The 144,179-nt window shown below is 40.1% G+C and overlaps 1 protein-coding gene across 3 annotated transcripts; it reads right to left on the minus strand.

Annotated features, from left to right (window-relative positions):
- Positions 1-4,862: 4,862 nt before the first annotated feature.
- Usp47 (ubiquitin specific peptidase 47) lies at positions 4,863-93,213 on the minus strand. 3 transcript variants are annotated; one of them, XM_029480007.2, is made up of 30 exons: positions 92,948-93,213; positions 69,689-69,748; positions 63,284-63,487; positions 61,689-61,802; positions 59,981-60,119; positions 57,497-57,593; positions 53,286-53,431; positions 52,244-52,323; positions 49,644-49,793; positions 42,787-42,882; positions 42,545-42,697; positions 39,519-39,686; positions 37,258-37,317; positions 34,800-34,931; positions 34,205-34,281; positions 33,459-33,514; positions 28,997-29,109; positions 27,998-28,102; positions 27,124-27,331; positions 25,460-25,575; positions 23,568-23,687; positions 21,662-22,442; positions 13,235-13,410; positions 12,625-12,705; positions 11,044-11,159; positions 10,641-10,759; positions 8,249-8,379; positions 6,652-6,699; positions 6,427-6,557; positions 4,863-5,410 (listed from the first exon to the last, which is right to left on the minus strand). In XM_029480007.2, the coding sequence occupies exons 1-30, from the start codon at positions 92,984-92,986 to the stop codon at positions 5,236-5,238; spliced, it is 4,191 nt and encodes a 1,396-aa protein (XP_029335867.1). In that variant the 5' UTR covers positions 92,987-93,213; the 3' UTR covers positions 4,863-5,235. The 3 variants fall into 3 exon arrangements, with proteins under 3 accessions (XP_029335867.1, XP_021021683.1, XP_029335868.1); XM_021166024.3 differs by lacking the exon at positions 69,689-69,748; XM_029480008.2 differs by lacking the exon at positions 37,258-37,317.
- Between the last annotated feature and the right edge of the window lie 50,966 nt (positions 93,214-144,179).

The following is a 144,179-nucleotide window of genomic DNA, read 5'->3' on the forward strand; positions in this document are numbered from 1 at the left end:
CCAGGAAGCGCTTACCAGGAAGTCAGAAGGGGGACATGGCGGGAAATGGATAGGATTCTCAAAGGAAACCTGAGGAAATGCTTACATGAGGCTGAAAATTGTTTTGAAACCAAAACCAAAAGACAAATAATAAACCTGTTGGGCACTGTACTAGCTGGTTTTGTGTCAAGTTGACACAAGCTGGAGTTACCACAGAGAAAGGAGCTTCAGGTGAGGAAATGCCTCCATGAGATCCAGCTATAAGGCATTTTCTCAATTACTGATCAAGGGTGGAGGGCCCCTTGTGGGTGGTACCATCTCTGGGCTGGTAGTCTTGGTTCTAATAAGCAAGCAAGCTGAGCAAGCCAGGGAAGCAAGCCAGTAGGGAACATCCCTCCATGGCCTCTGTATCAGCTCCTGCTTCCTGACCTGCTTGAGTTCCAGTCCTGACTTCCTTTGGTGATGAACAGCAATGTGGAAGTGTAAGCTGAATAAACCCTTTCCTTCCCAACTTGCTTCTTGGTCATGATGTTTGTGCAGGAATAGAAACCCTGACTAAGACAGGTACCCATCATGTATCAGGCCCTGTCTCAAGAGCCAGAGTGAGTTGTGAATGAGGGAAAAGCAGAATCCCCTTCCCAGAGCTAACTACCACAACATAAGGACTCCATGAGAGGCCTGGATGCTCAGCTGAGATTATGCCTCACCATTGTTAATGGACCATGGGAAGAGCTGGACAGACTGTGGCTCTCAACTTCATGCCTGTTCTTTTCTTGGATCAGGTTCCTGCCAGGGGAATGGCAGGAGCTGAAGGTTTGGCTCTTTAGTAGTGATCCCAGCAAAGGACCAGGCTGCCAAAGATGGATTTCCCCCCTCTCCCTGACAAGGGAAACGGAAGAATTCCCACCTTTCCATCTTCCAGGACAGGCACTTATGATGTGGCATTTGGCTTGACAGCCCCTGGGGAAGCTGGGAACTACCAGGCTGCCATCCTCCAGGTCTTCAGAAAACACTTACTTCCTGGCTTCTGTTAGTCTTTAAGCTGGAAGGCATTCCTTGACTCCCAGTCCACAGATGGCTTTTCTTATTTCTATGTCTGTTAATACTTGGCAAGAGCGACTTAGGGAGGAGAGGTTTAGAATTTGAAGGAATTGTTCATGATGTCCTTACTGCAGGAGTGGAGGTGAGTGGTCACATGACTTTCCTATCAGGAAGCAGAGTCACTGGGAAGTAATGCAAATCACAAGGCCCCCTCCAGTGACCCACTCTTGTCAGCTCAAATCCACTTCCCTGATGTTCCACAACCTTCCAAGGCAGGAATGCGAGCTGAGGACCAAGTGCTCGAATGAGAACTGTCCCCTATAGTCTTAGACATTTGAACACTTGGTCCCCAGCTGGTGATTATATTTGGGGAGGTTTAGGCAGTGCAACCTTGTAAGGAGTATGTTTAATCTAATGTCACTCTGTCTGCTACACATGTCCTGCTTTGCTGCCATGTCACATCGCAAACACGGGCTCTGAAACTGTAAGCCAAAATAATTTTTTTTTTTTTTTGGGTGTGGGGTGTGTGTTTCTCTGTACAGCCCTGGCTGTCCTGGAACTCATTCTGTAGACCAGGCTGGCCTCGAACTCAGAAATACACCTGTCTCTGCCTCCCAAGGGCTGGGATTAAAGACATGTGCCACCACTGCCTGGCTAGTTATGTCTTTTGTTGATGGAACCTATAGACATCTACCATTAGGTCGGGGGGGGGGGGAGCAGGGACAGTGACCTCACTGCAGATGGCTGCTCATCTCTTTCCCATACCTCTCTTCCCTACATCCTGCATTGGGCAGCTTTAGAACCACAGTGTGCACTGAGGAAGCACACCATGTTGAATGAATGATACAAATTTAAGATCATACTGTTATAATAATATAAAGCAATACAAGTTACAGCTTGTACTGAGAACAGGTTTCCTAGTGGGCTTATTCAACGGGGCAGTCTAGCTACCAGAAAACCCACCATTTCTTGTATTTCCACAAACTGGCACAAGCGGGCTGAGCAGTGTGAGTTTTTTTTTTAATTATTTTTTTAAAAAGATTTTTCGATATTGTAAGTGTGCTTTCAGTATGGAGAAGTTGACAGCATTCAAAAGCAGAAAGGGGTGCTATCTTCCAATAATTTGGGGTTGGGGCACAGCAGTCAATTCCCAGTTCCCACATGTCCTGATCAACTTCTCTGGGGTGGTTAGTAGTGGCGGTGGCAGGGGCAGCACACCTCTCAGCTCTCCTTTGCCTTCCTACCTTGGCCAGGCTGGTCCCTGCATTCTCTAAATGATCATGGACAGTAATGAAGAGTTTATCCAATGGTTTTGGTAGCTTCCAAAAGCCAACTTGTGAAAAACAGAGATCTAGGAATGATGACTCCTACATCGGCTGCTCTAAAGGAGCATCTTCAAATTCCACATGCACTTAGAGGAGCTGTCCAAGAGCCTCTTCTGAGCTACAAATGGGACTGGAGAATGGAAGGCACTCTACTTTGCATCTGATTCCAGGATTCAGGCCATTTTAAAAGCACTTTTAGTGACCAAAGTACTGTTTTGTTTTAAGAAACCATACAAAACTGTTTGGAAGGAATAAGGATCTGTAGTATTGGACAGACTATAATTTACAAGTCATAGGTTCAGGAACTTTGAGGTCTTTGCTGCTGAGCAGAGGTGGGATCCAGAGGGAGTATGACAATACCCACCTACCAATGAAATCCTACAACAACCCAGCAGGAGGAATCTTACTGCCTTCTGGAGTATGGATTTATAGAGTATAGCCACTATACTGCTGTGATGCTGGGCTCTCAAGTGGCTCAGACCATCAGGCTACCTACTTCTGACCATGGGTGTGTCACTAAAAGCCACAGCAAGGCTGGCAACCAGTCTTCTGTTCACTCTCTAGCCAGGGCCTGGGATAATCCATCTTCCTAATTGTATCACACTTCTTATTACAAGTCATTAACACTCTAGTGTAGGCTCCTTCACATTGTCACGATTACTATCCCTTACATAGATTCCCTTGGTTTGAGAAGTGGACTTTCAGCAAGCAAGCCTCTGTAGGCCCAGTAAATAGGATGTAGCTGTGAAATCAGAGCTGTGGACGGACCCTTGACTAGAATGCCCTTCACCTTAGCCAGGGCCCCAGAAATACAGCCACATGGTTCTAAAAGTCTGCACTTGGCTGACACAAATTCATCTGACCTGCATAAAAGACCTTCACAACTGAGAAGGGTCACAGCTCAGCACAAGTGACCTGCCTCCGGCTCAGGAGATAGGCTAGCACAGGCTTCAGACTCTGTTAATTCTCCGAAGCTGGAGGGGCTGAACCGCAGTAGCCTCCTACTTCTGACTTCACTGTGAAAAGGTCCTTGGCTCCTGGCTTTCACTCACTACCATGCACTGAGAAGTGAGCTCTTAAACTTCCTTTTCTATGAAGCATTCCCTCTATTCTTCATATGTGCACTATGCCTGCAATGACACACAGCAGCAACAGACCCCAACAGAAGGCACAAGAAGGGGCAGACAAATGGGAACAATTCTGCCAGTCATGGAGGGACACTATGCTAGACCAGAGCTAAGGCAACCAAGTCCACTCTGCTGGCAAGCTGGCTGCTTCTGCTCGCCAGGAAGCCAGTCTTGGGGAGCTGATCAACGCCCAGGTCCTAAGTAAGAAGGCCTGGACCAGATCCAAGAGACTTTTAAGACAGAAATGTTAATTATACTCAAACCAAAGAGTCAACATTTGCTAATATTCTCATTAAGTATTTCTTAAGAGAAAAAAAAAAAGGGCAAGAATCTGAAATAGTCAGGAGATTAAATACATCCTTTGATCTGAGAACTTCACTATAAATATACTTCGTCACAGAATAAGGCACTTATTCCATACAGCTAACACAGCACTGTATTTAAAGACGACAAATCCATTCAGTACCCAGATCCATTATTGTGCCCCAAGGTTAATGACTAAGATAACACAGCAACATGAACAAATGTTTTATTGGCATGTTCATTGTTGTAAACAGCATCTCGCATGAAAAAGTTTTACCAAAACCTTTTATTGACTTTTATAAATTAGATAGTATTTCAAAGTTTATGTAGAATCGTATTCTTTGAGACTGTACTTAGCAGAGCAGAAGAAGCCTGCTGACTCTAGCACGCTCTGCAATGAATCATGTGGCACCGAGTCTACGCCAAGGCCCCCGAGAAACTTTATTCCATAGATGGGCAGATGGCTCCCAAAGTTACACTACAGAACTACAAATTGACTCTTAAAAATTAAAACGGGACTTTACAAGCATTCTAGAAGACTCAAACTTGAAGCAATTTTTTGAAAATAAATGTACAGAGAAAAGATCTTGAAGCTACTGAACAGAGAACCCTCATTAACGAGCAAATATATCCTATGGAGTCTTACCGAGGAGTACACAGACAGACCGCTAAGCTTTAGTGTACACAAATGTACATGACAATGAGAGGCAAAGAACCTTGGCAGACAGCGGAGCTGCAGCTGGGAGAACTCAACAGGACCGCTGTATTTACATGCCGGCCGCCGAGTGAAGGAGGGAGACATTCTCTACATCCATAGCTTACAGACTAATCTCAAACCTGCAGCAGCTGAGTACACCTACTGGGCGTGGCCCGAGGAAACAGATGTTGGGCTGTCTCCCTAAGGTTCTTAATACTTTGCAAAAAGTCAAATAAAACAACACACCTTCCTAATTCCTCTGAGGGCTACGCTGGTTCTAAGAACTCCTTCAGCTCCTCTTTGCTGCTTTTCAAAAGTCAACACAGTTGCATTTGCTTCAGAACTGTCAATGAGGTAATGTGTGTATTAATGAAATAAACAGAAGATTCATTCATTCATGGCCTTTGCACAGCTTTTATTATTAAGCTATGAGCATCCTGTTTGAGGCTAGTTTTACTAGCGGCTATGTGCACATTTGTCCGCAATCAATGAATCTACTTGTCCCCCTCCCTTCATAGTAGCAGGCTTTGCTTGTTTCTCTTTGCACATCCTTGGCTTTACAGTACAACTGACCATAGTGCACAACATGATTCCAAGTCAAGACAGTGGCCCACTGGGCACTGAGCTTCTGATTGGTGAAGGGTGGTCCAATCAGTGCTGGTGTCATGGGGTTACCCAAACCATGTCCGGCCAAAATGGCACTACCCAGCAGTAGTGAACCATCTACTTAAACAAGCCCTCAGGGGAAAGGCTACACTGGCAGTCAGTCTTGAGCCACATCTTTATTTGGTGCCCCATCCAGGTAGATCTTGAGTGCTTTCTCTTTGCGAGGGGAGTATGTCACTCGATGTCCCGTCTTCTGCAGTCGGCTGCTTTCCTTTTTCATCAATTCATTTCTTTGCTCATCTGTCAATTCCATTACTTCTTCTGTTCTATCCCTTTATGTAAAACACAAATGCATTAGTCCAGCTGGCCACTTACCTTGTTCACTTATATCTCTATACTATGGTGCTCTTCCTCTTGCTCTGACACACCAGGATGCACTAGGTTGCTAATGGGAATCACATGTGCACAGAATTCATTTCTTAGAATGGCACAGAATCAACTCATGTGAGTATTAAAGGTATACAATAATCAGCATTACTGACATCTACTTACAACAGACAATAGCTCCAGGAAATAGCCTGGATTCTCAGCAGAGACAGCACTGTTACCATTTTACAGATAAGAGCCAGGAAAACATCAACGCTAGATCTGACCTCCAGGTCTCAAAGACTATTTCCCTTTGTATGTGTTGTACTATGTCCAACAGAGTAGTTGGAAAGCATCTGAGGTATGTCTTGTCCACATGGAGCCTTGCTGGGAGTGTAATACTCAGACTCTCTTAGACATCTACCCCATAATCATGTCAGTGGCTTGCTATAGTAACATTTTTTTATGCACTGGATTAAAAGAATTTCTTGCAATTACAATTTTATTGGTTTCTTTTTCATATTTATTTTTTATGTGTTATTGTGAATGGGTATATGTGTGTCATAGAAGGATGTGGAGGTTAGAGGACAACTTGGGGAGAATTGTTTTTCTTTTTCTAGGGTGGCAAGTGCCTTTACCTGCTAGGTCATCTTGTCTGCCTTCCCTCACTACTTATTTTTTTTTTTTTGGGGGGGGGTGGTGGTTTAAGATAAGGTCTCATGTAGCCTAGGCTGGTGTCGAATCTATTCATAGCAGATACTGGCTCTGAACCCTGATCCTCTTGCCTCTACTTCTCTTTTGCTAGGGTCCCAGGTGTGTGGCAGCACATGGTGTTCTTTTTCTTAATTTAACTAAGGTACTCCAAGCTTCAAGCTGTAATGTGCAGCATTCTGTATTACTGCTCTGTGCTGCTGTGTCAAAGGTAAAGATACAATATCACAAATACATCAGCACTCGCAACAACAGCATCATTGTACTTTACCTATAAAATATGACGGCACCATCATCACAGATATAAAGAGGCCAAACATTCAGGGTAGAGACTTTAGGATTCCAGTCCAAATCTTGATGAATATCAAGGACAGAAATATCACAGGGGAAGGTCCCCCTACCCTGAGGAGAGAGAGGATGACGGCATGAATCACACCTGGAACCACAGCTGCGGCACACCAGCCAGCACCGGGAAGCAAACATGCTGAGGCTTTACCTTGGCAAATTCAATGTCTTCCAAAGGAATCCCACTGATCTCACTTAGCTAGGGAAAAAAAAAAGTCACATGTAAGCTATTTAAGAATAATTTTCTCAAGAAGTTATTTTCCTTTTCTTCTGAAACAAAATTAACAGGATTTAAAATTAATATATTTGATATTCAAAACTTAGAAGCAGACAGTGAAATCCACTTCTCTGCCTACCCTGCAAACCCATGCCCCTAGAACATGCTAGCACACTCCTTCTAGACCCAATTCTGGTACTTATCACATTCATACATTTCTAAAAGCAAAAGTTCTACTCTGAGCTATCTCTATACTCACTGCACATGGTCATTGTGGAAACACTGAACCCAGAGTCATCTCATGGATCTCTTGTGGAGTGTGCAGTTCTGCTCCTCTGAGAAGCTGACAGCACCTAGACAACACCTGCCACTCTGAAAACTTACCAGAGTGACACAGCCATTGTCCCGAAAGCTGGGCAAGGCAATTTTCTAAGTTTTTGATTTTCTAAATCCTCACCAAGTGAGAGCTCAAATGGAGGTTACTCTTTCCTTTGTTTTTCTTTTAAACTGCCTGCTTACGTCCTTTACCCACCTTAAGATTAAGCTGCTTACGTTCTCTTTGTTAAGAAAGTGGCTGCTTTTAAACAAAGGGCACTAGTAAATGTGGCACATGCCTTTGATCTCAATGCTGAGAGACACAGGCCAGAGATTTCTGTGAGTTCTAGGCCAGCCTGGTCTACAGAGTAAGACCCCATTTCAACCAAACCAATCCCCTACCACAGGGGCATCATGTTCCACATAAGTTTCAAATACTTTCTTGGCTTCCCTGTCTTCTAGCTATGTTTGTAAGCTCACAATTACTACTTGGGTCACATGGAACATTTACATTTTTATGTGGTGTATCCTTTTTCTGGCTTTTAGCATCATGATCAGAATCATTTTTCTCCAAATATTTAAGATGCACATGTATCATTTTCCTTTCTTTCATATATTAATATATTTCGTATATTTTATATTTAGAATTATTTGGGGAATTAAACCCAGGGCCTTGCACATGCCAGGCAACTGCAACTGAGTCACTTCTTAAGAGTGGGAACTTCAGGCACAGTGTGGGAGTTAAAGGTCTGTAAAATGCCCCTGAAGTCGTACACTGATGGGAAAGGCAATCCCCCTTCCCAGACACCTTCATTACTGTAAAATGCAAAGCCTATCTTCATTCTCTATTCTACTCCCTTTAAGAGTCAGCCATGCCCAAGTCTGTTCAGCTTCTGTGACAGATGCCACAAGGTATGTCCAGAGTAGTATGACCCAGAGTCTCTCTTCAATTCTCTTTCCTTTGTTTATTTAGCCATATAGCAGTTTAATAGCTTCTAGCTGATCTTAAATTCGTAGGACAAAGTTGGCAAAATAATGAAAAGTGAAGGTTCTCCTCTAGACAAATGAAATAAAGTCATTTCAAAACATAAGGAGCGCCAAGTGACCCTAGTGGTACAAAGTATGTCCGAGACGGAGGCGGACTCCTGCCTTCAGTGGCTGGTACTTACTTCCCAGATAACACAGAGAGACATGGATGCCTCATAAATGAACTTACCTTCTCTCGGAGTTCATCAACACTATTGCTTTCCAACACAAGCTCCTGGAAGGGGTCCAACTTCATCTCTGCAGGCCTCCAGCGTCTTGTTAAGATGGCGAGCTGTGACATGGACTTCATCTTCTCCACACCTAACAACACCCAGGGTTAGACCCAGAACTCTACTTCTCTAAGGGATTACAACCTTACTTTCCTGTAGTTCCTAACTAGACAAAAAGAATTTAAACATTTGTGTGTTTGTGTGTGTGCGTGTGCATGTGCAGGCGCTCATGGAGGCCAGAAGGTATTGGGACTCGACTAAAGCTGAAATTGCAAAGGTTGTTGAGTTGCCTGATGTGGATGCTAGGAATCAAACTCATGTCCTCTGAAAGAGTAGTAAGAGATTTTAACCACTGAGCTACCGCTTCCCTATAAAAAATTAGTGTATTTATTTTATGTGAATGGGTGTTTTGCCTACATGCATATCTGTGTACCACATGCATGTTTGGTGTCCTTGAAGATCAGAAGAGAACATTAGATGGGAATGGAGTTATGGATGGTTGAGAGGTACTATGTGAGTGCTAGGAATGGAACTTGGGTCCTCTGCAAGAGCAGCCAGTACACTTAGCTGCTGAGCCACGCCTGCAGTCCCTGTTTTCTTTTAAAGCAGGTGCACACACAACCCCCCCCCCCCCCCCCACTCTCAGAAGACAACTCTCCCTAGCCACCATCTGCCCATCAGTGTCCCTAACCGACTGCTTTTCCAGTCACTCTTCCCTTTGGGTCTTAAGCTGCTCTTTCAGTGCCAGTAGCACCCACTTCAATCTAAATTACTATCAAGCCATCTTCATTTTATTTTCTTTATTGACCCAAACTAGTATCAATTCATCTTTCACTGAATCTAAGAGGTGGCTCTTCAAAATCCACCTGTCATTCGCCTATCTGGTAGAACATACAAACAATTTCTATTGTGTCTAGTCTCTTAGCAACTAACAAGTGATAGACGTGCAGGTCCATTCCTCTCAGACTCAGCATGTGGGGGACAGTCTCTAGCTTATTCATGTTTATAGCACCAGACACTAGCAGCATCTGGTAAATTATGGCTGAATAAATGCTGCTGGGATTTAATCACATGACTCATTTCTTACCCATTTATTTTGATGCTAAAATGTATACAGACATGATATAAGGCAGGTATCTACTACGTGATGCTACCTCCTTCATGATCCTGTCTCAGTCTGTCAGACATGGCTGTTATTCTCTCAGGCCCCAGGCATCCCAAGAACACCTGCATGCAGCATTTGCCTGGTAGTTCTTTGCTTTCTCAGTTAACTTGTAAAGTAACTGAAAGTTTACTTTGTTAAATTTAAACTATTTTAGATTAGAAACAGCCAGTAAGAAGGAATACTGAATTCTCTAAGAACTATCATGAGCTTATTTTCTAGATTGTAGACAGAGCTAACTGTTCACTTCAATGTGACCCCCCAGAAGCCAACTCTCCATCCACCACTCTTGAAGAGTATTTAGTTGGTCCCAGTGCTGAAAGTCAAAGTGGGCTTGTGTGGGACACAAGCAATGCTCCAGGTCACTGTCATGGGCACAGCTGTTTGCTCTAAAAGACATGGAGTTCAAGTTTCAAATAACTCAGAATGTAACCTTTTTATAGTTATGGAATCAAGTTAAAATAAGGTCATTAGGGTGGACCTCAATTCAAGATGATGAGTGTACTTTACAAAGGGGGAAAAGTTTGAGTGCAAACAAGCCCACATGGAGACCACAATGTGGAGATGAAAACAAAGTTGGGGTATGATATCTAGCTACAAGGCAAACGTAGCTCACCAAGCAGAAGATACACCGCCTCCATGAGATCAAGAAGAAAGGAAACAGATCCACTAACACCTAGACCTCTAGCCTCGGGAAAGACTGAGCTAGCATGCCTGCTGGTAGCACTCTGAAGTGTCAGTGGCCCAGGTCACTAACACAGCTGCTCTCAACATCTTTGACACACTTTCAATAGCGTATTCTCAACACAACTATGGGACAATTATAAAGAAAATAACAAGAATGTCTCAGAAAACAACAGCAGAATTTCCTGAAAAATGAAAAACATCTAACTTTTTAAATTATAATTTTTATGTAAGGGAAAATGAGAGAAAAGAAGAAGTATCAGAAGGGAAAAGACAGGAGATATCTTCTAAATATAATGCAAACAGCTATATTAGGGACAAGGAAAGGAAGAAGAGTCTGAGGGACAGGGCAAGAATCATGTCAGTTCACCAAGCCATAGCCTGAGGCAACCAGGACAGCACTAAGGCACTGTACAAGGAACTTGTCACAACTCAACCTGGGATCAGGCTCCCATTAGCTCTATGGTCTTTCTAATTGATATTTCTCCATAAAACAATGACAATACCATCAAGAACTTCCAGGAAAACTTCCCAGTTGCTGGAAATATTAATATCCTCTTCATAAATATGATAATCCAAAAAGACAGTGCCAGGATTCTTCCATGTTTTCTTCCTTAGACGAAACCTAAAGATACAATAATACACTGAAAACTGCTATAATTTGAAGTATTTAACTAAAATAGCTACATTAATTGACACCCAAAATCAACTGTGTTCAAGGTACAAAATAATGATTAGTCATTAAGATTTAGGGGAAGTGATGCAGAAACCCAGCCTCTAGCACATCACATTTTGTATTCTTAGGGAAAGGAGAAGTCTAGCACGGCTGCTTAGTGCTCCCAATCCATGGCTCCACAGTAGACCAAAGGCATAGCAGCATGAAAGCAGTTCGCACTGGGGCCTCCCTACCTGTCGATGCTGAGGTCTAAGCCACACTGCTCCCTGAGTTGAGGAATCAGCTCCTCTTTTGATTGCCGCACAGTCATGCCTTTAGCAAACACAGCGTCTAGCAGAAACTTGCATGGCTAGGAATGCAAACACATGATTAGAGCTTGTGTCACAGTGAAGTAAGGGTTAGGAAGAGATATTATTTGTGCTGGGTAGTGTGACAAGGAAGGGCCTGAGTTTGAGAACCTGTCTCCTTGTTCCCAGTATTAATTCCACAACTTATAAGCTCAGTGGATGTAAGCAGCCTTGCTTAATGGCCTATGCCTCAATTTTCTCATCTATAAACTGGGGACAATAGCTTCCTTTTAGAGTTATCATGATGATTAACTAGGATAATGCATTCATATTTGTAATACAACTATAATTATTTTGAAAGTGAAAGGCACAGTTCCATGGATTACAATAGAAGAATATGCACGTAATCTCTAACATATAATAAAGGACTCAGAAGAGGCATGTGAGTAAAAATAGGTGATTGATAAAACATTGTTCAATTAATAAAGGCACTGTATAAAAAGTTCAAAGCTTTCATATTTGTTTGGCACTCTATATGGTATGTATGAGCTCTCAGAAATATTTCTTATACTTTGGGCAATTAGGCCCAACTCTTATGCATGAGGTAAACTGAAATATTCTGATTACTTCCTAAAGCAGCCTGCTCAGAGCCTTTATCGAGCATTTGAACTGTGTGAGCCTGAGCAGGTTACTTAACATCCCTGTGCTGGTTCTTCACCTACAGACTGGGAATACTAAACAGGACTTACACCTGAGATAACTAATGGGGTTTAACTGAGTCTTTGCAGGAAGGAAGTGATGTCACAGAACACACTACAGCGATGCCTCTTAACCCATGATGACCTTGGACACAGAAGGCACTCACATAGGTCAGCTGCTACTGCCTTGTAGTACAGTGTCATCCCTCCCAGAAAGCAACCATGCATTTCCTTTTCAATGCGGAAAAACCCTGCTTACTCCAGCAGCCTGTTGACACACCACAGGGTTAACTCATGGTTGCCTGTTTTGTAAATATGACTTCACTGGGTATGCTGGCTGGTTTTGTGTCAACTTTATACAAGCTAGAGTCATCAGAGAAGGAGCTTCAGTTAAGGAAATGCCTCTATAAGATCTAGCTGTAAAGCATTTTCTCAATTAGTGATCAATGAAGGAGGGCCTAGCCCACTATGGATGGTGCTAACCCTGGGCTGGTGCTCCTGGGCTCTACAAGCAGACTGTGCAAGCCGTGGGGGCACAAGCCAGTAAGTAGCATCCCTCCATGGCCTCTGTATCAGCTCCTGCCTCCAGGTTCCTGCCCTATTTGAGTTCCTGTCCTGACTTCCTTTCATAATTAACAGCAATGTTGAAGTGTAAGCCAAAGCAATCCTTTCCTCCCAACTTGTTTTTTGGTCATGGTGTTTTGTCTCAGCAATAGAAACTCTAATTAAGACACTGGGATACAGGTTACTTTTGTACGATCCTAGCAGAGTGAGTACTGCAGCAGAGATGAAGGACTAGAAGCCATCCCTACCCTTGGGTGTCACTCACCTCTTGCTCATTGACTAAGAGCTGGCACACTTTAACTCTGTACTCTCCCTTCTTCAGTGCTCTCCCCAGTCGGATTGTGATCTGCAAATCAAGAATATTCTTTGAGATGAACTGCCTAGGCAGAGCAACCTAGGCTCACGCTGTTGTTTGCTTCTGTTTTCCCCATCCTCTATCTCATGGGCTCCTGGAGAACAGGTGCACCTTCACCCCTGACTCCATAGCACTACAACTATAACTTACACATAGTTCATATTTAACCAAGCTTGCTAGATAAACAAGCAAAAGACAATGTAAACACACCCAGTAACTGCCAGCCTCTTATCCTTCCTATTTCTTCACTGAAAGGACTACAAGGTGCTCTCAAACCCATTTTTTTTTTTAAAGATTTATTTATTTTATGTATGTGAGTACACTGTCGCTATCTTCAGACACACCAGAAAACAGTACCACATCCCATTACAGATGGTTGTGAGCCACCATGTGGTTGCTGGGAATTGAACTCAGGACCTTTGGAAGAGCAGTCAGTACTCTTAACCACTGAGCCATCTCTCCAGCCCTCTCAAACCCATTCTTAAAACGGACTAATTCTACAAGGGTTATTGCAATCAACCTTATTGTCATCTGAAAATGATGAAAGGGTCTCATTCAACCGGACGGTCTCAAACTCTTGATTGCTGGTGTACACTCGAAAAACCTTGAAGTGAGAGGAGAGGACTCCAACAAAGGGTTCTAAATGCTGTTTGAAAGCTGCCAGGGTGATTCTCTTATCAACATGCACCATCAACCCTAAGTATAAAAAACAAACAAAACAGGAACAAAAATATGAAAGCAGCTCTGTGAATGTTAAGTAAAACAGACCACATTTCTTATACTGTCAACAGGAAAAAAGTCTCTCTTCTTTTGGCTAGATTTTTAGGTAATAACACTGAATAAAACAGCAAAACAGAATATAAACAATCTAGGTGCAGACTGAGGACTTGATAGGTGTAATCTACCCAATTTCTAGGGATAGCTCCTCATGTTGTGGTGATCCCTGACCATAAAATTATTTCACTGTTACTTCTTAACTGTGATTTTCTGCTGTTATAGATCATAATGGAAATATCTGTATTTTCTAATGGTCTTGAGCAACTCTTGTGAAGGGTCATTTGACTACCCCCACAGGTTGAGAACTACTGCTCTAGGGTGACTCTTAAAATACAACTGTTTCCACTTCACACAGTACTAATTCTGGTCCTCTGCTCACTAGCCACAAGAAGCAGGGAGCCACTGGCTTCCATCCTCATTTAGGAAACCTTTAGCACAGATCTATAGCCAGATCTATAGCAGCTGTTTCAAAATCTGTTAGCAATATTGCCTGGAATAATTCTGGGATTTCTGCTTGGAAAACCCTTTGGACTAGCATACTGAGATGCATATTTATAATGTGTCTGGCTGTAGAGGACTGTATGTAAATGATGCGTTGTTCTCACCTCTTCCAGGCTCAATCTGAAACTTTCTTTGCATTGTGATAGGATTATCTCTTGAAAACTTTTTTGGAGACAGGTCTATGTAGCCCTGGCTGACCTGGGATTCAAGAGCTCTGCTTCAATGTTGGGATTAAAGGTGTGTGCCACCATGCCTGGCCAATAAGTTATTTTCTGTATTTCTTCCAATGCCTACCTCCTTCAGCACTCTGTGCATTGTAAGAATGCATCTAGCCATCCTGGTCTTCACAGTCTGGCAGAAGTGGTTGCAGGCCTAACCTCTCTGTCTTTTTCTCTTGTAATAAGGTAACAACCCAAGAGCAGCCTTGCTGACAGGCTGTCCTTCAACAGCACTAAGCCTCCCTTGTTAGTAGGCTTCCTTTCAACTTTTCCGAAGGCCATAAACTATATGGTTTACATTATCAGGCCAGCTCAACTGGTTGGATGAAACATCTGAGTACTTTTTTCAAGTGAATTAATCTTCATTGACTACTTTCCTGGTCATAAACAGGTATCAGTGGATGTAAGGAGTATAAACTAGGAGTGAATATGGACAGTGATGAGCTTGGTTTTACTATGCAACATCTGAAGCAGTTTTCTTATTTTTTTACTTGCCTAGAATTCTAACTTCTAAGTGTTAAGGGATGGTCCCAATTGAAATCATATGGGAAACAAATTTACATTTGCACTCTTCAAGACACTGAAGATTCTGAAGGAGATGTGGAATGGAAAGTGGCAGGAAATCAAAAGCTAAGGGCTTGTAAGCAAGGATCCAATCTGAGCCTCAGTTCTCCCATAGGATCCTAGGAGCCAACAAAGACTTGAATAGCATTTGGTTCCTTTCCTAACTCCCAGGAAACTCAACTGCTGGTTACTGATCCAATCTAGTCTGGAGCTAAGCACCAGGTGGTCTGAAGGTTTAGTTTCAATGACCTCCTAGTTCCATTTTGTAGCCGGAGACTAGACTCTTTGTACTTACAGCTTCAGCAAAGACTCACTGTCGTAGTTGAAACTGTTTTAGAGATGACCACTACACCTCTTTCTTTCCGCTTATAAAAACCACAGAAAGAAAGCTTATAAGAGAAAAAGACAGATTCAGTTCCTTATAACACAACTTCAAATATTTTTAGGATATCTAAATTATAGGAAAACACTTCAAAGCACGTGTACTAAATCCATTATTTGCCTTCCTTGTTTATCCCTAAGTTCTATAGACTACAACGAGTTCACACCAGGACAAGGTTACACCAGGATGTCGGTTTGGTGTTGTTTTTTTTTTTTAAACAGAGTTAATGCAGTTCAGTCATCCCTAGGGCTCTGCTGCCGATGCTATGCAGGACATTCTTGGGATATGGAGTTCTTGGTCTGCTAGATCTGACCACTGTGAGCAGCTCAAACTGACAGTGGTAACTAGATGGTGGCTAGTGGAATCCTAGGAGCACAACTTACAGGAATTTGACCACAGACAACCAAACCTGTTTGAACTAGGTATTTCACCAGAGCAAACAGGATTCACACAGCTGCTGAGAGGACGACATGGACTCACTTATGCAAGCTAATGCGCCTTTTGAGGGGGCCCTGGATGGAGACTTAACCACTAGTACAACACCCTTCTGTCACCATTTTCTCCAGTAGTCTACACTTTTACACTTGAGTTTCTTTCTTTTTTAAAGAACTATTTATTATATATATGAGTACACTGTAGCTGTCTTCAGACACACCAGAAGAGGGCATCAGATCCCATTACAGATGGTTGTGAGCCACCATGTGGTTGCTGGGAATTGAACCATCAGGACCTCTGCAAGAGCAGTCGGTGCTCTTAACCACTGAGCCATCTCTCCAGCCCTACACTTGAGTTTCTTTAAGACAAATAATACAGTGTCAAAGGATTCTGGTGTTAGTTATAGCTCATTAGTTAAAAATATATCCATGCACTTCTATTATTACTTTCATTTAAAAAAACAAAACTTTTCAATTTCAGACTGTCTTCTCTTTCTTTTTAGGAAGCACTTTCCCATTTATTGACTTCTCTCTATATGTATATGGGAACACAGAGTGTATGTGGCGGTCAGATGACAACTTGTAGGAGTTGGTTCCACCATTGGGTCCCAGGGATCAAACACAGGTCATCAAGGCTCAGCAGGAATTATGTTTACCTGATGGGCTATCTCACTGAGCCAAATCTCCTCTTTGTGTGTGTGTGTGTTTACATGTGTGTGCAAGTCAGCACGCACATGTGTGATGCCTGCTTGTGGAGGCCAGAGATCACTCTCAGGTACTGCTCCCTTGGAGCCTGCTCTCTTGTTTTCTGCCTCCCCAGAGCTGGGACTACAAGTGCAAAAGTATATGCCACTGTGCCTGTTTGTTTGTTCTTACATAGGTTTTGGGAAATGAACTCAGGTCTTCATGTTTGCAAGGCAAGCACTTTACTGACAGGGTGTCTCTCCTCATTTCCACTTCTAACAGCTATATAGGGCCTGACACCCAGGGGGTTCTTTCCCAGAGGTAAAGGGACCATGCATATTCAATTAGAAGCCTTACAAGGATTGGAAAGTTGGCTCAGCAGTTAAGAGGCCTGCTGCTCTTGCATTAGACCAGTTCCCATGTAGGGCAGCTCACATCCATCTGTAATTCCAGTTTCAGGTGATCTGATTTCCACTTCTGGACTTCTCAGACACCCTGGCACATATACATATATCTATCTCCTGCCCCCACAAGTTAAAAAAAATCTTTTAAAAAAGGAAGCTTTATACTTTGTGGCAGTCCTGCTGCTCACTGTATGGATGTTATATATGTATGCTCTTTTGCCAGATGTTGCGAAGAGCCCTGGGGCTAATTGTATTTGATGTTAATTCTGTTCTCCTGTGAGGGGCTGTGGAACAAGGAATGAGTCAGTACTCAGGTGACTTCCTGTAAAGGTGTCTTCCCACCTTAACTTATAAATAAAGGCTAGAGCCAGTGATTGGGCAGAGAAAGAGGGAAAGGTGAAGCTGAAGGTTTGGGCCGAGAAAGAGAGAGAGGAAGACAGAGGAGGAGGAGGAGGAGGAAGAGGAAGAAGGAAAGCAGAGCAGAAGCATGTGGCCTGGAGAAACTGCAAGTTATAGGGGGTCTCGTAGATGGGGAAGATGGTAGTGTAGTGGTAGATCTGCCCAATCTAGGCAGACAGCATGTATTCATATTAAGTTGTGTTTTCATTGCCGGGGCATATTTGGGTTGGAGATTTACCACAACAAAATGGCACCCAAAGTATTGATATAAACTCAACTAACCTGAGATAAAAGTTCACTGCCCCCCAAACCCTGAATGGGGCTTGGGCAGTGATCTAGGGGGCAGCAGTGTGGATTTGAAGCTGACTGGATTTGAGGGGCTCACAGAGAACAGCAGAGAAGCATCTACACCCCGCCAGAGATGTTCCCTTCCCTGTATTGTATCCTGCGCTCCTCACTCTGCCTCTCCTATCCCCAAACAGGGACACAGACAATGCCTATCTTTCTATACTCAACTCCTCCATGTGAATAAAGAATCAGGAAACAAAGGTACAAAGGGCTCTGGACCAGGTAATTCATTGATATAAAGAGAGAAATATAACCTTCTGATACTTAAAGATGGGAAATTTCACCTGTGGTTCGGAACTAGACAGGGAATATTAGTCACTGACTCCAAGTAGAGAGAGCAGTGATAATTGCCTGCTATGAACATGTATTAATTAATATAAATCTGTGGCTCCAGGTAGAGAGCACAACAGGAGGGCTGCTCTAGGCAGAGAGCTTAACAATTAAAAACTCTCTGCTTCCTATAGGCAGATATTAGTGGAAATTTGAATTAACTGTTTTAAAGATGGTATACGGATATATTGCTCTAATGAGTCTTACACAATACTCATATTCTGTCTAATGTGGGCTCCACGGGAATTTTGGGTTTAAATCCTGGTTTGAAAAGCTTTCTCTTATAAGCAGGTATAGACAGAAGTGTGAATCAATTATTTTAAAGTTGGTATAATAAAGTCTGCAGGAGACTCATATACTCTAACGTGGATTCCATGGGAATTTTGGGTTAATATCCTAACATGACAAATTAGAAAGACCTAAATAGGCTAAAATGTGTGTGATTTTGAATACTGTGGTTGTTTTATTGTTCCTCTGGGACAAAGTTCAAACTACAGGTTTTCTTGGTTCCCGGTTGATTTAGGAAAAAGGTTTTGTCTTTGTGTTTTTGGACAAGGTGATTAAGGTATTTACACCTTCCAGAGTTCTATGGATCAGATTTGATAGAGGGAGACCCCCTGAAGAACAAGATTCCAGAGAATAAAACAAAAAGGTTATCTTGATACTAAATTTTGTTTTGAGATTTATATATTACAGAATATACAGCCTTGGTGAATTTCATCATCAGACATGCTGAACTGACCTGCCTGAACTCCTGATGTTTGGTTTTTCATCCAGATTCAGTCAGGACACAGACATCAGACTCTAATACAATCGTTAGTGTAGCCTTCTTAAGGCCAACCAACTCCCCCATTTTCCCTACCCTTCCCTCTCCCTTCAAAAATATCTCAACGCCCATATTCAGCTTGGAGAAGTTATGAAGAGTCATCGTCCCAGTTCCCTAGGCTTTGGGGCTGGGGGTGGTTATTATAGGTTATCTTTCTAGGGGATGTAGGAATGGTCATAATTGGAACAGGGAAGAATATCTAGAATTGATTGCATAGCCATAATCTCATTTAGCAGAAATCTCTTTGTTACTAAGCTGAAGTCATAATTTCTTAAATGTACATAATTTGATGCAAAATCAAAGGTTTTCATTGGTTTAAAATTCTTCTATTGATACTAAAAATTTTGAAATGCAGGGCTTAGTCCCAGTTCTTCTATTGCTGTTATTATGAACAGATCTGAGATGTTTAAGCCTGTGAGTTAAGGGTCAAATAGGAAATTCATGGCTCTGAGTTTACTGTTAGGGTGTTTTCAGTTATTTAACTAGAAATGGCTGAGAGCAGTTAACAGACAACTGTCCAGACTACTTCACAGAGTTGGTTTTCAAAAGTGCCAGAAGTCCACAAAATGTGACATTCAATGTTATTTACTCACTTGTTGTTGAAACAAGTCTGCTCTTGACAGCATTCCCTTTCTTGGATTCAAAGAAGAAATTGAGCATCAATTGGAGTTGCTCCAGTTGTGGCATGAGAGCCACTAGGTAAGAATTGCCTCATTTCATCTGCAGACAAAATATTGTCCAGAAAAAGGTCACACTATGTGGAATATTGACTGATAATCTATGCCAAGACAGGGTAATCAGCCATTCAAAATTCTGCATTATAAAGGTTTGTCAGATGACCTTGGGCCAGAAGGCTGAAGACTGATGCTCCAACCTTTTTAAGTATAAGGAACTGTCCAGTAGTCTCTATAAATTGGCTAAGTTTTGGAAGCTATATTTGGGTCTTCTCATATTTTCAGATAATATTAGTCATTTTTAGATTTCTGACGGGGATGAAGACTGGTAGTCTCATAGCCAACCAGGCTGTTTAGCATTGGGAAAGCTAATACAGATTTGAAAGGATGGTTTTCAGCTGACTTACAATCTAAAGTCAGGACATGAGTAAGGTATATAAGTCTTTTTAGACAGGATAGATGACAGAGGTTCTATTTAACAAAGATGATGGACTGGGTATTAGGTCTCTTGTATTTTATAAATTACAAAATAGTGATGGTTGTGTTCAATTGTATCTGAGATAAAATAATCTTTTAATTGGACAGAAAGGGGGAAGTGCTGCTAATCCCCTGGGGCTAATTGTACTTGATGTTAATTCTGTTCTCCGATGAGGGGCTTCGAACAAGGAATGAGTCAGCACTCAGGTGATTTCTGGTAAACCATCTTTCCACCTTAACTTATAAATAAAGGCTAGAGCCAGTGACTGGGTGGAGAAAGAGGGAAGGTGGAGCTGAAGGTTTTGGCAGAGAAAGAGGATGACAGAAGAGGAAGAAGGAAAGTGGAGCAGAAGCACATGGCTTGGAGAAACCGCAATTTATAGTGGGGGCTCATAGATGGGCAAGATGGTAGTGCAGTGGTAGATCTGCCCAATCTAGGCGCACACCATGTATTCATATTAATTGAGTTGTGTTTTCATTGACCAGGCTTATTTGTGTTGGATATTTACCGAAAGAGCCAGACCTCCATTCTCTGTAAACTTCAGTTCTCTAATCTGTCAAATGGAGGACACCAGGATTTGCTTTAGTAATTTGGAGACACTTGGAGATATAAGATTTTGAAAACTAAAACCATAAGGGGAGTATTAATATATGCTTTGTTTGTGTGTGTGGTTTTTTTTTTTTCCCACAGAGTCTCACTATGTAGCTAAGGATGGCCTGTAACTCCTAGAGATCTTCCTGCCTCTGCCTCCTCAGTGCTGGGATAAGAGGCCCATGTCATCAAGCAAGGCTAATACACAATTTGCTAAAGAGTAATGCTAATAAGCATTTCACTTTCAGCTACTTCCTTTTCATACTTGGGAAAAGAAGTGTATCTTGACTCTAGCTTTCTTGTTAATTGTCTAGGTAGCTCTAGCCACTGGTTTTGTAAAAGCCCTTCCTAAAGTTCTTTTTATATCTCCTACAGTTCTACATTGTGGGTGTATCTGTTGTTACTGCCAACTCAAATGCTTACACTGACAAATCTCTCTCTCTCCTTTGGTTTTCAACATAGGGTTTCTCCGTGTAACACCCTGGCTGCCCTGAACTGGCTCTGTAGACTAGGCTGGCTTCCAGCTCACAGAGATCCCCCCTGCCTCTGTCTCCTGAGTGCTGGGATTAAAGACTTGTGCCATAATGTCCCAGCTATGAATCTCTTCTTTTTTTTTTTTTTTTTTTTTTTGAGATCTGTAACATTCAGAACTCTAGCTTGTCTCTTGCTTACTATCAAATTAACAAAATTAAATTAGCAAAGTCAAAGGAATGGAATATGGCTCAATGGTAGAGCATTAAGTTCCATTCCCAGCAGAAAAACAAAAACAAAAAACAAAAGACCCTGCTAGAGAAAGAATAATAAAGCTTTCTTAAGAGAAAACTTTAAGAAAAGACAAAAAACAAAAACCCTGAGAGGCTCCTCACGCTCCAGAAGATGGCCTTATACCCATGCACATATAGACAGCACTAACTCAATGGATTTAAACCTAGCACATGAAGTTGGCAGGGAAAAGTGGTAGTGGTGGTGGTGGTGGTGGGGATCGCAATGGAGGAGAGGCAATAAGGGGTGGATTTGATCAAAACACAGTAATATGCATATATAAACTTCTTAAACAAAAATAAAACTTTTAAAGTGTTTGGCGTAAGTAGCGAGAGTGTATGTTATGTTAAAAGTATTCCTTAGCATTTTTACCATAGACTTCCCTAATATTGGATACTCTTCTACTTAACTTGATGCAATTACTGCCTAAAGCACTGCATTGCAAATGAAAGAAACCTCAATTATCTTACAGTCCATGTAAGGCGGTCTTAGAGCTAAGCACTGGATTGCTAATCAATACTGAAGTGAGAAACACACTGACACTGTTTCAAAGAGCCTTCCTCTCAAGTACATACATTTGTGTCCTTCCCCAGAGCCTTCGTCCGCAGTGTAGGGGTCAGCTTTGAAGTACATGTACTGCATGTCCCCCCTGCTCTTGCCACTCTCGTCATATTCACTGTCAGTCCCAGAGTCCTCTTCAGCTGTGTCCCAGGTCTCCTTTTTCCCCTCGTTTGCTTTAGTTCTTCTACTACTTGTGATACTGTGAGAGTCGAGTCCATTGGCCAGAGGAATCTGAGCGCTGTCTGCATTGCACAAAGTGTCACTACTGTGACTGGAGCTAAGAATATCACTGTCTACCGAACTTGTACTCCGGTCATTATTCACATCTGAGTCAGAGCGTTCCTCAGACTGAAAGTTTTCTGGGTCAGAAGTCTGAATGTGCTGTTCAAGTTCTCGATTATCCACAGAGGTGGAAGAGCCCCTCTCATTGAGAGGGGATTCAATGTTTTCAAAGTCACTTGTCTCAGTGCTTTTGCTGCTGTCTCCGTTGTCCCCATCTTGCTGCTGCTGCTGCAGTGACAAGCTTTTGAGTTTTTCAGTGCTCTCTTCTAGAATAGCATCCACAGACTTTAAATTCCCTGCAGGTCCTTTGACTCTTTCACAATCATCGTCCACATTACCAGAATCACCTCCAGCTTTCTGGTATGCTGTCCTTTTCGAATATGATCCTGGAGACTGTTCAGGCAGCAAAACAAATAACCGGATTGTATTTGCATGTCGATCCAGGAGTTTCCACAAGTGGGAGTCTGTAAAGGCCGCCTGGTGATCCACTGTCTCAGAGCTTTCAACAAACACCTAAACAGTAAATGACAGAGTTACACTCCGTACTATGTTAGTAGCATTCTTATTCTTCATAAGCACATCTTACCAACAAAAGACAGTATACAGCATATTATAACATCTGTGACATTATGAATAAATTTGACCAGGCATCTGATCTCAGTAGTTGGAGAATAGAGGCAGGATAATTGTCATAGGCTAGCCTGGATTATGAGATGAGTTCAAGGCCAGCTAACAGCAAACACAAGACACTGTATCCAACAAACAAAGCAAAACAATAATTAATGATAGATTTGACAATAATTAACAGTATGTTGTGTTTTACATAAAAAGCTATTACTATTTAATTAATGTTACAAATTCAGGCTATTAACCATTTAAGGAAAAAAGTGGGGGAAAGGAGCATTCTGGCGCTTTTTACCCCAAATTATCACTATTATGATTTAAATGTTTTATTGTGCACACGGGTGTGTATATGTGTATGGGTGTGTGGCACACATGCAGAGTTCAGAAAAAACTTGAGGTGTCAATTCTCTCTCTGTCATATATGTCCATGGGATCAAATTTAGGTTGTCAGGCTTGGCTACAAGCATCTCTTATCTGATGAGTGCTCTTGCCAGTCCACAGATTGCATTTTAATAACACACACACACATATACACACACTATAAGAAAATACAGAATTAACAAAATGATATTAAGAAGATTACATGTGTTAAGTGTAGATACACCAAAATGAACGACTAGAAAGTGTGATAATAGAAGATAGTCAACAAGGAAAAGTTGATGAAGCACCACATGATGCAAACTCAAACATGGAAATTAGGAAGACAGTCACTGAGGAAAGAGACTCAATCATCAAGTCTCAGAAAGGCGGGTTATACCAGAGCTTGACAGCTAAAGGAGGGAGGGGAAACAGGAAAAAGTGCTCCTGGGCAGAGGTCAAAGGAGCAGCAGCAAGGCTGAGTCAGGCAGACTGGATGACAAAGGAAGGAAATTTGGGGAGGCTGTGTGCACTGAAAGGCTACTCTAAGACAGGCAGATGGGACAGTACTGGTTGTAGCCAGGCTTACAATAAAACCTCAGCTTTACTCCATTGGTTACCAGCAGAGAAGACACAATGACAAGATAAAAGACATACCTTGTTACTTCTGAAGAAGCCCTCAGCCTTCAGGGTCTTGCTGGGCATGCTGAGAAGGCGCAGGTCATTGTAGCAGCGCTCCAGCACTATCCTCATGGAGTCTGCAGGTAAGTGCGTGGCCTGCAATGAGAGTGTCAGGATAGAGTGCTTCCCAAAAGAATTCTACCTGGATTCAGACACTTCAGAAGAGAAGACATGCTGAGTTCCTTAAAGTTGAGGAGAGCAGGACCCTAGGTGCCAGTGCTAATACCCACCCTGAGCCCTCAGAAGAATTGTCAGAGGAAAATAATTTTAAGTGGAGATTTAACAATTTTTGGTTACTCAAACGAAAAATTCTTAGTCATCTCTATATTTATGCTATAAACTGGAACAAAGTAACACTTTCTAACCTTCAAGGCTTTTTGCTTATGACAAAACTCTGACTGCACTTGCTCTTTAAGCCATTTCCCCAAGGAGTGTTGTTAGCTTCACCACAGTGGGCTAATATGCTGTCTGTCTTCTTTTTAATTTTTTAAAAAATCCAAGCTCAGTGCTTATATTTTGCATTGGACTGAATGTTTGCACGTGGCGCTTATTTTAAATGTATAGAGCCAGGTGATCACCTGGTATGCATGTGTGCACAAGTTAGCCATCAGGTACTAACTGTATAGCACATTATGATTTGTCTTCTGATGTTGTAACTGGCAACAGTGATGGGAATCTCTTAGTGGTTATTGCTTAAACACAGTAACAGCTACCAACCCTGACAGACCTAACAAGATCTCTCACAACTAGAACATTTACTGATAGTCACAACAACCCTGTTTCACAGGAATTAAAATCCCCAGATATTAAGCTATAAGATAAGGCAGAGGGCTGACAACAGAACTTTGAACTTTTTAAACTTGCAGTCATTGTACAGTAAGGAAGGCTGAAAAACTACCTGTGTGTGTGCTTACGGTACACAGTGTGGGACACTTGAAAGGGAACAGTCATTTGTCTCAGACGGTCCAGTCCATTTGTTCAAAGAGATCCAAGTGTTTTCACCATCTCATTCCAACTCAAACATTCAGCACTGGCCTATATTCTGAGCCACTATTTAATCCATTACTTTCTTCCTGTCAAGTTTGCTTCCCCACCTCACTGCTGCAATTAACATGTCACTAAGCCGGAGTGCAAGCACACATACCACAAAATAAATAAATGTAATTAAAAAAAAAATTTAGGGCTGGATGTGGTGGTGCACACCTTTAATCCCAGCACCCAGGAGGTGGAGGCAGGCAGGTATAATTTATGAGTTCAAGACTAGCCTGGTCTACATGAGTTTGAGGCCAGCCAGCAGAATACAGTAAGACCCTGCCTACAAAGTAAAATAGTAAACACAAACAACTCACTGTACTTCTGTCTTCCTTTGAAACGTAGCAACCACAGCCTGGAGGTATCTGCTTCTTGGCCATATGCCTTTCCACGAATGATTTAAGCAGCTTCCTCAGAGCCACCCCAAACCCAGCCTCCACGCACCTTGAATACCAGTTTAGTGTCACTGGACTTACTTTCCATTCTATAGCACACATCTGATACACCACTACAGCATTTATATAAAAAAACAAAGGGTCTATTTACTGCTATACCAATGAGGGCCCCGTTAGTGTTCAAAGCCCTTCTATTAAACAAACTTAATTCACACCCCTAGTGTACGCTTCACAAAAACCCAGTTCAAATTATAGTCCAGGTTAATGCTACTCAAAGCTGCTCAGTCTGTTTCTTTTACTTGAAGTGTCCCTTCTATTTCAGTTGTGTTCTGCCTATAAATATTGCCCCTTTAAGAGAAAACTTACAACTTGCAACTACCACAGTGATCTGTGCATGCAGCAAGAACTCAAAAATGTTCATGGTCTAATTTTACCGCTTACCTTTGAGATCAGCTGTTTGAACTCTGTAACTGTCTGATTTAAATATGCACGCACTGTTACAGGAGCAGCGACAGTCTCTGCCTTCAGATCAACAACATGAACTTTCACCATCACTTCTATTGCATTGAAAAACATAAAAATGTAGCTGTAGGTTAATTTTTTAAAACTGTATTTTACATGAGTAGTATATTCTAAGTGTGTTTCTAATAGATGGCAAAGAGAGTATGCTCTCATTATTCAATATAGTAGGCATATATTACATCCAACTAATTTCATTAAAAAGCATTATTTTTGACTTCTGCACTCTATGTTTTATTACACATATTAAAAATTCAATTCAGGTATTTCTTGGTCTTCTGCTTAGAATCAAATGTAAAATATTTATGCAAACGATCCAAATAGGAATGAAACCACAGCACTGAAAGCATACATGGAAGTAGAGGTTGCAAAATAAGTACTAAGGGGAAGACACAGGCCTGACTGCTTATAAACACCCCATTAAGCCACTCATGACTTTACTGCTCTCCTTAAAAACACACCTCAAATCCCATGGAAAATTCTATGCCCAAACCAGTGTAGTTTATCTGGTTTTCTTTCACTTTTAGATCATATTTATAACTAAATTTTAGTCACTTGAAAAAGAAACAGTCGCCAAGTATTCTATTTAGCAGTTATTTTGTTTTATTGTCAATTCTCAATTTTCCCCTTATGCTGCTCACTTAAATGACAAAATAGTATAAGATCTTGATGATTAGTGAGTAATAGAAATGACTCCTTAAATATTAATATACATCATCGTATTTAAAACCCTTTTTAAATATTTATTTATTTTGCATTGAGGGGTTATATATCACACACATACTCTCTCTCTCTCTCTCTCTCTCTCTCTCTCTCTCTCTCTCACACACACACACACACACACACACACATACGAGAGAACACTTGTTAGAATTGGTTCTCTCTTTCTATGAGTCATTTTGATGACCTCATCATGTTTTAGAAATTGTTTTACTACTGATTCATGTAATTAATTATTGTTATCTTTTTTAATACCCCATTTGGAAAAATCTCTTAATGGGACTCTACACAAAGTACAGAGTCTGGCTAATGCAAGCACTACCAAGGTTTCAGAAATGACAGGCAAATTTCTTGTGAGGTGAGTATACTTAATATACTTTGGACAGCAGAGCTGTACAAAGCAAGGAAGTATTTGATTTCCATGAGGAATAGGAGAGAGAAGGGAGAAAGAGGAGGAGAGGGAAAGATGGTGGCAGAGATACCCTTGGGAGCTGAATTGATCACTAAGGCATTTTACAACATCCAACAGGCACTCTACATTGGAACCCTACTGAAGACTGAGAGGTGTTTTCTTGTTGCTGTTGTTCATTATTTAAATTCTGTGTATAGACAAGGTCTTAAAAATGTGTTCATTTGAACTTAAGATGTGCCACCCCACTAATGAAATCACAGCACGTGCTAACAAAGCCCAGCAAAAGCTGGAACTTAACTTCAAATTAATTGCTGAATACTTCTCAACTTATCAAAACTAAGCACACTTTAAGAACATATAAAAAATTTAAATCATTTGCTTCTATGAACAAAGTATTTGATCTTTGATCACAATAATTTAAAGTCCATTATAACTTGAGTATAAAATTGTTTACCTCCCGGTTTGTAAGACTGAAAAATTTGATCAGGCTTTCTCGTTTCCAACAGCAGATCAAACATGTATGTGGACTTGACTCCTCCTAGAAGCAGCCCCATTGGTGTATCTTCTTCTCCCTCATACGATCGTTCCAGGTAATCATGAAACTCATCATATTTTACCAGGCGACAGCAATCCAAGGGAATCACATCTTCTAAATCCATCATCTAACAAAACATAATCCCCCACAAAATAAAAAGCTTTGTGTTGGTTTGTTTGCTTGCTTGTTTTGAGAAAGAACCACATGTAAGCCAGGCTGAGCCTGAATTCACTATGCAAAAGAAGATGACCTTGAACACTTGACTTCTTGCTTCCACCTCTCAAACACTATTACAGGGTATGAGCAGCCATGCCTGGCTTAAATATATTTAATTAACACTTTCCATTAGTCATAAAATAACAAACTATACAATGACACAGTTGTGTCCTTATGTTTATAGTTGTAGGATAAATTATCTCAAATTACTACTGATTTACATTATGATACCTAAACAATAAAATAATTGCAAATCACCATAAAAAATTTTCCTAATGGATTATAAATTCCATGAGGCCAAGACCATGTCTTCCCTCTGTTCTCTCTAATGGCTCATACAGAAGGTACTCAATAGATACCTGCTAAACAAACAGAAAGAAACAAATAAATGTGTCTCTAATTCTAATTTCAGAATTCAGAAGGCGGACTAGTTTTCAAAGTCAACTGAGTCTAGTGCAAAGAGCAGTTGGAGGACGGGGGAAGATGAACGGTTAACTTCAAGGCACTTAAATCATCTATTCCAACTATAAAGCTTCGGTGGTACCAAAATCAAAGTCCAACCATCCACTAACCATACCTTATAAGCCATTTCAACGGCTTCCTTTAGCGTCTTATCCTTATGAACCTCCAGCTTGTTTTCCATCATTACTTGTTTCACAGGATGCAAACAGAATAATTTTATCTACAAAACAGAAAATACCACCATCAACTCACTAGGTCAAGTGTCTCAGCTGAATCCTTTGGCAGATAGCACTTTTCTTCATTGCCAAAACAATGTAATTAAAAAACAAAAACCATAGTTGAGACTATTTTTTCTTACTGTCTGTATTTGTAACTGATTGACAGTGATTAAGTCTTATGTCTTAAAAAACTCAAAACATTACTTTCAATAACCATATAATTATATGTAAGCATTTTTTAATTTATGTTTTTTTTTCTAATTTGGAAAAGACTGATTAATATGCTTCTCCTCAAAATTTTTATAATATCTGCAAGAATTTCACAAGGTTATCTCTCTAAGAGAAATTATCTCCAAGAATATTAAGTTTTGAATATACTTAAAAAATTTAATGTGTATAGATGCTTTGCTTGCGTGCATGTCTATCTGCACCACGTGTGTGCCTGGTGCCTCTGAAGTCCAGAAAGGATGTCAGATTCCTTGAAACTGGAGTTAAAGGTGGTTGTGAACTGTCATGTGGGTTCTGGGAATTGAAGCCAGGTCCTCTAGAGGAGCAGTCAGTGCTTTTAACTTCTGAGCATGTCCCTAGTCCTGTGTAAGGTTTACAAGAGAACAGTGAGGGTAAAAGGACAGTAACTGAAGTATGCCTCTATTTCTATGTTTCCCAGTCCTCCTGTACTCAGGATATGGGAATGCCTGCCTCACACTGCTGCAGAAACATTGACCGCCCGCCATGCTACACATCACTAGGTTTCAGTATCAAATCCCACTTCTCCTTGTGATGAAGCCACACTACCTGATTAATGACCACAAAACTGACTGAGTTATCCTGAGAACAACAGTGGTCAGAAGAGCAAACCTGAGCAGCACTTGTCACTCACAAACATAGAATCAAACCTTGCACGTGTTGCGTTCAATTTCTCGTTGCCTCTTTTCCTGTTCTTCCAATTCTCTCTCCTTCTGCACCAGATTCTTAATGTGTTCTGGGTACTCGTCCACTTCTAGAAATTCTAGGAACATAAAACAGTGTCACTCAGAGCAGTTTCCTGTACACTTTTGGTTCTACTGTGCTTCCTTTCAATGTGGAGCAGAAACATTCTTTCAGGCAATAGTGAAGAGGTATTGATAGTGAGACCATATTCAGATCTAGTAAATGGCTCAAATCCTAGAACCCAACAAGATACCAAAATTTTAAAAAGCCTTGGAAACTTAAAGTCATTTTTTATTTCAAATTCACCAAGGAACTCTGTGGCCTTGGGCAACTTTACTTCAGCCCTCAGCTCCTTAAGCTTATTAAAAGCCCCTGGCCCAAAGGTTATTGCCTAGACTGTAATACAATGGAGTAAATGTTTACTCCTGAAACTGTCACTACACTGACAGCATCACTACCTTCCCTTCCTCCTCACCGCAGCTCTTCCGCTGCCTTCTAACAAAAGAAGGCAGAGGCACAGAACTGGTCACTCCACAGTTTCATGTGACTTAAAAGCATATTCAAAACAATATGAAATCAGGACACCTGAATAAAGCCAATGACTGTTTGATTTTTAAGGAAAACAATGACTATCAGTATTATTCATCAATAGGACTGGTAAAGAGTAAAAACGCAACGTTTCCAGAAATCAACTCCAGTCTTAAAACAACAACAACAACAACAACACACTTCCCTTTTCCCCTCACTGCTGTATACACCTTCCTGCAATCAAGTAGCTACAAAGCATTCCCAGTCTGGTAACACAGTGCCCCCTGGTGTTTGCCACAGAACCAGAGTGGGTTAGCTAGCCAAGAGGGGCTGAAGCACTGCTCTTCAAGGGCAAGATCCACAGGATACGTGGATTGCAACCCTGGTTTTGCCTCTAAGCCAAACTACTACAGGTCCTGAAACATTGGTGAGGCAACAATCCAACTTTTGTTCATGAAAATGAGAAAAAAAATATAATGGTTGAAACAGATATATGAGCACATCTGCTACTAAAAATAAATATGCTAGGATCAAAGTCAGTGACTATTTGAATTATAAAAAGAATATAGGATAACTCATCATCTATCTGTGTATGTGTCTAGATACAAACATACACACATCCTAATATGCCTGCAACACTGTGAATCAGTAAGAATTAGCAAGGACCCCCCTCCCCCAACTAAAAAATTTAAAGTAATAACAATCAAAAATATAAAGAAAAGGACAAACACACTTAACACTAAGGATTATTTTGGGAGGTCAGTGGGCAGCTCTGAAGGTTCTGGGCATTGAAATCAGGCCATAGGGCTTGGCAACAGCATCTTATACCAGTTGAGCCATCTTGCGGCCCACCCTGGGTTTCTTAATAAAATATAACAAAATATTTTTTTTTTTACTAGATTCACAAAAATGTATTGGATCTTTAAACAATTTCTGCAGTACTTCAGGCCATCTGGAGTCCTCTCAAACTTTGTAGATACTAACAGACCCGAAAGCTTGAAACTGAAACAAGCATGCTGGCTATGCTGCAAGACCCTTACATGTGCTTCCATTCATGTATTACAACCCTACAGGGTGTCATCATTTCCAGTCTACAAATCTGCAAAGACTCAGAAAAGTCAAGTGATTAGGGAAACAACACCCTTCTCAATAGTCACAAATAATATAAAATACCTTAGCATGACTCTAACTAAGGAAGTGAAAAATCTGTATGATAAGAACTTCAAGTCTCTGAAGAAAGAAATTAAAGAAGATCTCAGAAGATGGAAAGATCTCCCATGCTCATGGATTGGCAGGATCAACATTGTAAAAATGGCTATCTTGCCAAAAGCAATCTACAGATTCAATGCAATCCCCATCAAAATTCCAACTCAATTCTACAACGAATTAGAAAGAGCAATCTGCAAATTCATCTGGAATAACAAAAAACCTAGGATAGGAAAAACTCTTCTCAAAGATAAAAGAACCTCTGGTGGAATCACCATGCCTGACCTAAAGCTGTACTACAGAGCAATTGTGATAAAAACTGCATGGTACTGGTATAGCAACAGACAAGTAGACCAATGGAATAGAATTGAAGACCCAGAAATGAACCCACACACCTACGGTCACTTGATCTTCGACAAGGGAGCTAAAAACATCCAGTGGAAAAAAGACAGCATTTTCAACAAATGGTGCTGGCATCACTGGTGGTTATCATGTAGAAGAATGCGAATTGATCCATTTCTATCTCCTTGTACTAAGGTCAAATCTAAGTGGATCAAGGAACTCCACATAAAACCAGAGACACTGAAACTTATAGAGGAGAAAGTGGGGAAAAGCCTTGAAGATATGGGCACAGGGGGAAAATTCCTGAATAGAACAGCAATGGCTTGTGCTGTAAGATCGAGAATTGACAAATGGGACCTCATAAAACTGCAAAGCTTCTGTAAGGCAAAAGACACAGTCAATAAGACAAAAAGGCCACCAACAGATTGGGAAAGGATCTTTACCTATCCTAAATCAGATAGGGGACTAATATCCAATATATATAAGGAACTCAAGAAGGTGGACTCCAGAAAATCAAATAACCCCATTAAAAATGGGGCTCAGAGCTGAACAAAGAATTCTCACCTGAGGAATACCGAATGGCTGAGAAGCACCTGAAAAAATGTTCAGCATCCTTAATCACCAGGGAAATGCAAATCAAAACAACCCTGAGATTCCATCTCACACTAGTCAGAATGGCTAAGATCAAAAATTCAGGTGACAGCAGATGCTGGCGAGGATGTGGAGAAAGAGGAACACTCCTCCATTGTTGATGGGATTACAAGCTTGTACAACCACTCTGGAGGTCAGTCTGGTGGTTCCTCAAAAAATTGGACATAGTACTACCAGAGGATCCCGTCTCAGCTCCAAACTTTGTCTCTGTAACTCCTTCCATGGGTGTTTTGTTCCCAATTCTAAGAAGGACACATGCTCCACTATGTTCATAGCAGCCTTATTTATAATAGCCAGAAGCTGGAAAGACCCCAGATGCCCCTCAACAGAGGAATGGATACAAAAAATGTGGTACTACTACTCAGCTATTAAAAAGAATGAATCTATGAAATTCCTAGGCAAATGGTTGGACCTGGAGGGCATCATCCTGAGTGAGGTAACACAATCACAAAAGAACTCAAATGATATATACTCACTGATAAGTGGATATTAGCCCAAAACTTAGGATACCCAAGATATGAGATACAATTTGCAAAACACATGAAACTCAAGAAGAACGAAGACCAAAGTGTGGACACTTTGCCTCTTCTTAGAATTGGGAACAAAACACCCACGGAAGGAGTTACAGAGACAAAGTTTGGAGCTGAGACAAAAGGATGGACCATCTAGAGACTGCCATATCCAGGGATCCATCCCATAATCAGCCTCCAAACGCTGACACCATTGCATACACTAGCAAGATTTTGTTGAAAGGACCCTGATATAGCTGTCTCTTGTGGGACTATGCTGGGGCCTAGCAAACGCAGAAGTGGATGCTCACAGTCTGCTATTGGATGGATCACAGGGTCCCCAATGGAGGAGCTAGAGAAAGTACCCAAGGAGCTAAAGGGATGTACAACCCTATAGGTGGAACAACATTATGAACTAACCAGTACCCCAGAGCTCCTGACTCTAGCTGCATATGTATCAAAAGATGGCCTAGTCGGCCATCACTGGAAAGAGAGGCCCATTGGACATGCAAACTTTCTATGCCCAGTACAGGGGAACGCCAGGGCCAAAAAGTGGGAGTGGGTGGGTAGGAGAGTGGGGGGAGGGTATGGGGGACTTTTGGGATAGCATTGGAAATGTAAATGAGGAAAATACCTAAGAAATATTAAAAAAAAAAAAAAAAAGAAAAGTCAAGTGATTTGCTCTAGAACACACAGCTTGTGAACTATGATGCTGCACAGGGTATAAGCTTACTTAAAGTAATACCTAATCTATTAAATGAAGAAAGTTTTCCAACAACCTTTGTCTGTGTGTGGGTGTGCTTGTGTGTGACTGCATGCCTGCCTATGTGTAGTACTGGTTATCAGAACTCTGGGATTTATGAATGTTAACTAAGAACTCTATCACTGAGCTATGGCCTCAGCTTCTTTTAAAATTACTATTTTTGAGACAAGATCCTGTTAAACTGTCAGTAGGTCTCAGGATTGTAACCCCATCCCCCGCCCCCGCTTCACTCAGCCTTCCTCTAAGTAACTAGAATTACAAGCACTTATCACTATGTCCAGATCTATAGATTTTTGTAAAATGTTTTTATCACTTAGTATTACTTCATAACAGTGTTTTTAATTCACTTTCCCAGGCTTAACAAAATTCTTAGGTGTTAACTTTTCTATCACCTAAAAGCAGTTATCTGTGTTTTTAAGATTAACATACTTGCATTTCTTGTTGGATCCTTCAGTCTGTATATCAGCATATATGCATTTGTTGAGCTAGGAGAAATATAACAAAGATTAGCAGGTCTTTTAAAGTAGATACTACCTTTCATTTATAAGCACCAAATCTTTATTTGAAAAAAAGTCATACCACCATTCACTGACACCCTAATATTAAAGCATTCCAGAAAAAAAGGAAAACCCTTTTTTGTCATCAATGGCACATGTATGAGAAGGTTCAAACATTCCTTTTGGTAACATGACGAAGTTTAATAAAGTAGGATGTGTGTCACAATGCCTACTACAGCTAAGTCAGGGTTGGGCAAACTGCTTTGCTGGAAAGAAGCAAGAAAAAAAACCCCTTAGTCTTGCTGATTGGTGGTGGCGCACACACCTTTAATCCCAGCACCCAGGAGGCAGAGGCAGGCAGATCTACGTGTGTTCAAGGCCAGCCTGGTCTACAGATAGAGTTCCAGGGCAGTCAAGGCTACATAGAGAAACCCTGCCTCAAAAACTAAACCATACTATACCACAACACACCAAACCAAACCTTCATTTTTTGTAAGTCAGATGCTCTGTACTGCAACTCAAGGTATGTTACAGTGGGAAATCATCAGCCAAAAACTTATGAACAAATGTCCATGGCTTGTAGTCTCCTGACCCTTAGGTAAGGCTTTCTTAGTAAGACCCACAGAGAAGCTAAACTTACTCTAGTGAGTCAACAGTGAAGTTCATGCTATCGCTTACCTCGCAAAAGCACTGGAGTAGTAGCCTCTGCTTCCTGAAGACCCACCATGTGTCTTCTTAATGTCTTCCTGTGTTATCTAAAAAGTTGTAATGTTACTTTTTTTTTTTTGTAAAAACCAGTAACACAAAGGTTATTATGTAAATATGTAACTTAATAGTTCCCCCTGGGCCTGAGACAGGTTCTTAATATGTAGCCTGGGCTAGGCTTGAACAATCCTCTGTTACGACCTTCCCAGTACTAGAAACTGTGGGGGTGAACCACTAAGCCCAACTTTAATCCAACCCTTTAGTGTCTGAGTTAGATGTGTCATGCCATTTTCATGAAGGACCATACTGATAATTCAGAGTTTATCAGTGGCTGCTCTGGTGAATCAGGCTCAAGACTCCTAGCACCACATCAATCATAAGGAAGGCTAAGGGCTAGAGGAAAGGGTAATCTATTTTGGAAACATGTAATAAGCTCTACAAAGCAGAACAAAGACACTACTAACAATGAAAGGCTTGTTCAATGGGAACTTGAGACATACCACCATAGGTATCTCGGCTCTGAATAAACCCCCCTGCCACTGAGTTAACTTCACTTCAGGAGCCTTACCCTGCTCACATGTTGGTCATTGAAACTGTACCATTGATCGTCACTGAAAGACTTTATGCAAGCATAATAGTGTCCTCCAGCAGCACTCCCTGAATGCACCATCACTGAGAAGAGCTCATACATCAGGGAGTTCTAAAGAGAGAAGAAAAAGTTTGGAAGAGAAGACTATAATAAACCCTTATTTGAAACTCTATTTCCTGTGGATACAGAGTAATGTAACATGACAGCTATCCGTTGTAGGCTAACTTGCCCCTAAGGAACATTAAAATGGTAAGTCACCAAAAACCTTATTAGTGTGTGATACTTTCATCCTTCATATTTGTATCGTGATATCTTGTGATCTTTGGAACTGTATCATATGCTTATTTATGAAAAATAATAGTCTGCAATTTTGTGAAGTACGTACTAAATAGAAGGTTGTTTTAATATGTATAGTCTAGATCAAGAAATTATCAGCCAGGCAGTGGTGGTGCACACTGCCTTTCATCCCTGCACTTGGGAGGCAGAGGCAGGTGGATCTCTGAGTTTGAGGTCAGCTTGGTCTACAGAGTGAATTCCAGGACAGCCAAGGTTAAATAGAGAAACCCTGTCTCAAAAAAAAAAAAAAAAAAAAAAAAAAACAAGAAAGAAAACAAGAAAGAAAAAGAAATCACCAACACATTGCTTTTTTTCCCATTAAATAAAATTTTATTTCTGACACTAATTTGAAGTATCTTCTAATGTACTCATGCAGTATTTTTGATATGTAGCATATTAATCTGGTATCTATTATTTATATTAATAATCAATTTGCGCCAGGCATGGTGGCTTACAGTTTAAATTATAGCACCTGGGAGGCAGAAACTGACATAACTCTGTGAGTTTAAGACTAGCCTAGTCCACAGAGTGAAGTTTAGGATAGACAAGGCTCCATAGAAGAGACATTGTCTCAGCATACCCACCCACACCTCTCCCCACAAATGCAGAACTGTTGCTATTTCTGTAATAAATTAGTTTATTGCTGTTCTGCTCTGAACACGCCTGATGCTTTCTATAATACACTAGGAAGTTTTTCTCTTTTTCTTTACTCTTTTGTTGGTAGTAGAGATTGAACTCATAGATGCGAGGCAAGTGTTCTAGTGTGTGGCTATATGCCTATAGGGTATAAGTGCTCAGGTAGCTTTGAATCTACTATGTCACCTAGGATAGGCCCCAAACTTTTGACTCTTCTAGACTTGCCTTCCAAGTGCTAGAATTATTAAGACATGTGCCTCCACACTAGCTTGAATTACTTTTTCTTTTAGAAGCTTTGGCACTTCACACCCCCTAAAACAATTAGTAATACTAGAGACCCTAGCAACCAGTACTTTTACCTCTACAATCAATAGAAAGCCACCAGACCCAGTAGCTCAGGCCTGATCTTAGCACTTAAGAGGCTAGAGCAGGACAACAGTTGAGAATTCAAGGCCAGTCTGGACTATAAAGAGACACTGTTTCAAAAACCACAAACAAACAAACAATACAAAATAGAGATAAAGATATAACAGCATAGAAGGCTTATATCGAACTCACAAGAGAGGCTGGAAAGACAGATCTGAGGTGAGGTTATAGAGCACTTGAGGCTCTTGCAGAGGAGTTTGGTTCTCAGCACCCACACTATAGCTCACAACCACCCTCTTCTGGGGTCCATAGATATCAGGCATGCACACAGTCATATATATACATCACACACACACACACACACAGAGAGAGAGAGAGAGAGACAGAGAGAGAGAGACAGAGAGAGAGAGACAGAGAGAGAGAGACAGAGAGAGAGAGAGGAGAGAGACAGAGAGAGAGAGGAGAGACAGAGAGAAAGGAGAGACAGAGAGAGAGAGAGGAGAGACAGAGAGAGAGAGAGACAGAGAGAGACAGAGACAGAGACAGAGAGACAGAGACAGAGACAGACAGATAGACTGGCACTATTAGGAGGTATGGCCTTGTTGGAGTAGTTGTGACTTTGCTGAAGAAAGTGTGTCACTGGGGGTGGTCTTGGAGGTTACAAATGCTCAAATCAGTCCTAGTTTGATTGTTTCTTCCTGCTCCCTGCGGATCCAGATATAGAACTCTCAGCTACTTTTCCAGCACAAAGTCTGCCTGCATGCCACCATGCTTCCCAGAATGACAATGGACTAAAACTCTGAAACTGTAAGCCAGCCCCAGTGAAATGTTTTTCTTTATAAGAGATGCCATGGTCATGGTGTCTTTTCCCAGCAATGGAAACTCTAATTAAGACATACATATACTTCTTTAAAACTCCACAACCACCTCCAAACACAAGAATGTTATCAACTGAGAGGTTCAGGTTATATAAACAGTAGTAACCAGGTGCTGAGAAAGGAGACTCTTCTAACTTACTACCCCATGCTAGAGTGGACTTTTTGGTGACAGAGCAGCATAAGAGTCATCATGCTCCATTAAAGAAGTGCAATAAACTCACTGGTTCACCAAGCTGGAATTGGATGGGATCCTTTCTCTGGTCTGTCTCCGCCATCTCTACCTGGAGTGAATAAAAATAAGAGTTCCCAGGGCTGGAGATGGCTCATTGGAAGAGCAAGGGCTGCTTTTCCAGAGGACCTAGATTCAGTTCCCAGCACTCACAGAGCAGCTCACAACTGTCTTTAACTCTAGATATCCTTTTCAGTCGTTGAGGGTACCAGGTATATATACATGGTGTAGACATGCAGGGAAAACATCCATATACATCAAATAAAATAATTTTTAAAAGAAAAAGAAATATAGTCTTTAGAAAAGGTTATGACACAGAAGGTTAGAAAGACCCTTTGTCATAAGTAGATTCTGCAAAGTTTTTTGTTTTTTTAAGTTTTTGAGAGGATCTTGCTTTGCAATCCTTTCTGGACTGGAACAAGCTATGTTAGACCAGACTAGCCTCAAACTTGCAGCCAATTCTCTGACTTTTATCCTACATCTGGGACACTACTGTATAGGCCTGTTAGATCTCATTCACTTTTCCGAAGAAGCTCTTTCTTCGTTTTGTAGCACCAGGGAACAAATCAGGCATGCTAGTAAATATATTTACTTCCTTTATTCTTTGCTTAGAAAATACTGGGACCTTCCAACAAAATCAAATATCAGCACATCTCAGTTTGCCTTAACTTTAAACTGACTATAATTATTACATAATGAAACTTCTAGAACAAATTCTGAAAACTTGAGTAGTTCAAATTTTATTGCCAAAACTAAAGTTAATCAAAGTAATGACAGGCAGGTTTCAAAATTTACCTACAATCTAGAATTTGTGCTAAGAACATCATTTATTATTTTTTGAAACAGGGCTTACTAAGTAGTAGCTGCTGGTTGGAACTTGTTATTCAAAGAGATACTACTGTCTCTGTTACCCAAGTACTGGGATTCTAGGCATTTGTCAACTGGCTACTAGCAACACATTTTTAAGTTTTACTGTAATTAGCAACTCTACCCCCCCAATTATATTTCTGAAAAATTTTGAGGTTGCAAGTTCTAGATAAGTATATTCGTAGACCTGAATCACTTTCAAAACTAGAATTACAGGTATCACATTACTAGTAAAAGGCAACTCTGCCTATACGGAGAAGCAAGGGATTTCAGGTACAAGAGTTTAGAAACAGTTACACTGAAGCATGTCCCTAAGGTAGGGACAAAGCAAGGATGTTGCCTTATTCAGTACTGAACTGAACATCTTGACAAGGACACTCAGACAGGATGAAGAAAAGGCATCCATATCAGAATGAAGAGACTAAGCTGTCTTTGTTAGCAGGTAACATGATTATCTACACATAACAATAGGCCAGGTGGAGCTACACTGGGCTCATGGCAACTTGATGTCTCATAAGGAGTTGCAATGTATCTGATGCATTTCACTGCATAGCAATCCCCACTCGGCTCTCTTCTCTGAATTGAGGTGGTAACTTTAAAACGTCAACAATAGTGGAGCTGGTGGTGAGAAGAGTGGCCCTGATCTAAAAATAGATTCATGCTATAATACTTCATTCTTAAATACTGCTCCAAATCTTTATATTTAATGATTCTGTGACTTGAGAAAAGTTAATGATTTATTACTTATGCTATGCTCAAGAGTTTTTTTTAATAGGAATTATCCTTTTAATAAAGCAGTTTACATGACTTAAAAAGACTTAGTAAAAAAAGAAACCAACAAAACCAAAACAAACAAAACCCCTTAAAATCACTGATACAGTGAAAAAAAATCCAACCCCCCAGACATCTAGTTCTTTGGTTTCCAGATCATAATTTTAAAAAGAGCATCATAGTCAACCAAGGATTTGGCTTCCCTTGACTCAAGGCCAGCTCTTTTATTAAGTGTTTCAGAAGGGCACCACTGTTAGAATTCTTAAAATGCAACAGATCAAGCCCAACACTCTTATTTTCCTCTATGAGCAAACTCAGTGAAGACAAAGGATTTGGAGAGGTAGCACCCATTCTAACATGGTACAATTTTCAACACAGTACAGACTCATGGGAAGTATTAAGTAGTGTTTCCCAAAGTACAATTATGAGTATTCAGCACAAAAACAGTTAAAAGTCTTCATTATCAAAAACGAAGCACAAAATAATACTGAAGTTCAAAAACTACTATATCCTCTATCTTAGCTAAAGCATGCAGGAACTAGGAGTATAGCTCTCTGGTGGACCATTTGCTTAGCATGCTCAGCACCCAATACCAAGAAACATCATCAAAGGTACCTTTTCCAGGCCAGGTTTTGAAATCTTCTCACTCCCACTATTGCTCTCCAGGCATATCCCTTCATCAACAGCATCATCCGTGGAGAAATCATTACTCATCTGGTCGCTGTGGCAACTGCCTTCATTTTCTGCTCCACTATCAGTGCAACTTTCAGTCTGAGGAGATTTCTAATAAGACAAAGTTATCTTAACATCTTAAGCCAAATAAAGAAAAAGATATTCCTATGTTTTTTTTTTTTTTTACCATGTTCTCACAGTTTAACATGTTCTGATTAAGAGAAGCATTTATTTCGAAAATCTTAAGTAAATTTGTTTTCTTTTAAATTCAGATCTTAAGTTTAACAACTAAAACATTACACTCTAAAACTATTTCTACCATTCATAAAATTTTAATACTACAAATAGTAATTCTCAATTATATTAAACCCCATTTATGATTACTGCTACAAAGTAACAATAGAAAAATTATTATTTTCCTCAGCAACATTTAAGACAGCAACTACGCTAAGCCCCAAACAGAATCATTTATTCCCAATCCCAATAAAACATTCTCTTGATTACTGTGCAAAGGGTTACAAAAGAAGAACTAAGTCATCCATTGTCCCTGAGAACTTTGGAGTCTGCTGTACTCAGTGCAGGGATATCACACTTCTATGCCTGACTGCTTTCAACTCACAGCCACCTAGACTTAAGCTGAAGAATTCTACCTGTTATAAACTCCAAACAATTTTCTTCTCCTTTCCTTTTATAATTGATTTACATTCCTACAATATTTTTATTAATATAAATTTAGATTTCTTTAAGATGGAAGTCTTAGATGTACATAAGTAAGCTCAAGCTCATGAAACCACCAAGTAATACTCAACAAGAATAACTTTTATTGGTGGTAATAACATTTTTCTAAGGCTATTATCTAGTTCTCAGTACAGTCTTCTTCCTTTGAGGACATTTGATTCAAGACAAAAATGAAGGTGAAAAATCACCTCCAGAACTGCAAGCTAAGCATGGAGGCGCACACCTGTAACCCCAGCATCTGGGATGCAGAGGCATAAGGACTGCTAATTTCAGGCCAGCCATGAACAAGACTGTTTCAAAAAAGCAAAACAAAACCAACCAAACAGATTAAAAAAAAAAAAAAGTCCCCAAATTCCAAACAAACAAGCAAAGTCTATATTTCTTTCTCCTGGGATAGGTTTCCCTTCACAACAAATATGTCAGGAATATACAAAACACAGATCAGATCTTCATCTACATTTAAATAGGAATTTGATGAAGAATATCTCTTTTCAAGTTCAACAGATTTCCTAACTTTAATTAAGCACAATCCAATCTTGTTATTCCCTCTCTGTCTCTCTCCATACATGTGTACACACCCAGCCTGATCCACTACTTTATCAGTTCTTTACAAATGCTCATCAGCTGTAGTTGCCATTCAGTGAATATCCACTGCAGTTATAGCAGCTTCTTACAATAGCTAGACAGAAAAATGAGAGCCAAAGTTTAGAGATTTACTAGGATGTACCAAATATAAAGGCATATTATCTCTGGTGCTTTCTAGCACTGACTAGTGACATGTAGGGACCAGGTGGAGAACAAGTGAAGCAGTTAAAGACTGTCAGGACAAAGATGGAAGCTCCTCTCTACCAACACTGGAACAACACAGCTGAGGTGCAGTAAACATTGTTTTCATCATGCTCATACAAATACTATGTTGGTTAGTTTTATGTCATTTTGACACATACTATAGTCATCAGAGAGGAGGAAGTCTCTATTGAGAAAATGCTTCCATAAGATCAAGCTGTAGACAAGCCTGTAGGAGAGACAAGCAGTGCCATTCCTTGGCTGGTGGTTCTGGGTTCTATAAGAAAGCAGGCTGAGCAAGCCAAGATGAACAAGCCAGTGAGAAGCACTCCCCTCTGATCTCTGTACCAGCTCCTGCCTCCAGGTTTCTGCCCTGATTCTCTTCAATAATGAACAGTTTGTCAAAGCTTAAGCCAAATAAACCCTTTCCTCCCAAACTTGCTTTTGGTGTTTTATCTCAACAGTAACCTTAACTAAGACAAATACTAAATGAACTTGATGAGCATTTACACTTGTATTTGAACCCCTGGAAGAAAGAGATTTTACAACTAGTATTCAGTTTCAATCAGAAAAACAACACACAAAACTTTTACAGCAACAAGGATTTATCACCCTGTAACAACTACCCTTTCTGATTGGAAATAGTCCACACAATGCAGTCAGGAGAGCATCACACACACACACACACACACACACACACACACACACACACACACACACACACATTAAATAAAGCTAGAAAACCCTTGGAGGTCAATGAATAGAAAGAAACGGATGAACCTTTCCTGCATTCATCAAAATTCCATGTATAAACTATTTAAAGTTCCAAGTTAAAACAAAAAATAGAATCAAAGAGTAATAGATAAAACCTCTTGTATGTTTGTTTTTGTAACTTACGTGGTGGTAACCAGTACCTTAATTCCCGAAAGAAGAGTACTGGCACAAACAGAAGACAGTAAGGTTATATATTATTTCTTCATTCACTCATACATTTGCACCATGTGTATTAAAGATCAGAAATCCAGCTATAATATAGTTTCATTAATAAAGAAACTATGGAACAAGATTGTTATCCAAATTCAAGAGAGAATCCCAGAGGTGAAACCCTTTTGTCTCTTAAAGAGCTTATGCTACTCTGACCAAATAAGAATACTTGAAATGTACAGTTGCAGGAAAAGTTTTTAGCCACAGCAATAATCTCACGTGGTAAGCTAATGGAAAATGAGAAAGGTGAAAGCTTTCATCAAGAGCACACTTTAAATATATCAGTCTCAAATTCTAATTTCAAGGGATCCAAAGCCCTCGTCTGGCCTAAAGGGCATCACACACACATGTAACACAGACATACATTCAGGCAAAACACTCATATACCTAAAGTAATCTTAAAAAATTAAAATAAAAATATAAAGTATATAATGAAAAGCATAACAAGGAAATGTATTTACCTCATCTTCAATATCGATAAATGTGCTCATATCCAGCTCCTCCGGAAATGACATTCGATCATTCAGTTTAATTCTATGCATGGTTGTATAATCAAAATCAAACCTTTTCAACTGTAAGGTCAGCAGATAGGGGAAATGCAAAAACCGAAGGCCCTAAAAAGAGGCAAGTGAGGTTAGGGGGACAAATGGACAGAATACTGAATATCATCTCAGTTATAGTAATATATTTACAAGTCTCTTACCTTCCGAGCATCACACTTCTTCTTACAACGTTCACAAAAATATTGATTTGGGCCATCCAAGATCTCTGGTTGAATAAATGCATGCAATGCTTCTTCCTAGTTAGAAAAAAATGTAATTGTTTTATAATTATTTAAAACACTGCTTAATGTTAAAACTGTAACTGAAATCACCAAAACTGGTATGAATAAAATGATTAGAACAAAATTACCAGCAAAATATCATTATAATTATCATTAAAAGTCCTAATAAAATTATGTTATTTCATTCTTCATAAAAATTGCCTTGGTCACTATTTTATATTCCACCCACTTTTACTTTTTTTTTTTTAAATAAGTTTTTCAAGGCAGGATTTTACTAACTAGCTTTGTTGGTCCTGGAACTCAAAGAGATCTGCATGCCTCTGCCTCCCAAGTGCTGGCTGGCATTAAAGGCGTGTGCCACCACCACCCCACTTCTACCTAATTTCTTACTGACTTTTACACTGTGGTAGACTGAATGCTATAGAAAGGAAAAGTCCTGATCTTTAGAAAGTAGATAGGTCCTGAGCTATGAAAGGGACAAAACATTACCAATACCATGCTGTTGTTAGCACACAGAACAGAAAAGGACTGCTTCTTGTAAGCTACAGTTTTATATGTTAAGCTATTAACAAATTATGCTTCTAAATTAGCTCCAAACTGTGATTTTATCATTCTCGGGTGACGAGCTTTGCTTTAACGTAGACCATCCCCTCCCTCACACACTATGAACAGTTTAACTGCTCATATAGTTGTAGAGTGTATTTTTCAGAAGTCAAAGTAGAACAAGGAGAGTCTTACATTCTGAAGTTAGCAAATATAAAGCCAGGATCATTACAATTTTATGGCACATAATCTAGGCACAAGTGCAACCAGAAGGAACATAGCACGGACCCCATCTTCTCAGTGACGGCCTAGCTGTATTCTCCTCTCATGCTCTCACTGTTGGCCTATACAATATTGTTGTATTCTCCACAGATCCATTTTTCTTCACTACTTAGCATTTGCTTTGTTTAGAATAGGGAAACTAGTATTTCTAGGCTTTACAAATAGTAAGAACTGGAACAACACACCGAGCACTATCTCCTGCATCTCTGATACTGTGAGCAATTATTGTTAGTGACACACAGCAGCAATGCAACACGCCTCCTTACAAACAGCTATATTCAGGCATCTCCATGAGACTCTTTGCTCTGAGTCAGGGAAAGAATTCAAGATAGCTTTATCTAAGCCATTCATTCATCTTGTTTTCATTTTCATTTCTAAGATAATTATAAATTTGCACATACTTGCAAGAATTGATATTACCCAAAGATACTCTGTATACATTGCTGTTTCCTAAAATGATATTTTGCAAACTATAGAACATCATAATGGTGATGGGGTCACTAACATGATCCTCCTTCATTCAAACATTCTCAAATCACTGTTTGCCCCAGTCTGTGTATTAAGTTAGTTCTGTGTATTTATTATCTGAATTGGGTCCTCTTTCCCACAGGACAGCCAAGGCATTAAATAGTTTCTATATAAAGATAGGAATTGACCAAATTCAGTAACTCTAGTAATGGCCAACAGTGGTGCAATTCTAAAATGTATTCATAAAAAATATTTACATGACCAAGTTTATGCAAATGAAATCAGATAGTATGCCAACTTTTGTGACTGGCTTTCTTCCATCCATGTTCATTTCCTCCATTCATTCCAATTACTGCTCATTGGTATCTACAGCTTACACATATTAGAATTTGTTCAATCATTTACTTGTAAAGGCAAATCTTATCTTACTTACTTTTGAATATTAAAAATAAAAATGCAACCAATATTAATGTATAAGTTTTTATAGGCATATGAATTTACTTCTTTTAGATAAATGGCCCAGAATACAATTACTGGGACTTGTGTCAATTCCATATTCAGTTTCATAATCTGTAATGTTTACACTTATACAGCAATGTAACCCAGTTTCTCTGCATTGTGAGTTTTGAATTCTATAACTATTTTGTGTGTGTGAATGTATGTATTTGTGTATGTGTATAGGCATCTATCTGTATACTGAAGTTAAAAGTCAACGTTACAAGTCTTCTTCAATCGTTCTTCACCTTATTTTTAGAAACAGGGTCTCTTACTGACCATAAGCCCACCCAATTTGGCCAGCTAGCAAACCTTAAGCATCTTGCTAGTAAACATAAGTTAACTTCCTTTCTCCATCTCCCCAGCACTTTAAGTACTGGCATGCATCTCTATGCTCAACTTCTATGTGAGCTCTGGGATCAAAAATCAGCTTCTCAAGCTTGCACAGCTAACACTTTACTAGCTCAGCCACTGTAATGATTTGTACTGTTAACTGTTCCAGCGGCAGGAAGAAAGATCTTCATTGTAAAATCTACATTTCCTTGTAGCTAGTTGACTAAAAATATCTTTTCTGATTCTGGCATATGACTGCCTAATCTGATGAAATGCTGGTAATATCTTTTGCCAATTTTCTAAATGGACTGTGAGATTAAAAAATAAAACTGATGGCTTGAAATTATATATTTTAAATAATCCTTTGTCAGATATATGATGCACAAATAATTCTACTTCAGGAGTAAATACTTTTAATTTTGTGAGTTATATTTTTGACATTACAGCTCTTCTAATGTCTAGATTTATATGATTTTGTTTTTACTAAAGCTTTACATATTTTATATTAAAGTGTATGTTCATTCTGAATTACTATTTTGTTACTGTTGTTTTCTCATTTGCACTTGTACTTTCTTCAGGACTGAAAGCAGTCCTCTATTTTAAATTTCATTTCCACCTAATCATTGCTAGTACCCTGAAATACAATGAGTTTCGAATGTTTTTCTTATAGCTTATCCTATTTCCTTGTTATCTGCTTGTTTTAAATCTGTCTTAGGATTTTCAATATGATCATGTATATTAAAAACCAGGAACAGGTCAGCTTCGTCCTTGCTCCTCCTGCTTAAATGAGTTAGCCAGAACTCACAGTGAACAAACTGCTGAGAGCAAACAGCACTGCTTAAGACAATCTGGACATCAAGGCTCTACAAAACAAACAGGGAAGAACCCTTCTTTCTTTCTAAGACTATTTTGAATTCATATTTTGTTCTTAAAATGTTTAGTACAAGTGCCCTGTGAAACAATTCAGACTTGAAAATCTTCTTTTCCAAAATGTTTCAGTTGTGGAGTTAAGTAGCTCACTGGGTGGAGGGTTATTGAAAGAACCTAATCTGCACTTGGTGAGGAGTTGCATGTGTGATGTAACATCTTTTTTCATCCCCAATGCTTGGAATTTTTGTCCTCTCTTTTTCTGTCTTGCTGTAAGTATTTTAAAACCTACTGTTTTTAAAGAACAAAATGCTTTACCAATTACCTCTACACCCCTATTTATTTTTTTCCACTGCTTTCTGCTCTTTTATATAATTGCTTTAATTGGGTATCTTCCACTTTCCTTTTTCGAGGTTAGGTTATTATTAGTGTCATTATAAGTTAGTACAGATTATTGACTTGAAATTTACTTTTAAAATGACTATTCAGTGTTCAGTTTTCTTTTCAAAATTGTTTCACCTGTGTCTTAAAATCTGATGTTATAATTTCATTTTTCATTAAATTACAACAGTTTTTTTTTTTTTTTAGCCCTTCTTTGCCTGGTTAATTCTTGTTTTTGTTTTTTTGTTTTTATTAGATATTTTCTTCATTACATTTCAAATGCTATCCCAAAAGTCCCCTATACCCTCTCCCCGCCCTGCTCCCCAACCCACCCACTCCCGCTTCCTGGCCCTGGCATTCCTCTATACTGGGGCATATAATCTTTGAAAATGACCAAAGGCTTCTCCTCCCATTGATGGCCAACTAGGCCATCCTCTGCTACATATGCAACTAGAGACACAAGCTCTGGAGGGTACTGGTTAGTTCATATTGTTGTTCTTTCTATAGGGTTGCAGATCCCCTTTAGCTCCTTGGGTACTTTCTCTAGCTCCTCCATTGGGGGCCATGTGTTCCGTCCAATAGATGACTGTGAGCATCCACTTCTGTATTTGCCAGGCACTGTCATAGCCTCACAAGAGATAGCTATATCAGGGTCTTGTCAGCAAAATCTTGCTGGCATATGCAATAGTGTCTGGGTTTGGTGGTTGTTTATGAGATGGATCGCCGGGTGGGACAGTCTCTGGATGGTCCTTCCTTCTGTCTCAGCTTTGAACTTTGTCTCTGTAACTCCTTTCATGGGTATTTTTTCCCCATTCTAAGGAGGAACGAAGTATCCACACTTTGGTCTTCCTTCTTCTTGAGTTCATGTGTTTTGCAAATTGTATCTTGGGTATTTTAAGTTTCTGGGTTAATACCCACTTATCAGTGAGTGCATATCATGTGTGTTATTTTGTGACTGGGTTACCTCACACAGGATGATATCCTGCAGATCCATCCATCTGCCTAAGAATTTCATAAATTCATTGTTTTTAATAGCTGAGTAGTACTATGTTGTGTAAATGTACCACATTTTCTGATCAATTCTTCTGTTGAGGGACATCTGGGTTCTTTCCAGCTTCTGGCTATTATAAATAAGGCTGCTATGAACATAGTGGAGCATGTGTCCTTATTACAGTTTGGAACATATTCTGAGAATATGCCCAGGAGAGGTACTGCTGGATCTTCTGGTAGTACTATGTCCAATTTTCTGAGGAATGGCCAGACTGATTTACAACAGTTCTTAAAATGCCTATTGAGATTTTCTACTTGACCAATAACCATGCTTATTTTTTATTTCTGAATATCCCCTCTAATGAAATAAATGCTGGTGCTGGTAAAGTCTTTTGCTAATTTTCTTCTTTTTTTTTTCCTTTTCTTTTTTGAGGCAAGGTTTTATAGTGTAGCCCTGGCTGTCCTGGAACTTATTTTGTAGAACAGGCTGTCCTTGAACTCAGATATCTCTGCCTCCCAAGTGCTGGAATGAAAGGTGTATGCCACCAATGCCTGGCCTTTTGCTAATTTTCTAAGTGGATTGTGAAATTAAAAAAAAAAAACTCGATGCTTTAAAATTTTGTATATGTTTTAGATATTCCTTTGTTTGGTATATGATATGTAAATGTTCTTTTAGCCTTTAGTCTCTTCATTTCCTTCACATGAGATTCCAATTATTTGGTTATTTTCTTATTATTTCTGCTAGTAGTATCTATGCCAACTTCACTGTGTTGGAAATCACATAATCTGATTAAAAAATTTAAGAGTATTTTTACAGCCCAAGCTTTGGCCTATCTGGACTGTATTTTATGGGCATTTAAATGTGTACTTTGCAGGTAGATGGAACATTTGATGTCAATCAAATCATGGTGCTGTTGGATTCTTCTATAATTTCTTTGCCATTCTGTATAGTTGTTTTACCTATCAATTGGCAAAGGAGTAGGATACTGAAATCTCTAACAACAACTAGAAAAAAATTAGTTCGTATGTATTTTCTAAAGAAGCTATTTCTTCACGCACTTTACACTGTTAGTTGGTATGTATGTGTTTAGTAATGTCTTGATAGTATGGAAATGTTCTAAAACTGTCCTCATCTGCCTAATTTACACAGCCACTCCCGATTTCTTCTGATGTATGACACTATTTTCCACCATCTCACATAGGCATGCACTTAATTCCTTCTGGACAGCATAGTATTGGACTGTGTTTTAAAAATCTACTGTTTCTCAGTTGATATATATACACACATGTCACTAAAGTGGCCATACTATTTTCAGATTTTTGTATGTATTTTGGTTATCATTCCTATTTCCTTTCTTGTGCCTTCCAAGGATTAAACATTTAAAAAAATTCTACTGCAGTACCTAGAGTATGCTTGGGTCCTTTTCCTTTTTTGATCACTGTCCTAGTTATCAGGTTTATCAACACCATCCTTCTATTACTTCTAAGTGTCCAACCACCCCTAAGGTTTTATGCCCTATTCCATTTGTAGATCAACTGGCTTCTTAAATATTTCTTTTACCTGTACTAAAAAAAAAAAATCACATTAGACAGCATTATAATTTTGGTTCAAACATAATTTAAAAGACTTGGCAAGGAAGGAAAGTTCACTACATTTGTCCTAAACGTATTACAGATCTTACAATCTATGTTCCTCAGAATCTCCATGGACCTTGAAATATTATCAAGTGTTCCACAGAGAAAGAAATACAAATAAAATACTTATAACAAATTTCTCTGGTACAGAAATTTCTGGAACATTTACAATATGTCTTCTATCTTTCAAAAAGAAATTAAGGTGTACAATTCCTTGTGTTCCAAGAGGATCTAGTGAGTCTTGTGAAAATGAGTGCCTACAAGCTACAGTGCAGAAAAGTGCTTGAACACTGGTTACTACAAATACAATGAAGACATGTAGTACTAGCTGTAACAATTAAAAGAGAATTCCATAATGGATGAGAAAAGACCTTTCTTAATTGTAAGAGATCTTAGCATTGATTGCTAAGTCTGTAGTCATGCTAAAAATCTTACGAGGTGATCAGAAATGTTAAAATGAAAAACATGATTATAGGTGTTAAATTTGGATAACTGCTCACTTCATGTTTTAATCTTAAATATTATTGTTTATTTAAACATGAAACTAATTACTATATTACACATTTTAGATTAAATGAAAAAAGTACTAAAATTTTAAATAGAACTTCATATACTTGTCTGAAAAACTCCAGATTAACCCGACTAACATATCCTTAATTCTGTGGCTTAGTAAACAGAACACACAACCATCAATGTTGTATGTACATGTGTATACATAACATGTAAGTGTAGATTGGTGTGTGTGTTATTTGTAAATATCCAGTCAGCTGGAAGGTACATACCACACTAGCAAACGCTTGGCTGGACCCATAAGGTCGAATGACCAGTGGAATATCAAGATATGTGTCAATTCTCCAGCCTTCATAACCGCATTCCAGACACCTCACATAATCTTTCAGCTTGCCTTGGTACAGCTCATTTATAAGATCAGCCTAAAAACAACATCCACATTTTAAAAAATGTTCCTTGTTACAAGCAATTTTAAGTTATATCAATATACAATTCCTTGGTATTAAAAGAGACACAAAACGATATTGATTTTTTCCTACTAAAGTTTTAGAAAGCCAATATAATAAATATCTAAAATTTCGGGAACAAAATTGACAATTGAAAAACCACCTGAAAAATAAATTAATAAAATTAAATTATCACTAATTTAAGACAAAATGTATATAATTAACTATTTCAATACTCTCAAATCAATAAAACTCTCAAGTAGTAAAATAGATGGTAATGACATCAATTATCAATCACTATGTTCCTTTTCTTTAGACTGGATCCTAATCCACACTAGTCAGTTAGGTTGTTACAGAGCTAAGGAGCTGTCTGTGTTCTGAATGCCTTACACAAACACCACTAGTCTCACAGTTTATTCTGATTTATAAAATTCCATTGCTAACTCGGGCAAAGAAAAATTTAAATTTTAATAATAAAGATAAAATAATTTAGAGAAGGTTAAGATATAAAAATTCAAACAATATCTTAGAATTAATCTCCCTCAAAATATCCTCATCTAAAAGAATGCATCTCTCACCTACTTCTCACAGCCAACCAGGGCTCTTCTGACTCAAAGTAGGCAAGTAATTCCCTAAGTAATGACCCTTCATATGAATGTCTTGCTTCAAGATTCTTTTGTTTGTTCTTTGGTTTTTTGAGACAGGGTTTCTCTGTATAGCCCTGGCTGTCCTGGAACTTGGCCTTGAACTCAGAAATCTGCCTGCTCTTCTGACTCAAAGTAGGCAAGTAATTCCCTAAGTAATGACCCTTCATATGAATGTCTTGCTTCAAGATTCTTTTGTTTGTTCTTTGGTTTTTTGAGACAGGGTTTCTCTGTATAGCCCTGGCTGTCCTGGAACTTGGCCTTGAACTCAGAAATCTGCCTGCGTCTGCCTCTCAAGTGCTGGCTCAAGATTCTTGTTATCAAATTTTAGGAAGTCAGAAGGGATGCCTCAGCTGATCTTAATGAAGTGCTGACTCACAGAGAGGAATGTGAACAAGGAGGAAGGATAACTTCAGACCTATGAAGAAGAAACAGCCCCTAATGCCATTTATATAAATTACTCAACCCCATAGGATTACACAGAGAAATCACCAGGTTGTTTAAATGTTTTTGTTTTTTAAATAATTTCTCAAGTAAAAAACAAATCGGGCTGGTGAGATGGCTCAGCGGTTAAGAGCACTGACTGCTCTTCAAAGGTCCTGAGTTCAAATCCTAGCAGCCACATGATGGCTCACAACCATCTGTAATGAGATCTGACATCCTTTTCTGGAGTGTCTGAAGACAACTACAGTGTACTTACATGTAATAAATAAACAAATCTTAAAAAAAAAAAGTAAAAAACAAATCAGAGAGAAAACATGCTAACTAGTTTCCTTCCTCATAATTTTACATCTTTTGAAATGTCCAGGATAGATCTACACACCTTCAGACTAGATTCACCAAAGCTGCCTACTCTAATACAACTGGCTTGATGGATCTTTCTTCATTTTCCTGCCTCAGTCAGGTCTTCTGCATATAGAATTTTGGTTCAAATAAGTGTCAAAAAAAAAAAATCTGGTATTTCCCCACTTTTTTTTTTTTTTTTTTTGCAAATCAACAGTTATAAAACAATACTTATTTGTATTTATAAATTCTTTTATATATTTTCTATTCATCTTTTAAAAGTTCGGGTATAGGCCTGATTTCATAATGTACAAATGGGTCCCACCGATTGTTTAATAAAAGATTCTCTTCCAAGCCATTGCAGTATTCCAATCACAGGTCCTTGTGCCTGCCACCTTTGGACCTCTTCCTCTTTCATCTCTGGGCTGCTCTATTATACTCTCAATTGAAAAAATGCCTCCGTAATATCTAGCTGTAGGCAAGCTTGTAGGGCATTTTCTTAATTAGTAATCGATATGGGAAGGCCCAGCCCATTGTAGGTGGTGCCATCCCTGGGCTGGTGCTCCTGGATTCTATAAAAGAGCAGGCTGAGCAATCTACGGGGAGCAAGCCAGTAAGCAGCACTCCTCCATGGCCTCTGTATTAGCTCCTGCCCTGTTTGAGTTCCTGTCCTGACTTCCTTCAATGATAGACTATGATGTAGTAGTGTAAGTCAAATAAACCCTTTCATCTCCAAGGTGCTTTAGGTCATGGTGTTTCATCTCAGCAACAGAAACCATAACTAGGACAATGAAGAAACCAAGGTCTGTAGTGGTTTGATGAAAATGCTTCAGACTCGGTCAATAACAGATGAGAGTTCCATATAGTTGGAATTTAACTTCTAACTATAGCAGACTGATGCCCAAGTCTTAAAAAAATCCAACAAATTAAAAGCCATTTTAAGATCCTATCTGCCTTCTTAGCACACTGTCCCTTTACCTTGAGAGAGAGTGAATTTACCTGTTCTGTTTGCTTCCATTTCTGTTCCAAAGCATCAAACATAACACGGCACAGTTCTTGTACATCATGCTGTTGCCAAGCTATTTAATATAAAATTTAATTAAAAATAGTATCAAACAATATACATTGTGTTACTGTTTCAACATAAATACAAACATGGACAAATCTATTTTAAGAAGTTTTAAGAACATAGGAAGAAATACTGCAGCTATGAAAGGACAGTCACAAAAAATAATCAAACCAATGCTGTATAAGTAGCATTAGCTTTGTGGTACACAGTACTTGTTCATTTTTATTGTAAAGAAATGTGTTAGACGCCCACATTAAGGACATTTCTTCCTGCATCAGACAGAAAACCACAACAACCAAATGTAGAGCTACAGAGTCAGGTCCTAATGGATGTATCTAGGACATCTATGTAATGACAATTAATGAGAAAAGAGGCCATCATTTTTTGTTTTGTTTTTCAAGACAGTGTCTATGTGGCCCTGGTTCTCCTGCAACTCACTCTGTAGACCAGGCTGGTCTCAAAATCACAGAGATTCACCTCTCTCTGCCTTCTTAGTACTGGGATTAAAGATGTGTGCCACTACTACACAGCTAAGAAAAGAGGGCACGAATTTTAAAGAGAGCAAGGAGAAGAATATAAGAGGGTTTGGAGGGAAGAAAGAAGACAGAGAAATGATATAATTACACTATAATCTCAAAAAACAATAAAAATGAAATAATATTTTTTAAAGTTACAAAGTTAAAAAAATTGCTCCTTTTTAATAAAGTTTTTTCCAGTATCTTTATTATGTCAAAAAATGTTTGAAAAAAACTATAAAAAATTTTAAACTCATTAAAAATAGAACATATCAAATTCAATTATAAGAGAATATTAATTGTTAAAATTTATCTCTCAGATACTAAGTAATTAAAAGTAAATTACTTTACCATCCAAACAAAAAGCAAGATGTTTGAGGTAAAGACAGTAACAGGTGTGACACTAATCCAGAAGTCTCTGAACACTAGAAGTCATTATCATTAAAAGAATGATTACCCTCACTGCTATCCCATCCAAAGCTCCTTGTAACATCTGTGGTCTCAATTGCTCTCTTTTTGCTGGTTTGTAACAAAACAAAAAGCCTTTGAAGCTGGTATGGGATACTCGTCACAGGATCTTCTTCAGAGTCTTCAAATTCCCACCTAGGAGAGGATGAGATCATGTTAATTATATCAAATTATTTCATTTCATATTCAAAATCAAAACCATCACATAAGATCTTAATTCTAGGCAATACACAGAATTTGGGTATTAACTAAAACTAAGAATATCTAATCAGTCTTTCTCTAATTTACAAATTCAAAACTAAACAAAAGACACAAGGCAGCTCCAGTCTTGAGAATAAAAGACAAAGCTCACTTAAATGTAAGGGTCAGATCTGAATCTGATGAAAACCTTGTCCTAGTAAGTAATTCACAAAAAAATGTAGAATATCCACTGACAAAACATTAAAACCCAAACTCAAACTCGGAAAAAACATATTCAATGTATGTTTTCAGAGAATTACAAAGGAGAACAAAAGAAGTTAAAAACAGATTAAGTCAATTAAGAATCATACTGATCAATTATAACGTTTATACATTATCAATTATAATGTTATATGTCTTGTTTGGATCTGCCTTATAAAAATGGCTCAAAAAGTTATGTCGCCATCACAGGAACTCAAACACTGAGCTGTTATAACACAGGTGAAATGAAGTTATGCCTGCCAAGTCATCGGGATGGCAGTTTACATATAGAGCAGTGGTTCTCAAACTTTCTAATGGTGCATTCGTTTAAGACAGTTCCTCATGTTGTGGTGACCCCCAACCATAAAATTATTTTCATTGCTACTTCATAACTTTAATTTCACTAATATGAATTGTAATGTAACTACCTGATATGTAGGATATCTAATAGTGACCCCTGTGAAAGGGTTGTTTAATCCCCCATCCCCAAGGGGTTGTGACCTACACGTTAAGAACCACTGATATAAAAAGATGAGATTACCAATTGGTGCCATTCAAAGCTGGGTAATGAGTACACATGGACTTATGGTACCATTTCCTCATTTGTAAATGTTTCAAATATTCAACTATACATTTTTAAAAAGCTATTAATGAGGCTGTAGAGATGGATCAGTGGTTAAGAGCATTGGCTGTTATTCTAGAGGACCAGAGTTCAATTCCCAGCATCCACACGGCAGCTCATAACTGTGTGTAACTTATGTTTCAGTGAATCTGACTTCCTTATACAGACATACAAGCAGGCCAAACTCCAATGCACATAAAATTTAAAAAGTTATTAAGTAAATAAAATAATCCCAGTAGAATTTTATTTTCATAAATTTGTAAGTGATCATCTAGGCCTAGCTACAGGGACTCCCAGATAAAAAACTTAGGATCATATGGCAGAGAAAAGACTGGATAACCCCAGTTGGCTACTATACTCTGGAATTCTTAAGGTGTTAAACATATTTAACAAAACAAAATGCAAACCCCCAAACATTAAGAATACTATTAATGGTGTCCTGTCTAAAACTGGCAATGCTAAGATCACTCCACTACTCTATTTCTTTTTTAGTTTCAAAAGAGGCTGACTATGAAGTTTCCTACTTTCCTGTTTACAAATGGTTTTGCTTTGACTCCATCCCTCTGTCAAGTGTTCACTGTTTCTTATATTAGGACTGAGAGGCTGCACCTGTATGGCTCTTCCCCCTTTTCCCCATGTGCAAACCCTTCAGCCTCTGACTCACTTTTCTTCTCTGAGACCACATGTGCTTTACCTTCCTCTATACTCAACCACCGGCTCTCCTGTTAGTTATCCTTATGGAAGGTTTTAGAATTGAAATTATAGGATCTCAGAATTCCATTACAACCTTAAAAGGTTATACATTTTGCTGGGACTTGCGATTTCATAGGTTATACAGTCAGACACTTTGTTGACACATTCAATTCTTCCCATTCTTTTACTACTAAAAAGATTGCCCGAGTGTCATCTCAGGTTTTCACTCAGAAATACCAGTACTACCCACAACTGCCATTCTGACCCCATGCATCCCAGTTCAGCTTAATCACAGGCCCTCGAAAGGACTTCTTTCAAATCATTCTTTGAACCTGTATTACATAAGCTTTCCTAATAATTCATAGAATGTATCACAAGCCTTCAAGTCAATAATGAAGCGTCTATGTGGGCCATATACAAAGGATGAATGTGCAAGTTCATCTTTCACTGTGGTGCTGCTCCTGTGCAGTCCAGTGAGGGCCGTAGGTTTATCTACACTCTGATATCAGTGCTCTTAGGCTTGGTTCTGCTGTCACTGCTGTAAACTTCTATCTATAACCTCAATGTCAAAAGTCCACCTCATTGAATCTGTGTTTTAACCCTTATCCCTACTCACAGTGGATTTCAATGGCCCCAAAACACTTCTGTACTTACAGTTCTTGGGGTCCCTTGAAGGCTGCTCTCATGGCTGTTTCCCTTCCTCACTGTTACTGTCTATGACCCTTCTCAACAGTTCCTCCAGAAGTTACTCTCTCTACTTTGCTTTATTATCTCCCTTGGCATACTGGGCTTGTAAAATGAACTTATTTATATAGGTTCTCTATGGAAGCTCTTAAGGGGGAATTCACGTCTTATTAACATCGTGAACTCTGTGTCAGATATAACTCATGGTAATGCAGTCAGTGTCCAAGGAATGCTTGCTACCCAATAGCCTGCTCTACAGAGCTGCAAATTTGCAGGCTACCTTCAGAGTTTGAGAACACACAGTTAAACAAGCACCTAGGATGTCAGGCAGATTTGTAGCAGCAGGCAATCATCTTGGAGTACTTAAATCTTCCCAGCAGGTTCTAGCCCATCCCAGCCATTGTGCTCATCTAGGGGCTTCTGCAGCTCACCTGAATCAACTGCCAACAGCTATAGCACAGGGACAACAGCAATTGCATCCTGGCACCTATAGTGTGGCCTCAGCAGTATCTGTGTATTTAGTAACTGATTTTACCAAATGGTGATAACAGCAGCAGCAGCAGCAACAACAACAAATAATTCACAGCTATTCTGAGAAGTGGGTGAGCATATAAAAGGGCTCTCAATAGTCCTAACACATTATTTAAGGAGCACTAACTACTATTCACTATGACATCTAAAAGTTTCCTTATAATGTCCTCTTTCTTGTCAACCTGGCCCAAACACACCTACTTCATGACCTATTTCAAGCTCTATCTATTTCACTAAGCCTAATATCTATATATCTATTTCACTATTTCTCCATGTTTCACTAATATCTCTCCTCTTTCAGCTCTTGTGGCACTTAGCTGACCCCAAATGTTAAATGTGAAAGAAATTATTTCACAACACACAGGTATTTATTATAGACAGATCATAAATTACTTGAAAACAAAGATCTTACTTTTCCTACATCTCTATCCTCCTAAGAACCTAGAATATAATTATTGCTAGGCAGCAAATGATAATGAATTAAAAGTGTCTGTTTCTACAAGCAAATCCAGAGAACAAGCTTACAAGTGAATATATGGGTGAGAACACAAGCAATACAACCAATGCCACTACAACTTTAAAGAGAATTCAAATACATAGATTATTTCAAAGGAGCCACTCAAAAGGAAGAGAAAAAGGAAAAAGAATCAGTTTACTTAGACTTTAAAAGTCTAATTTGCTGGGCATAGTGGCACATGCCTATAATCCCAGCATTTGGGCAGGTGGATTTCTGTAAGTTCAAGACCAGCATGATCTACAGCATGAGTATGACAACCGGGGCTACCCAGAGAAACCCTGTTTGGAAAACAAAACAAAACAAAACAAAGCACTCCCTAAGTTACAGATACTTACTAAGCAGAAGTACATGAACTATACTATAAGAAAATAATCATAAAATGGCTGAAATTTACTAGACATGGACTTCTTCCATAAAGCATTTAAGGTATATGATCTAGTCTTAGAAATATACAAACACATTTAACAAACAAGCTTATATTGTATTTTAATTAGAGTTTATGAGTTCCAAAAATAACACTGAATTCTTAAATTTAGAGAGGGAAGAAAATCAATGCATATGTTCTGGATTCTCTCAAAATCAGACACTCCTTTCCCTAAAAAAGCAGTAAAATTATGAATGGGGACATTCTATAAAGGTAAATTTAATTTAGGATTTTAAAACTGTACTTTTATTCTTACTTTCACTTATAGAACATTTTTCAAATACTCACTTATATAATGCATTCCTAAATTCAGGAGTCATAAAAAGTGTTTGCAAAAGGCTATTCAAATAGCACGTCATCGCCTGGTTTACTAATCCCACATAACCTTTAAAGAGAAAATACAAATATAGATAGATCAGCACTTGGGCTAAAACACTACAAAAACAAAAAATACATAACAGAGGACAAGACTGCTTCGTTGGAAATTATTTCTGTTTTTTTGTTTTGTTGGTTTTTTTTTTTCCAATGCCACTTAAGAAAGTTCTCTTCTGCAGTATGTATTAGGTAAACTTTCTCAACACAAGTCAGGATACTTTGTTACCAAGATACAAATAGATATTATATGGTATTTAACAAGATATTATGAATAACACATGTACTACACTAGGTTATATTAGAGTGTAAATAATCTTATTCTCTAAGTCTAAACACCAATAATTAAGATGGAAATATATAAGCATTTTCACTTTAAACATCATATATAACACACGAAGACCCAACTAGCCCAACTGCCTAATTGCCTCTCCCCGACCCCCGTCACCAACGCTGTGAATCAAATTTTATTTGATTTGCAGTACTAATACAGGGAGCAAACTCAGATCCCCATGCTTATGAATTTTCTTAAGCATTATCCATTTTCTTAAAAGCATTATTTCACGAGCTAAGATAAAAATAAGCAAAATAACTAAAAGTGGTTACTACATGGAGTACTGTCAATGCCTTTTAATTTTATAATGTGACAAATGGCATGTTTTATTTGCAAAAAAATAACAACACTTCTGAAAACCATTATTTTAATTTCAATGAATTAACAAGATAGGGAATTGGACCTAATACCCAGCATTCTGTGTCTCATATAAAGGACTTAGCTGTCAGAACAAATATCAAACTATTTCAAGAATCTTGATTTGTTAAAGCTGCAACTTTTTCAAAGTATCCTAATAATCTCAGAACAATCTTCACAGTATTTATTTAAAACAAGATGAACAATTTTCTGTCCTGACTCAGAGCAGTCCCACTAGCATTTTGGGAAGTAAACCTGGAAATTGACATTTTAAGCAATCATTTCTACATGACTTTTGAAGAAATAAATCCTTGTGACTTTACAAGCAATTTTGCTATGTGCTATACTTTGAAATAATTCTGCATCCTCTTTTATCCTGGGTGGTATGCATCCAAAATCCACTGACAGAAGTTATAAACCAAAGACCATATTCCCTTTTGCTATTTCCAGAGCAAATAAACTCCATCGTGATTAGCTATGAGAAAATCATTCTAAGTTCTAATTATAAAATATAATAAATATAATACTATAGGTCATATTAAAACAAAGTCTGGAATGTACATCTATGGCTTTACTATTGAGATAGGTGTTGAATGAGATATTTAAAATCTTTTTCGAATTTTTAAAAAGATTAAAAAACCATGCTTAGCATTAACTAGCTGTTAAAAGACATCTCTGTACTTGTTTTTATTTCTTTCAACATGGACGAACACGACCTTATGAAAAAGGTTTGTTGTAAGTTGAAGACATAACATGGATCTAGATTATATTCATAAGGTAACTAACCAATCATATATACATGAAACCTTCAAATAAGCTAGCCTAGTGAGATGAAATAAAATTTTAATAATCTAGGGCTGGAGAGAGGGCTCAGCAGTTAAGATCACTGGCTGTTCTTCCAAAGGACCCATGTGGAAGCTCACAACTGTCTGTAACTCCAGTTCCAGGGGATCAGACAACCTCTTCTGTCCTCAGTGGGTAACGTACACATATGGTGTATAGATACGCATTATCAAACACCTATACACATTAAATAAACAAAAAACTTTAATGTAATCTAGGCTTAATCATATTCAGAAAAAAAAAAACCTAACAGGTTAAAAACATTTGTTTCTTTTTATTTTATTTGTATATGTGTCTTGACTGCATGTATACATATGTATATATACCACATATGTGCCTGTGGAGGTCAGATGAGGGCATTGGATCTCCTGGATGGAGCCACAGATGATTGTGAACCCCAACATGAGTGGTGAAAACCTAATTTACTTCAATCATAACAATTTTAAACTAAAAAATATAATAGGCCCAATAAAATAAGTATGTTCTGTCTGCTTCATGGAAGCATATTCCCTCACAGCCCATCTGAATCTAAAAAAGGGAAAAAAAAAGACTTCATTTCCAGAGAAGCCGACTTCAGAAATGTCAGAATGCACTCTTGACCAAAAGTAACCAAAATAACTTTTCTTCAGAACACAATATCCATTATTTTTTAGACTGTAGATAAATAAAGGTAGAAACAATGCAGTTAAGAGAGCAAGTGGATGAGGGAAGAAATGGTACACCGTCCTAGCAGTGCTGACTCTGCTGTTGCTGGCCAGTCATCTTGCTCTGAAGCTCAGTTCCTACTGATGAAATGAAGAAATTCAATTAAGCCTGAACTTGCTGAGATTATGACTGTATGAAACACAACAATACGTAGGTCTTACCAGTTTCTGACTTGTTCAAAATTGATGAATAGGAGTAGTTCTGGCTGACATAATCATTGGTAGAGGCCACAGAACCTTCTCTTGGCAGTGGACCTATGAACCTGTCATGTACGCTGTCATCCACGTTATTGGAGTCCTCCTAAAAAGCAGCACAACCAGCATTTACTGAGAAAAAGTTGAAGCATGCTAAGACTGCTTCTAACAGGCACCCAAGGAAAGTGTGTCCTGGGTTTCCTACAGGCAGCTCTGAAAGATGTCTCACTCAGAGGACTAGGCAATACTCAGAAGACTGGCCCCTTCCAAAGAACTTAATTTTGTAGATTCCTTTAAAGCCCTCCTTCAAATGTCTTAGATGTACCACTCTGAAGTCCTGAGTGAGCACTTCATAGTCACTTTTAAAGCTTAGGCCTAGAAGCTGAGGCTGTTCAGAAGCTACTGGATGGAATGGAGAGCTGCTCAGTCTCTAATGAGAGACTTCCTGTTAATGTGTAATACACTGAAAAGGGTTAAAGGGCACAAACCAGCATCAGCAGTGGAGATGAGGCAATGACGGTGACTAAGCAACTGAAGCTGCAACTCTTAACACCGAGACTCTGGAGCTCTGCTCTAATAGCTAATTCCAATTTCAGAGTCACCCCAAACCAATCAAAACCCTGTGATGCCACAAAACAAAAGATGAGCTTCAGGGTGCCTCAGAGTGCTGCTTCAGCATGAACACACTGCTTATCACCATCTCCGGCTCAAAGGGACAGCTCTATTCACAGCACATTTCTAACTGAAGGCCATTAAATAGAACAACTTGTTCTAAGCAAATTGTAGTGAAGAGAAAGGCTCTGAAAAAATCCATATTCTCTGACCTTAGTTTTTCAGTCTGTAACACCTACGCAAATCAGACCAGGCCTTTAAATTTTTCCACATCTACATCCTCTGGAACTTATAACCATCAAACAAGATTTACTTACCATAGTGAATTTTTGTTTTGCTTTGAGATTGTATATTTAAATTTTGTGTGTTTGAGTATTTGCCTGCATATATGTCTGTGCACTATATGCATGCAGTACCTGAAAAGGCCAGAAGAGAGTATTGAATCTTCTGGGACTGGAATCACAGTTGTGGGCTGCCATGTGTGTGCTAGGTAGGAATCAAACCTTCATCCTTTACAAGAGCAGCCAGTGCTCTTAATCTCTGAGCCATCTCTCCAGCACCCACAGTAGTTTAAAAAGAAATAGTATCTCGAATGGATAGTGCTTTTACTTCTATTTGCACACCTCTTCAAAAGTCAAAACTCTGGAAAAATGCCCTTCTAATTGGGAGTCAGTGGGCTCAACAGGAATGCCTGTTCAAATAAGTGAACTGTGGTGAGTAAGTCAATGAAAGCACCTGATTGACATGGGGATTGGGGAGGGGGGGGTGTGTGGAGAATGCGAATGGAAATGGTCTCCCAAAAGAACTAATGAGTTTTATACTGAGCCATAGAAAAGGCAATGGGACTACAAGTTTGCACGGTTTTCTAACCTGAGCCTCCCCATCCTTTGCATAGCAGTAGTTCCAGTGAGGCAACAAACTAAATGTTACAATGGTGCTGTGGAGACCTGAGGCTCTCATGCCAACACATTCAACTATCATTATCACGCAATTGTACATCCCTTCTTCCTTCTGAAAACTGCATTCCCAGTGCACAAAAATTATGTCTTTCTAAATAGCTTACCAGCAACATCTGAGGCGGTTCACCATCTTTATCTGTCAAATGCAGAAAGTTCTTCTTTCCTGGCTCAAAATTAGCATCAAGAAGAGACTTGTCACTGGTGTGATCCAGTGGTGCCTATGGTACAAAATAATGTTAAGAGCATATATAAAAACGTGATAATAAAATACCAAATACATACATATTTACATGCAAATATTTCAGTAATGATTTGGCTAAATTTCTTTTAAGCTAGATTTTGAATGAACCCCTCTATCATGAGCTGAATTGCTAAGCTCAATTGACAGTATATGCTGTGAGCATCCCAGAGGTTCACATTCCCCAGCATCTAAAACCCCAAACAAAGAAAAGGCTAAGGGATTGATGTTAAGCATAATGTGTACCAAAAATCAATACTGCTTATATATGCACATAGATTTCTTTTTCTAAATTGTATGCAATGCAATACAATAGATTTTCATAAAAACTAGAAAACGTTTATATAACTACTGAATAAATCCTCCAATCTCCAAGAATGTCAAAAGTTTTTTTTGTTTTGTTTTGTTTTTTTTTTTTTTTTTTTTGCTTTTTGTTTTTAAAAATTTAGCAACAGCACAGGAAAACAGAGTACTATGAACATACCAGAAATTCTGAGAAATTAAAAAATAAGATAGAAAACAGTTATGACTTATGAAAAAAACAAATCTAGAAAAACCCTAAAGCTCAAAGTACCTACAGTTCAAAGTGCCTCCAGGAGACTTATGGAGATAAAGGTGGTAGGAAACACTAGGCAAAGGTCACTCAGGTGAACAAATGAGAAAAGGCGTTCTGGTCAGGCCAGCCCCTCCTTTTCCTTCTTGGACTAAGCAGTGGACATCAGAATTTATTCTCTCTGGATACTACAGCCACCAAGGTAGAGAGCAGAACCATGCAACCAGATGCTGGTCATCTCTCAGCCCCAGTGAGATAGGCTAACATCGGCATGTCCCATCCCTCTAACATGAAAATGGAAACTGAATACTGCACATTTAATCAGCCTCCATGCAGATTCTTGACTACAAAGATCTCCCAGTAAAACAAGAATCACTAAGCCTTTGGGGAGATGCTGCAGTATAGAAATGAGACAACACAGAAAATGAAACAGAAACATCACAAAGGAAGCAAGCAGTTACTACCACAGAAACTGAGACATAAAACAAACTCACACATCTGAGACTGCATACATCAGAAATACCTTTGAGCTTGAGAGTTAAAATGCACAGTTACAGAAATAAAAGGAAATAAAAGTGATTTTATTCATAATTTTTATTAAAATAAACTTCCAGTAAACATGAAAATTTTCCTTTAGTTGATATGTATAATAGTCACCTTTTTATGAATACAAAACTGATGACCTGATATTATGCAAATTTTAGGACAACAACTGGTGACTCTAGAACCAAGGCAAGGGAAGAGGGATCAGTCACTGTGTCTATATTTAGCCACTACGGTTTTGATAACCATATAAAGGAAATTGTAATGTCCAAGCTTTCATTTTATCACCACTAACAACATCAGTAATCACAGCTATGACATTATTATTAGCAGCTTAAGCAAATGCTTTAAGTCTGAGGGTTTACCATATCAGCAGTATTGACTCCATTTCCCCTGGTCAAATCAAAGGTTCCATTTATGTAGCCTACTTTGTTGGCCACATCTTCAAAGAGCTTTCGGACTGGGGTAGATGCTGGTAAATTTAATGTGATCCGTTCACTCACTGTCTTCGAGTTAGTAGTGTCTTGTATTATACATAAGACTCTAGGTTCTTCAGCAGCATTTTCTATCTGAAATTTTTAAAAAGTTTCAATTATTCTTAAAAGAAACACAAGTATAACTAACCATAAAATTTTATGATCAGAGTAAAGAACCCATAAGACAGTATTTTCTCTGTGTTGTTTTACTCTGAAACACATCCCAATAGATCATGTCAAACATAAGCACCATGATTGCTTTGGGGGGAAGTAGCCATTCCTATGGGTATCTGCTTCTACCTTTTAAGATTATAAAGCAATAGAGCCAAGAAGCCATGAAAACTTAAAAGTTAAAAATTACAAAATGTAGGGCTAAAGCAATGACTCAGGTTAAGAGAGCCTGTTGCTCTTCTAAAGGGCCTGAATTTAGTTCTCAGTACTCGTGCTGAGCATGAGCTCATATGCACTTCTAACTCAGCTCCAGAGCCAGTGCTCTCTCTCTTCTGGCCTCCTGAATTTAGTTCTCAGTACTCGTGCTGAGCATGAGCTCATATGCACTTCTAACTCAGCTCCAGAGCCAGTGCTCTCTTCTGGCCTCCACAGGCACCAAGCATTTTGGTGGTGTACAGACACGCATGCTGGCAAAACACTCATACATGTAAAAAATTCTCAATTAACAAGTTTGACCTTTAAAAATATATCATTACCAAGTGTTTTCAGCTATCAACCTGGAAACTGAATTATACATTTTCCTTCCTTCTTTTTATCAGTAAATGTCAAGACAATTTTTAAAAATATATATATATCCTTCCCCCCAAAAAAAGTATGCCCTAAACCCTCCCTTAAGCTCTTGAAAATACTGACTTTCTTTTCCATTTCTTATGATACTAACAGTTAAATCAACTGTGTCTGAACACACCAGATGCTTGAGTAGAAGAAATTCCCTCTTCCTCATGTAATGGCAACCTCAACATGAGTTACCTATATCTACCCAGCTTCTAAAACCAGAGCCAAGCTGAGCGTCTTCCAGTTCCAGCTTTCCTCTTCTAGTCTACTTAGGTATCCCTTGTTGCTCTGTTCTCATGCTATAATCAGAGTATCTTCTATCAAAATTGTGGCAACACCTTCCCTTCCCTTCCTGAGAAGTTTACTTGGAACACTAGCTCTGGTGCTACATCTCGTGCTTTCCCTGGAGGAGCTGTGGGTGGCATCCTTGTGAAAGGCTCTTTAGAAACACGCCCTTTACACCCTGGTGTTCTAGCCAAGCATCTTGTCTTCTCCTTTCCCCTTCTTGTCCCATCCTCTCTTCTCCCATTCTCACCTCTCCTCACTGTGTGGTACTGCAGACTGAATTTATAGTCTCTGTATGTTAGCCAATACTCTAGCTCTTAGTTAAAGTCCCACTTACAAGAATTCTTTGTCTGTGACAGGACCAACTTCAACCTTTTACGTTCTTATTATCCAATTTAAAATTAGAATTAGTATCAGTGATGAATACTGAAAACAGGATAGCCACAAAGTTTATGTCAGGTGAGGTAAAGTAAAATCACTGAAATCATTGTTTCTGCAATGTCAATTCTGGACTTGTAAGGGATTGTGTGAATTAAGGTTAATCCTATTAGACTAGAATAGAAAGTCATCTCTATAAAACAGATTGGCTAGCACTTCATTTCAGACAAATAAAAATTTTAATTACTAACAATAACAAAAATGAAAATAAAAAATACCCAATCTATAAAAACTGACTACAACAAAAGGCTATTATTAATATACCCATGAAACGGAGGAAAAGCCTTCAACTCTGTATTTAAAGTGGACCTTAACACACAGAATGGATTAGATTACACACTTGAAACCAAAACTAATAAACATAAGCCAGACTTAAAAAAAATCTAGTCTGTTGTAAAAGAGTGAACTCAAAATAATTTCAACTATTGAACTTTTTTTTTTTTGGTTTTGTTTATGGATTTTTGTTTGTTTTGAGACAGAATCTGTTAACATCCTAGGCCAGGCTGATCTTGAACTTTTTTGCCTCAGCCTTCCCAGTTGCTGGTATTAAAGGTATGATCTACCATGCCCAGCAAGTATCTGCTTTCATAATTCTAATATATGTTAGGAGAATATGATATGGAAGATGCTGTAGCATATTGTACTAAAGTGGTATTATGGCACTATCACAGGGCTCTGCATTCCTAGCTCCCAACTTCCTTAACATGTGTGAGAGTAAAGTATAAACAAATCTAGACTCTTCTCCTTCTACCTGAACATACAGTGAAGTTACTATAATAGACCCCATGTGAAGAGCAACGGTGCTATAGTAAACATAAAATTTAATTTTATCTGTTTCTTTTACTTCTTTTAATGGCAATAATTATTTTATATATATACTGCCCTTTACAAAACAGTGAAGCCTGGGCATGGTGGTACCTACCTTTAATCCCAGCAATTAATAGGCAAAGATGAGTTTAAGGACAGCCTGGTCTACAAAGAATGTTCTATGCCAGCCAGAGCTGGACCTTGTCACTAAATAAAATAAATATATAAATAAATGCAAGAATATAAAAAAGATAGGGAAATGATTTATAATTCTATATCTCAAAAGAAACCTAGTAACATTTTGTTGAACAACTTTCCAGTGTTTTTCCTATGCACATACACAGGCTTCTCAGATACAGACATTAAATCAGAGCAGACATGCTATTTTGCAATTCTTTACTTATAAAGACATCATCCAATTCTTTTTCTATTAGACTTTATCATTTTAAGCTGGAAAATATTATTAGTGCATAGATTAATAATATTTTATCATTCTATGTTACTGATTCCTAGATTGGAATTTGGGGGGGGGTAGGGTGGGGTGGGAGCAGTGTTGAGGACTGAGCCAGAGCATTGGGCATGCTACTGAACTATACCCCAGCCCACAAACTTTTAAAAACAATTATGTGATAGAGCTTTGTACCTACTCTGTTTTCTAAAAATCCCCATGTCTATCATGTTTTACTCTTGAATTTAATTCCAGTATAATTTAAACAAATATGATGTTCTTTAAAGGTCTAAATTAGCCCTTTATAAACTATTACTTTATTTTATACCCAATTATTTGGTTTTTCTTTACTTCACCTATAATTAAATTTAATATGTGGCTATCAACCATACATTTCACCTAACTTTAAAATCCCTGTAAAAATTTTTCTTTTCCTCACCTCAAATTTGGAAACTGGTTAAAAAAAAATTTCCCCACTGGAAGGTATTATAAATAAGCCATTGTAATTTTATAATAAACTGCTTTTCAAAAGCAAAACCCCTCTACAGTATCAACTTAATAATTTTCTAAAACGTTAAATTTCAAAATACATTTCATAGATTTGAGACAACTGGGGTAGATACCTATTCTTTGAGGCTCCACTGCAGAATGGTGGTACCCAAAGAAAAAGGTAGTATTATCATCAGGTAAATTACTGTTCTTTTTCCTTTTCCCCACTTTTCATGAACTTGAGTTGGCTATGTTTAGGTCCATCAGAATGTGTGACACTGTGCTACTTAAAACTGGGCCTTAAGAAACCAGTAGCCTCCACTATGCATCTTGAAACCACCCCTTCTATAACCACCCCACATGTAAGAGATCCAACTACACCAGCATTAGCTTGCTATGTGGAAGCCCTAGCAGTCTACATGGGCAATCATGGCGGCTGAGTGGAAGCACTGAGGTGGATGTGTGACACGTGGGAACAGCATTCTTGGACTTTCCATTTAAAGCCAAGCACCAGCTAAATGGAGCCAAGGCAAGATGCCTCAAGGAACAAAGCTCAACAGCTGAGTCTTTGCTCAAACTTCATCCCACACAATCCTGAGTAAATAAATTAATTGTTCTTTTAAGCCACTAAGTGTTATGCTAGGCTGCTATCAACAGAAGGTAACAAAAACATGGCAAGATACAGTCAGGCACATGCAAACTATTACAGAAAGATGTGATGATGTTGGGGTATAGTGGGGTGGGAGTGGGAACACATCTGAGCACAGATCATGCTTTAAAGTAGGGAGCAAGTGTTTAGTCCAAAGAGTTCTAAGAACTCAAGATGAGAGGAAGCTATAAAGTTTTAAAAGCCTACAAAAGGTTCCATTTAGGAAGACAAATGCACTTACTTAGGATAAGGTATTGGAAGAGCAAAGTTCCCTACATAGAAAAACTACAAGGACAATCAAATCTATTTATTTTACAAACACACACACACATGTACGTACATTATCCTAAGCACTGCATGTGGAAGATGTCTGCTTGTGTCTAAACTCACAGCACAAGCAGCTGATTTTCCAGCACAATGGAAAGAAACCCTCAAAAAGTAAAAATAAATAATAGAATCTTGATTCAAAAAAGTAACCACATTAGGATAATCACAGAGCAGATAGTGTTTTCTTCCAGAAACTGCTCTGCTACTAGGAGAATACAGAAGTAGCTGATAAGGGAAATCCCAATGACACCCTGAATGTATAACGTTCTCAAATCACCTTAAAAAAAAAAAAAATTCTTAACAGTCAAACTTTAAGAGGTTACTTCTGTCAACATTGCGATTTTTCTAACGATGATGACAACAACATCCCCAAGCTTTGCCTGGGCTTACAATACTGTAATTCTAACAACTTAAGAGACTGAGGCAGGAAGATTCCAAGTTCAAGACCTGTTGGGCAACTTAGTGAGGCTGATTCAGAATAAAAAAACTAAAAGAGACTAGAGACATGGCTTAGTGCTGGGCTTGCCTAGCAGGTGTGAGGTGTGAAGCCCTACACTTAATCCCCAATACCTCAAAAGCAACAACAAAACAAAACCCTGACAACAAAACAGTTGTTAGATGTTTTTTATTTAAAAATACAAAGACATATAGTTGATGGCATATGTTCAATGTCATTAGATGTATAAAATAACAAAACTCAAAGCTATCAACATTTGATTTTTCTGAGAGAAAAAAGTTAAAGAATTAAATCACTATGAAGGGTCTTCTTCTTCTTCTCCTTCTTCAGTGGCATTTATTATATTTGTATATACCTGTGTACTTTATACACACTGTGTGTGTGTTCGCGTGCATGCATGCTTGCATGTGTGTATGTGCGGCTGTGTCTTCACATGTGCTTGCCCTAACTTGGCTTTGGATGACTTCCTGCGTGAAGGGTCTTCTTTACTTCCACATTCAACTGTCAATCTGTTTCCTCGCCAGGCTTTCTTCCTTCAATGATGTTAAAACTAAGCGAATATGGTTACAAACTTATTTACATGCAAAGTCCATTTCTCTACTTCTGGGCAAAAGATGCTATAAGGTAAGATAGTCAGTCTTGGGTCTTTGCTGTGGCTAGTCACTGTTGATAAATACTACACTGCTACACATTATTATTGAGTATAAATATTTTTTGCTAACTAAAATTTATATAATTATTGGCCTTGTTTAGAGTATTCAAGTTAAGTAATAAATCTTGGTCTGCTGACTAATGAAGATCTTGATTTACATTAAAAATTATTTTAAGATTCTCTTTATACTCCATCCAAACCCCAAACATACTCAAGCAATCTGTTTTCTAAGGGGTCACTTACAACAACACTTGGGACACATGCAAACACAAAGAAGAAACTTGAGGGGGAAAGCAGATGTGGAGGAATGAAGGAGTGAGAGGTATGAACTACTGGTTAGAGTGTAGTGCACAGGGAAGTTTGGGCTTATTAGAAAGAACCACAGGGGATCAAGAAGCTAACATTTGTATCTAATTCTTCAATAAGATTTCTAGATATAGGGCCTGTGAGATGGCTCAGTGTGTAAGACATTTGCTGTCATGCTGAAGGCCTGAACTTAATTCCTGGAGCCTACATGATGGAAGCAGAGAATGGGAGTTCCCTAACAAGCTGTCCTTTGACCTTCACATGCAGTAGCAAGCACCCCCCCCCATAAATAAATGAATAAGTAAATCATATCAAAAGTTTATAAGCAGTCATTTTGTAAGTAATTTATTTAATCCCCTAGTACTATTTAGTGCAGAAAATAAATATATCTGTACTAATACTACATCCAAATGCAAAACTAAGGGCTCTACTATTTTCTTTCAGTCCTTTCTTACTCACTTGTTAAATACAAAGGACTGTACAGATGTAAAATTCATTTAAGATGACTTGTATGCTACTAAAACTGCTTAGGAGTAAAGTAGCCAGACAAGCAGAAAACTTAAGACATGCTTTGCTATTGAACAAAACACAAGCATGCTGTTACTCGCTCTGCTGACTATCGCACCAAAGCAGTGACACCAGCAAGCTACCTGTAAAAATTTCTTCTTCATTTCATCAAAGATATTTTGTCTGCATCTCCAAAACACATCCTATAGCATATAAAGACAAAATGAATTATTCCCATAAAATAAAGGCACAAGTGAAATAAAAGCAAAATATATTCTAAGACACATACAATTACAAAATTAAAGACCATCTAGAATTTCACTCATAATTTATATTGCAATTTTAATGCTGGGTATCAGTCTTGTGTATATATACTGAAAACCTATGGTACAGTGATGACATGAACTGGCATATTTTAACAAAAGGTACCTTTAAGATAGGTTTACTATAGGTACTATTTTTTAACAACTATGAAAGCAGACACACATTTGTATGCAAGAAGAAATGTTACCATTAATTACCAAGAAGCAATTTCTTGAAACCCTGAGTCTGCAGTATCCATGCTTCTTCTACACAATTTATCTCTTGCCTCCTCCTTTGCTTAATATGGAGAACATACTGAATGAAAGAAAGGTCATTTTGCCTTTACGACAGAAATATAATTCTAATAGCTGTAATCATTTTTCAAACAGTGACTTCAGGGCAGAAGGGTCAGAAGTTCATGGTATCTTCAGCTACATAATTAGTTCAAGAACAGTCTGGACTACAAGAGTTTTTTTTAAAGGGCAATTCTAAAATAACAATCATTAGCAAATTCAATATATGTTCTACCAAAACCTTTTCTATTCTACAGTGACTCAGTTTCTAACCAACATGATCATTATGTTTGGCACAAAATTTGAATTGTGCTTCTTATCTTTTAACACCCACTTTCCTGTGCCAGAACAATTAGCTTGAACATTTCAGTTTGTTGACTATATCTTTCACAAAATAATACTGACCTGCAACCAGCTGTTAAAGCTGCACTAGTGGCCTAGAATGTAACAGTGAACAAAGCTTAGCCCATGGAGCAGTCATTCATCATACAGTGGAAAGCAGGCCACTAACAAACCCGAGCAGTCTGGTCCCCACCACTCTCTGTCCACGGTACCTAGACTGCTTTTCCATTGGTAGCCTCCCGTCTTTGACCCAAGTTTCACTGTGGCATTTTCAAAACATGTGCACCAATTCTTTGGCATAACTCTTAGCTAACATAGGAATCTAGTGCCATACTCTTTACATATATGGATGGGCCTTAGTGATTTCTATGCTATACAACATGACTTCCAAGGTTAGGTTAGAAAGGACTTTAGGTTCTTGGCTCTATAAGCCTTTATAGTTGCAGCTTGTAGGTTGGAAGGAAACTAAATAGCAAATGAAAAGGCCATGTGCAGATATGCTACTCCTAGCCTCAGTGAGATCCCAGCTGACAACCAGCATTGACATCACAGTCTGAGGACTCCTTCAAATGCTTTCAGGCCTAACCTTGCCTGGTTGATGTCACTCAGCAGAAAAATAAGTTGCTGCTGCCTGTCTTGCCTGGGCTGTATTCTGTGAGTCAGAAGAAGTGGGGACAGTAGTTACATAGCTGAAGATAATCAGAACAGCTCACCTCTTCCCCTCTTAAAATTATAATCTTCCTGCTACCCCTCATCTCCTGTCCTCTTAAGTGTCTCCATGGTTCCTGTAGCTACCTGATCAGCAGTTAATCCCTAGTGTCTTCATCTCCAAAAATCTTCTACTTTGAGGCAAGACAAAATACACAGGATTACCCTGGCCCCACAATTGAACTAAAAAACTAGATATGCCATTAAAATTGGTACTCATTGCTCAGTCTTGGTCAGAAAGTTCTTTACGAGGAATGAAATACAAAATAAAAAAATATCTATAAACAACAGTAGCACATGACACCAAGTTCAAAGCCAGTCTAATTTACATAATGAGTTCCAGGGCAGCCTGGACTATATAAGACCACCCTGTCTCAAAAAATGTTTTATATTTTAAATGAACTCAATAGACGGAAGACCTAAATATAATAGCTAAAACTATAGGCTATCTAGAACCAGATATATCCGGGAATTAGGCTAGATGAAAGATACATTTTTCAGCCAATATGGTTGTGTCTTTAATCGCAGTACCTAGGGAAGCAGAGGCAGGTTGATCTTTGTGAGTTCTAAGCCAATATGGTCTACATAGAGTTTCAGGCCAAACAGGGCTACATAATAATATACTGTCTTAAAAAAATAAAATTAAATTAACTTTTTGGTGAATGGTTCAAGGATAAGTAGCCATGTATAGAGGGGGGAAATACATACAAATTTAAAGCATATCTTATGTCCTACATGAAAACATGCCCATTTCAGGTATATTAAAGACCTAAATAGCAATGCCAAAGTCCTAAATCTTTAAGAAATTTTATAGAATATCTTTAAATTTTTAAGCTTAGAAAAAAACCCCACAAAAACGAAGAGAAAAAGATAGTTAATGGTAATTAAAATTGAAGACATGTAGAGTTAACAAAACAGAAAAGGCAAAAAGTTGGAAAAGAATATTTACAGTAAAGCCAACTAAAAAGCCTGCTACCTGAGCTGTAACCAACAAGAACCCAGCAAAGGACAGGATAGTTCACAAAGAAATGCTGAAATGTGTAAAAGTATCGATCAGCAAAAAAGACAAGATTTTTCATTCTTCGTGTGAATGCAAACCGATTCCACCTTCAGGAAAGTTTGACATTATATCACCTATAAAACAAAAAATGCTTATCCTACAACTTAACACTTTCATCATTAAAAATATCCATATGTCCCCCTGCTGTCTGCCATCTACTGATTATCTCCTATAGAAGCTCTGAGTTATATCAGACACACAGAAATGTGCAATACCCATTGCTTAAAACAGAAAAACTGCAAGCGTTGCAAATGCAATCCAATGGATAAACCAAGAGTAGGTACCATTAAAATATGAACTGAGCTATGCGGTTTTGGTACTATCTAACCGTTTGGGCTTTTCTAAGCCTGCCCCAGCTCCCAAATAAGGACACGGAGGCTTATTTTTATTTACAATGCTTAATGGCTTAAAGCTTTAGGCTTGCTCCTCAACTAGCTCTTAACTTACATTAATCTCTTTATATTGTTATGTCTGTCATGTGGATGGCTACCTCTCAGTTTCATATGTCAGACTTCTTCCTTCATCTGACTCTTTCCCAAAGTTCCTCTCTCTTTCTGGAATTTCTGCCTATTTCTCTCCTCCTCTGCCATAGGCCATTCAGCTCTTTATTGACAGGTGATACTTTTACACAGTACATTAGAGATTATCCCTACATAATGTATATGTATTTATTTTTGTATTTAAATCTTAAGAAGAAAACTTAGCAAATTTAACTGGCATATATTAAATAAAAAAATTAAAGTGCTATCCTCTCATTATCCCTCCTAGTCATAAGATAAAAATAGTTACCCAAGATAAAGGAACAAAAGCAATTTGCCTTGGCATCAGAATCCATAAAACTTATCTAGGAAAATGTGTAGGAATATGCATTTTTAGTGTGACAAACAGAAAGAACAATATGCCTACAGGAAATACATGTCATGTAATATTAACAAACATCAACACACAGAATATAAGCAATTTGGAGGTGGTATGTCAGAAAATGCAGGAAGGAACCAAGGACACCTTAACAGAGGTTTCTAATAAACCCCAGTTTCTAAGATTCATAGATATATTTTAACCCATTACAAGAAAATTCTCAGATGGAAGAGAAGCCTCTTAAAGATAAAACTGCATTTATTTAGATAGTGGCTAAATATTGTAATAGTTTTTCAAGCCACATACAATACTCTAATCTTTAAAGTATTTGATACTTTTAAATCAGATCAGTAAAATTTTACATAAACCAAAAAAGGGGACAGGAGAAGAAAGGGTGGAAGGAAAGGAGGCAGGCATCCTATGTGAGTGTACAGCCTAAAAAAACTCTGAGAACAGCTCTGGAAAGCAGCAGTCTCACTAAACAGGAAACTTACTAACCACACTACCACAGCCAATCACCAAAGAACAAAACTGACCCCATACCACCATCAACTGCCAAGAGAGACACTCACTTGGCTATAACAAAGAGTTCACCAGTCCCGAATCAGGGAGGTGTCCTTCAGGAAGCCATCGTGGGCAGAAGCAAGTGCACTTGTCTTCCAGTCTAGGGAGGAGTTGTCAAGGAAAGGGGAACCTGAACTCAATCATCACCCAACAGTAGCAACAAGGCACTTGACCAACAGCTAAAAGTCACAACAAAGTTTCCCCAAAATGTATTGTCCTATAGTTGGTCAAACTGCCTACAGATTCTCTGGGCTCAGCCTAGGTCATGGTGGTGTGTTTGAATGCACCAAAAAGTGCATCATCAGTAAATCCAAGACCCATTGTGATGCCACCCTTTGGAAAAAGGTAAGAAAACTGGAATTAATTAGCACTCTGAGTACAATTGATTGTTCCTTGATAAAGGGATGGGCCACTATTGTTCCCACACAAAAACAGCTCCTGGCAGGGCCTGAACCTGAAACTCCACTTGTGCTGTCGCAGTTAGGTCTGCTGTCAGAAGCACACTACCCTGTGAGATACATCTACTCTACAATAAATAGGTCAGTTTATGTAACAGTCACAAACATACCATAAAACAACAGACCCATCTACAGGACTGGAAATTCTAACTCTAGGTATAGCAACAACAACAAAAACTGAAAAGAGCTAACCAACTTGTACATTATTCATGCTCACAACTGAATATTAACAACAACTCAAAAGTGGAAGAAGTCCAAGCACTCACCACTGAGATGGCTTAGTGGGAAAAGTGCTCACTGTCAAGCCTAACTTGATCCCTGGAATCCACCTGGTATAGGGAGAACGTAAGTTGTCCTGACTTCCACATGCATACTATGACATTTGTATGCCCATACACATACATATAAAGAAACACATCTTTTAAAAGATGTTAAAAATGTAACCATCTGTTTATTATGGAATCTTTGGGTATAAAATACAGATTTCACTCTTAAGAAATGCTTCCTGCATATATTTATTTAGCTGATTCTACTGAGGACTTAGAAGCAATGACATGTTTCTAACAACAGATATGTCCAGAGTTTATGTTTTTAGTTCCTAGGTACCATTTTGCACAACAAAAACAGGATCCTAAAGTCTTGGTAGAAATTTCTGAGAAGGTACAAAAAAACCTAAGTACTTAAAGAAGTACTCAAAATATATCAAGAAGAGTGTAAGAGTCCCCTGAAAGGTTGTTCTCATTGATCAGTTCTATATAATTCAAACTTAAGCAAATGATTCAGTCAGTTTAAGTTAACATTTGTTTATGATACAGAATGGGAAACAAACAAGTAGGAACATATTCTGAAACTTTAAGCAAACATGTGCCATACCAGATTTATATTCAGGTACTGATGATCAGCAGTAATTATTATAGAGCAACAATCATTGGCCTAGTTAGAATTCCTTGAGAAACCTTTAGAAAAAAACTATTTTCAGCAGCCAGGTGTGGGGACTCATGCCTTTAACTGCAGCACTCAGGAGGTAGAGGCAGGAGGACCTTTGAGTTCCAGGACAGCCTGGTCTAGAGTTCTAGGACAGCCAGGGCTATAGAGAGAAACCCTGTCTCAAAAGAAAAAAAAAAGTATTAAAAGTTTTAAAAACCAATTTTGAAAAAAAAAAAGTAGCTTAATAAAGGTTTTTTAACTATTTTGATGATAATTAGTCCCCTGATTTAGTTTGCTTTCTTTGTATATGAAATATTCTTAAAATCAAATAAAATTTACTTTGTGTCTATTCTAAAGCATATTCAAAGTGTAATGAAATTATGGGTAGAGTGTGATAAATGAACTTTTATTAATTTATTGTTCAATGTACTATGGTATAGATTTTCTGAATTTAATAAATATGTTATAAATTATTTCAATACATAGCATTTACTTCCAAATTATAATAGCATAAAAACATTCAAGTACTAAAATACAGGCTGACTTGGATAAAGTATGCTTGTAATACTTATGCCTGCTCTCTATACTAGTGTATGCATCACTCAAGCAACTACATTCCACTGTCTTTGAAAATATTTTTGACATAAACTTACAGAACTCATATTAACCAGAAATGTTTTTACTCTCATGTAGCTAATTTTTAGTTGCTGCAATCAGTTATTCAATTCATAGGAAAGTGTAAGAACTTTAAAGACTAGTGACTTAGGGTTTCTATTGCTGTGATAAAACACCCACCAAAGCAAATTGGGGAGAAAAGAGTTGATTTGACTTATGCATACATATCACTGCTCATCATAGAAGGAAGCCAGGGCAGGAACTCAAACATGCCTTGAAGGAGTGCTGCTTACAGGCTTGCTCTCATGGCTTTCTCAGACCACTTTCTTACAGAATACCAACTCTGCTAGTGATCTTCCCATGGCTGCCTGCTGATAATTCCTGTGTTGGTCATGCTAAAAATACACTAACAAGTATCAAACTTTGCAACTAACATTATTTTTAGGAGGTGAAACAGTAAGTCTTTACTATTCCTGTTATTTGTGATTCTGATTTCTGCTTAGATTCCTGTTGCTGATAAGCAGTGACTTACTCAGCTTGTGACACAACTGACCTGTTCACAGGTTGGCAATATTCCAATATTCTAAAGCTTGACCTAGTGTGGAGTTTTTTCTGCTGCTTTTGTTGTGCAAACTTTGTTCCTTAATTCAAAACTAGTGGTTAAATAAAAATGGCTACAACCACTTACTGAAAGGATTAGAGGTAGGTGGGTTTTGAGTTACCTGGCTAGGGGTTGGAGAGAGAGGGGGGAGGGGAAGGGGAAGCTGCGACGAGAGGAGATGAACCATAAGCACACGGCCAGGAGAAATACCAAGTACTTTGGGTACACCACTGGGGAAGTAGCCGGGCTAGCAGTTAGAAAATTACATTAGGGGTAACTCCCCAGTAATTAACCAATAGTTTTTAATAAGGAACAAGGTTTGCAAAGCAAAAGCTGGTAAATGTGAGAATACACTTGTAGGCAACTAGACTTTTGGGTACAGAATTTAGCATTACAATATACTGCAACAGAGCAAACCTCTACAATCTACTATTATACTATACTTCTCTATTTTGTGGTGATGGAGATTGAACTCAGGCCCTGGTGCATGTGAGGCAAGCACTTTTACGCTACAACCCTAGCTCATCAAATATTTTACTTTAAAAAACATGGATAACTTTAATACAAGAGTCTTAACAATGCTCTGATCATAAAGATGTTGCATTTAAAAAGTGTTAAAGTTTTCAAAATTCAAAGCTGTCTATTCCTAGGGACATCCCTTTTGAGGAATTCCTTTGTGAGCGTTAGGAACTTTGTGCTTAAGTCAGAGCACCTGGCTAGAGTCCTCAGCATAATTAGCATTTTGGCTGGGTAATACCTACACAATTCTACCCCATTCTGGCTCAGTATTAGAAATGAACCTTCTATTATAGATTCTAATAGAGCATCATAATGCCATGAGAGTTACGCATTATTAATGGAACTACGAGTTATCTTCCTCAGGACAGATTTAATAAACACCTAATCCTTGACTATAATCGAATTTATATTATACTATCCCCAAATGCAAAAGATTATCTGCAAGGAGAACATGTGAGTTTTATCATATTGGGAAAAATCTGAAAAAGTTTTGTTTTCATTCATATGACCATCTCACAACGGCTAATAACTAATTTGGCAAGCACATCTTGTATAGATATATAACTGAGTTAGAGAGAACTTTTATTAGCTTATGTCATCACACTTCCTCATGAAACAGTTGAAAATGAAGAAAAGACCCAGCAGGGAGTGGTGGCACATCCCTTTAATCCTTGCATTTGGGAGGCAGAGGCAGGAGGATCTCTCTGAGTCCCAGGCAAGCTAGGCTAATGTTCCAAGACAATAAAAAGAAACAGGAAGAACCCAGACAAGTGATGTAAAACTATTGGCTTATTACTCCCCCTGCCCCCCTGTAGCCATTATCCTTCTCACCAAACTAGGTACTATGAAAACTCCTTTCTCAAAAAGCCTAGTAAAATTATACTAGGATCATCAAACAGTCACAATTAACTATTAAGAGTAGACAGACAGTCTTTTATTGCCCTCTCTCCTGGTATTATCAAGCACACTACTTGCATAAAGTATGCAGGATTAGGTTTACTAGGAAACCAAATCAACCTCGTGCAAAGTTGCACTGTGCCATTGGTCATCAGAGAGACAAAGTCAAAATCACAGAGACCTTACTTTACACTAAGAGCTAAAATATGGACTCAACAAAACAAGCAGCAAACAAGGCCTAACACTGCCAAGTAACAAGAAGCTGAGCATCGGGGCTGCCACACTTCTCTGAGTAGAATGCAACATGTGCATGCATTTCAGATAGGTTTGGCAGTTACTTACAAAGTTAAACAGATACTTTCCACACAAAAAGTATGTCCTAGTCAATCTCATTTCCTTACCCACTAGATCACAATGTGGCTGTTTTATTCAGAATCATCAAAACTGTAGCAACAGCCTGGCCTACAGAGTAAGTCCCTGGTCAGGGAAAGGTACAACACAATACCCTGTCTCAAAAAATAGCCCCCAACAACCCAGAGAAAAACCAAATGTCCATTAGCTGGTAAATATCTAAACAAATTGTAGCATTGAGCAGCAACAAAACCAAAAAGACTAATACAAGCAACAACATAGATCAACCTCCAAAGCTTCACACACTGTGTGGTTCCACTAAAATGATACATAAGAAAAACAGCAAAACAGAAAGACAGCAACTAGACTGGCAGCAGTTTGCTAGGATCTGACTGGGACAGGAGCTAAAACAGGAGAGAACTTTTCTAAGGAGGCAGGAGCATCCTATATTTGACTTGGTGGTGGGTATACAACTGTATAAAGCTGTATGTCTCCACAGAATAGATTTTACTCTACATAAAATACTCCTCAGACACCTGATGCCTACTCAGACTTTCTTCACCTAGGACATGAAGGGCTGGGCTGTGACATCCAACCTCTGCTCTCCTTACAGAGTTAAAATCAGACTATACTTGCAGAAACATGCTATGTCATGTCTATTTTTTTAAGAACTCTTAAATTATTTCTGTATTGTATTAAAAAGTACACTAGCAAATATTTCAACACTATGAATTTAAAATGTCAAAACTAGTATTTCTCACGTCTTTTATATTAGAAAAGTGGCTATAGGTATCTATTTTTTCACCAATTCCTTTTCATAACCGCAAACTACTAAAATATACAAAGAAATTACACCATATGGTGTAAACTCAAAATTAAAACATTAAACATTTTTATGTTAATAAAACATGACAAGCTGTATATAAGATCATAGACAGCTTATTAGTATTTACTAAAGCAGTGCATTGTACTTTAGAAGAGTCATACAGAAACTTGACTTCTTAATATAACCTGGAACTGAGCAGCAGTCAAAGTTTCCTTAGGTAGTAAGGTCTTAACTTCACTCAGAGCATTGAGCTATCCTTAGGAATAGTTCATTCATCCCCAAATAAAAACATTCCTGGAGGGATGTCCAGTAATCACTCCGCAGATGCCACACTAAGGTCACTCTCTAGTGCATAAGTAGGGATTACTCTATATTAGGGTGTAATATCTCTTATAGCTGGTGGTACAGGAAGTTGAAGGCCTACACGGATGCTGAGAACAGAACTCAGTCCTCTAAAGGAGCAGTACCGGCTCCTAATTTCTGTAGAAAGAATATCTTGTATATTGTATGGATGCATCACCTATCAACTAAAAAGGCTTATGGCTTAGGTAGGAAATAGAGGTGGGACATCTAGAAGGAGAAAAGAAATCTGAGATAGAGCCAGATGAGAGATTCACTGGAAAGATGTGACTAGTCAGATACACGGTACCAGAGCACAGGTAACCAGCCACGTGGTAGGGTAGAATAAATGGGATGTTTTAAGTTAGATCTAGTTAAAGAAGGGCTTAGCTATAAGGTCAATGTTTTTGTAAATATACTTTGAGTCTAAGTCTTATTTCTGGCAGCATGGGGCTGGGAGGAAGAACCAAGGACTAACTTCAAGAAATTCTTGAGCCACCTATCCAGTCCCAAGTTACCCATGTTATATGCTATAGATCTCTTTATTAATCTCAAGGCTCACAAAGAGATTGGAGGAGAGCACTCAGGAAACAACAGCTGCACAGCATTCGTGAGCATGTGCCAACACAGAAGGTTAAGGAAAACCACACCATCCTGGTTTGTGTGTGTGGCTCTCAGTGAAAATCCCAAGCTCTTTTTAGAACACTAACTTCTCACTTGTAAACTTCCTTACAGCAATAGGTGAGAAACTGCTGAGGATTTCACAAACAGATCTGGACATACCCCCACGACCAGACTGTAACTGGTGGCATTTTCTAAAGGCAAGAGAGACCTACCTGATGAGCCTACTCAAGATGTTAAGTGTATCATCGAAATCAATCAAGTAATTATGTGAAAGGACATTCTGCCAAATAACACATGTAGAAAATACACTAAAATGTACTATTATGAAAAGTATTTTATTAAAAAATAAAAAAGTACCTAATTATCTTATTTCAAATGAAAAAAATCAGGTAAAACATTTGTTAAGTATGCCTCTCATTTTCACTTATATGCAAATTTTAACAAGTTGAAGGACATAAATTATCTGGGTAAAAACTCTTTCCATAAGCAAGCTTTAGCAACTAAACTGTATAAAAATTAAGGCATTCTGTGAACTTCTAGAAAACAAACTTACATTTCTTGATTCTTGATGTCTGTGTAATAAAATGTAAAATCTTTCAAGATAAACAAAGCCTCTGGACCGTTTGGACTCAGCCTGCCAGAACTAGGCACTTACACTCAATTGGCTCAAGCCCTGACCACAGTGCAATTATCTGCCACTTCCTAAAATGTATTACAACCTTTTCTGTTTTAAATGTTGCTCCCTGTAACTGAAAGCTCTGCTCTGTCTTTGTACACTGACCATCCTCTGAGGTCCAACTCAAATGTTAGATCCTCAGAGAATCCCCCTAGAAAAGCCAGCTGCTCCCTCTTTTATAGCTCCACAGTATCTCTGGAGTGCACATTTGTCTCATCACATCATCCTCTCCTTTAGGCTAGACTGGCATTTAAAATGCGGTCATTTCTTATCTCTCCAACTCTGTGTTCTTGACAGGTGTTAAGCTCCGTATCTGAACTGAATGAATGCCTCAAAATCAAAAGTAACAAAACCTTCATTAAGAAAAAGTATATGTATAATTAAGTATCACTTGACACAGGAATTTCTAGGACAAACTATAATATTTTGGTTATGCTAAAATTCTCATTCATTCTCTCTCTCTCTCCTCTCTCTCTGTCTCTCTCTGTCTCTCTCTCTCTCTGGTTTTTTCGAGACAGGATTTTTCTGTGTATCCCTGGCTGTCCTGGAACTCACTTTGTAGACCAGGCTGGCCTCAAACTCAGAAATCTGCCTGCCTCTGCCTCCCAAGTGCTGGAATTAAAGGGGTGCGCCACCACTGCCCGGCGCTAAAATTCTCTCTTAAGTCATGAACAAGACAGATACATTTCTGGATCTGAACTATCCCCCTGCAAGGCTCATAAGTGAAGGCTTGCTCCCCAAGGCAGCACTGGTCAGATGACTGGATCATGAGGGTTCTACCCCACCAATGGGTTCATCCATAGATAGATTTTTAGTACCAGCAAGTATAAGAAACCAGGAAGTGGGATTATTGGAAGACTGGAGACATTTTTGTTTTTGTTTTGAGACATGGTCTCTATAGCCCAGGATGTCCTGAAACTCTCTATGTAACCAAGGATGACCATGAACCTCTGACATTGACACTACTACCTTTCAAGTTCTGAAAGTATAGGTGTGTCCAAGCATGCCATCTTGGAGACACACAATAGAACAGTGGTTCTCAATCTTTCTAATACTGTGACCCTCTAATATAGTTCTTCATGTGAAAGGATTATTCAACCCCCAAAGGGGCCACAACCCACAGGTTGAGAACTGCTGCTCTAGAATATATCTTAATCTCGTCCCTTAATCACTTAATGGTTCTTCTCACTTCCACACCACAGGCCAATGGGGACTAACAACCATGCATTGAAACCATAAGCCAAAACAAATGCTTCTTCCTTCTGTTTATGTTAGGTATTCTGTTTTAGCAGTAGATGCTGGGGACACATGGTTTCCCCAAAGGTAAGCCTATCATTTTACCAAAGGTTTCAGATTCATTGTTTTTAAAAATATTTTTCCTAAAAGCTCTTAAAAATTTTTTTTATATCACATAGCCAATTTTAGTTACACCACTTAACAGCTGGGCGTGGTGGCACACGCCTTTAATCCCAGCACTTGGGAGGCAGAGGCAGGAGGATTTCTGAGTTCGAGGACAGCCTGGTCTACAAAGTGAGTTCCAGGACAGCCAGGGCTATACAGAGAAACCCTGTCTCGAAAAAAACAAAAAACAAGCAAACAAAATAGTCTTTGTTTAATTTATCTCTACAATAAACACTACACATAATGATGAAAGCACAGTTCCCCAACTAAAGGCTATAGGTCTTACAGCAATCAGCTAAAACACAATCAACAACACTGATAAAGACAGTATCTTCTACCCCAGAGTTAGATAAGATCAGAACATCAATATAAAGTTCTCAACATGGATCATTATTAGCAACAAGATTCCACACCAAATCCTTACAAGTGAGCAATCTATGTGGTTGTTTAAATGAGAATGGCTCCCATAGACTCATGTATTTGAATATCTGGTGTCTAGATAGTGGAATTGTTTGGGAAAGATTAGGAGGTGTAGTCTTGTTGGAGGTATGTCACTGGAAATGGGCTTTGAGGTTTCAAAAACCCACACCATTCCCAGCTAGCTCTCTTTGCTTCTTGCTTATATATCAGACGTAAGCTCTCAGCTACTGCTCTAGCTACCATGCTTCCCACCATGATATTCATAGACTCTTACCTTCTCTAACCCTGAACCTCAAAATTAAATATCTTTTTCTACAAGTTGTTTTGGTCATGGTATTTTGCCATGGCAATAGAAAAGTAACTGAGACACCTATTAGTCAAGTAAATTACCTTAACAACTACTTAAATATATCAGACCACATTTTCTCAGGACTTCATAGCTTAAAAAACCTTTTCTTTTATTTTCACTATCTGTATTCAGTTACACATTCCAGCTCTCAAAAGGAGCAATAAAAACAAGTCTTAGTTGATCATACAAGAGAATCTTGTCAAGTCTAAAAACTAGCACCATGGATAATAAAGATATTCATTAATATGAGTAGTAATCAGAATTCTGCCTTTAAATCTAATCAACAACACATTGTACGATGCACAGCAGAGGATGCTGTTCCAAGGAGTAAGGATGGAGGTAATAACAAAGGGTAATCTTGCAATACACTGTTTACTGAGTAACTCTTTCCCACACTAGGTTGTTACTCTTGTCCTTATAGAAATTTAAGTAACTTGTGCAAAGTATTTTACCATTGGTATTTTGAACTAGAAATTCTGTCCTATCTCAGGACAAAAGGAAGAACACAAATGACAATTTACAATAAAGGCACAAACTTTCAAAATTTAAAAGGTATAATGCTGGGACTTCAGAACTAGAAAACAACAACCAGGTTGAGACAGAAAAATCAAGAAGGGTCCATCTTGCTGGCTGAGAAGGATTTCCACCCCTGCTACACTATACCAATACAACAACAAGCAGCTGGGTGGGGGTGGGGAGTATTTTTAAGAACCTTGATGAGAATGACCACATCATTTTTATCAATCATTTGCCAATTCTGCCAACTGTAATCACTTTGGTGAAAAAAACTTCTACAATAAAAAAATTGCCTTAGATTTGACACCACTAAACTCCAGAAATACTCTGTGTAATGAACCTCATAGAAGAGCTCTGCCTCTGTACATGATAGCTAAGCTTGCTGACTGAAAATCTTTAAAAGGAACTTTTTAAGTAGAAGATGGTTTTTAAAACTTTAGTTTTTTCTAAGTATTTTACCATATTAATACTGTCTTTTATTTGTTTGTTTTGGCAACTATTTTCAATGGAATCTTTCTAATGTGGCATCCATGTAGCTCTGAAAATGTTTGAACCTTCTCCCTCCATCCTGTCTTTACCCCTAAATTATAGAATCTAGACACAAGACATGAGGAGGATACATCACTAATTCAAACTAGTGGATTAAAATTCAAACAAACAAACAAATCAGGAATTCTAAGAAAACACTGACTTTCATGAAACATCCAATTTCACCCATTTAAAGTTCCTTAACAACAACAACACAACAACAACCTTCCTAACATTCACTCAGGACTGAGCACAGAATGACACAAATGCAAGGGGCATGTGGGAACAGCAAGTGAGGGAGTGAAGGGAATTCAAACACAGCTGGCCCAGTGCAGCAGACCAAACACTGAGGAATTTCTTTCTGGTTAAAGAGTATAGATTGGACGTGTGCAGTTACTTCATGCTTCTCCAACTTTATATCTAAAACAAGAGAAAAGAAAAAAATTCAAGAGCACAAACTCACAAGAAACAGAAACAGGAGCTTAGGAGTTAGAAAGCAAGGCAAGTGGTATTGACTACAGCAGGCAACCAGAAGCTGTTGCTGCCTAGCTTAAGCAGCAAGCCAGGCACCTCGGATACATGCTTATTTACATTTTAGCATGAAGTGGTCCAGGGCTGTGTGTGGTGTGTGTGTGTGTGTGTGTGTGTGTGTGTGTGTGTGTAGGGAGAAACAGAGCAGCATTGTAGACGTGCTTGTAGAGTAAGAACACTGAACAGAAAGAGCTCCCCTTTGCCCAAACTAGAACAGTTTAATCACCAACTCAGGTAACTGTACTGAGTTAAAAACCAAAGAATAAAAATATAAATACCTGCAGGTCCACACTGATGAATGATAACTGAGCAAGGAAGGGGGCATCCTCCTCACAGAAGAATAGTGGGAAATTACTAAAGGACTAGCCGTGATGACTGCTGTCTAAACATCCACAGACAGATGCTAAAATTAATGAATAAAAATTCAACAAAGGGACCAAAGAGATGGTTCAGTGGTTATGAACATTGGCTTCTCTTATAGAAGGATATCCTCTTCTGACCACCAAGAGTACCGGGAACATTTGTTGTACACAGGCATACATGTAGGCAAAACACATAAAATAAATAAGTTAAAAAAAATCAGTCTCATCTTATAAAAATTAACCAAGAAGCTGCCACCTGTGTGGTCTAGGTCATCTGGGGAACTGTTAGGGGACAGTAGGAAAGATGACCATCTTACCTGAGGGATCCCACCTGGTTCAAATGACCAGAGACACATCAGTACCATCCTCTTTGCCTTATTCAATACACAAAGGATACAGCATGTCTGTGATATGCTTCTACTTGATACACAAGTTCAATATACTGATGAAAAAGCACCAGACAAAGCCAAAGGAAGGCCAATCTACAAAATAACTGACTGCATTCTTCACTGATTAAGGTTACGAAAATGGTAGTAAAGACTAGAAAATTGCCTCAAATAAAGAAGAAAAATAAAGACAACTAAACACATTGTGGATTCTGAGGCTGATCTCAGAAACAAACAAACAAACAAACAAAACCTTAATGGAAGTCTGGTAAAAATTTGAATTTTTTTTCCACTTTGGCAACTCATTTGTACTAAGGTTGATTCAGACTTGAGAACTGCTTTACAGTCATGGAAATACTAAGAGAAAAAGCTAGAGAAAAGGTATGCATGAACTTTGTATTCTTCCCACAACTCTTTCATAAAGACTTTTAAAAAGAGGAGGCTCGGAAACTGGCCATTTCAGATATCCTAGGAGAACTGACAGCAATCTAAGTGGCAGTTAGAACTTCCAGGTTCCCTCTTCTCCAGAACTCTTCCTGACAAAAGAACAATCTTTGAAAAGCATAACCAGGCATTTATGAAGGATATATGCAACATTCTGGAAACTGGAAAACTAAATGAAATCTCATCTGCATACTCCATGATTAAGATTCACAGGACTTCCCTATTTCCTATTTATAAGCTTGAGGGGGAAAAGTGCTTTCTGTGCAATTCACCCGTTACAAAAGAAAAGGATGTGTTCCTAGATGCTAAGGTCTAAAGCAGGGGTTTTCAACCTTCCTAATGCCACAACCCTTTAATACAGCTCCTCATGTTGTGGTAACACCAACCATAAAATTATTTTGTTGCTATTTCATAACTGTAATTTTGCAACTGGTATGAATCATAATGTAAATATGTGAGATGCAGGATATCTGGCATACAACCTCCAGAGGGGTTGCAATCCACAGGTTGAGAACCTATGGTCCCAACCCATACTTTTACATAGCACCAATTTATACACTGAACCCTAATCACTAATATGATGTTTGGAGATGAGGCCTTTGGAAGTTTATTAGCTCACAGGGGTACAGACCTCATTAAAGAGAAAATATCTTTATAAAGACATCCGAGAGACATGCCTCAAATTATCCACTATGAGACACAGTGAGTAAGAGACGCTGGTTTTGAGCAAGGAAACACCTTGATCTTGGACTTCTTTGCCTCCGAAACTTTGAAAAGCAAATTTCTGTCCTTTATAAACCACCTAGTTTATTGTATTTGCTGCAGCAGCCCTAACAGACTAAACTATTGGGACTTTGTTAGGAAATTATCCAGACATGTATGTCACCATACAACGAAAGCATAAACACGGGCTGACAGTGTATGCATTCTGCATAGACCCCCAAACACCTTCGAAGGAAAGCAACTGTAGCAAAGACAAAACTCAATACAAGCAAACAAATTAATTCAGAGGAAAAAGTATGCAGAGGAAAAAAAAAAAAAACTACCAGCATTTCCAAAGAGAGATAAGTCATTTCACACATAAAACAGACTTGCAATAATTTTTAAACATTTGGGGAAAGGTGTAACTTAGATATAATGCATATTACAGCAAACCAAAACCAAAACCAAAAAAGATTTTCCCTTTTATTTTAGAGACTGTTTAGCTGGGCAGAGAATTATCACCCAGAAAAAGTTTGAAGGAATTCCTCTTGTGATGTTGCTAAACACACCAGCTTCTTCTATTTTGAAGTGTCCTACCTTGCTCTTGCCACCCATACCTGGAGGAGTCTTAGAATTCCAAGTGGTCTCCATTACATTGTCTATTTTACCTGTAGTGTTAGGTTCTGGCCAGTCAGTCCTGCTCACTTTGCAATTCATCTCATGGTCCTAGAAACTTTCCTTAAGTGACTTAACTTCTTTGACTTCCTTCCTTCATTTCTTCTGCTCTCTCCTGAATTCTGACTATGTAAACCCTGGCTCTACTAACTTGCTCTAAGTGTGTGTCTGTGAGTGGTAGGTGGGAAGGGGAGTTGTTTCGCATCAATTTTTTTCTTTCCCAAGTTTTTCTTTCAATTCTCTTCTACTAAAGTTTGTTTAAGACAGGGTCTCATCGAAGCCAAAGTCAGCCTGGAACTTGTTATCTACATAAATCAGGCTGGCCTCCAGTTCACAGAAAAACTAGAGCTGGTAGTTTCTTACAATGACAAAAATGGTAGGTGTGACTGTAAGAGCAAAATGTGTACACTCAATAGTCTTTATAACAACTATGGCTTTTCAACACTGGTTCTACTGACTAAGTTACAGGAATTTGGTTGGTTTTATTTTTTTTCCTTCCTTCCCCTTCTTTTTTTTTTTTTTTCTTTTTCTTTTTTCTAAATCAGAGACAGGCTCCTGAGCCTGTCCCAGAACCCTCCACATAACCAACTCACAGAAATCCACCTGACTCTGCCTCCCAGAGTGCCGGAATTAAAAGAATGTGCTACCATACCTGATGTACAGGAGTTCTTTCTTAAAGGTGCTGCCCTGGTCCTATAAAGACTAGCAGCATACCTGGTTTCTATCCACTAGATGTCAGCAGCACAACCCCTGCTCTTTCCTGAGTCCCCCAAACTGCCAAACTCACCCCCTGTCACCCATTAAGGACCATCTGCTAAACTGATAATTTAGGGAAAAAAAAAAACCTGAGAACTGTGAATTCAACCCCATTGTGGTGAGGGACACTTTTAATGTCAGCACTTGGAAGGCAAAGATGGGTCTCTACAACTACAGAACACTACTAAAATTCTATTCTAAAATATGGAGGTAATTATCTGCTACCAGAGGTAGTATGCAGAAACTTTTAAGCACCTAAGTCATATTCTCATCTGCTTAGAAAGTAACTCTAATAAGTTATAGTGAGGGTGGCTAGGGTCAGCCAGCCTGGAAGCAGAGCAACCACTTAGAAGGACATTTGAGTGATAAAATAATTACAGAGGCAGAGCTACAAAGTGGTAACCGTATAAGAGACGTTTCCTACTTGAAGAACTATACTTAAAAAAAAAAAAAACAAAAACAAATAAATAGATGAGTTAGATGTAGACAATCAATGAGACACCTACAACATGTAAATCACACCCAAGAGCTAAGGCTGCACAACTGTGCTTACTCAAGAGAAACAGTCAGCCCAGGGACGCAGAAGAAATAAAAATCACGATCATAAAATGTGACAGTACAGTACGACATCAACAACTACCTAAAAACAACAAGCTTGCAGAGCTCCAGCCACACAGCCCAATCATCCAGACACACAGAAACGTCAACTATCAGTGCCAAAGTCTCCTCTCCTGGTCCTGCATGTCCACTGTTTCCCAACAGAACTGTAGTCATACACAGTCGGCATTCAGTCTCCTTTCACTGCATTAAATGGTAAGTTTAAGAATGAGCCAACCTCTACTAATACTCCAGTTTAAGACACTGATGGTATTATCTGGGAAGCATCTCTCAGGCAAGAATCGATGCTCTGCAATAAACAAAATCAAAAATGACCAATGTGGCACTGCAGCAATTCCAAGTAGTTTAACAAAGAGAGATAAAATTAAAAGAATACTCATTTGATATGGTAGACAAGGATGAAAAGATTTCTTCTACAAGAAATCAGACAACAGAGAAACCAATAGTCATTGACAATCTCTCCTACACAGTTGTGAAGTTGCTGCCCTCAAATGAGTTAATACATACCCAGGATATGTGACCGTATCTGGTATCCCAATAAAGATCAGTTATTACTATCATCATTAGATGCCAAAACCCATATCCAAATGCAAAGAGTAGTGACACACAGGGAAAAACATCAAGGTGTGTAATTTACATGTCCACTTATCGAAATTTATATGCTCTGTGCACTGAAAGTATCATTTTAAAAACTTCAGTGCCAGATGTGATGGCACACAAAAGCAGGAGAAGCTCTGTGAGTTCAAGGGCATTCTGGTCTCTATATATAGGGAGCTCCAGGTCAGCCAGAACTACATAGGGAGACCCTGTCTTGAAAAGAAAAACCAAAACATTAATAAATACGTTCCTTTCTGTTCATACCCGATGACACTCGAGGTGTCCATTCTAACTTTCTCCTACAGGGCAGAGTACTCCTATATGCTACAACCCAAACCCTTACAAGGAAACAAACAAACAACCACCAGGCAATAATTAAAACTGAAGGTACTAAAAGCAAGCAATCTCAACATCAAAATCAATATTGCAATTAAGTCACATGGCAGAGTAAAACAGTGATGCGCTCCTCAATGAACACCGCCCTTTCCTTTTGCTCATTTTGGGGTATAATTTAGGAGTACTAGAATGCTGGAACATGTCCAAATGAACAAGCACGAAGCAGCTGAAGAGCTGAGGAATGCAGACTCCAGAACAGAAAAGGTGAGTGAGCTCTCTCTGCTTTCTCTATCTTCAGCCATTAGAAAAGCTCTCCAACAGAAATGTTGATCATTGACAACTATCAAAAGATGACACTAAAGATCTAGATTTATCTCAATGCAAAACCTTAAAATAACAGAGGTCTCCTAAGAAGAAAAAGCTGTTATCAAGATAAGTCATGGATATGGAAACAGCTTGCCAATTATGCTGTGGAAAATCTCCAAGCAGAGCAATAGCCAGTTAGAATTCAAAGTCTCCTCCATCCTTACAACCATACAAATGAATATTTACTAATCTATGCTCCAGCAAAAACACTCCCCTAGACTTGTAATATATATAGAAAAACAAAAGTGAGAAACACCACCTCTGCTGTCAAGGAATTCCCAATGAACATCATAAAATGTGTACCATAGTCAGAAACCACAGTAGATGTTCCAAAACGCTGTTTATGAACTGCTAAGTGAGATCTGCTCTTATGCTAAAGCCTTCTATGGAGAGAATCCTTAGGTTAAAATGCTCCAGACTCTTTGACAAAGAGGGTTTATGGACTGTGTACAGAGGATTTGAACAAGTGAAGTAAGTAGGAAAGAGGGACAGCACAATAAAGCAAGCTGGAGAGAAACCTGTTTGTCTACATTAAAAACTTGTTCCATGGGAAGAGAGATAAGCTAGGAAAGGGCAGGCTATGGCCAGAAGCAAGTGTACTGCGCTTTGAATACCAGGCTGCACACAGCCTACCCAGCAGCCACTCAACACTGCTGCCACCACTGAAAACTGTTGTCCCATTCAACCATGCTCATGTATCACAGAAAGCTCTTCTTCTTTTAGTTTTTTAAATCCAGCAATTTAAAAATCACTCCTAACTCAAACAACAACAGGCTGGGAGCTGGGCAACAGTTAGTTCATCTCTACACTAAGATGCCGCCTACAGCAGTTCTCCAAGGGACATTTGTCCTGGAGTTTCAGGACCAAAATAATCTTAACTTACTTAACAACTCTATGAATTCACACATAGAATCGGAAGCCACATCCATAAAGGTCAGACCTTCTCTGAAGCAAAACAAAGCTCTCTAGGGTTGTTAATATAGCTGGAATCGGCACAGGAAAGCTTCTAATTCTGCACTATATTGTCACTTACTAAACAAGTACCCGAAGAAATAGAAACTATTCTTAGAGCTCCAAGGTAACATGGACTGAACGTAAGAGGATGAAAAGACGAGATGGAGGACCCAAGCTCTAGTTCCACACCTGTGAGTCCTTAATTTGAACAAGTCACTTTCAACCTGAGAGCTGTACTTCTCACTCCTGTGAGAAGTGAAGTGGTTTAAATTGTGTGATTTCCCCTCAGATTTAGCACTGTATAATTCAAATGTTATTTGATAACAAAGAAAATAAAACTCATTACTAAAAACACAAACAAGAGAAAGGCCATGTTTTAAAGTATCTAATGCCACAAACTAACTGAAGGAAGAGAAGGGGAGAAAGCCCACATATTTGGTTTAAGAGATAACTAGCTTCCTTTTGGGATACAGCCCTGGTTAATTCAGAAGCAAATATGGAAGCAGAAGCAACCTGTGAATGAAGCATGAGTGAGGCTGACAAGTAAAACAAAAAACAAAACAAAACAAAAAAAAAACCACTATCTGGCTAGGTAAAGAAAAAGTCTGCATTTCAAGAGCAGTTTGATGTATGTCCCAGGAAGCAGGAGCTGTGGATAAAGTACTGAAAGCCAGGAACAGGAAATAAAGCATAAAATCCAGAAGGAAAAAAGTTAGGTTCATCTGATAAGGGAGATCTCAGATAAGGGAGAGTTCAATCGTCCCGGAGGTAAAACTAGCATTGCAAGATCAGTTTTTAAGACAACAGGTAAATTCGTGCAAAGCAGGATATGTGCACATCTCTATCAGGACTTCTACAAACAGAGTTATTAATATAATCTTATGCAGGGTTGCACTTGTTCTATTCTCTAACTGTTGGAAATTAAGGGTTAATTTTGTTTTTTAAGATTGGAAACCAGCACCAAAGGAAATGAAGGTTAACTTTCTCTTAAAACCTATTCCTTCCTTCCTTGTTACTTAGTACAAAGTACAAAATGCCGGACTGGACCATAGGAGGACTCATGTTCCCGACTTCCCAACTCTCAGTTGCTGAAACTGTTCCAGAGGCAAGATCTTCAATTCATGCTTATCTGCTGTACTGAGACTTAGAGATGTCTGATAGATAAAATACTGACACACACACAACTCAGCCTTAAACAACAAACAGGCACTCCACTGAGTTTGATAGCACACACTTTTAATCCCAGCATCAGGGGAGACAGAGACAGGGAAATCTCTTAAGAATTTCCAGGCCAGCTTATCTATAAGTGAGTAAAGTTCACATAGTAAGATCCTACCTCAAAACGGAAAAACAAAACCCTAGAAATCAACTTATTATCCATCTAAGGAAAGATGGGAAATTTTAACTATTCAGGTACAAAATAAAGTCACTTTGCTTTGTGCCAGGAGTTGTCTGTGTAGCAACAAATTGCTACAATTAAAAAAACAAACAAACAAAACCTAAACATTTAGGAATCCGAAATGATCGTGTATAAATATCAAGATCCTACCATCCTAATTTCAACTTAACACTTGGCATCTATTTAAGGTATATGAGCTATAAAAGTCCAAAGCATTAAGCCTGACGATCAGCAGTTAAAAATACATGTTTGAATATGCTGAGGATATTTATAAAGCCAACGGACTATTAATATGTCGAAATCCACTGGGCAGTGCAGGATTCTACCTTTAATCTTCTACTACTGACTGTTCATGGGAAGCCAAGAAGTCCGGGAGTCTTATGTCACTCGCTTTTAAGAATTTAAGTCACCCAAGTTGGCAACACCAGAAAAATGCCAAAATTCCACACAAAAACAACGTTTTGTCTCTCCATATGGTGAAATTAACTCGGCTATCTCCTACCCTCCCGTTCAAGCCCCACTTAACTATTTTTTCAACGATCCTGGGTAGGCCCCATTTAGGCTGGCCAATAGTACTACGAAGTAACAGGAGGGGGAATGGGGGCTGGGGGGAGGGGGGTGGGGAGACCCACAACTCTTTAACAGTTAAGTCTGCCCTCCCACAGATCTCAACTTAGGTGTCGATTTCACAAGCCCCGTAAGCTATACGCTGTCAAACCCCAGAAGCAGCACCGTCACCCCGTCCTGCCCACGGGCAACTGTTCCAGAATGTTTTCTTTGAAACGATCTCTCTTAACTCTCTCGGCTCGACGTGTGTGAAGTCTGGACTTCAAAGGCCACTTTCTCTCCGCAATACTCCCCCCCACCCCCGGGAGCAGAACCCAACTCCTCGGGTCCAGTCTTTGATGCGTTAGCCCCTCGCAGCCGGGGCTCTCCCTCGGCTACGTGGCCCCGGGAACCAGCGGTCTCCAACTGCCCGCCGCGCCCACCGTCCACCCGGCCGCACGCCTGCCCGGCCCTAGCCTTGCCTCCCGCCCGGGGCCTGCACGACTTCGAGCGGACCGCAGGCTTCGGGCCTAGTCTGGCCCGCCGGCCCCTCACCTCCTTCGGGACCAGTTGGTTCTCCTCGCCGGGCACCATCGCTCAGACTCCGACCGCTCGTCTCCGCCCTGCCTGCGGGGGCCTGGTGGAGGTGGCGGCGGCTCTGTGTCTCAGGAGAGAACGGCAGCGACAGTCATCCTCCCAGCCGCCTGCGCTCCAGCAACTGAGGAGGCCTCCGCTCAGGCCTTAGACACCAGCGCGCAGACACCGACCCAGGGCGCCGCCGCCGTCGCCGCCGCTGCCGCCGCCGCCGCCGCCGCCGCCGCCCCTCCCCCGGCCCGCGGCAATCAATGGAAAAATGGCGGCCGCCGCTCTCGCGAGAATTCAGCGCAGTGGGCGCGCGGCCCAGCGCCTGGCGCCTGGGGTATGCAGGCGGCCGTCGTGAGCTCCGGATCTTCTCACCTCTTGCTCAGCCCCGGGGTACGCCACGCTACGCTGGTTGAGGGCCGGTGTAGGCGCTTTTCACTACGGGGAAGTCGGTCCTCCCATCCTCCGGCTCCCTCTGTCGGCCGAGGGAGGGACGAGGCCTCTGCGTCACGAACGAGCTCCAGTTCAAAGCCCCCCTTTCAGCCCTGCAGTCCCCAGACTTTTCCCTGGTCCCCAGCGCGCCCGCTGCAGCCCCTCTTGAGGAACCTTTGGCCTCGAGCCTGTAAACAACGCGCCTTGTGGAGAAATCGCCTTTCTGGCTTTCGCCCTCAAGGCTCCGGTCCTCGTCTGTCCTGTTTTCGTGGCCGCCCCACTCTCCTTAGGGACCTCGGTGCCCATCAGCTAGCCCCTGGAGCCCCTTAAAGAGGAGACACTACACTTGGAGGTGCTCCCCTGCACCCTTCTGGGGGGCTTGCTGTCATCCTCCTACAGGGCCAAGTCTGAGAGCAGAGCTGTGGTGCGCTTCAACCTGTGCTGTCCTTTTGAATATGTTTTTTGTAATCTCCCCAGACGGTAAATACCATGTGTTAGACGAAACAAATTTCCTATTAGTCATTTTCCTTCACCGCACTCCTTCCATTATGAAGACCCAGTGAGACGTCTTTCATGAAGACTTTTGGCAAACTAGTCCTCTTACAGCCTGCTGAGTTAATGCCATTGTGCCATGTACCCAGCATCCACAGCGCCAACTCCTTTACCTGTGCTATTGGTTCGCCAAACTTGTTACTATTGAACACCCCACACCCAAGAAAAGCTTTCTATACAGTTATGTAAGATTTATTAGAATTCTGCTATTTGTGGCACTGTAAAACATCAATAAATTCTAAAAATTATAGCAAAGACAGACATTTAAAATAAACGAGATTTTAAGTAGTAATGGTATAAAAGAAATCCATTAACCCTACTGAAAATATTTAGTGAGCTCACTCTGATTGACTAGGTTTCATTAGGTTTTTAAAAGCTAATTCTTTGTGAAACACTTATTAAAATATCTGATTCAGTGTTCAGGTTATTTCTGTACTTGGCTTTAATAGCTGTTATAAGCTGAAAAAGGTAACCCACAAAGATTTTGATCCTAATGCAAGAAGTGCATTTTCAACTACTATTTCTAATACAATGCTCATTTTTATCTGTTTCAGTTTCCAGCCATACAAAGGGTTTTGTTGAAATTCAGCTACTAATTTTCCATCTTTCCTAATGTCAACTAGAATTTTTATGTTTTAACAGGTGGGCTGCAGTGGTGGAGGACTTTCCAAGCATACAGAGGGCTCCAAATTCAATCCCTACTTCCTTCTCCCAGAAGAGTCAAATACCTTCTCCCAAAACAACCAACAAAATAAAAATAAAAATCCAGGTAAACTAAAAATTCTTTAAATACACTACTCAGATTTCTGAAAAGGCCAAAAAAGTCTGTCTTCATGTTTAAGCATACATATGATGAGTTTGGGAAGAGTGTTTAATTTTTTTATTTTTTATTTTATGTGTATCAGAGTGTACATGAACCACAATCGTGCAGCTCACAGATGTTGGAAGAGGCACCAGATGCTCTGGGATTGGTGTTCTGGGCAGTTGTGAGTCACTTGGGTCCTCTGTAAGAGCAACAAGTGCTCTTAACTACTGAGTCATCTCTCCAGCCTTAATATGTAAATGTTTGAAACTTCATCATAGAATTTTGAGAAATACTGCATCAAGATTCTCTTGACTATTGAAATGTCGATGCTGCTGTAAATTGTTCTAAAGGTGAATAACTCAACTTGCATCTCCACCGTCCCCCTGGCTGCCACATCTTGGACAAAATCACAAAGTGGGAGTATTTTCAAATCTGTTTCACGCATGCCCTTCCCATTTCCTGAGTGAGCTGGTTCTCTAGAAGCCTTGTTAGAAGTTAGGTGCCATTCTAGTTTTCCTTTTTTTCCTTCATGCTTACACTCATGACCTCTTTCTTGAAATCCTTTCTGGATTCTTTCATCTTGGTAAAAGTTGATTTAACGAAATAATAATATAGCAAGTATCTTAGTCAGGGTTATTATTGCCATGGTGAAGCACCATGACCAAAAGTAACTTGGCAGAATAGGGTTTTATTGACTTATACTTATGCATCCACATCATAGTCCTTCATTGAAAGAAGTCTGGTCAGGAACTCAAACAGGGCAGGAACAGGTAAGAGCTCATGAAGAACCCCTGAAGGAGTGCTGCCTATTGGCTTACACTCATGGCTTACTCAGCCTGCCTTATAGTACAAAGACTGCCAGCAACTCACAGTAGCTGGCCCTTCCCCCATCAATCACCAATTAAGAAAACACCTTGTATATATATAGTCCAATCTTATAGAGGCATTTTCACAATTGAGGTTCCCTCATTTCAGATGACTCTAGCTTGTGTCAAATTGACATAAAGCTAGCAAACATAATGAGAGAATTGACATGGACTAAATCTTAATATACCAAGAAGCAATGAAGTGAAGAACCCCTGAACGATTACCCACATTGCAGAGAACATACTTTTCACTTAAGAATAGTGAGATGCTGATGTTGATCTATGGACTAAATATTGATAAAATTTAATTTTTCTTGTTTATTCATTTAATTTATTGAGATGGATGTCTCAAGAAGAGAGTACAGCACAGGAAGACAGTCGAGTTCCTGGAGAGCAGTGCAGTAGAGTTGAGAGGGAGAGTGGAGCAGCACAGAGAGGGAGAAAGGAGGCAGTTTTACCCCCAGAGTTTTCCAGAGACAGACTGAAGAGAGAACAAGCTAGACACCAGTAAAGGCAGAATGAGCAAGAGAATGAGAAGGAGCCAGAAGACTAGAAAAGATTGTTAGAGCCAATTTGAGGCTAAGCAGAGCATTTCAGAGACTGAGAGAAAAGCCAGATTGAAGCAGTCAGCATGGAGAGGAGTTTTGAACCAGAACAGCTGACCAGCCAGCCAGAGTTCAGAAAGAACAAGAAAGAGTAAGCTTACTCAGAAGCACGTCTCGGAGGCTGAAAACATCCTAGACCTAGATAAGATGGTATGAAGACCGAAGTTTCCAGGACTAAGCCTAGGTTAGCAGTAAGCCTCCCAGACAACAGTTACAACAGAATAGAAGTTAGTTTTACATACGGCATTCAAAGTGGTTGGAAGGAAAACCCAACATGACTAGAGAAGAAAGCCCAGCAACACTGCAGAAAGCAGAAGACATTTGACAGAAATGCTACAGAGGAAAAAGTTGCCTGGGTTGGCTCCAGAGGAAGCATCAGCTCTTCGAGTTCATCTGGATGACCAGGGAGACTCTGAAGCAGCTGGAGCCTTAAGCCCAGAGCAAGGAATGACTTGGAAGCCTCTGGGACAGTAAATCTTCTGGAACCACAGCCACCCCAAATGACAATTTTAATGGTGTACACACTTAACAGCTAGGTGTACTGCAGTATGGTTGCTTGTATCCTGCAACAGAAAGAGGCATTCGTGAAAAACAACTAGTGGATTTCAGTCCTACTTTCCTTTGATGATTTATTCATTCACTCATTCGTTCCTTGGCTAATCTTTTAAATCCACTAAATAGCTTAACTGTAATGTCAGGATAGTACTAGTCCTATTTTACAAGGCTGGAATAAGCACTAGAATAGCCATCCCAGAGCTACTGAAGCTAGAGTATATGAGAATATCTCCCAGGCCGCATCCTAGGAGCTTCACGTCTGGTATTTTTCACTTAATTCTTTCAATAATTGTATTTATGAGTACTACTGTTGTCCCTCCCTAAGAGTGAGAAAATTAATGTAAAATGTAGACAGAGTTTGATATGCTACCTGGTACACAAAAAGCGGTCAGCATGTGCTGGCCACAGTTTCTGTATTGGACAGCACCAGTAGGGAAGACACAGCTTTGAAACTGCATTAGAGCAGGTGGTCTTAGATACTTGTTGAATTAGTTGATAATGTGGTCACTTTGCTAGACCTCAAATCTTTTCACTTACCCAACAGCTAAACTTCCTCTGTGTCACGTTGTTGACTGTTTCACTTATGTGCTGTCTCCATGAAAGTGATGTGGGAAAAGCCTCATCTAGAGGTTTGCAAGCACTAGGGTTTCAATGTGAAAGAATCAGGAGGCATCTAATAAAGTGGGTGCCGTGGTGCTAATGTTTCTGAAATGATTTCATAAGATCTTGGTGATAGAACAATGACTATTATAAAAGTTTGGCATTTGAAGATGTCTCAGTATTGCTTGAGAATGTTAAGGGTGAAGTTATAATAATTACTTGATAGCATTGCTCATAAAGATGACTATTTTATAATAATAGTCTGGAACAAAAAATGAAACAAAAAAAGTAAAAACAAAATATGGTTTATTAATTTTAATTAAAATATTCATTATAACATTTATTATATGTTGTATAATGTAACATATTATATAATATTAATACTAAACATTGATATAATATTATAATAAAGTTAAAATATTAAATTAAAAAATTTAACTTACATGTAGAAATATATTGATATAAATCGAAAATAAAATACCAGTTAGAAATTGGCACTAACATGGGACTGGAGAGACAGCTCAGTGCTTAAGAATACCAGCTGCTCTTCCCCAGAGCCAGGGTTCGATTCTCAGCACCCACAGGGAGGCTTGCAACTGTCTGCAACTCAACTTCCGAGGGATCTGACACATGGACAAGCAGACAGGACACCAATGCACGTAAAATACAAAAAAATAAAACTAATCATTTTAGCCTGGCAATGGTGGTGCAGGCCTTTAATTCCAGCACTTGGGAGACAGAGGCAGGCGGATTTCTGAGTTCGAGGCCAGCCTGGTCTACAGAGTGAGTTCCAAGACAGCCAGGGCTACACAGAGAAACCCTGTCTCGAAAAACAAAACAAAAACAAAAACAAAACAAAACAAAAAACCAACTCAGGAAGGAAACTATGAATAAAAAAATGTTTAATTTTTTTTTGAAGATGAACTACAAATCACCAGGAGCATCTGGAAAGATGCACAGCTTTACTCAAGGCAACGAAATGCAAATGCAAGCAAAGCAGGAGCTTTCATTTCAGATTGAAAACACCTATGGGAAAACAGGTTCTTTCCCCCCCACCCCAGTCCTTCCCCTTCTTTCCTGCCATCCCCCATCTCTCTCCCCTTTGTCACTTTTCCTACTTAGCAAGTAGGGAATTGTTAGTCTCTGGACCTTCTTTTTAGTTTGAGCTAATAGGCTTTGATGCTTGGTTTTCTACTTTTTAAAAGTTCACAGGGTTTTTACTTGAGTTTCACATAAAGTGGCCTAGTCCTGGTCAGTTTTTTTTATAAATATAATTACTTAATTCTTGTGGCCTTTCTAGTAGATAATCATTTCTTTCCCTAAAAGTAAAAATTTTCCTTAAAATAAAGCAAAAAACTGTTAATTACTATTTCCCCTTTTCCTCTCTCTGTTTTATGGCTTCATTGTATCATCTAAGGTTGTCACTCAAGGTCTTTCACAAAACAATGCTAGTCATTATATCTCACCTAGCAATATAGGTGAGTACATAAATATCAATTTATATAAATTTCCTTGTTGATAAAATTAAATTTAATAATTAGATGTTAGCCATTGATAGAATTTTATATATTTACAGAAAATTAGGTCATTCCAGAAACATTGTTCTCTCTTTATAGGCTGTAGACAGACTGTGGCCTCTGAACCTCAGCCCTCATCACCATTTGGCACACAGTGAACATTTATAGAAGTCCTGTTTCTATTGCACCACAGTCTATGAGGTGTCATAAATCCCATGATGGATGTCTCCTTTGGTTCAATTACAGAAGCCTTGAAGTTTATTATGCATTTGAACATAAGGCTCTTGAGAAGATAAAACTAGTGAGTAAAACTTAGAGGGTAGTAGCTTTTCGTTTTTTGTCTCTTTTGATTTCTTTGTTTGTTTGTTTTGGTTTTTCGAGACAGGGCTTCTCTGTGTAGCCCTGGCTGTCCTGGAACTCACTCTGTAGACCAGGCTGGCCTCGGACTCAGAAATCTGCCTGCCTCTGTCTCCCGAGTGCTGGGATTAAAGGCATGTGCCACTACGCCCGGCTTGTCTTTTTTGATTTTTAGTAATTAAAACTTTATTGTAAAGAATTTGCAAATAAAGAACATAACATAGCAGGATTAGGCAAAACCAAAGACTCTCCATGTCAAAGGTCTTTAGGAAAGTTAGAACAGCCATTCAAAGCTGGGCTTTATAATGCATTCTGCATTTGCACTGTAGATTATATTTTTATGTACCTATTTAACACACACACAAGCACACACACTTCACAACAGAATCAAAACTAGAAAAAAACATTAGCCTTATACCCTCTCTCGTGACTCATGTATTCTTTACTTGCAGTCTGTCCTTCCTTATCCTCTAGTATTTACCTTTCACTGCTATCCTTTTTGCATGTAATACTATATACTCACATGTATATTTATATAGATATACATATATACATGCACATATATATGTGTATACACACATATACACATATACATACATGCATGAATGTGAGGGCGGTATTTTTCTTTCTGATATTGTGTGACCTCACTTAATACACATTCTAAGTCTAGCCATTTTTCTGAAAGCTTTGTGACTTCATTTTTATTTAGAGCTAAATAGTATTCCATTTTATATGTGTACCAGATTGTTATTATCAACAGTCCTCTGTTGATGGTCAACAAGCTTGGGTCCACTTCCTTTCTGTTATGAATAAACAATAATGAACATGGAGTACAAGTATCTCTATGGTAGCTTCCTTAGTTACTTTTCTGTTGCGGTGATAAAACAGCACAACCAAGTCACCTGATAAAAGAAAGAGTTTAACATGGTTTATGGTTCCAGAGGGTTGGCGTGTATGATGGCCCAGTGAGGGAACAGCCGAGAATAAACATTTTAATTCACAACCACAAGGCAGATAGAGATCACTGGAATTGCATGAGCCTTTTGAAACCTCAAAGCTTACCTGTGACACGCATTGTATAGCAAAGCCATGCCTCCTAATCCTCCCTGAACAGTTCCACCAACTGGGAATCAAGTATTTATATATATGAGCCTACGGGGGCCATGCTCATCCAAACTGTCGCATCCCATTCTCTGGCCCCCATAAGCTCATGACTGAATCATAATGCAAAAAGCACTCAGTCCAACTTACAAGTTCCTGTAGTCTTTCACATTCTAAACAATTTAAAAGTCCAAAGTCTCTTCTAAGATTTAAGGCAATCTTTTAATTGTAACCCTGTGTAAAACAAACAAACAAACAAACAAAGCAGCAGGTGTTGTGCATGCTGTCACAACTGCCAGGAGCTCATGTGCAGAGTGCAGCTCTCCTGCTCTATCCAGAAACACTATTGCCTTATAGTCATTCACTGCCTCTGACTCTTGCATTCTTTGTTTCCCTACGTCAGGATGAACCCTGAGCCTTGGGAGGAGGTGAGATGTTGATGCCCTATCCACCGGCTCTGAAAGAAGGTTTTGATTTTAAAGGCGGCTTAGAAAATATGGAGTGTCAGAGAGTTCACTTAGCAGAGTGCCTTCCAAGCATGCATAAATCCCCAGCACTGCTTAGGAGACATAAGAGAATCAAAAGTTCAAGGTCACCCACAGCTACATAGTGAGTTGAGGTCAGTGTGGCTTACAGGAGACACTAAGAGAGGTGGACAAAGTTCATTTATTATATAGTCAGTTTCCACTAAGTAGCTCTAAGGTGTTTGTTGGTCATTGTGATACAGGCTTAAAAGAATGTAAAGGAGAGAACTGACTGGTTTTCTGCATCACTGAATAAAGACAATGAAAAAATAACGAAGGGTGTCAGAATCCTGTGTGTGACATTGAATTCAACAGATATTTGTTGCTATTTGTTTTTGATGAGGCATGCCACCAGGGAGTGTGTCAGGTGAATAAGAATGTTCTCCACGCTCAGACACTCACATTAATTCAGCACTGGACAACGTGTGAATCTGGTAATACACATGACAGCATAGAGCTTGGTGAGTGGAGCCTGGTCCAATGTGAGCTTCTGCTTGCTCATAGCCAAACCTCCACATCCACTGCATAAGTAACACGGCCACACATAGCAGCCCTAGCTGTAACTAAAACAAACCACCAAGATGAAAAAGTATAGTTGTGGCTGTAAACATGGAATCCTGAGTATAGGAGCATGGGGCTGTCAGACCATAGCCCCAGATGATTGGTAGAACTTTTAGTGAGAAAAGGGAGCCATTGACATGTGACCTACTTAGTCTGTGTCATGTGTGAAGCAATGGCCAAGATTAAACTTAGTGCTGACAGATCCTATAGATACACAATGCAGAGGCATCCCTGGATGTGGAAGGTGCTTGGGAGAGTCTAACAAGATTACAAATGCCGGGCAGTGGAAACGTTACCCAAAGTCTTCACTGCCATGCTGAAGTCTCAGGCACTTCTTGTTCATTAGAATGGTTTTAAAAATGTTCTATAGTAGTTTAGGACATTTTAACATTAAATCTGCAAGTAGAAAGTAGCAATTTTACCATAAACCTGTTAGCCACACAGAATCTCATTTTCCTGGAAGAAATGACAACCAATTTTGGAGCATAAGATTGCTGACCCTCATAGAAAGTCAGTTAACCATTTGATCACATCTCAAGCCACAACAAGTTCCAAATTTATTTGACCCATTGTGTATTTGAGAAAGCACTCACATAAGTTAGTTTGTGAACTCAGTAGCAAGCCCCTATTTAGTATCTAATAGGGTTGGCAACAACCAAGTGCTGCACTTAGCAGTGCTGAGAACATCACTTCCTAAGATGTCTGAGCCAGATAGCTAACCGTTTGCTTACCATTTTTTAAATTTCCTTTTGTTAGCAAGCAGCAGAGTGTTGTGGTGACAGGCTCTGAGTGCCGAGTGAGGGCAGAGCATCCCAGTGCAACCACTACTCTGGCGCTAGCTTAAACAGCTATCCATTTTCCTCATGGCTAAATGGGAATGAAAGTGCGGTGTTTGTGAGGGTAAACCAGGCAGGCTTGGGCAGTGCTTGGCGTCTGCTAATCACCATCCAGCTCCTTGATCCTGGTGGGATTACATCTAGATTGCTTCTCCGGCTAAGAATCTTTATAGGTTGCTTTCTTGTTTGTGAGGGCAAACTAGTTAAAACCAGATAAGGTAATTTGCAAATCTACCTCACTGAACTCTCGGTGACTCACTCTTCTCTGTGCTGAAGGAAAGCCATTCTCTACTTCCCTCAAGAACCTGGGTAGATACAGTACATGCCAAGGGGCCGTTAAACAGATGTGACAAGTGGGTGTGCTGATGTTCCATGCCAGAAAAATCTTAATGTTTCTTCTTTTTATAAAAAGTAAATATATGTATGTGCGTGTGTTCACATGTATATGTAAGTATAAGAACATATGTATACATGCCCATATGTATGTTTGCACATGTAAGTGTGCATGTATATATAAGTACATGCTTATAAACATGCACATATATGTATAGGCATACCAGCATAGTATTTTTACATATACATCTATTTGTATATGTGCATGCATAGATTTTAATGAACCTAGATGTATGTGTGTGTGTATATATATATATATATACACACACACACACATCTGTGCTTTTATATATATGTATTTATTTGTACAGATGTATATACCAGCATATCTATGTATTTTGTATGCACATAGACATATACAATGTTTGTTTATATAAATTTTACATTATTTATCTTCAGTAGATTTTCTATATTTTTCTGTGTGTGATATGCTTAATTACTTTTCTTTTGGTTTGTGACACAGTTTTACCATGTAGTCTTGGCTGGCCTGTTGGAGAGATTCACCTGCCTTTGCCTGCCAGTGCTGGAATTAAAGATGTGTGCCACAAGCTGGGCAGTGCTGGTGAATGCTTTTAATCCCAGCACTTGGGAGGCAGAGGCAGGCGAATTTCTGAGTTCAAGGCCAGCCTGGTCTACAAAGTGAGTTCCAGGACAGCCAGGATTATACAGAGAAACCCTGTCTCGAAAAACCAAAAAAAATAAAAATAAATAAAAAATAAAAAATAAAATTAAAAAAAAAAAAAAGGATGTGTACCACACCTGGCTAATGTGCTTAATCGCTTTGGAGGCCTCTGTGCTTAGGAATCTACTGCTAACATCTTCACTCTGCCTGCACCTAGAGTAAGAGTAACAGGAATAGCAAAATGACAGGTAGAGCAAAGGAGACTTGGCCAGAGCCCAAGTGTCAGAGGCTGCAGGCAGAATCCTGCTGTGCCAGCTCTTCCTGCACAAGTCAGTGAGGGCTTGAGTTTCAGATACAGTGTGTTCCAGAAGTACAGATCCACTTGGCAAAATTAGTAACTGGAAACACTCTAGCCCAGCACTCTGCTAAGGATGTTGACACTAGATGGCCATTTGTTCAAGGAGTTTATATTCTGATAGGAATGACTAATACCAACAAGTTCCTTCAACCGGAATTATTTTTATATGTATAGATATATAAATATACCTACAATTCATGTGTAAGTAGCATTGCTCCAAATCCAGAGGACTTCAGAGGAAAGGTTTCCTGGACAAAGGAGGTGGTGCTTCAAACTAATATTGAAAAGAAAAACTGTTTGCTTAGCTGAATGTTAAACAAACAAGTGCCTTTCCTGAAGTACTTGTTAAGATGTTAAAAATGTAGATGGAGCAACTGCGGATATGAGTACGTAAGTTCTATGAGGATGTTGTGGGTTCTTGTTTACTGCCATGTGCCTAATGCCTATAATGGTGATCAATACATAGTGAGTTCTCATTTGTTAACAGAAAGATTGAAGAGACTGCATGTGTAAAGTTAGGTGGGAGTCTTTATATCTTCCTTTCAAGTCAGAGTGAGCAATGTAGTGACCCTGGGCTTAATCTCGTGCCAATTCCAGAGCTGAAAACCAAGGCCCAAAGAGACCAAGTAACCAACTGGAGACAGCCAGGAATCTAGGCTAGGACTGGAATGGGACTCCTGATTCCTGATTCCTAGCCCAGTGCTGTCGTCACGATCCAACGGCAGCTCCTCAAAAGTACCAGATGGTCACAGTCCATCCTTGGTATTCAGACCTTCTCCAGAGCCAGAAATGAATCTGACTCCAGAAGGCTGCAGGAAACAAGACAGCAGCAGTTCTTCAGTTCTACTACTGTCTGCACTGAGCTTGGCTCCTCTTGAAACCAGTGGTTCTGGTTGCCCTGAGTCCCCTTTTCTTTGAACTGAGGAAGAACAAAGTAGCATTTATATCTTCAGGTGCCAGCCGTGCAACTTACATAATATAAACACAAGCTCTAACCTTTTCACTTCACAAGCCAACAAGCCAGGGTGAGAGCAGCTCAGTCTCAGCACCAGCATTTAACAGGAGTTTATCATGTGCTCTCTCCTGTGTGTGTGTATGTGTGTGTGTGTAAATGTGTGTACACACTGTTGACTGTGAGGTAAAACTAGTGCCATGTGTACTGTACTACCGAATTATAGCTCGAGCTCTGTTATTTATTTTCATGTTGAGGCAGGATCTGTCTAAAATTGCTCAGGCTGACCTTGAATTTGCTCTGAAGTCCATAAAAGCCTCTACCTCTTGCCTCAGCCTCCAGAGTAGCTGGAGTTAGGGCTATGCCCAGACGCCATAGTTCTGAAGAACATGCTTAGAATAATCATAATAAATGTATGTTGGGCTATATATTTATATTCAGTGTAACTATACATGAACTGAATGGATATTCTCTTAACCGTTGTAATTTATATAAAGCTTTGTGAGGCTCCAAGAACCTCTATAGCTACATTTATGCATAAACCAGGGCTTTCCCTTAACCCCATTTAGTCTCTGCATAAATATTGTCTCAAAAACTATAGTCACCTATTTAAAATAGAGAGATTCTTGGTTTACCCAGTTATTTCCACCTTTTAAACTTAAGTTTGTATCTCACACTGAACTTCTGAGCCTTACTTTTGGCAAGCTGACCTGGAAGCTTACTGTGAGCAGCTTGCTTTTTCAGTTTTATCAGCATAGGTGGCCAGACTACTACCATCTCTACTAAGTCGTTTCCTGCCCTTTAACTATCCGCAGAGCAGTTAGAGTGACTTTTTTTTTTCTTTTTGAACGAAAAATGTTTTGGGCCTGGACAGATGACTCAGTAGTTAAGAATGTATATTATTCTTTCAGAGAACTCAAATTCGGATTCCAGTACCCACAAAAGTTTGGGGTTGCACACAAACACTTGTAACTCCAGCTCCTGAGAGAACCAACACCTCTGGCCTCTTCAGGCACGGACACTCACATGCAATACCATTATACAGACACATGCACCATACTTTTAAAAGAAAGAACTAAAAGAAACACATACACACACACACACACACACACACACAGCGCAGGGGTGGGGGGGGGGACGAGAAGGGGGAGGGAGGAGAGAAAGGAAGAAAGATCATATTTTAGTTACCTTTCTCAATGCTGTGATCAAACAAAGAAGGAAGGGCTTATGTGGGCTTACGGTTTGAAGAGACACAGTCTGCCATGGTGGGGAAGCCAAGGCATCAGAGGTTGAGGCAGCTGGTCCTACCTGCAGTCTGGAACAGGTAGAGCACAGGAAACGGGTTAACCTGTGCAACCCCAATGTTTGTCCCTAATGACTCACTTCCTCTGTCAATTTTTAATCCTCTCTCTAAAAGGTTACACAACCTCCCCAAACAGTGCCCCCTGCCCCCAGCTGGGGACAAAGTGTTGGAAACATTGAGCCTGTGGGAGGCATTTCACATTTCAACCACAGGCAGTCATTTCATATTACTATCTTTCAGAAATTCCTGGTAGAGGGGGCTAGAGAGATGGCTTAGAGATTGAGAGCACTGACTGCTCTTTCAGAGGCCCTGAATTAAATTCCCAGCAACTACATGATGGTTCACAACGGCCTATAATGAGATCTGGCACCCCTTCTGACATGCAGATATATATGCAGAACACTGGATATAATAAATAAATAAATCTTTTTTTAAAAAGGAAAGAAAGAAAGAAAGAAAGAAAGAAAGAAAGAAAGAAAGAAAGGAAAAAGAACGAAATTCCTGGTAGAGACCAAAGCCTCCGGCATGGCCAACGGATCTGTGCATGACTGTTCCCTCCCTGCTGCTCAGCTTCCTCAAGGATACCCACCTCCTTCATCGTTAAATCCTGGTTCCAGTCTTCAGTTCTCTAGGCAGCTAGCCTTTGCCTTCACTAGGGCTTCCCAAGCTGCTTTCTGCTTCCTGGGATGTTTCTTCTGTGGCACTTGCCTCTGCTCCACCCTTCCCTTCCATGGTGTTCCTTATTTTAAAGTAGTACATATGAACTATATTACAGTAGTTACAAAATAATGGTTCCTTTAGGACATTTCCAGACACACAGAGTTGTAGTTTGATTGTCTTCACCCCACCCCACCCCCAATTATCATCTCTGGACTGCACTTCTTTCCACCTGTTGCCTCATTTTCTTCCCAGCAAATGTCTTCTCAGCTCAGAGGCCTTTCTCCCACTTTAGATGAAGTCAGATGCCTTTCCTAGGAACCTGTTTTTCTCCTTCAAGGCACGTACCACAACTGTAATCAAATACCTATGTTATTTGTTGTTCAGTGTTTGTCTGCCCCCAACAGAAAAAAAGTTCTGTGAGAAAGACTTCGTTCATCCCTGCTGCTGCAATAACGGGAACACACACTTGTCTGATGGAAAAATAAGGAAGAATATGTTTTTTAAAATTCAAAACAACATTTATTTATTTATTTATTTATTCATTCATTCATTTAGTGTGTATGTGTCGTGTTGTTTCCACACATGTGCATTCATTCATGAGTGCCATAGTGTACATGTGGAGGTCAGACTGGGACAATTTGTGAGAGTTGTTTTTCTGCCTCCACCATATAAGCAATGCAAAATCCAAAAGCCAGCTCCTTTACCCACTGAGCATCCTCGCCAGGTCCACATAAGAATACTATTTAGAGGCTGAAGAGATGGGTTCATGATTCCTATCCTAGCATCCATTTTGGGTTCTCACAAAACCTGTAACTTCAGGGGATTTGATGCCCTCTTCTGGCCCCCAAGAGCACAGCACTCACATTTGTGTCACCACCCACAGATACACACACTTACACATTAATTTTTAAGTAAATACCTAAAAAAAAAAGAATGATTTTAAAATAAATAACCTTTACAAATATTAACTCGTAAAAAGGAATAATTGAACATACAAAGGGACATAATACATAGTGTGACACAGGACTTGACATCGCTCCCTAATACAGTACATGAACACCATTCAGTTTGGACTTCTTGCAAAAGTGGAGAAGAAACATGCAGCTGCAGTTCAAAAAAAAAGGAGGTAGAGACGCTTTACTGCAGGTAATTGGGGCACTTGTGAGGCCTGGGTATCAACGGTAGAAGGCAGAGCTTCATCCCAGCCAGGAACACTGGCTTCCCTCCTGTGGGGCAGCCTCTACATTGCCTGCCAGGGAAAGAGGAGTAAGAGAGACTGTGGGCATGCATGGGGAAGGATACGAGAGGAAAAGATGAACATCTGGAGCCAGGGTTGGCCGCACTGGATCACAGAGGAGGGACCTGTGGACTGCAGAAGAGAACAACACAGAGGATGCTCTGGTGTTCAGTGTCTGGGGATAGAGCAAGGGGCAGAGGGGTAGCATGAGCCCTGCTTCTTGAGTTCTGTTGTAGTTCACCAAGTAGTTGGTTGGTTGGGAAAGGCCTAGCTAGGATCAATTCTTCACATACTCTTATATTCCTGTTGTTTACAGTGTCACACCCAGGGTGGTGGCTTGCGAGGCTCATTCTGTTGTATGAAAAGTACAAATGGTTCTATGAAAGGGTTGTTTGTTGCTGTGTTGTAAGCTTTCATTATATATTGAAATTGATTCCCTAGAGGATATTAGAGATTACACAGCACAAAAGCATATGAACAACTATTACAAATCTACATTAAAGAAAATACTAACGCTCTACCACACTGTGGGCTTAAAGTCACTTCTCTTAACGTGCCGGAGACAGGAGTGGGAGTCTTATTCAGAAATTAACTTTGGTTGACAGTGAATGCTCATCCTGCTGCCACTGCAGTCTGTACAATCTCAGAAGAAAAGGTGAATGACAGAAAGAGGTTTGACTGAAGACAAGTGTTCACAGGACCGGGGTAGGTGGCGGCTTGAAAACTCACTGTGTGTGTGAATTAAAAGGCCATCTGGGGGTGTGCCTCTCAGTTCATTTACCCTAAGCATCCTTATTTTCCTCTCTTAACTATTTTTTTAGTTTCTGTGTATAGAGGCAGCAAGGTGTGGAGCTGCTAGAAGCAGGGAGCTGAGAAGCTCTTCCTGGGGGCCTCACTCAGTGCAGGCAGTGGAAGGAGATGGATGCAGACCTGAGGAAGGAGGAGTTAAAGGGAGATGCCCTTTGGGGAGTTGCAAAGTCAGTTGTAAAGGGTTTGGTGCGACAGCTAGTACAAACGTGGGAGGACTAGGTCAAGAAATATAGCCGTATGGGCTATGTAGGGTTTTGTTTTCTTTCTATTGAACCATCTATTTTTTTTGTTTGCATGTATGTGTGTCTTTTTTTTTTTTTTTAAGCATTGAGTCCCTTGGATGTGGAGCTACATCCAGTTGTGAGTCACCCATCATGGATGCTCTAATAGACACACAGGTCCTCTGGAAGGGCAGACAATGTTCTTTAAACACCGAACCATCTCTCCAGCCATGTTTTTATTCTTTATTTTTTATTTTAAACTAAAATAACCCCATAGGGATAAGCTAGCTAAATGCTATTTCTCACTAATCAAAGCAAGGCTTATAGGATCTCTATGCGTGTTTGTCAGCATGACATTTCTATCTAGAATGTTTAAGAATGTATTTTAAATAATAGCTTCAGTGGATTGAGCTGGACATTGCTTATTATGCTGTTTCTCACTAAACTAATCCCAGGTGGATGATTTTAAGTTCAGTGTCTTTCAACAAATGATAACCTACAGTTTAGGAGAGCTTAAGTCACTAAGTCACAGCAAACAAGAAGCAGGAGCCAAACCAGTGACTGTTACCCTTATGGCCAATTCCGTATTCCTCTACACTACTAAACAGACAGAATGAGCACTATTTTCCAAAGTTAGATTAATTGTGTTGCCTCATAAATTACCACATACACACTCATGTTCTCTACTAATGTGAAGACTTCTGGGGTGGAGCCATCTCCTCTTCTTGTGCCCACTGCTTGGCATAGTCCCAGATATTAAGCGCATAATAACATAATGCTTACAGTAATTCCCAAGGACAGTCATGATTATTACCTTCATTCTACAGATAGAGAAATGGAGCCACAGGGATGAAATGATGGTTATGAAATCTCTTCAGGATATTCATCTTTCCCCGAGTCTCTTCACAGGTATGCTGGAGATTCAGTTTCCTACCTTCTCAAAATCAGGTGGCTTTGTGACTAGTGATAGACAGCAAGGCGTTAGTAGAAGTGATGTCTGTGATCATCGGTGGGCTGGGTCACTTCTCCACTAAGGCATTTAATTGCTACTGTGAGCTTGCTTCTCTGGTGTTCAAAAGAGATAAAGTGTATCTGTGGCCACTCCATGATAGAGTCTCCTCACCCTGGATTCCTGAAAACTCCATCTTCCATCATGATAGAAATAAGCATGAACAAGAACCAAGCTGCATGCTTCAGCCTTGCATAGTTATCCTAACCCATCTTGACTAACACACAGGGTCAGGAGGCTAGTAGAGATGGCGTAAAGATTCACATGCAGATAATTTGGATGAGAAGCCCATGCCTTAACTCTCTACCTTATGAATGATAGTGAGTGATGAGAGTTTGAGGGAATGTTCAACAGCCTGAGGCCTGTGTTACCCACTCACACTTACCCATCTGGATCCATCTTTGGTGAAGGACAGATAAATACCTTTCTCTTTTGAAGACTATCAACTTATTTTCATCTAAAGCATTATATAATCTTAACTTTTAAAAAAATGTATTATATTTTTAATTATGTATGTGTGTATCTATATATGGGTTATGTACACATGAGTGAGCACAGGTGCTTGTGGAGATCAGAAGCATTAGATCTTTCTAGAAATGGAGTTGCAGGTGGATTGTGAGCCACCTGACTGGGAGCTGGGAACTGAACAAGGGTCGTCTGCTAGAGCAGCAAGCACTCTTAAACTGCGGAACCATCTCTACCTCTTGAGACAGTCTCCATGCTTAGAGACAGGTGAATATATCCAGGCACCGCAATATTCTTCAACAGTAGTCCTTTGAAGATATGTGGTTAAATTAGAGCTTTCAGATTTCATTAAAAATTGAAACATTTTGTTGGTTTGATTTGGCCATTTTGACTCTGAACATTTAAAATGAAAGTATGAGTAGTTAAATGAAACTTTAGTCCAAATTGGAATCTTTAATAACAAATAAAGACACAGTTAATTGGTAAAAGACAGCTGCCTAAAGGTGCTTTGAATTTATTTTAAAAATTTATAAGAAGAAAATCTTATAACATTCAGAAGATAAAAATACCAGAAAAGTGATTCATACTTCAGCCATCTATTATAATTATGTTTGATTTACACTTTAAATTTTTGTCACTTTAATTTGTCACTTAAGAAAACACAAGCCGGACGTGGTGGCAAACGCCTTTAATCTCAGCACTCGGGAGGCAGAGGCAGGTGGATTTCTGAGTTCGAGGACAGCCTGGTCTACAAAGTGAGTTCCAGGACAGCCAGGGCTATAAAGAGAAACCCTGTCTTGAAAAACCAAAAACCAAAAACCAAACCAAACAAAACCAAACAAAACAAAACAAAAAAACCCCACAAATACTTTTTTTGAAATTCCCCAAAGCAGCGATCCATGGCTATGTACACAAATCATCAACATTTATTAGTCTCCTAGTTGCACATTTCAATTCAAATACAGTTTATTAAGGAATACTTGACTTTAGTATATCATACTAAAATATTATTTACTTTTATTATTTTGTGTTTTATAAGACATGCACAAGACTGGGATGCTGGTGCACACCTTTAATTCCAATATCTGTAAAACATAGGAAGGTGGATCTATGCGAGTTCAAGGCCAGCTTGGTCTACATAATGGGTTCAGGTCAGCCAGAGATACATAGTGAGACCCTGTCCCCAAACCACAACATCAATAACAACAACAAACCCAAATGAAAACACAACCTAAAACGTATGTACAAATAATAATTAGATTCTGTTGTCTCTGTGTTGACAAACCTTGGAAGGGAATGCAAAGCTGGTGTCATTGAGGTTTTCCTGACACTTAACTGTACCCTATGTCCTCATGTCTTAAAGGTAACGAAGGTTTCTGTCCAAGTGTACTGGTTAGTTGTGTTTGCTGCTAGCCAAGTGTCCCAGACTGAGCAGCATAAACAAAAGACGTATATCCTCACAGTTCAAACTGCGACAGTCCCGCTGGCAATGATCTTGGGAATAGCTGTAACCTTTAGTTTCCTCTCTATTGTCATGATTGTACTTGTCTGTTTTAACCAGTTAACTCTTTTCTGTCTGTTGTTTCTCTCCTTTCCCTTCAACCTGGAGAAGACTAAAGTAGAAATAAAAACAAGCAAACAAAACCCCAACAACAACAACAAAACCAAAAAAAATCAATCAATCAAACAAACTAACACCAGATAACAACTCTGGTAGTTACCCACTTGAGGGGCGTCTTCACATATTGTAAGTTTAGGGTGATTTCCTCTGAGACTTATGGACCTTAGTAACCAGGGAACTGGTCCAAGTTCCCTGTGTTCCCAAGTGTGTTCTTATAAAGGATGAATTCTCTACATAAGAAGCAGTACCATGTGAGTGATGATTTTATCTTTTGTAACATTTAAATAATTTTAATGACTGAGTTTTTTAAATATTCCCTGCGTAACAGATCAGAGTGAAAAATAATTTGACCAAAGATAATGTTGAACTAAGGTAAGTTGTGAAGTCCTGATAATACTGGATTATAATGGGAATTTCTCCTAAACTTGACTGAGTGGCTAGAATTTAATGCATCATTTATGGTGAGGTATGTTGCAGCTAACAGCTAACAGCTAACAGCTTCTGAAAGCTCAGCACAATCTTAGGCTACTAGCCGAATCTGTATTCACAGAACACATGGCTCAGTTTTTAAATATCCTCAGCACATAAAAAGGCCATTTGCTCTGTTTTATGTTATTTGTGTATTTATTGGTCTGTAATCATAACCATGACCTCCAAAGGTTGTGTGTTTGCTGGGAGCTAATGATGTGTCTGTTAGATAGTCAAAGCTCACACAGCGGCTATTAATCAGCCTACCAGCCCTTAACTTGAGGTCAGTATTCTCTCCCATCAGTCACCATGACTCAGGTCCACCAGGCCAGAGTATAAAATCTGGAATGTGTTCATGGGGCATCAGCTTCCCCAAATAACACAGCACACTTTATCACATGAGTGTAAACTAGCTCCAGAAACTCTACACTGCAAAAGGTGACTCTCCTATGGCTGCATCCTTCTAAGACTTCAAAGGACCCAGGTATGGAATTGATCATAAGCTCTTCTGTGAGCTATTGCTCACCATCACAGGTATTTTAAAAGTATTTTCATTTAAACCAACTCTATTGAATGAGTTTTGGAAATAAATTGAAAGCTACAAATTATAAAATCACAATGAGCAAAATATTCCTCTTTGTTTCATCTTGTTAATAACTACTGTTGTGGTCTCAATGTGAAATGTCTCCCATAGGCGCCTATATTTGAATGCTTGCTTCCCAACTGCTGGCATGTTTGAAATGCTTTAGAAGGTGGAAACTTGCTGGAGGAAGTGGGCTGTTAGGGGTAGGCCTTGAGGTCTAGCCCGATTTCCTCTCCACTCGGATTTCAGATGCAATGCAACCAGCTGCTACAGTCTCCTGTTGCCCTGCCTTTCTTACCATGATGGACCGTATCTTTTCTTATACTGGGAAGAAGCCTGGACAAACACTTCATCCTCTGTATTGCTCCTTGGCAGGTATTTGGTCATTGTGATGAGAAAAGTCATTAGTACAGCAACTACTCAATCACATCAGGGAAGTTATCTATTGATAGCACCTGGGCCTCTTTCTAATCCTGTAACAACTATCCATGTATTAAGTATTGTAAGTAATGTAAAGAGACTTTAACTATACAGGAGAATGTACATAGGTCATTTTATATAAGGGTCTTGAGCCTTCTGGGATTTTTGTGTCTTCAGGTGTCCTGGTACCAATTGCTCATCAATACCAATACAAATGGCTGTCTACTTGATTGAATTAGGAAATGCCTTAATAATTAGGAAAAATCCGTCTGGGTATAGCTGAGGACATTTCTAGACACATTTAAGTCATGAAGGATTTGACCTTATGAATGCTTTAATACACTGATGGATTTAACATTTGAATAGATTATTGGTAGATAGTGAAACTTCCTGCCTTGTTGAAAGAAGTAGGTCACTGGAGGTCTATCCTTGAGGGCTGTACCCTGCCCTGGCCCCTTCCCATATCTCTTTCCTCAACTTCTATATGACATGAGGTTAAAAGAAAGATTTCTTTATACCATGTTCTAATCACTGTGCTGTTCTGCCCAAACAGAAAAGGGTTAAAGATACCATGGACCACACCCCCTAAAGCTGTGAGCTAAAATAAAGTCTGCCTTCCTAAGTCGTTCCTGTCAGGTATTTTGTTACAGTGATGAAAAAAGCAACGAATATTGCCCAGCAACAGCATTGGGCTTTTAAAGACACAGATCCAGGGCAGTGTGCTTCCTGAGGTCCCTACTCAGTCACCTAAAAAGCAATGATTTCTGAAAGTTGGATTCTGAGACTGACAAAAGACAGTGATGGTGACAAACAGCTTCTGCTTGTGAGTACACCCCCTCACGACTGTCTGTGATAGAGATTGAACGGAGGGCCTTGTGTGTTCTAAGCAAATGCTCTGAGCCACATCCTCAGCCTTGGTGAGTATATCCGCAGTCACAGGGTGGTGGCTCCAGGCTGCTGGTCCCCTAGGAGAATAGACTTATAGATAAGGCGAATGAATGCAAGGTGTTGGAGATCCTCTGGTAGACTAGAGTGTCTCCATGCCTAGGACCTACTGGGAAGCTGGAAAGAAGAAATCAAAAGAAGGAATTCTAGGTGTGGATTCTAGAAGTGGATGCCTAGGCACAAAAGGAGTTAGCCATAGTGCTGAGAAATTGGAAGAACTTTTGGACTAGAGAGATGGAGAAAGGATTTGAGATTGTGGTGAGAGGTATGGGGTCACTGCACATAGAAGTACTGAAGTATGAAATATTCTTGTGGGAATATACTTGCTAAGCTGCTTGAGGGCTAGATTAGTCTCACTTTATAAAGTAGTCCAAATGAGCAATATTCCCACAGGCTCAGGTATTTGAATACTTGGTCCCAACTTGGCAGTATCGTTTGGAGACTGTGGAACTTTAGGAGATGCAGCCTCATTGGAGCAAGTACTCACTTGTGGGTAGGCTTTGAGGGCTTATAGCCTCACCTCACTTCCACGTTGTCCTCTGCTTTCTGTGTGAGATTGAGATGTGATCTCTTAGTCACTGCTTTTGCCATATGTGTGTGTGTGTGTGTGTATATATGTGTGTGTGTGTGTGTGTGTGTGTGTGCACACACACACACATACATAAGTATATGTATACATGTGCCAGGCGTGGTGGTGCATGCCTTTAATCCCAGCACTCGGGAGGCAGAGGCAGGCGGATTTCTGAGTTCGAGTCCAGCCTGGTCTACAAAGTGAGTAGGACAGCCAGGGCTATACAGAGAAACCCTGTCTCGAAAAACCAAAAATAAAAACAAACAAACAAACAAATAAACACACATATACATATGTATACATATATGTATGTATATATATGTATACACACACAAATGTGACTTTGAACTAGACTTTTGAACTTTGAACTAGAAAAATAGTTGAGTGCTATAAACAGAGTTTAACATGCCACAGAAGTAGGAGCCTAGGACACGGTGGGGTTGGAAGTTATGCCAGTTGTAGTGGCCCAGCCCAAGTGGTTTCAGGGGGAACACTATTAGGGACTGGACCTGAGATAATTTGTTTTATAGTTAGAAAAAGAATTTAACTGCCTTTTGCCCATGTCCTAAGAACTTGCCTGAGGCTAAAGTAACTAAATTATTAAATTAAATTAAATTAAAACAGACTAATTTTTTTGATGGAAGAAAATTTCATAGCAGCATAAGGTAAGTCTGTGGCATGGTTGTTACCAATAACAGTAATGCAGGTCTACAATGGGGAAAAGCAATTGGGACAGAAAGAAAGAAAGAAAGAAGTGTGTAGAAAGAAAGAGCACTAGGAAACTTAATGCCACAGCTAAACCACATGCTGAAAGAGAGGCTATAAGTGTTAGGTGGATTAGCAACTGTTAAGGAGAGACCTTCTGCTCTGCAGCAGAACAATGGGAGGGATACCTTTAGGGCAAGACTCCAGCCAACTAAGCTCATCTGTGACTGGAGAAAGGCTTAGACAGTGGTTCTCAACCTTCCTAATGCTGCAACCCTTTAATACAGTTCCTCATGTTGTTGTGACCCCAACCATAACATTATTTGTTGCTACTTCATAACTATGATTTTTTTGTTATTAATGTTTTTTTGTTATTAATTGTAATGTAATCTGATATGCAGATGGTCTTAGGTGGCCTCTCAAAGGGATTGATTGCAACCCACAGGTTGAGAACCACAGGCCTAAGGGGCACCTGACCCTAGAAAGCAATTGCTGCTAATGCAGTTAAAGGGCAAAGGTCTGCCTCAAGCTGGCAGCTGGACTTGGCAGTATTGGTTACATGGCGCTGGTTTCGGAAGCCTGAAGGATGCAAGAGGGAAGGAGTTATGGAGTCTCCCTCCATGGTTTCAGAGAGCTGCTGGGACCAGGCAATGTGTGGCAGGGGAGTCCCTGCAGGGAGGCTATGAGAAGCTGGCTCATGAAGTTGTGGAAGTGAAACCTGGGTGCAGTAGAGAAATTGGAGATGTCAGAGTCATGAGGCAACTGCCAAGGAGAGCTGTGGCCAGGAGTGAAGCCAGATCACGAGAGAGCTATTATATGTTGCAGACAACAAAACTGGAGGGGCAAAGACATCTAAGGTATTTAAAACTAAACTCCCAGCCACTGGACATGGAGCTACAGGATTTAGTATTTTCCCTGCTGAGTTTCAGTCTTGCTTTGTATGTTGGAGGTATGCAATCTGTCTTTGCTTTTACAGGGAGTCACAGTTAACAGATTACCTTGAGGCTGGGTGATGATGGCATGTGCCATTAATCTCAGCACTCAGGAGACAGAGCCAGGGAGATTTTTGAGTTCAAGTCTAGTCTGATCTACAGAGCAAGTTCCAGGACATCCTTGGATACACAGAGAAACCTTGTCCTTAAAACCAGGGGTTGAGAGGGAGTTACCTTAAGTCTCAGAAGAATCTTTGGACTTAGAACTTTTCAACAATGTTGAGACTATTAAAGACAATGGAGACTTTAGAAAGTTTGCATCATGAGATAGCTAGCCATGGCCAGTTGGTAGCAGGGAATAGAATGTCATAATTTGACTAAGAAGTGCCCTTCATAGGTTTAGGTATTTGAACATTTGGTCCCCTGTTGGTGGTGCTGTTTGGGAAGGTTCTAGAACTTTCAGGAAGCATGGCCTTGATGGAGTTAAGTACATCAGTGAGTGAGTCTAAGTTTTGATGGCATAGAGCCTTGTTTCACTTCCAGTTCACTGACTCCTTCATATGTGTGATTGAGATGCAATCTCTCAGCTTCCTGCTCTGGACATCAGCAGCTGCCATGCCTCTTCCTCCATTATTGACTTTTTCTCTGGAACCTTACGTCTAAATAAGTTATTTTTTCATAAGGCAATTTTGTTTGTGTTTTATCAAAGCAACAAAAGTAATACATTTCCCCAAGAGTAGTCTGTGCCTAGTGGGGCCCTTTAAAATGAATGGCTGCTATCAGCCTATTATGTCAAAAACCCTGTGCAACTTCAAGTCACAGAAGGAGGGATGACACAAAGGGTTAAAAATAGCATGTGGACTTGGTGTGTATGAATGTGTGTGTGTGCGTGCATGCGTGTGTATTTGACATTTTATTACAGAAGAGCAGAGTGAAAACAAGGCAAGCTCTCTTCTTTGTCCCTTCACAAGGAAAATACCACTCTGATAACAACAAAACAACAAAGCTCTCTTTCTTGTGGGTGTGGCTCTTGGTGTCTTGTTTTTGCTTTTTGTTTTTTGTTTGTTTTTTTCAGTAGACAGAAACTTCCTTCCACTCTAGAGTTAGGCTTCTCCTGTGGCATTTCAGTCCACTCAAGATGAAGCTTTTGAAGAGGGACTTTGTTGAACTGCAATGTGTTCAAGAAGTGATGACCAAGATAGTAAGGAACCTATGAACTTTGTCATATGAGCAATTGGGCGTATTTAGTTCCGGGGTGTGGTACTCTGCAGGGATATGACAGCTGCCATCAAACAAAGTGAGGCTGCCAGGAGGAGAAGGGATTGCTTGGTATTTCTCACACAGACGCTATAGGGGGATAATTTTGGCTAGCACAACAGAACATTTTAATGATTAGAACAATCCAGAAATGGAAGAGGCTGCCCCAGGGGACCCTGATTTATAATCAGCAGAGGTGTTGAGTCAGAGTCTGAATCCCCTGTGGGCATGGCTGTGGTGCTTTATCGTAGGATAATTGATGCAGAAAGTGGAAAATTAGGAGAAAAAAAACCCTTCTAAGGTCATTTCCAGACATTCTAATTCTATGCACTGAATTCTGGTTAAGAACATCTGACCTCAGCTGACTTACACTGAAGATCTGCCACGTTTCTAAGGCCTAAGAATGAAGTGTGGGGGATGTGAATGGATAAGGGGCACTAGAGCAATGTGCTTAGGATGTAAAGTGTCCCTACAGCAGTTTCATTCATTTGCATGCCTGGTCATTGACTGACCGTGCTATTTTGAAAGGTTGTGGGAATTTCAAAAACTAAGACTGACCTAGGGCTTGTGAAAATTATGTCTTGTCTCTTTGCTTCCTGTCTGCTCTACCACACCCTCCCCAACATGATGAACTGACAGCTTTGAAGCCATGAGCTAAAATAATCCCTTAGGTTGTTCCTACTAGGTATCTTCTGGTGACAGCAGCAGCAGCAGCAGCAGCAACAAAAGTCAGCAAATACAGGACGGTGGGGCTGTAAGGAAGAGCCTAAAAAAGTAGGCTTTTCTTCTTCACTTTCTGGATTTACTGGTGGATTGGGAAGTTTGTTTTTCTGGGATTTTTCTGTTTGCCTTTGCATGGAGAGGTTCTAGGTGTCTCAGGGGCTATGCTGATGTAAAGCCTCTCTTTCTACCAGGTCCTTTCTGCAGACTGTGCACAGGACATCTAGTGCCAGCCATGACAACTCTAAGTGCCAGATTTGAAGATAAAATGAAAAGCAATTGAAATTAGCCAGTCAGATCCAGACTGAAGTTCTATTTTTATTCCTCCCTTATTGAGGGCAGTGGCTGAAAGTTTGATTCAAATGCCTGATGTGTTTCTCCTGCCTTGCCTTTAATTGGTTTTGTCAGCTTCATTTGATTTTGTTTTGATTGGAGTCCTGCTGCATAGTCTGGGCTTTCTCTTCATATAATGCAATGTGCCAAAGATGGAGTTATCCTGCATAATGGGCCAGACATTTCCTCCCCTCCTCAGTTTACATTGTAGCCACATCTGGCAGACTGTATAACATCCCGTTTCACTTATTGTAGTGGGGGTGTGAGAGCTTCCTGAAACAGAAGCAAAACTAAACATGTAAATTATTTCTATGGATAATACATAGCTCTTAGGGAAAGTTTACAGAGCTATTTGGTGGTAAGTTAGCAGCAGTTCTGGGTTTTGTTGTTTTTTTTATGGCGTGTAATTAGACAGCTATAGCTGTTATTGTAAAATGGCACCCAGTTTTGGTAGCTTGATGGGTCTGTAGTTTTAATATGGTTCTTCTTCCTTGGTACATGGTCCTACATGAAGATCCATCTTTGATTTTCTATTTTCCTACTTAAAACATCCCATGGTACTTTAATCAACTTTATGCAGCAGAAATAATATTTTTATCTTATTATTTTTAAGTGTTACTAAGTTGACAGACTGGAAACAAACTTTTTTTGTGTGTTCTGTTTAAAGATAATCTCCATCCTTGCTTTGAGGAACATAAGCTTTCTAAAGGCTGCCAGGCCAGTACTGTTCCAGCTGCACTCTCACATGCCCAGGGCATGAGGAACGCTCTGCTTGCCTTGCATCCAAATTACTACCCCACGTGTAATCTTACAGAAAGACTATTTGGACCATCGAGATAGTTCACTGGGTAAAAGCAAATGGCCATATAAGCCTGCTGACCTGAATTAGATCCCCAGAACCCCTGGTGGAAGGAGAGAACTAACTCTGTAAAGCTGTTGTTTGGTCTTCACATGCCTTCCTGTGCTGTTATATAGCATACCCACAGCATGTATTAATAACTAATGAAATAAGCTTTAAGAAGCACATTATAACTTTACATGTTGATGCGATCCTCAGGCCTGGCCATTAATTCTTTACTTGATTATGTAGCGCTGTTTTTGGTCAAGGATCTGCATATCTATTTTCTTCAATTGAATTCCCTAAGATCTGGATAGGTAATAACTAATAGGGTGATGAATGCAGTGATCACTTATTTATCCTAGGAATGAGCGGAGAGTGACTTTGTCTTAAGTATTATGGGTGACAAGCAGGTGAGCACTGGTCTGAGAAGCTTGATGGCCACAAAAGAAAACCATGAGCAAAGCATCAACAAAGGAAGGCTAAAGCCAGAACCATGGGGACCAGTAAGCAGCCTGTAGTTACACAAGAAAAGATGAGGACATGATGTATTCAGAAAACCCCACAGTTTTGTAAAACATCTCAAGCATTTCTTCTCCCTCTTAATTTACTAAAGCAATAAAACTTCTAAAATCAAACATACGAGTCACCACAGAAAGGATAAAGAAAAAAAAATTAAAACCACTAAAGATTTTATTTATCTGGGTCCATTTTTTTTCTTTAATCTCTGTTCTTGTTCATTATGAGAAAGAAGGAAAGAAGAGAGAAACGCGCTGAGTCATCATCAAGAATCATTGTCAGATGAAATTATAGAAGGTTTCACAGGAGCTGGCAATGTAGTCCATTGGTTAGAGCACTTTCCTGGCATGCAGGAGACCCTGGCTTTGGTCTTCAGTTATCCCCTCCTCCTCCCTGCACACACAAAGCTTTACAGGAATCTTATTTCCAGTTTCTTCCAAGAAAAGTAAAAACCAGAGAAAGCCAAAGGAGCAACGTGAGTTGTTTATAGATGCTTATTTGTGTGGACGAAGACAGAGTATCCTAGGTAGCTGGTTTCTCCAGAGATAATTGCAACAAAGATCTGGAAACTGGCACCATGGCTCTGGTGATGGAGTCCCAGAGGCTTGAAGGAGCAGGAAAGTGCATACAAGGAGAGCATTGACAGCCATGTATTAGGAATTTCCACCCTGGGAACAACAGCTATCCTCACAGATAGAACTGCCTTTGTCATCCTGTCTCTCTGTGCGCCAACTGAAAACATGTAACACACGAGATGAGTTCTGGTTGCTGAGCCTTGTGGAGGGAAAGGTTTCTCAAGCAGGCACAGTGAGTGCCTGAAAAGGTAGACAATGGGTTTGAGTGTGATCAAGAGATTTCTAACTCAGATGCCTTAAAGAAAGAGTCAGGAGTTGCCTTTACTCACCTTAGAAGTCACTACAGTTTTCTGTCTCTAGCTGTTTTCATGTCTGGTTTAAAAGCAGAGAAGCCCTGTTTCCGCAAGTTTTCAGAAGTTAGAAAGAGACCCTCAAATGATTCAGTAATATAGATGTCTCTTTAGATCCCCCTCACAAAGTCTGAAAGCTTGCAGGCATCTGGCACCCAAGAAGCTAGACAAGAGTTTTCTGGTTCTCTATCTATTGCTACCTCCTGCGTGTGTGTGTGTGTGTGTGTGTGTGTGTGTGTGTGTGTGTGTGTGTGCGCGCACACACACACAGAGCTGAGACAGAGAGAGGAAGGGGAAGAAGGAGAGGGAAAAGGAGAGAGGCAGACAGAGAACATACACACAGCCTGTGAAAGCATGGATGAATAGCCTGTGGGTATACCTTTTCCTGGAGAAACTAGGTCATGGCTAAAAAGGGGCTGCACATGTATTTTGAAACATGCTGGACGCTGGAGATGGAACTCATGTCACTCCTGAAAGTATTTTGGAGACTGTGAGTCTTACAGAGGACAATAATGGAGACCTTACATGATGTTCCCATTCCTCTGTGATGACAGCTTGAGAGAAATATGTCTGTATTAAGCCAGGAAAACAAACAAACAGTTGGGAGAAAATATATTCAGACAAGATTAATTCTTAACTTAAAAGACATAAAAACAATATCCTTAAAGAGTCTTTAGTGAAATTAAAAACCTTCTCAAAGACAAGGGCTTAAGCATAGACATGACTCAGGAGGAGCAGTAAATGCAAATATTAAAGCAGAGTTTGTCAATTTCTATATTGAAATGCTACTGTGTATTGGAAAGGCAGAGGTCTTAGTATGATATATATATATATATATATATATATATATACACACACACACACACACACATATATATATGCATGTATATATACACATACATAATTTTGAGTTGTAGAATCTATTTTTGAGGCAGAAAGTAGAGAAGATTGAGACCTGATCTCAACACATAAAAACTAAAAAGAAGGCTGGCAGTGTAGTTCAGTGGTAAGGAAATCACTGTTAACATAAGGCCTTAGGTTCAGCCTTCAACACTGAAACAACATTGACAGAATTATTTTTAATTTCAGATTAACAACACCTGTAAGGAAATAGGGTATTTCCCTCCCACTCCCTGTAATGAATACCAAACAAATGAATAAAATAAAAAGAGAAAATAGATAATGATAGCTGCCCACATTTTCCTGACAAAAAGATGTTTTAAAAATGAAATACCCTCAGTCTGTGTGTCTGTCTGAGAAACAGTTAAGTGACTGAGGAAACAGGTGGCTGCTTATTGATGGCTCACAAAAAGATTTAGTGGCTGATAAAAATGAGCATATTTTAGGTGGGGTGGGGATGGGAACATCCACATGGAGACGTGGTGGGGCAGGGGGGAGGTGTGAGATGTGGAGCAGTCGGAGGGTGGATGGGGTGGGGTGGGAAATAGAATATGGAATGTAAAAAATAAATTAAAAATCAAATCTAAACAAAACAAAACAAAATTTAAATTATTTGTATGTGTATGAGTCTACTTGAGTCCATGTGTATCACATGTGTCCAGGTGCCTGCAGAGGCAACAATAGGGCATTGCATTCCTGAAACTGGAATTACAGGCCGTTGTGAGCTGTTTGATCTGGGTGCTGGGAACTGAGCCCAGCTCTACCGCTGGAAGATGCAGCTCAGTGCTAGAGTGCTTATTTAGCATTCATGAAACCCTGGGCTTGATAGTTCTAATAGTCATGATGTGTGTGACGTGGAAATTTCTGGCTTCTTTGGCAACTCCATTGTGTCATGTGATGTTTTTCTGGACACTTGCCTTATGAGAGGATATTTTTGCTGAAGCAGACACATGGGAAGGTATTTACTGAGAACAAATGTGTTGTTGTTGTTTTGTTTTGTTTTTTGGAAGCTGTCTGGAAAAGGGGAATGTGATGCTTTGCTAGAGTGGAAGCTTGAGAGGGCACGTGATGTTTGGAAAGGATAGAAGTAGAACACAATAGACAGGGGACAATGGTGTGGCATTGGTTTGTCTTGCCGTTCTTTGCTGCTCTTCGTTGGGCTTTGCTGATGCTGGTCTTCACTGACAATGCTGTGGTATTAGTTCTCCTTGCCTTCTTCACTGGTCATTGTTTGTCATGACTTCATAGAAAGAAATGCACCAAAGAACTTCTGGTGGTGTTCCAGGTGCTTCTTGCCTCTTCTATGAACTCAGGCCAATTGACTGAGCCTCTCAGCGTCTTCTGAATGGAACCGCCATTGTTGAATGGTGTTGGTGAGTGGATCAAGCCACCACTACTGATTTGCATGAACTGAACTGCTGCTATCCTGACAACAAAGATTGCGGAAGCCATCCCAAAGAACTATTTCTAAACAGGTCCAAAACTCCCTTTTGCCATATTAACCTTTCCTTTCCACTACCTCTGGTGGGTGGTGGGCTAGAAGGGAGGTTAAAGCATTTTAAGAACCCTTATTAAAGTAGGTTTCAAAAAAGCTTACACGTGTGTGCATGCATGTGCACGTACCACCCCCCTCCCCCAAGATACTTCCCAATGACCAGGATCCTCCCCCTCCCTTTGTGTGTGTACATACATGCATACTCTTGGATGCATATGTTCATGCAGGTATATATACATGCTTGTGAATGTGAATGTATGTGCATATGTATATAAGCCAGAGGTCAACTTTGAGTGTTCCTCATGCTATGCATATACTTTTGAGACAGGCTTCTTCCTGACTCATAGCTCTGCCAAGTATATTACACATCTGTGTCTCTCCAGTATTAGAGTCCAAGAGTGCAATACCACCTCAGCCTTTTACACAGGAACTAGGGTCCAAATCAGGTCCTAATGCTTGTAAGGCACACATTGTTACCACTACTTGGCTTCCAGTGCTCTCCTACCTTCAACCTGTCCACCCTGAGGACTGAACATTGGTCATATGGGCCAGAAGGGCCCATGCAAACCAAGAACTCATTGCACCTAGGAGACAGCCAAGGACATAGCACACCTCTTATCTATAGTTCTCCCCCAAGCCTACAGTGCACTGGTGTGGAAGAGTCTCATCTTGAGGTGGTGTTTCCTTCCATTAGGGACCAGTTGTGTCTGGCCACATATGGAGGTACAAGCCTGTGTGTGGTTTGTTGATTTATGCTAAATAATGAGAGAAGCTGTTTTTCTGAATAGAGAGGAGTTGGGTAAAAATCCCAGTAACTTCTGAAGAAGGAAAGAAGATTTCTGGACTCAAATTTTCCTTACACTATTTGTCAACCCAAGCTTAAATGTCTGGGGAACAATGGAAGCACAAGGTGACACTGCTTTGGAAAAGTGGCACAGGATGATTTTTCTGAAGGCTAGCATTAGGGCTGTTGCAAAGCTGGTGTAAGACCCAGTAAACTCAGTTCAGTCTCCAAAGCTAGTCTATGTCTCTTTGTCTATGTCTCTCTTTTTCTCTTTCTTCCTCTCATCCTCCTTCCCTTGCCTCCTCATTTGAATGTGTGTGTGTGTGCGTGTGTGTGTGTGTGTGTGTGTGTGTGTGAGAGAGCAAGCATATTTGTATGTATAGAGGCCAGAGGTCTGTCAGGAGTCTTCCTCTATCACTCTCAGCCTTATTTTTTGACATGGTGTCTTCCATCGAACCTTGATCTTATTTCAACTAGAGTTAGGACCTACCTGTTCTAGATCTATAGACTCACACCACCATATTTGGTTTTTATGTGTATTCTGGGAAGCCAATGTTTACATAACAAGCACTTTGCCCACCACACACTGAAACATCTTCCCAGTCTTGTTGACAGTTTCCACAAGCAGTGGCTGGCATAGCTTCTTTCTGGTAACTAGTCTTGCTAGCCGTCCACATCCTGTGACAAGAGTGGAACATGACTAGTGTGATTGTAGGACTGATTTCCCAGTCAGCTCAGGACCTCTGGTCTTCCTTTCTGACCAGCTTATTGGCTCCCCTACCTGTCCTTCCACACTGCTTCTTTGGTCCCAAGGTACACACACTGCCACAGAAGTTCTTCCTTAGGGCTTACATGGTTTGGCTCAATGGTCTGAGTAACACCATAGTCAGTACTTTAGATCACATCATTCTTTTTGCTTGACTCAGAGCCACCCTCCAGCACTATGTGGATTCTTTCGTCTGTGTTGCTAGCTCTAAGGCATCAATGCAGCTGGAACAAGTCACAAAAATCCAGACTGAGCCACTGCTCTGGTGACCTCTGGTCTACTGGCTCATCTGTGGAAGAGTATGTGTTTCCGCTTACTAATCTCCTCAGGCCCTATACACTCCCCTGACCTCTTACCTTTTGCAAGAAAATTTCTTCTTGAGGATATTGAAGCCTTGCTGTAGTTGAATCTGGGGTGTTCCCAGAAGTCTGTGTTGAAGGTTTGGTCAAAATCCTGTGGTGCTGTTGGGAAGTGATGGAAGCATAAGGAGCTAGAGGTAGAGTGGGGTGGAGTTGGATCACTGGGAGGGTGTGTCCTTGAAGAGTACATTGGAAACTTGGCGCTTTACCTTACTCTGTTTCCATGATGTGGGCAGCTTTCTTCTGCTGTGTATTACTTCCATGGTTATCTGCCTTACTACAAGCCCAGATGCAGCAGGATTATGTGACCATGGATAAAAAGCTTTGAAACTGAACAAAATAAATCATTTCCTTCTTTCAGCTGTGTAAGTTGTATTTTTTTTTTTGGTTTTTCGAGACAGGGTTTCTCTGTATAGCCCTGGTTTTCCTGGAACTCACTTTGTACACAGGCTGGCCTCGAACTCAGAAATCCGCCTGTCTCTGCCTCCCGAGTGCTGGGATTAAAGGCGTGCACCACCACGCCCAGCGTAAGTTGTATTTTTGTCATCTTACCCTGGCTATTTTATTATCTCACCTCTCCCTTCAACTTACTGTAACGGGAATTTGTCCCTGCTGTTGTCCTGTGACCAGATGTGTCAATGGTCTTGGAGTTGTGAGACTCAGTGGCCAATGACCTATCCTCTTATGGTGTTACCTGTCAGACACATCTGTCTCAGTTGGTCTCTGAGCCTTCCCTACTATTTTCTTCACCACATGGGCCTGCATCTTCCTGCCAAATGACATCGCTAAGTCAAAGCCCTTCCCTAGCTTCTCCCATCTTGTTTCTTTTCCTTCCTGACTTCCAAATATGTGAATGGGTTGGAACTCTGTCTTTAGCTCCGTCTTATTCACAAAGATGTCACCTGGTCCTTTGGCTATAAGTCCCATCTATCGGCTGGACATTGTGAAATGTTCATCTCTATCTTAGCATCACTCCTGAATCCCATAATTATGTCTCTCACTTTTTGGTTGGCATCCTTCCTTGTTCAGGTGTGCAGAATATTCCGGAGTCAGTGTCTGAGATGGTCACAGTGACCTTGTTCTTGCAGGGAGTCTGCAGTTTGACTGAGTGCTGATGTGGAGGAGGTTCCTGTCCATGTCTCTCCCTTGAAGATGGTGAGGAAAGAAGGTAAAGGTGGATGCACCGAGTGGACCCATCATCTCAGCTAGCACAACCCCAACACTAAGACCTGTGTGCCTCTCTGTTCTGCATCAGTATAAGCTGCTGCCGCTGGCAGTCCTCTGAGGTTTTCTTAAATTCTTACCCATTGAGTTCTGATAACAATATTCTGAGATTTTTGAGGGGTTGGCTTGTGTAATAATTAGTGTAATAGTGGATAGGGTACCAGAGATGATTGAGTGTGGATATGGGTTCTGTAGGGCAAATTCCAGCTTAGCCCATGATGTTTATTGAAGATAGCAAGCAAATCAGTCGTGGGAGCATGTAAACTGAACTGCTACTATTTCATGGCCCTGCTGTGCCCTGAGGAGATCAGTGAGTCTCAGGGTGCAGACGAGGAAGTAGCTTCTCACTCAGAAGCTAGCAGATAACAGCAAAACTGAGGTCAGAAACAGTGCCAGGTTGGCACGGTCTAACAACCTAGATGGTCAGGCAGAACTACAGCTAGTAGATGCACACTTGAAGGTTACTTCTGGTTGTGACACCAGACTGCAGGAGCACAGAGCACCTGATGTGAGGATGTGCTCTGTGGTTTCTAGTAGGAAGTGGGATTCTCCATGTGTGGGAGCTGTGTGGGAGCTGGAGTGATTCTGAGATTGACGTAAGGGTTGAGGATGAAATCACTGGACTTGCCCATTATGCCATGAAAGCTAACAATCCTGAGGAATGCCCAGAGGGGATGGATAGAACAATATGGCAGATCTGGGGGAGACAGAAAGAATGAGACAAAGACAAGTGTATTCAATATAAACTGGTCAGTTGAAAGGATGCTCAAAGCAGATGTGAGCTGATTGGTAAAGACAGGCGCAGATACTCCAAAGCCAGTCAGCCAAATGCTTTACTAATGAAACTTTGGAAGTCTTTCCCTAAGGAAAGGAAGTAATTATTCATACCCGGGAAAAAAGAAGTAAGCCTGCTATTAGAAATCTGAAACATAGCAAAGTAGGGGGAACCCCAGAAAAGCTCACCACAGTGTGGGGTGGCCTGACCAACTTGACAGCCGTCTGGGTCCAGATCTAGTGCTTGGAGTTGGTCAATCCCAACACCTACTCCATCTATGAGCTACTGGAGCAGAAGGAGGAACCAGTGCTGCAGAACCGGGTCTGGGAGCATGACATTGCCACTGGAGATGAAAACCTGAAGCATGGCTGTGAGGGAAGAAATCTCGGCAATGGTCTAATATTTATAGTGCTTTAGAGATCAGAGGCATTGAGCAAGACCAATGACTCATGACAATGAGTATTTGCATGTAGACCTGTGTGGGTAAAAAATATACAGTGATGAGATGTTGTTTCCAATGCCACTGTGATGAATGAATTTTTGATGGGGTAAGAAGGATGGAGGAATTGAGCAGTGTGTATGCAGTGAAGAGAGGCTGAACCATTTCCATTCCAAGGCCTAGTTATCTCTGGAAGCCATGTTGATGTGCATGGCCCGCACTTCCTCTTGAGGCCATGTTGATGTCCGTGGTCCCTGCTGCTGCAGGGTGGGTGGGAGGGTAAGGGGTGGGGGAGGGGGATAGAGGTGGGGAATGAGGGGGCAACATATCTGAATCCATGGTCCTGCTACAGTATCTGTGGTCCAAGTTACCACAGAGGCTGTGAGGATGTCTGTGAACTGTGCTGCTGCCTGGGCTATGTTTGGGTCCATGGTTCTGCTGCAGCTGTGGGCCACGTTGTTGTCTATGGTGACCTATGTAGCCACAGAGGACCATGTGGATGTCCATGGGCTGTGATGCTGAGGACCATGTTGGGGTCTGGGGTCCTGCTGCAGCTGGGACAGAGCTGGCTTGTGTTACCATTGAAAGGGATGCAGATGTCTGTGGTCTGTGCTGCCACTAGAAACCATGCTGATGTTCACAGGCTGGTGATCGTATTGGTGCCCATGGCCTATACTTCCACTGGAGACCATGCTGGGGTCTGTGACACATGCTGACACCAGAGACCAGGTGGATGTTCATGGTCCATGCTGTCATATACTATGTGGAAGTCCATGATCAGTGCTCCTGCTGACTGTAAGGGCAAGGAAGCCTCTGCAGTAGTATCAATGGCTGCCGACTCACAGCTGAGAGAGAGGGACATGGAAGGCTTTGGTGACCCGTCTCTCCCCACAAAGTAACAATCTAGACAGGAAGCCATCAAAGAGAACTCTGACCAGGCTCCAATGACTATATGGACAACACAAATTAGACTTTTTTTCTTTTTGATTTTATTTTTGGGGGTGGGGTTGGGGGAGGCCACAGGGCATGTGAGGGGTGCAGATCTGGAAGGACTTGGAAGTAAGGGTGATTGGGGTATATTTTGTAAAATTCCCAAATGATCAATAAAAATATTATGTCAAAAAAAAAAAAAAAGACATCTGAAGCAGACACCTAGCAAGGCTGAATAAAGAAACCTAGGTCCAGCTTCCAGATGGATGGCACAGAAAATATCCATCCTTTAAGCCACCCATGCAGCCTGTTGGAGGCAGTCTGATAGGTGCTTGGCTCTGTGAAAATAAGGACCAGGGGACTGGTCAAGATTTGGGGGTTTAGATCACATTCCTGGACTAGAGACATGTGTACAGCTGGCTATATTATAGCTCTCCATAGCACACATAGAATTGCTGGTAGACACTGAGGCTGAAGGTACATGAATACATGGAGACACAAACATGCTTCAGGACCTTAAAATAGAAACAGATGGCCATGGTAGACAAACCATCAAGCTGAAAGGGTTAGTGTGATAGTTTATATATACTTGGCCCAGGGAGTGGCACTATTTGGAGATGTAGCTTTTTTGGAGTAGGTATGTCATTGTGGGCGTGGGATGCCTACAGGTCTTCCACTAAGCAGCCTTCAGATGAAGATATAGAACTCTCAGCTCTGCCTGCACCATGCCTGCCTAGATACTGCCATACTCCCACCTTGATGATAGTGGACTGAACCTCTGAATCTGTAAGCCAGCCCCAATTAAATGTTGTCTTTATAAGACATGCCTTGGTCATGGTGTCTGCTCACAGCAGTAAAACCCTAACTAAGACAGTTTAGTGCTCATTTTTTGGACTGTGATAGCTGCCTCTGAAGTTCTACCTGGAGTACTTTGCTCTAGTCCTCAAATTTACCATACTGGTAGACACTTGTCATGGAAGTCCCTGCAAAGGTCTGTGGAGGCAGTTCAGTTAAGACACAAGAGAACCAAATGTGTTACACCTATGAAACTGATCTTGAGGGCTTATGGCAAACACCCTCAAGAGGCCCTACTACCCCCAAGGTAGATGTGTGATCAGAGCCTATCTTGAGGCAAAGTCACCCAGAAATCATTGAAACAGTCCATGAACTAAGCAAGGTAAACTTCATCTGGCTAGTGTAGAGTCTTCTTAATTCACTGGTATGGCCTCTCCACCAACCTGACAGGAGCTGGTGCATGACAGTGGATTATAGGGAAATAGATAAGGTGGTGTCTTCCATGCACAAGCTGTGTATAACAACACTGCTGTGGTCTTGGGAGGCTTAGGAACACAGCTGGGACATTGTGTTCTGGATTTGGTTCATGCTTTATTCAGCATTGATATACCACCTAAAACAAAACAAAGACCCATGTGGGAAGGTCCCATGGGCTGTTACTGTGTTAACTCAGGGTGTTTGAACAGACCCACTATAGTGTTATCTGACCTAGTACACTGGATGAAATCCACAGTTGTTGTTCAGATATTCCATTATATTGATGAAGGAGTTTGTGGGACCACTAGACGACTGGCAGGATACTGAGTCTCCATCAACAACTTGGGTAGAAAGAGAGCAGCATGGGACTCAACAGAAGCTTGCATCCAAAGAAACAGGTACAGACAAGTAGCCATTTGATAGGACTCATTCTGCAGAATGATTTCTGTGTTGATCATGAAGGATTCAACTGGGGCTTTTGGCAAAGGGCACTTGGTCTGCATAGCCCACAGGCTTCTATTCTAGTCTTGGTAGTGGAAGGGTTCTGGGGATCATTATAGAGGAAAAGCTGCTAGCAAAGTATTGACTACTTACTCTATTGGAGGTCAGATAAGCCAAATATAAACTCATCCACTGCTGGGTAGGCCTTAAGGATGGACTTTCCTACTCTCTTAGGGTAGAGCACACATCTCTTTAAAGATTTGAGAATTCTCAGTGTAAAACCTGATGACAGCTAATCTCTGGCAGTGGTTATGATTATTTAGATTCGCCTAGTATGAGGACTGTATGTTTAAGTGGATGGGATAGTTAAGACACCAGGAGAACATGACAGTAATTTCTCGCTCCCTGCATCAACTGACATCACACCAGCCTTGTAGCTGTTGTGATCCAGTATGGAGCTAGGACAGGGAAGACTACTAAATGTAACTGTTATATCTTTTACCCTATTGAGAATATGCTGTAATGATACCGAAGTAGGACTCTTAGAGGGGATTATTTCCAGAGGGATGTTTATAGAATCCCATGGAAGTTGCATCTTGCTGCAGTATCTTGGTCCTTTCTTTCCCCAAGTCTCTGCCTAATGACTCCCATCTCAGAAAGCCAACCATTCAAGTGACACTTCCTGTACAAGGATGCACCCTGGTATGTATCTTGCCACACAGTACAGATTTTTCTCTTTGGTACCTACTAAATATCTATGGTTGCATTTCCTTGGTGGGCAGATAGCATTCATTTGGGCTAATGTCCCACCACATTAGTGTTAGTTGTTGCCAAACTCTGAATTCTACAAAAGGGTTGTAAGGGCTGCCCTGGTGACTTATTCAGCCAATATGATGGAATAGCATTCTTGTTCAGAAAGTGTCTCCTTGGTTTATTTATTTTTAGACAAGGTTTTACTATGTAGCCCTGGCTGGCTTAGAACTCACTATGTATGCCAAGCTGCCTCAACTTTATAAGAACCCAGTTGCTTCAACTCTCTAAATGCTGTGTTAAAGGCATGTGCCATCATGCCTGGCTCCACCTTGGCTTTTTCTTGAGCTAGGCCTCTAATAGGACTGACGTCTCTTTGGTTCAGGTAGGCCATCTGGCTGCTGAGTCCTAAGGAACATTTTGTTTTTGCTTCCCCTGGAATCACAATTATGTACCACCATACCTATCTCTTTATGTGGATTCTGGGTATCAAACTCAAAATGGTAAGTTCTCTTCTGGCCTCACCAGACCCTTCTGATAACCTCTTAGCCTTACTTTACTTGTGTGTGGGTCATATGGAAACTAGAAACTGTAACTGAAGTGGAAACTTAAGAGTTCTTTGGAAAGTTGGTTGGATGGCGTTTTGCTGGGGCAAACACATGAAAGTGGACAAAGGTGTGAAAGGCTAAGGCAGACTCGTGAAGGAATGTTTTGCTGAAGCAGACACAGGAGAGAGGGTGTTCTGCTAAGGCAAGCACATGAAAGGACGTGATGAAGGATTCTTTGCTAACAGCATGCATGTATTCATCTGCCTTGCATTGCATAGTTGAGCTGCATTTGTCAGGACTCCATACAGAGAAACATACCAAAAAAACTTCTGGTGGTGTGCTGTAGTTTCTTGCTGCTTCTGTGGATTCCAGTGGATTGGATGTACATGCTAAGGCAAGACCTGTGCTAAGGCAAGACCTGTGCTAAGGCAAGACATGTGGAGGACATGCGATGTTTAGAGGGTATAAATAGGACTCCATGCATGGGGTGACAGAGAGAAAGCTTGGCTTGCTGGTATAGCTGTGCAATGCCTGTGGGTCTCACATCTTCACTGATCTTTGCTTCCCTGAGAGAGGCACAGACAAGATCTTTTGCTGGGATTCCTGTTGGTCCCTCCTACTGACTGGAGCCAAGGGTGAGTCCTGGCTGTCTCTGCTAGGTCATGTCACTGCTGTTGCTATCCTGCCTCTACCGAACTGGACTGCTGGTATATTCATAAGGTGTTTACAAGTAGATCAAGATGTCACTACCTGCTAACCTATGAACTGAACTGCTGATTTCCAGACAACACAGATGAGAGTTGCTCCAAAGAACCTTTCCAAACGGCTCCACTTCCCCTGTATCCTTTCTTTTCCACCACCTCTGACTTTGGTGAGTGGTGGGCTACAAGGAAGGTTAAAGTGTATAAGGACCATCATTAAAAATAAGGTTTGATAAATTCATTCTTTTTAATAGCTGAGTAGTACTCCATTGTGTAAATGTACCATAATTTCTGTATCCATTCCTCTGTTGAGGGACATCTGGGTTCTTTCCAGCTTCTGGCTATTATAAATAGGGCTGCTATGAACATAGTGGAGCATGTGTCCTTCTTACCGGTTGGGACATCTTCTGGATATATGCCCAGAAGAGGTATTGCTGGATCCTCCGGTAGTACTATGTCCAATTTTCTGAGGAACCGCCAGACTGATTTCCAGAGTGGTTGTACAAGCTTGCAATCCCACCAACAATGGAGGAGTGTTCCTCTTTCTCCACATCCCCGCCAGCATCTGCTGTCACCTGAATTTTTGATCTTAGCCATTCTGACTGGTGTGAGGTGGAATCTCAGGGTTGTTTTGATTTGCATTTCCCTGATGCTTAATGATGTTGAACATGTTTTCAGGTGCTTCTCTGCCATTTGGTATTCTTCAGGTGAGAATTCTTTGTTCAATTCTGAGCCCCATTTTTTAATGGGGTTATTTGACTTTCTGGAGTCCACCTTCTTGAGTTCCTTATATATATTGGATATTAGACCCTTATCTGATTTAGGATAGGTAAAGATCCTTTCCCAATCTGTTGGTAGTTTTTTTGTCTTATTGATGGTGTCTTTTGCCTTGCAGAAGCTTTGCAGTTTCATGAGGTCCCACTTGTCAATTCTCGATCTTACAGCACAAGCCATTGCTGTTCCTAGCCAAATGGATGGACCTGGAGGGCATCATCTTGAGTGAGGTAACACAATCACAAAGGAACTCACACAATATGTATTCACTGATAAGTGGATATTAGCCCAAAACTTAGGATACCCAAGATATAAGATACAATTTGCTAAACGCATGAAACTCAAGAAGAATGAAGACCAAAATGTGGACACTGTGCCCCTTCTTAGAATTGGGAACAAAACACCCAGGGAAGGAGTTACAGAGACAAAGTTCGGAGCTGTGATGAAAGGATGGACCATCTAGAGACTGCCGTATCCAGGGATCCATCCCATAATCAGCTTCTAAACGCTGACACCATTGCATACACTAGCAAGATTTTGCTGAAAGGACCCAAAGATAGCTGTCTCTTGTGAGACTATGCAGGGGCCTAGCAAACACAGGAGTGGATGCTCACAGTCAGCTATTGGATGTATCACAGGGCTCCCAATGGAGAAGCTAGAGAAAGTACCCAAGGAGCTAAAGGGATCTGCAACCCTATAGTTGGAACAACATGATGAACTAACCAGTACCCCGGAGCTCTTGTCTCTAGCTGCATATGTATCGAAAGATGGCCTAGTCGGCCATCACTGGAAAGAGAGGCCCATTGGACTTGCAAACTTTATATGCCCCAATATAGGGGAATGCCAGGGCCAAAAGAATGGGAATGGGAGGGTAGGGAAGTGGGGGGCGGTATGGGGGACTTTTGGGATAGCATTGGAAATGTAATTGAGGAAAATATGTAATAAAAAAAAAAGAAAAAAAAATAAGGTTTGAAAAAATTAAAGTTACAGACATGTGTTTGATGTCTCATCTCAAGGGACATGCACCAGAAATGGAGCAAGGGAAATATTCCAGTGCCTGAGGTGGTCACAGCATCCTTGTCCTTGCAGGGTCTGCAGGTTGGAAGAGTAAATGATTGTGTGTGTGTGTGTGTGTGTGTGTGTGCCCTCATTTGAAGACAGTGAGACAACAGATGACAAGTGGCATGTGCCCCTGAGATGTCATCTAGCAGCCTTGAGCCCTGGGCTTGTTTCTCTTTGTTCTGCATATGCATACATTGCTGATGCAGCTTCTATACACTAGCTGGTACCACATCTCCTGGTTGACTGTTGCCAAGGACTGCATGAGTAATATAGTATCCAAACCACTGTAGGGCCCACTCAGTTCTCTCTTTAGTATCTGGACACAATGCCATGAAGCTTTTGAGGTCATAGGTTTGCATGACAAGAGACATTGTAATAAAGTTCTTGATTTCTTTGTCTTCCCCACCCTCATTACCCCAGTTCCAAGCACAGTCATGCTGGATTCTTTTCTGGCATACCCTCTTCATTTACTCTAACAAAATGGTCCCCAGTCTGTTCCCCTTCTCAAAGCTACTAAATACAAAATTTAATGTAATATTTTCTATTTGTGTGTGTGTGTGTGTGTGTGTGTGTGTGTGTGCAGAGTTTCAGGCAGTTGTGAGCTACCTGATGTGGGTGTTGGGAACTGAATTTGGGTCCTCTGAGAGAGCAGTAAGTGTTTAGCCTCTGAGCCATCTCTCCAGCTCCTACTACCTTTTCTTGATGGAATACCTACAAAAGAGTCCTGGCTTTCACCCATACCATGTCTATATTTCCCATGAAGCAGCTACAGTGATTGCCTAGCAATTTAAATTAGATGCAGTCACTTCTTTCTCCCAGCAGCTTCCTATAGAATCTAGCTTCCTGACCTTCTTTACAAACTACAAATGATCTGTCCACTGCTTCTTTCTGACCTCACTTCTCTCCTTTGCTCCTTTTTGTCCTGGCTGCCCTGGCAAGCTTTGGATTCTTTTAACCTAACGTGCCACTCGTCTCTGCCTTTCATGTGGCTTCAGCAAATCCAAATGGCATCGCCTTACAGAGCTTTCCAGACCACTCAATTCTACAGGAACCCAAGCCCTGGCTACATCACCTTTTCATGGTCCGTAAACAAACCTTTCCATTTTCTTATTTGTTTGGTATCTCTCTCCAGACTAAAAGACCTTCATTTGCTCTTGTATTTTCTGCACAGTTTGATATAACACCATTGTATCTCTCACATGGCAATTGTATGTGGGAACCAAAGGCTTGGGAGAAGAGGCTGGAGATGTGGTCAGTGAAGGCCTTATGTGATGTCAGATCTGTTGATATTATCTGCTGAGTGTTTCCAGAGGATCTCTGTAGTCCAAGGCTTTCTCTCTTTCATCAGAGAGATGTGGGTGGCACAGGGTCGTCATCAGGACTTCCAAGGTAATGTCTACAGTTTCCCAACTCCTCTCATTACCTTTGATTTTTGTTCCCCTTAGATCATATTCTCATCTTTAAAACACAAGTGTGTTGTGACACTTCCTGCTTAAGAATGTTTGAAAAGTTCTTAGTTGTTTGCAAGATAAAGTCAGTCACTTACTATGGCTCCCAGGCCAGCTTGCGTCTACATTCGCTTCTTGTCTCATTATCCAGGAATGTACAGCTGACCACGGGCCTCTATGAATATCTCATTTCTCTTAAAACTAACTGTTCTCTTACTTTCCCTGTTGCCTTAGAATGACTGGCATTTAGAAGCTATGTGATCTTGGGATATTACTATTTCTTCTGAAACTTTGTTTCCTAATAATCATAATTTATCACGGGGCAGGGTAAAGGTTTAATATTTTGTATATAAAGCCTGCTGACCACATCTTCAGTCTCCTCTCCTATGCCTTAGACTCCTACATACAATTGTCATGTGAGTGACATATAGCTATATCTAATCTATATCTATATAAACTCTGTCTACTTTATCAGCATTTTTGATGCGTACAACAATATTGTTGGGTAGTACAGGTGATGGGAATAATGGATTTCTGCTCATTTTTAGACTTGCTTGCTTTAATGGGAAGTAACCAGATCTGATTAAAAAATTCCAACTTCCAGTTTTTGATCGTTTGATCTTCTGTTTTAGTTTATTCTCTGTGCTATCCAGAAGCCTTGAGAATGGCACTATTCCTATCCCAGGACTTTCAAGTATACAGAGATAAGATAGCAACTTGTTTCCAGACCCCACCCTGGCTCTGCTCTGGATGAAGGCCCCACCCTGGCTCTGCTCTGGATGAAGGCCCCACCCTGGCTCTGCTCTGGATGAAGGCCCCACCCTGGCTCTGCTCTGGATGAAGGCCCCACCCTGGCTCTGCTCTGGATGAAGGCCCCACCCTGGCTATGCTCTGGATGAAGGCCCCACCCTGGCTATGCTCTGGATGAAGGACTAGTGGGGATTGCCTAGCGTTCTCATAAGTTTAGACTTTGGAGGTTCCCTCTGTCTTTGTACAATCTTGAACTTTCCCTGAACTCAGGTTCCAGGGACAAGTTGGAGCCTCCTGATGGAGGCCTCTGGGCAAAGAAATAGCTTGAGAAACAGAGACAAATGGAGTCTGACAAGCGAGTAATTTGGCACCAGTTATCGTTTTCATCATGGTAGAGAGGTTCAGCCTTCACCTAACATCCTGTAGCCTGGCCTGTGACGATGGGTAATGGCATGTTCTTACCTTCCAGGGTGTGGTGGGAAATACTAGAAAACGAGTTTGGTACCAGTGGGGTGGCTTATCCTAGAGCGTGCCCCACAGGACTGTATCATAACAGCCTCTGGCTAGACCATCCAGGGACCTGGGTGATCCAGGTCGCCTGCTGTGGGTGGTTATTTGAATGTACTTTAAAGATTTTGTTGCTCTGACCTCTGTTAAGTAGTTTGGCAGTCATATATCAAAAGAGTCCTTAACAATTAAGCTAAGAACCAGGCAGGAGGCACATGCCTTTAATCGTAGCATTTGGGAGAGCGAGTTCCACCACAGCAGGAGAAACCCTGTCTCAAAAAAACCAAACCAAAACAAAACAAGAAAAATCAACCAAGCAAACAAACAAAAACAAAACAAAAAACCAAAACAAAACAGAAAAATCAAGCTAAGAAGTAGCTGCCCCACACTAGGGTCTGTGTTAAGTGCTTTGGCAAATACCAAGGTGAATCATGGTCCAGCAGAAACTCACATCTAGTGTGGATTATAAGATGCACAGACAAACAGCTGAATCACTGCAGAAAGCCACGTTGACTCACACACATGACATCATGTGCAGGAAGTTTGGAGGAGGGAGACACACTCATGACTGACTCAGCACCTGAGGTAAAGTTTTGGAGAGAACATCTGAACGAAGCTTGATAGGATTAGAGGTGCAGGAGGGACAGCCTGGGGGCTGTTAGGAGGAACGCCAAGGTGTATGCAGAACTTCTGGAAGTTTTGTTTCATAGACATCAGGAAGGTGGACTAGGGTAGATCTTTACCTGTGTAAGGAGTTTAAACTGGATTCTTTGTGTCTGTGGTGAATGTGTTATGCATGTGTGTGTGCATGCTTGTGCATGTGGGTTTGTGTATGTGTGCATGTGCATGTGTGTGCATGTATGTGCATGTGTGGGTTTGTGTGTGCATGTAAATGTTTGTGTGGGTGCTTTCGTGTGTGTGTGTGTGTGTGTGTGTGTGTGTGTGTGAGAGAGAGAGAGAGAGAGAGAGAGAGAGAGAGAGAGAGAGAGAGAGAGAGAGAGAGAGAAACTATAAGTTTGAGAAAGCAAGCATCTCTCACTAGTCTGGAGCTCACTAAATAAGCTAAGCTAGTTGGCCAACAAGCCCCAGGGACCTGCCTGTCTCTTCCCCGCAGCATTAGGAGTACAAGCATAGCCCACAAGCCATGCTTTTCCACATAGGTTCTGGAGACCAAACTCAAGTCTCCCAGAGAGCTGTTTCCAAGTCCTGGACTTGAGATCAGCAACCTGAGTGGATGGATGTCCTAGAGAGGGTTAGTTATAGGATGGGTGAGGGAAGGGCAGGATGTTCAGCATCCATTAGTACTGTTGAATCAGGATGATCAGTGAGAGGGAAACCTAGAGAAATGTCTTGGAGTAAAATTAATAAGCTGATTGTTAAAAGGATCAAAAGGCAGAACTCAATGAAGTGCATGAAGTTTCCAAGCCTGGGTGCTAGATAGACTGAGGACACACTTGGGAAGAACAGAGGCGAATCATATTTGGAAGGAGAAGTTCCATTCTGGACAGACGTTTGAAGAACATAATGTTTGGGTAGAAGTTCAGAGTTGGCCTGTAGGAGGAAATGGCTGTGAGGGAGAGTCCACAGGCTCCTTTGACTGGGTTGAGAAAAAGTGGTGCACTTTGGTAAGACTTCAGAGGGGGAAGGCAAGTGAGTTGGTTGCAGAGAATTAGTAAGAGGCAACAGTGACTTAGTGATTGGGACCCAATAGACCAGTTTAATTTCTGGTTCTGCCATTTACCTTTTATGTGTGGCCTTGAACAAGTTACTTAACTTTGAAAAAAAAAACCCGTTTTCTCATCTGTAAGATGGGGGAAAACACTTTGTTCCAAGGGGGTTGTAAATGTTGAATTAGATGCTATTTGAAGGATGCTTGGTCTATAAATGATTCATAAAAACTAGTTGTTCAAAATGTTACCCCTAGTAATGGAGAAGTATTGGGCATAAAAGTTGGCATTGACCTGTCAGGAAGTGGAGGAAGAGGAGTGAGGAGGGGTGACAGGAGGAAGCCTCAGAAGAGGCTTCTGGGTTGTGGTGGCACAGCCGTTGGAGCCCAGGTAGCTTCTGTTATCTTCTGCCCTAAGAAGCTGATGTGGCCAAGGTTAGAGGAGACAGACATCTTTAACTTTGGAATGGGGATCTGTAGCTGGCTAGGCTGACAACACTACCACAAGCTGGATGACTTTAAGGAAAGTTGATTTTCCTGAAGTTCTGGAAGCCCAGGTTTAAGGTGCCCCTCAAGTCCGAGGGGGCAGTATTTACTCCATACCATTCTCCTTGCTTAAGAGGCTCTACTGTTAATCCTGGGCAATCTTTGGCTTCTAGCTGTATTATCTTAGTATCTGACTCCAGTCATTTGGCATTTCCCCCAATGTGCATGCCTGTTCACATTCTTCTTTCTGTAAGGTCACCAGTCCTATTAGTGCCTGGGCCACCCTTTCCACTATGACTTCATCTTTAGTAATTATAACTGAAACTGTTCTATTTCTGAATGAGGTTGCATGCTGAAGGACACAGGTCAATGCTGAGTATCTTCCTCACTTACTTTCCACCTTGTTTTGAGACAGAGTTTCTCCTTGAATCTGGCACTCACTGGTTGGGCCAGGCTTCCATGCCAGTGAGTTCCAGTGATCTTCCTGTCTCTGCCCTTTCCCTCACCTATCTTACCTCAGAGCTGGGACCACAGGCACATGTTACCTACCATGTTTTTATGTGGGTCCTAGGGGGCTTCATGCCTATATCAAAAGCACTTTACCAGATAGGCCATCTCTCCAGAATCTCTTGTTTTTTTATTTTGTCTGAATTATATGAGAAATTAGTTTATTTACCCAATTCACTTGTGGAAAAACTATTGTCACAGAATTGTCACAAAGTAAAAGGGAATATGTGCATGTTGCTGAGGTTATATCATAACATAGAAGTATAATAAGACATGAAGGAAGTCTTTCCTGGTACACAATTGGAACCTACATTCTTGAACAGTCTCAAGGTTTCTTTTAAAGTATTTCTTTCCCAGAGAAGATGTGTAGCTTAGAATGAAGAACATTTCCTGTGAGAAAACGCTTTTAAAGATAGCAATAATCTTAATTAAACAGTCTTTCACATTCAGAAGGGAGCAAAATTATATATGCATGCGTAACTTTCAAGCATATGTTCTTTTTAATGATATTAATACATCTCTAGAGATAGTAGGAGTGCTTCTTCCTAATTAGGTAGTATTTTATTAAACTCGGTGAAATCTCATGCTAGTTTGAGTACCATTTTCAAGAGTTAAATAACGCCCAGAGTCTCAGATAAAGAGGATTTTCCTTTTTTCCTCTAAGAAGTTATTGGTGTTGGTAAAAAACCAGTCTTCGGCTGAGGGGAGAGCTGAATCTGTCTGTTAAATGAGGGCAGTCCAAATTCCCCCAAGGTTTGCTCAGCACGAATATATTATTGTCGATCCTACTTATGCCAAGACAGCTATTTTAAAATAAAAGTTAGAATAATTTTAATTACATGAAAATTAATTTTCCTCAGTTGACCCATCTTTGAAACCAAGCCAAATTTACAAGCTATATAATTTAAAAATTCAGCTTTAATCACTCTGGGGTCATGGTATGGGAGTGTGAGGGTTGGACTGGGAATGGAAAGACTAAAGTTCAAATTCTGTGTTTAAAGAATGAGGGAGAATAAAGTCCACGACACTAGAAATGATAGAGCTTAAAGCAATTTTAAAGAACTCTACGTACACCTCTATGGAAAAACACTGGAAAACAGTTGGCTTCCTAGCAAACTATAACCCTCACCAAAGGATAAGCTGCAGTGGAAACTGTGAAAGGGCCAGTTGCACTTTGGGGTGTTAAAATGTGATTACAAAGCTGTGATTAAAGAGACGATAGGGCCAGGCAGACTCGTGTTTAAGAATAGCAATTCCAATGCCCATAAAACAGTCTAGTCGCAGACGACAGTAGATGTGCGCATAGAGGCAAACTCTCTAAACACGAGGCGCACAGATGATCCCAGGAAGGCGGGGTGGGAGTAGGCAAGCGAGAGTAGGCTCCCTATGGATGCTCATGTAGGTTAATAGTAGGGAATCTATCAACAAACCCATTATCAACACACTGAAAGAGAAACCCTATCAATCAAAAAGACATTTGCTTCAACCTAGCAACTATTCCTAATGAAACAAGAAAACAAAGTGATCAGCACATGTCAGGTCAAACGGTGATACCGTGAGCCATCTCAGTGTAAACCAAGCCTCTCTCTCTCTCTCTCTCTCTCTCTCTCTCTCTCTCTCTCTCTCTCTCTCTCTCTCTCTCTCTCTCTCCCTCCCTCCCCCCTTCTCCCCTCCCTCCCTCCCTCCCTCCCTCATCTCATATACAGACAACTCATATGCCCACCACCTTTTAGCTGGGTATGGTGGTGTACAGCTACAGTTCCCACAATGGGGGGCGGATGTCAGGAGGATCATTCATTCAAGGCGGGAGGAGGGGAGGAAATAAGGGAAAGAAGATGGAGGGAGGGAGAGTGTTTGAAATGTTTAGAGTCCTAAGAGAATTTTGTTAGGTGTCTAGATGGAGGATAAATGGCAGTTTAAAAATCTATCAGAAAAGCGAGTGGCTGCACATGGAATTTCAGTGAGGACTCACTTAGTGACAACAAACAAAATCAGAAGAAACTAGACAGCCGAGGTAAGGGCTTCAACAAAGTAAATAATAACGAACAATGCACTAAAGGTTACAGATCTTAAAAAACAAAGTCACTCTTTTATAAACATTTATTTTATCTGTATGAGTTTCTGTCTTCATGTATGACTACATACCGCATAAGTGTCTGGAACAGGTGAACTGGAGTTAGGGATGGTTGTGAGCTGCCATGTGGGCTCTGGGAACAGAACCTGGCTCCTCTGCAAGAACACTGAGCTCTTAAACACTGAGCCACCTCTCTAGTCCTATATGCCTTTTAAAGGAACATAAAAACAAGATATGACAAGTTTGCAGTGTCACGTTTCTGGGGTAGTTTTATGGCTCGAATGTGAGATGTTTCTTTACTCATGTGTTTGAACATTTGGCCCCCAACCAAGCTTGTGGGACCTTCAGCAAGTGGGTTATAACTGGAGGAAGTGGTCTCAGGTCTTAGGACAGTAGGCCTTCTAGGCTATAGCTAGCCCTCATTCCAACCCTGCTTTGTGTCTTCTGGTTCACACCATGGAACAAGTCCTAGCTAGATATGTTACCTACCAGGAACTCTGCCATGACTTCCCTGCCATTGAGGGACTGTACCCCAATGGCTCAACATGACTCAAAGTCCACCCCTTTTTCCTTGGGTTGTTTCTGTTAGGTATTTGGTTGCAGTAATGAGAAAAGGTAGGAGTACAATACTAAAAATCTATGGTTGCTTTGAAAATTAGCATATGAATTTCATATAATTCTTACAAGAGTTTCACTGGCTCTGGGATTTGGTAAAATGAACTTAATAAGCACCAAAATGATAGTCTAGAAAAATATTATAAAAAGACTAATGTTACAAGATAACAGAATTGCTATAACTAAGTGTCAGATTGGAGATTAGAAAATTGGTAGCTTAGTTCAGTAGGAAAAGGATGCATTCAAAAACAAATTAAACATAGATATAAAACGAAATAGAAAACTCCAAGATAATCTAGGAGCCTGTGTCCCCAGATCTTATAAAATTGCATGATGGTCTGCAAAGATTGTGTCAACCCAGCAATCCCTCTCATGGGCTTTCTGATATACAAATCAACCCTTCGTGTTCAGAGATTCTATAAGATGTTCAGTGAGAAATCTAAGATGCCAGGAACTGTACACAGTTCATTTAGATTTCGCATGCGTGTCTGTGAGTGTGCACACATATGGACAGGGGTCAGAGGACAACCTCAGGTGTCATTCTTCAGGTGCTTTCAGCCTTTTGGTCCAGCACCTCCCCTCCTTGGCGTGGAGCTTTAGCTAAGAGGCCAGCAGGCCAATGAGTTTCCGGAGATCTGCCCGTGCCTGTCTCAAGCATGCTACCATGCCTGGCTTTTTATGTAGGCTCCTGGGGGTTGAATTTGGGTCTTCAGGCATTCGAGACAAGCACTTTGTGGACTAAGCCACCTCCTCCACCCCTAGTGAAAAATTTACAAGATAAACAATGAGAAGCCTGCCTCAATGTGCATGAGAGCATGAGCTGGGATCCTAAGTAGGAGAAGCGTCTGCTAGGGCACAGGCCAGAGGGCTGGTGCAGATTCCCTGAGGTGTTGGAGGAGAGGGCTGATTAGTAAAAATGTATAATGTCTTGAACAAATGTACTTAAATAATTTTATTTTTTCCAGTTTAAAAATTTATCTTACTGAAGTATATATATTTTTGTGAGATAATTTTTCTGTGAATATTTTTGACAGATTCAACCAGTAGGAATTTTTGCATTTTTAGCTTCTCCTTTGCTATGGTGGGTTTTCATGCTGACTCTTATTTTCAGGCCTGGATTCTCCCGGGTCAAGTCATTAGACCAAGCGTTTGTGAGTTATGTTCTTTAACATAAACATTTTTAAATTCCAATTTTACTATTTTCAATATTGTCTAAAAGACAGGATTTTAAAGGTCATTTTTTGGGATAACAGCTCTTCCTGTAATAATAGCAATAATGAGTAATTATTTAGTACTTAGCTTGTACCAGGCACAAAGCAAACTATTTTGACCATAATTTTTGACCTCAAAGATATTTTTTGTTCCCTTTGCATGCATCCCCCACATTTTCAGTTAATCATTTACCTTGTCCTCAAGATACGACTAACACATCCAATTCATAATGAACATTAGCTGCAGAAATAATCCATATACTGTAAAATAAATATAAATGCTTTAAAGGCATGGAAGACCCCCACCCCCAAATGTGTATAACTACTCCTTAGTTCATGTGGCTTGCTATATTTGGCTGTCCTAACTGTACACAGACTTACTTGGCACTGATGTGGGTTTTCTACAGTATTTGGAGGAGGGGGCTGTGAGTAAAGCCGGTGGCACATTTCTTGAACAGATTTCTAGACAGTGCTTGTGAGTGTGTATAAAACAGAGGAGCTTGCTCACATTAAAGGGCACTGGACACTTGGCTCTGGCCAATT

Source organism: Mus caroli, unplaced genomic scaffold (genome assembly GCF_978045245.1).
Source record: "Mus caroli unplaced genomic scaffold, Mus_caroli_1 scaffold_8, whole genome shotgun sequence".
In the NCBI taxonomy this organism is placed as follows: Eukaryota; Metazoa; Chordata; class Mammalia; order Rodentia; family Muridae; genus Mus; species Mus caroli.

What these genes read in the sequence shown, in the direction of transcription:
- Usp47 (XM_029480007.2), bottom strand. Translation starts at nt 92,986, where the DNA reads ATGGTGCCCGGCGAGGAGAACCAACTGGTCCCGAAGGAG. An exon ending in TGAAGAAGAAATTTTTACAG is followed by an intron (nt 63,488 to 69,688) that starts GTAGCTTGCTGG and finishes TAAAAATTTCAG; the next exon opens with ATAGAAAATGCTGCTGAAGA. An exon ending in GGTGCCGTCATATTTTATAG is followed by an intron (nt 5,411 to 6,426) that starts GTAAAGTACAAT and finishes TTTTACATAAAG; the next exon opens with GGATAGAACAGAAGAAGTAA.